General features: G+C 44.0%; 3 protein-coding genes and 1 long non-coding RNA gene across 10 annotated transcripts; 3 read left to right on the plus strand and 1 right to left on the minus strand.

Moving 5' to 3' along the window:
- Positions 1-3206: 3206 nt before the first annotated feature.
- ADCK1 (aarF domain containing kinase 1) lies at positions 3207-99347 on the minus strand. 4 transcript variants are annotated; one of them, XM_031048728.2, is made up of 12 exons: positions 88117-88132; positions 86990-87143; positions 84899-85036; positions 80317-80400; positions 56555-56758; positions 33426-33584; positions 29881-30039; positions 26649-26765; positions 12003-12152; positions 11641-11838; positions 5803-5996; positions 3207-4359 (listed from the first exon to the last, which is right to left on the minus strand). In XM_031048728.2, exons 3-12 carry the CDS (start codon positions 85022-85024, stop codon positions 4188-4190), a joined length of 1563 nt encoding a protein of 520 aa, XP_030904588.1. In that variant the 5' UTR covers positions 85025-85036; positions 86990-87143; positions 88117-88132; the 3' UTR covers positions 3207-4187. The 4 variants fall into 4 exon arrangements, with proteins under 4 accessions (XP_030904588.1, XP_030904589.1, XP_005148927.1 ...); XM_031048729.2 differs by lacking the exons at positions 86990-87143; positions 88117-88132 and adding an exon at positions 99132-99347; XM_005148870.3 differs by lacking the exon at positions 86990-87143 and having other exon boundaries at positions 88117-88177.
- LOC115946476 (uncharacterized) lies at positions 94671-96551 on the plus strand. The gene is made up of 3 exons (XR_004080546.1): positions 94671-94783; positions 94965-95053; positions 96372-96551. It is a non-coding gene; the product is annotated as an uncharacterized lncRNA (long non-coding RNA).
- On the plus strand, positions 99032-116914 carry SNW1 (SNW domain containing 1). 2 transcript variants are annotated; one of them, XM_005148873.4, is made up of 14 exons: positions 99032-99134; positions 100246-100399; positions 102531-102692; positions 108487-108582; positions 108676-108782; positions 109553-109657; positions 109751-109820; positions 110551-110616; positions 111902-112018; positions 112368-112509; positions 113734-113830; positions 114803-114920; positions 115922-116085; positions 116164-116914. In XM_005148873.4, the coding sequence occupies exons 1-14, from the start codon at positions 99121-99123 to the stop codon at positions 116366-116368; spliced, it is 1617 nt and encodes a 538-aa protein (XP_005148930.1). In that variant the 5' UTR covers positions 99032-99120; the 3' UTR covers positions 116369-116914. The 2 variants fall into 2 exon arrangements, with proteins under 2 accessions (XP_005148930.1, XP_030904587.1); XM_031048727.2 differs by having other exon boundaries at positions 108487-108782.
- Positions 116915-120523: 3609 nt separating this feature from the next.
- Positions 120524-136932, plus strand: ALKBH1 (alkB homolog 1, histone H2A dioxygenase). Of its 3 annotated transcripts, none has more exons than XM_034061801.1 (7): positions 120524-120858; positions 123632-123740; positions 126982-127144; positions 129691-129781; positions 131557-131750; positions 132301-132544; positions 135286-136932. In XM_034061801.1, the coding sequence occupies exons 1-7, from the start codon at positions 120724-120726 to the stop codon at positions 135367-135369; spliced, it is 1020 nt and encodes a 339-aa protein (XP_033917692.1). In that variant the 5' UTR covers positions 120524-120723; the 3' UTR covers positions 135370-136932. The 3 variants fall into 3 exon arrangements, with proteins under 3 accessions (XP_033917692.1, XP_033917693.1, XP_005148931.3); XM_034061802.1 differs by lacking the exon at positions 135286-136932 and adding an exon at positions 134210-135279 and having other exon boundaries at positions 120526-120858; XM_005148874.3 differs by lacking the exon at positions 135286-136932 and having other exon boundaries at positions 120528-120858; positions 132301-134134.
- The last annotated feature ends 7247 nt before the right edge of the window (positions 136933-144179 follow it).

A 144179-nucleotide genomic window follows, 5' to 3' on the forward strand; every position in this document is an offset into this window, starting at 1 on the left:
CCCACCCCCCCCCCCCTCCCCAGTGCTGTTTGTTTGCTCTGTGCCATTTGAAAGCCACAAGACAGACTTCTCACCATCACACAGGACATGCCCTGGGTGCAATGGGGATGGCCAGAGCTCAGATTGTTGGGGCAGGAGCCAGCCCCAGCCTCTTGCATCTAGAGAAGAGCCAAGGAGGAAGAAATGCCTGTCCCCTGTTTCTAGCCATCAAGCTCGCACAGGATGAAGAAGAAATGCACTGGCTGCTCTGAGGGCTGCACTCCTCAAGGCAGCCCTCTCTACTCCCACTTGAATGCTGAGCGTCCTGGCACAGCATGCTATGGGTGATGGCTCCTTGCATGCTCCAAGACCCAGCCTGCCCACATCCCTTTAGTCTCTGGGTACAAGGTGGAGGCAGAATGGTGCCAGAAGGTCATGGAGATAGGCAGTGGTGCTGGGGGAAGAGCCCTGCCAAGCAATGTATTGGAAGGCAGCCCCAGTGACCCAAAGGGAGTAATTTGTGAGGGGAATGACTTTGGTGCTGGCCAGGCTGTGTGCTGGTCATGGTACATTTGCTATGGGAAGGAGTGATTAATTTGGAAAGCTTCTATACCGTAACAGCACGAGGGTCATATGCGCCTGTGAGATGGCAGAGGACACCATACAGCCTTCATCTGCAAATCTATATGCCACCCACTTGTCATCATTAAAGGTCACTGGATGTGCTAGGTAAAGGCTATGGTGTTTAGCCTGGACTAATTCTCTCTTCAGCTCAATATGAAAAACCATGTTTGCTTCACACCCTGAATTCTTGAAGTTTTGCATGGCAACATCATTTACCCCAACTGCCCCATTTTCTACCTCCAGTGAACCTAATGACAGTACATCTAAATGCTAGATGAAGTGACTGCTGGCTCCCCAGCACTTCTGCAGCGCACTGAGAGCCTTCAGGATGGGAGATGCTACAAGGCTGCAAGGTAGTATTTCATATTAGAGGAGCTGAAAGTTGCCCATGAGTTTTGCACCTCTGACCCCAGCTCTTCCCCTCAATTGTCAGCCCTGAGAAAAAGTTGATGTGCTCAGGAGCCTGCTGGGAAGCCAAGGGTTAGTGCCTGCATCAAACCTCTGTTCCCTCCTAACAGCTGAAGCTGGGCAGACAGCAGCCGCCTGCAAGCAGAGCAGCAGAAGGTGGTTGCTGGTGGTGAAAACAGATAAATGGAGGTTGGAAGGAGAGGCCAAGTGCACAGAGCTGATCCAGGTTGCCCATGTTTGACAACCACAAATCGGGATGAGAAAGTGTCTTTTCAAAACCCTTTTAACACCTTTACCTTTGCGAGCTTTCAGGCACGAATGTTAAAGGGTCAAACTCCAGGTGTTTGCTTGTTCTTTCCTCAGGCAAACCCTCACTGATTGACTGTGGGAAGGGTGAGAGCTGAGCACAACTGATGGAGTCCCACTGCTAACACTGAAGCACGCAGCCTCCTGGCAGAGACTAATGACAACAGACAAAGCTCTTCCAAACACACCCCACTCTGCCTGCTGCATGCTGCCAAAGTGAGTCTGAGAGGCTGCTGGTTCCCTACCACTTTCAGAGCCAGAACCTTTCTCAGGCAGCAGGACTAGCAGTCAGTTGGTGGGATTCTGGAAGGATGAAAGAACAGGCATGGCCCATGGTTGGGGGCTCAACAGTCAATGCAAGCATAGCTGCAGGGAGACAGTCCACAGTATGGAATCATCTGGAAATGAAGGACATAATCAGGGTCTCACTGTGGGATGAGGTTTCACACATAGACATTAGTGAGACCTACACGATGCTCTGGTCAGCAAACCCAAACATGGATAAGAAAAGGCATTTGCAGGGGCAGCTATATGATGACTATGTACAGTCAGTGACCACTGCTAGTGGGTCTCCTGGACTATACTGGGTGCACCAAGCCAATTGCCTGAGCAGAGCTCTACTTGTGAGGAGAGCATGGCAGGCCCACCCACACTGGCCAGCCTACAAACCATTAAGTGCCTGAGTAAGTCACTAATTCAGCTGAACTACTCATGTAAGCAGGATTACTCATGTACAGGCTGCAGGACCAATATTCCAGGGCCCTGTGACCCCTTGCTGACTCAGGAGTCTCATCACTGCAAACACCACCACTCCATTCCCTGACATCATCACACAATCCAGAAGTCAAAGGAACCTCTGACCTGTCATTCCACAGGCTGGGAACAAGCTTTGCAAGAACATTCAGTCTTACCAGGGTTTCTTTCTTTTGCTCTTAGCAAGGATGGGAGGTCACATCACTCTGCTGCTACCCCATGGTAGGGTAGGAAGGGCTCAGAGAGCTAATGCCAGGGTCAGGTGATATGACTGCACAGGAGACCAAACATCCACGTTCTCTAATTCCCCATCCACAACTCTACCAGTCACACACCACTTCCTGGCAGTCCTGAGGTAGGCAGCTGTGCCTACACTCTTGCACATGTACACAGTAGCTGTCATAAGCCACATGTCCACAGTCATTAACTCATGCCCAAGCACACCTGTACTAAGGTACTTTTTCTGAATTTACACCCCTTCTCATTCAAATACTTTGCAAAGTGAGATCTCACACCAGTGCAAGCATGGAAATCACATGCAAACTGAGTGTATGGTCTTGAGGTTTGTCCTCAGGCACAGCCTCGTGCCTAAGTAATAACCCTCATCTTAGCAAGCCCACTGGCAGTAAAGGGATGTTCCTATCTGTTCTTTGTGTCCCCTTTCACCAAAACCGTTTATGAGAAAGCTGAAATGATCTGAGCAGTCACCTCCATCCACCCTTTCTGGCTACAGAAGTCCTCACAAGCATCAGGGATGTCTCCCAGGATCCCAAATGTGTCTCACATAAAGAAGGCTTCTCAATGAGACTTCTTGGTAACTGTCCCACAGCTGCAGAGTCAGAGCCATCAGATCTGTCACTTGTACCACGGAGCAAGTGGCAGGTTTTTGTCCGAGGCAGGAACAGTGAAACGTCACAGGCAGTGATGAGGTGAAATGCTCAGTGCATGGCACAGGGATGGTGACATCTCACAGATGTACTGCAGTGCACTCCCAGGGGCAGGGAGGAGGCAGGCCCAGTGTGGGTCTGGGTGGCAAGAAGTCACACATTCTCTCAGCAGAATGACACCCTCTCCTCCATTCTATCCCAATACACATCTGACACAGCTCCAGAAGGCCCAGACACAGAAGAAACCTCTTAGGAAGAGGAAGGACCAAGAGGTCATTTTATTTGGCTTGCAAGCAGGTAGCAGCGCTGCCTGGCATCACTCACGCAGTGGAGAAACAGGAACAGTACTGAAGTTAGAGGCCCAAATGTCACCCTGAGTGCACAGCCAGGCATCCCTCCCACAAAGGTCTTTGCTACAACACATTTATTTTGCTATGTGGCAGTACATTACAGAACACACACATTACCAGCAGTTTCAGAGCCCTGAGTTGTCATTCCTCCTGAATTTTGGAAAAGAGGCAGGACCAGTGTCCCCTTCCCCCATTTCACCTGAAAGGAAACAGACCAGGAAAAGTCCAAAGACACAGAGGCACTTGCTGACAGGACTGGAGATGAACCTCAGAAAGCTGGAGTCCCAGTCCACCACTCTCACAAATTTCCCCTTTCCCTGGTGGTGGAAGAGGAAGCCCTAGCGCCAGCTCTCCACAAGGTCTCACTCTTCTGAGAAACTCTCTGCACACCTGAACAGAAATCAGACTAAGGAGACGGCAAAAACTAACATAAACACTACTAGATTTTAAAGGGACAAACCACCTCTCTCTGAGGGGCTGAGAAACATGAGGCATTCTAGGCAGGGTTGGCATTCTCTTAAACTCAATAAGATTACTTAAGAAAGAGCCAAGGAGAGGGTTTTGCTTTCCACTGGAATCTAAATGGAATTCGCCCTGCTCAGATGGGGAAAGAAAGCACCCTGCCTTTGCTGGCATACAGTATCCCACACCTCCTTTTCCTAAACCATGAAATGGCAGAGCTCCAGTACCAACTTCACCTCTCAGTGCCACAGAGAAAGCTAATGCTGTAACAGGCAAAGACAGAAAGACAGTGCAGCATGTAACATAGAACAAGACCCCAAAATAACCCACAGAATAGCAGAAACAATCAGAAAGGCAAATGTGCTGTGGAGAGCAGAAGGGAGGGCGGGAGCACCTGGGCCTCTCCCACCAGTTCATGTCAGTACATAGAATGGTGCCTCCGCCTCAGGAGAGCAATGACCCAGTTCCCCAGCTGAGACCCCTTCAGCCAGAGAAAGAGTTCATACAAGCTGATCTGCCACAGGCTCAGGGCTTCCGTGAGTGAGATCTGGGCCTTCCTGTAAAGCGAGTGACTCTTGCTTCTCTGGTACCTAAAATGAGAGAAACAGCTGCATTAGATGTGGCAGGATGAATCTCAGCAGGAAGGCAGCCTGTCATACATCTTCATCCCATCCCCAGGGGAGGGGAACATTCCACATCTGGAGAATCACTAGCAGTGGAGACCCATAGGAATAGGGATTTTTTTCCAAGTAATGCTCCTGGGGAGCTGGGGACTGCCTTCCTAGCACGAATCTGGCAGAAGAGACTGCTCCCTTGTGAGCCCAGTTCTCGCCCCTGTGCATATTGACTCTGAGCCATGGCATCCTCTGCTTCTATGCCCAGCTTCACTTCAGCTAAAAGAAACAGGTACACATTCCTATAGCCAGCCTTTCCTGATAACACACTCATGAGAGCCCAGCAATTCTGACACACTAATTCCAGGAAAAGTAATTCTCCACCTTTCCTTAGAAACAGAGGTTAACTGGGATTTGCATGTCTCTCATCAGTGAGACATTATTTCTCCTGCAAGGAGGAGGAACCTGAGGCAGAAGTGCATTGACTCATAAGACTCACAGATGGAAATTACTTGCACGACTCCTGCTCCTGGCTTTTAAATATCAGCCTGATCTTCAGTCAGCCCTAGCCCCTCCATTAGGCTGGAGAAAGTGGCAGCAGTAAACTTTCAGTGATCTTTCCTACCCACAGATACTTTCCAGTGGTGATGCCTGTAATGGACAGGAAACCCTTTCTCCTCCTCTGGAAGGACCGAACCCTAAACTCTAAGGCCTCTGACTCCATCCCTGTCCCCAGTCACAGGGTGACACACCTGTCCTCTGGAGAGGCTGATGGGTGTGAGAACAACACAGACAGACCGAGATGTGCAACTGAGCAGGGGAAGAACCACAGCAGATGTGCTATTGACTGAGAATGGTCCACAGCTAAGAGTAAGAGGGCAAGAGGTCAAGTTAGGCCTTGTCAGGGCCCTAAGTGGGGGATTCTAATAAGCCTTTATGCGTCTGACTAGCCTGGGACCTCCCCCAGCCTTCTGCTCATGGGTTCAGGAACTCAGGCTAATCTCAGACCTGCACCTTCAGTCCCTGCCTGAGCTACACTGGAGGAGTAATGGTCCCCAGCTCATGCTTTGCTTCCCTTGACCTGTACTTGAGCTCACATACTGACCTCTTGCTTGACCTCAGCCCTGCCTTGTCACCATAGATATGTCTGACAACCACCACACCTGATCTACATATTGACTTTCTGTCTTGACCTTGGACCTGCCCTGTCACCAAGAAGTTGCATTACAACATGGACTTTCGACTGGACCTGACCTCTCAGAGTCTGTCCTGCTTGCCTTGCCCAGCTCCTGTGGGACTGGGCCCTGGCTGGCCTGCTGGCCCTGGGATCCTCCCTGAGATGTCCCCTGAGATGCTTCCAGGGACAACCAGCCCCTGCTGCTCCATGACTGGCCTGTGGTGCCTGAAGAAGAGACTCACTTGGAAACAGCTCTGATGCAGCAGCGAGACATGTTGAGGAAGGAGCTGGCACTGGCCCGTGTGTTCAGAGCTAATTCAATCCCCCTTAATAAGTCGTTGGTCTTCAGCAACAGCAGCATCTGGCGGGGGACATTGTTGAGCAGCTGGGTGATCTGGGGTAGGTAAGCAGCAGTGTTGGACCGGATCTCCATATCCTGCAGCCAGCCACATCATGTCAGGGAGAAAGGAGAGAGAAGTTGAGAGTGCATGGCAAACCCAGGTCCAGATGCAGCTGAGATTTGGCAGAAGGAGATGGTGTCTTTGCAGATCACGACTCTAGGCCAAAAGCTAAAGAGCTCTTTGTCCTGCTTTCCTGCAGACACCTGGCTGTCCCAACCACTCACAGCACAGTCACAGATCATTCCTGCCATATCCTACCTGCCTCTCAGTGAGGTAAGGCCCTGCACCCTCACTGGCAAAATTAATAGCATCTCAGAACAAGGCACCTGCTGCTATCTCAGTTCTTGACCCCAGGCAGCAGGCAGCATGCAGCAACCATGCCTTATTACTGCCCTTGCAACCTTTTGACTGATTTTCACCTCACCAGCCCCAGAGCTGGCAGCGCTTCAGGTAGCACAGACTGCTCAGGAAGGTGGAGGCATGCTGAAAGGACAACCAGGCTGCTCCTTGTCCTGCTGTTCCATGGAACTGATGGCCTTATGCTATACTGATGAAGCTGTTTCTACCGCCTAGTTGTGTGCTAAGCACAACTCAGCAGAGGTGAGAAAGCATTATGCAGTTAAGTGTCACACTTATCCAAAGGATCAAAAACTGTCATCTGTCAGATTTAGGGCCTATCTAGACTCATATCCTGTGTGGCAGCAGCCATTAGCAGATGCTTAAGTAAAGAGTGCAAGATCCAGGTAGATACAGAGTGATCGTTCATGTTCCTTGGTTTCCCAGCTTCTAACAAACACACTGCCCACTGTAAGATCCCAGTAATAACTAATAACTACAACCTAAGCCACTTAAGACAGGCTCCCCTCCAAACATGAACCACCACAGCATGCAAGACAGGCAGCCCCCACTCCTCTGCTTCTTTTTAGATTTGAGTTCTTCTACCATCCCAGTAAATGTCATACAGTGTGGTGTGGAGCTGATCCCATACACGTACTGTGTTCCTACCTCTTCCTACAGAGGCTGACATGAATCAGCAAATCCAAATAGAAGTCCCTGGAACATCTGAAATCTCCAGAATCCAGCAGGACACATGCAAAGGGCAGTAAAAAACTTCTTACAGGGAGCAGGCTCCTTTGCGGGAAAAGACAGCTCTAAAAACTTCCCTCCTCTGGAATGAGGGTCAGCTGGTCTCTATTTCATTATATGGGATCTCACACTCACTCTTTGAGAACTAAGGAGCTGCTGAGAAAAATTCACAGGAAAAAAGAGGCTTATAAAAGGTGGAAGCAAGGACAAGCGGCCTGGGAAGAATACAGGGATGATGTGTGGGAAGTTAGGGACCGGGTTAGGAAACCTAAGGCCCAATTGGAGCTAAACTTAACAGGAAGGGGTTCTATAACAGGAAGGGGTTCTATAGGTATGTAGCAGCTAACAGACTAGGGACAACATAGGCCTCCTCCAGAAGCTTTCATGAGAACTGGCTACACAGGATTTGGAGAAGGCTGAGGTTCTGAATGGCTTCTTCGCCTCGGTCTTCACTGGCAAAGGCGCTGACCGCACCACCCAAGTCTTGGAAGGCGGACACAGGGACTATGAAAACCTAGACCTTGGGCCCACTGTTCGAGAGGATCTGGTTCGAGACCATCTTAAAAACCTGAATGTACACAAGTCCATGGGACCTGATGAAATCCATCCGCGGGTCCTGAAGGAGCTGGTGAATGAAGTTGCAAAGCCACTGGCCATCATATTTGAAAAATCATTGTAGTCAGGTGATATTCCTGACAACTGGGAAAAGGGGAATATAACCCCCATTTTCAAGAAGGGGAAAATGGATGACCTGGGGAATTACAGACCAGTCAGTCTCACCTCTGTGCCTGGCAAAATCTTGGAGCAGATTCTCCTGGAAGGCATGCTAGGGCACATGAAAAACAACAAGGTGCTTGGTGACAGCCAGCAGGGCTTCACTAAGGGGAAATCCTGCCTGACCAATTTGGTGGCCTTCTATGACGGGGATACAGAACTGATGGACAGGGGTGGAGCAGTTGATCTCATCTACCTGGACTTGTGCAAAGCATTCGACGCTGTCCCACATGACATCCTTGTCTCTAAATTGGAGAGACATCAATTTGATAGGTGGACCACTCGGTGGATAAAGAACTGGCTGGATGGATGCACGCAAAGAGTTGTGGTCAACGGTTCAATGTCCAACTGGAGACCAGTAACAAGTGGTGTCCCTCAGGGATCTGTGTTGGGACCGGTCTTGTTCAACATCTTTGCCAGTGACGTGGACAGTGGGATTGAGTGTGCCCTCAGCAAGTTTGCCGATGACACCAAGCTGTGTGGTTCGGTTGGTACACTGGAGGGAAGGAATGCCATCCAGAGGGACTTTGACATGCCTGTGAGGTGGGCTGATGCCAACCTCATGAAGTTTAACCATGACATGTGCAAGGTCCTACACGTGGGTCGGAGCAATCCCAGGCGCAGCTACGGGTTGGGCAAAAAGGAAATTCAGTGCAGCCCTGTGGAGAAGGACTTGGGGGTGCTGGTCAATGAGAAGATGAACATGAGCCAGCCGTGTGCACTCACAGCCCAGAAAGCCAACCGTATTCAGGGCTGCATCAAAAGGAGCATGACCAGCAGGTCAAAGGAGGTGATCCTGCCCCTCTACTCTGCTCTCGTGAGACCTCACTTGGAGTATTGTGTGCAGTTCTGGTGTCCTCAACATAAAAAGGACATGGAACTATTGGAACAAGTCCAGAGGAGGGCCACAAGGATGATCAGGGGACTGGAGCACCTCCCGTATGAAGACAGGCTGAGAAAGTTGGGGCTGTTCAGCCTGGAGAAGGCTGCGTGGAGACCTCATAGTAGCCTTCCAGTATCTGAAGGGGGCCTACAGGGATGCTGGGGAGGGACTATTCATTAGGGACTGTAGTGACAAGACAAGGGGTAACGGGTTCAAACTTAAACAGCAGAGGTTTAGATTGGATATAAGGAAGAAATTCTTTACTGTGAGGGTGGTGAGGCACTGGAATGGGTTGCCCAGGGAAGTTGTGAATGCTCCATCCCTGGCAGTGTTTAAGACCAGTTTGGATGAAGCCTTGGGTGATATGGTTTAGTGTGAGGTGTCCCTGCCTGCGGCAGGGGGGTTAGAACTAGATGATCTTAAGGTACTTTCCAACCCTAACTATTCTATGATTCTATGATTATTAGAAAGGAACAGACCTGCACAAATCAAGTGTGCAGGTCGCGACGGTCAGGGATGTATACAGCTCACATACCACTATGATTGCTTTGCTGCTGACAAATCAATCTTTGTGTCCTCCCGCTTCTGTCACTGACCAAATACACAAGGTTCAGCAGGAAGCTTAGCTCTTCTAAATATTTAATGTTTCACTCTGTTACTTGTTGGCAGAAAATTCCTCCCTGATTATCTCTTATCCTGGCCAGCATCACGGCACAGCCTACTTTATTTTACACATATAAGTCTTCTCTTTTTTTTTTTTAATGTACTTTTAGCTCTGGCTGCTTGTCCACATCACAAAACAGCCACATGATCTGTCATCACAACTGTCATTTTCTGTTGAGGGCAAAGCCTGCATGCTCAGGAAGAAATGAGCTATGCCACAGGACTTGAGAAAAGCCCCTTGGCTGCAGTCAATGAGGCTGCTACAGGATGCAGCAAAGCACAATCATAAAATCAGATAAATCTAGCAGCCACCCTGAGTGGTCAGCTGCCTGGCCATGGCTGAAGGCAGGAACAACTACACCTATGGCAATTCTCACACATTTGCCTAGCCTACTCCTAAAACTCTTCAGTGATGTGATTCGAAGCCTTCCTGACCATCCATACCACCATTACAGTGGCCCTGCCATTAGATCTGGCTTTTTCCATGTTTCAGCCCAATCTCCTTAGCTGAATTTAAACCCATTACTTCTTGCCCTCTTTGTAGCAGTCTTTAGCAGATTTGAAAATCACTACTACTACAGCTCTTCTTGACCCATGCTTTTCTAGACATTTTCTGCCCTAACTTGCCCAGGCTTGCCTCACAGGTTACATCTGTTTGACTATTAATCCTTGCAGCTTCCTACTGAACTCGGCCCAGTTTTGTCAAAGATTTCCTGAGATGCAGTGCCCCAGACTGGACACAACACTACAGATAAGATTTTGTTTCACAAAGGCTGCTTCCTTGTTTCACGGGCTACTCTCATGTCTATACATCCTTGAGCTCTGTACTGCTGGTATCTGCTCCCAATGTGCATGGCTCTTGCTGCTGATACAATCTTTCAAATGCACCTCTAAACTAAGGGCAAGCAGCAGCTCATTTCCTAATGCCACAGCAAATCTGCTCAGCTCCCCATTATCTGCTGCAGGACTATCCAGTTTCAGCATTAATTGTGTCATGGAGGCAAAGACAACAGAGCTGGCTCCATACATGCAATTCAACTCAATGACAAAGTTCACAAGGCACCATGCAGCTGCAGTTACACCTCTGGCATTACATTCACAATCCAGTTTAGGATAAATGTTGCCTTTTAGCTCAGATTCAACACTGGCCTTATTATAGTAAAGCCATCTCTGTTGATTCTCTTAGGTGCTTCTGGATTTTTTTTCTGGAACTGCCATCTCCAGAGCTCACCAGATCAAGCACAGCTCTGCTAGACAGTCACTACATTATTGCTGCAGAAAATACATGCAGAAAATTAACTCAGGTAGGAAGCAACCAAAGTACTGAGTGTGGGGGGAGTCCATTACCCAAGGTATCTGACCAACTCATTGCTATGGATAATGGCAACCCAGTGCAGTAAATTCTGCCACATCCATCAAAACAAAATGCCAACCCAAAGGAATTTCACAGGACTATATTATAATGCTACTTAAACGAATTTCATTCTCACTACTACAAATGAATGCAGATAAAAACAAACCACAGGAACATGTTTCTACCTGTAGACACTAGTCCACTGGCTGAAAACACAGCACTACATGTTCATGTCTAAAAACAGCACAGTTGGCAAGGGCTGCTACTATTCTTAAGGTGGGGTGTGTGTTTCAGGATTGAGAGGAAGCATGAAAAGGAGCCCAGCACGTGTGTATAGAAAATGGAGAAGAATGTAAGTGGCAGTTTCCTAGATTTGTAGTGATTGAGTTGACAGGATCTGCAGTTAAGCAACCTTGACTCCAAGTTAATAGGGTTTCTGATTGGGAGGTAATTTCCAAGGGTTTTAGGAGTTTGTATCAGTGCTGATAGTCATTTACATGAATAGTGATAATGCATTATCCTTCTCATGTCTTCCCGCTATGCCTTTACGTCACCTCTACCTTAACTTATCCTCCTTGATGGCTCCCTGCACAGCTGCATTCCACACTTTTTAAATAAAAGGCTGATCTGCAAATGTTCCCCCTGCCAGAACTGGTGAACACTTAGCCATTAAAATATTATACAAAATTTAAGCAGCCAATGACAATTGAAAATGGGAAATTAAGTTCAGCCACTATAAAACACATAGCAGAAGGAAGTCCTGGATTTTTCTGGCTCAGCTATCAATGCAGAATTTGCTACAGAGCTGCCAGGGGTTGCCCTACACTGCTGCAGTATCAGTGGAGCAAGTGGTTACAAGAAAGAAGGGTACACTAGTAAAAGGAAGGGCACACAATAGGGAAGGACACTCAGGACCTACCTCACTGGCTGAGACTGGTGATTTGTCAATGCCCCTGTTGACAGCCTCCCAGGATCTGGCGGTCACCACACAGGCAAATAGAGGGTACATATCCCCTGCTCCAAGACGCCGGCTGTACTTCTGTACCCTCTTCATATCAGCCTTGATGAGGGCCTGCCAAAGGCGGCAGTAGTCCATGCGGAAGGACTCACTCAGCACCTGGGGAGGAAGACATGGCCCCCAGAATTCCATGATGGAAAGGGAACTGAGGAAAAATGTATCCATATGGGCTTAGAGAGACAAGGCTGCAGCTGGGTATGATTTTTCAGCCTGTTGCCCACAGGCATCTCCAGGGGCCCCAGAGGCCCCCCATCACTACATACCTGGTAGAGCCCATGGTCCAGCAGGATAATGTGGGCCTTGCCAGAGGCTGGGCATTTCTTCACTAGCACGTTGCCTGGGTGAGGGTCACAGTGCACAAAGCCATTCACAAAGATCATTTCACTGTAGAGTTTCCCCAGATTGCGAGAGATCTGTGAGAAGACAGGAGATGGTCACACAGTGCCACCACAGCTGGGTACCTGCCAAGGAGGGGAGACAGCCCCCATGTGCCAGCACTGCAGGGAGCAAGGGTCTGGTACATGCCAATGTCCCCACGCAGAGCTCTTGCAGCTCCTCACACTGAGAAATGCACAGGGTCTCTGCTGGCACCTACCCTGTTGTTTGTGAGGTCAGGGGGTTTTAAGGACACTTGCCAGGCATAAAAGAGAGAAAATACCTATGGGTAAGAATGGGGTTCCTGGCAATGAGGAAAAAAGTAAGACAGCAAATAGGGGCAGACAGTCATTCACAGGGAAGGCATGGAAAGAGCTGATGGGGTGGTGAGAGACCACTTGAAGGAAGACTTGTGTGTTTCCAACCATGGATGGCAGCAGGACTCAGCAGAGAAGGGGGTGGGAAGAGACAGAGCCTGTCAATCTGCTTACAAGAATGAACATGGATTCCCACTTCCCTCCCTTCATCCCACTTTCCCCTTTCTTTCCTCAAATCCATGCTAATCTGGTTTGCAATGCCTGTGAAGATGGAGAAGCACAGAAAAGCTGTTTAAATCATCCTGTCACTGCTGTGTTCCTCCATGCCACTGCTCCTTATCACCAAGAGATGTTATTAAAGTTAAAAACCTCCTAGGAGAAAGCAAACATCCCCAGGGCCTAGGATCAGTCCCTTGCCTTGCACTAACACAGCAATGTGCCTTGCCTTGACATCCCACCACCAGCCCTCTCTGCCATCAGAGAGCAGCACAGAGCTCTACAGTGGAGTGCTGAACAAGCAATTAAAAGACAATCATTATAAATGATTCCAAGCATGTCCCCAGACACACAGCGTAAGCAGCAAACAGGCAGCTGTCCCCATAAGCAGAAGTGGTAGAAGAGGTAATGGGGATACTAATGACAGCTCATCCTGCAGACAATCAGTCAGCCAGGAAAGGGCTTGTTTTACCAACCTCTGAAATGCAACCACCTCTGAGAAGAGCATTCATTATGAATAGTGCCCAAGTAACTGAAAATGAGGAGGAAGAACAGGAACGCTTCCTGTAACACACCAACAGGGACAGCTGTAGGACCAGGTGGGACAACCCTCCTTCCTCAAATGGGACTTGAAGCTACACTGCTGAATCATGGAGAATGCGGCCCCCGTGCCGAATCACCCACGCATAGTACAGCCCTACAGTCTCCCGCAGTGCAGCTCCCCTAATGCCACACCAGTGTTATTTAAACTACCAACTGAGGGGAATAACGTTTCCCTCCTCAATCACCAGCAAGCTCACTAGAGCAATGAAGTGACCCTTACAGGTCTCCTAGATCAACAAGCTCTAAAATTGGATAGGACCAAAGTACCAGGTTCTGTGATCTCCCAGAAAAGCTGAGTAGCACTTGCTGCCAGTTCGAGGACATGCTACAAAGTCTGTTTTAAGCCAGTCACTCATTCACACAGCCTCCCAGGGACCTGCACACCAGGTGGAATGGACTTGGACATCATGACTGATCACAGTATCAACCACAACACCTGTGCACACACTGAAGGAGCTGCATTTTGCACTCTCTACCACACTCTTTGCCCTCCAAGAACCTGGAAGAGCACAGAATTATTGAAGGTGAGGACCTGGGCATAATCTGGGTCACAATGTGATGTCTCATACCCATTAAACACAAATACATACAAGGGGTGGCAGTTCTGAAAACCTGTTGGTTGGTCATAGCTAAAACCTTGAAAGCTAATAATTTGAGGCACCAGAATATGGTCTGCATCCAAGACAGTGGATTGTCTTTCTGTGTTGTGGTAATGGCATATGCTGAGAAAGTCAAGCAGTGGAACAAGTTGTCCATAGAGGCTGTGCAACCACCATCCTTGGAAGTTTTAGACGTGGCTGGATAACACCCTGAGTAAGTTGGTCTGACCTCACAGCTGACCCTGCCCTAGGAGGTTTTATAGGAGACTTCCTGAAGCACCTTCCAATCTCAAATACCCTATAATCACAGAATCCCAAGGGTTGGAAGGGACCTCAAAAGATCATCCAGTCCAACCACCCTGCAAGAGCAGGGTAACCTAGAGTACATCACACAGGAACTCGTCCAGGTGGGCCTTGAATATCTCCAGCGTAGGAGACTCCACAACCACCCTGGGCAACCTGTTCCAGTGCTCTGTCAGTCTCACAGCAAAGAAGTTCTTCCTGATGTTAATGTGGAACCTCCTATGCTCCAGTTTACACCCACTGCCCCTTGTCCTGTCACTGGATATCACTGAAAAAAGCCTAGCTCCATCATCCTGACACCCACCCTTTTACATATTTGTAAACACTGATGAGGTTACCCCTCAGTCTCCTCCAAGCTAAACAGACCCAGCTCCCTCAGCCTCTCCTCATAAGGGAGGTGTTCCACTCCCTTAATCATCTTTGTGGCTCTGCACTGGACTCTTTCAAGCAATTCCCTGTCCTTCTTGAACTGAGGGGCCCAAAACTGGACGCAATATTCCAGATGTGGCCTCACCAAGGCAGAGTAGAGGGGGAGGAGAACCTCTCTTGCCCTACTAACCACACCCTTTCTAATGCACCTAGGATGCCATTTGCCTTCTTGGCCACAAGGGCACATTGCTGGCTCATGGTCATCCTCCCATCCACCAGGACCCCCAGGTCCTTTTCCCCTTCACTACTTTCCAGCAGGTCAACCCCCAAGCTGTACTGGTACATGGGGTTGTTCTTCCCCAGATGCAAGACTCTACACTTGCCTTTGTTGAATTTCATCAAGTTTCTCCCTGCCCAACTCTCCAGCCTGTCCAGGTCTCACTGAATGGCAACACAGCCTTCTGGTGTGTCAGCCACTCCTCCCAGTTTAGTGTCATCAGCGAACTTGCTGAGGGTACACTCAGTTCCCTCATCCAGGTCGTTGATGAAAATATTAAACAGCACTGGTCCCAGCACCGACCCCTGAGGGACTCCACTAGTCACAGACCTCCAGCTAGATTCTGTGCCACTGACCACAACTCTCTGCCTTCTTCCTTTCAACCAGTTCTTGATCCACCTCACTACCTGATCGTCAAGCCCACACTTCCTTAGCTTATCTATGAGGATGCTGTGGGAGACAGTATCAAATACCTTACTGAAATCAAGAAAAACCACATCTACTGCTCTACCATCATCCCTCCACCTAGTTACTTCCTCATAGAAGGCTGTAACGTTGGTCAAACATGACTTCCCCGTGGTAAAACCATGTTGGCTGTTCTTAATGACCCCCTCACCCTTGATATGCCTAGAGATGGTGTCAAGAATAAGTTGTTCCATCACCTTTCCAGGGACGGAGGTAAGGCTGACCGGTCTATAATTACCCGAGTCCTCCTTCTTGCCCTTCTTATAGACTGGCATAACATTTGCCATCCTCCAATCTTCAGGCACCTCTTCCGTTTCCCACGACTTACCAAAGATGATGGAGAGCGGCCTAGCAATGACCTCCGCCAGCTCCCTCAGCATCCGTGGGTGTATTCCATCCAGACCCATTGATTTATAGATGTCCAGATTGCATAGCTGATCCCTAACCCGATCCTCATCTACCAAAGCAAACTACTCCTTTGTCCTGACTCCTTCTGGGGCTATAGGAATCTGGGGGCCCCGGGGAGAGTCTGCAGGAGTAAAGACTGAGGCAAAGAAGGCATTCAGCACCTCTGCCTTCTTTATATCCTCTGTCTCCAGGCACCCACCTCGTTCAGCAGTGGCCTATATTGCCTCTTGTGTTAGTTTTATTTGCTGTGTATTTGTAGAAGCCCTTTCTGTTGTCCTTAACCCAACTAGCAAGATTAAGTTCCAAGGAGGCCTTAGCTATCCTAATTGCCTCCCTACATCCTCTAACAGCTGTCCTATATTCCTCCCAGGTGGCCAGCCCCTCCTTCCATAATCCATAGATTCTCTTTTTCCACATGAGTTTGCCCAGCAGCTCCTTGTTTAACCACGCTGGTCTCCTAGCTCCCTTACTTGATTTCCTACTTATTGGTACACTCTGATCCTGAGCTTGGAAGAAGTGGTCCTTGAGTGTTGACCAACTATCTTGAGCCCCTTTACCACCTAGTACCTTTTCCCATGAGACTTCCCTTAGCAGTTGATTGAAGAGGCCAAAGTTGGCCCTTCAGAAATCCAGAACTGTGGCCTTACTAGGTATCTTATTCCTCCCACACAGGATCCTAAACTCCACCATCTCGTGCTCGCTGCAGCCAAGGCTGCCGTTGACCATCACCACTTCAACCAGACCCTCCTTGTTGATGAGTACTAAATCTAGCAGCGCTCCTCTCCTAGTTGGATTGTCCACCATTTGCATTAAGAAGTTATCATCAATGCACTGGAGGAACCTCCTAGACTATGAATGATTGGCTGTGTGAGTCTTCCAGCAAATATCAGAGTAGTTAAACTTCCCCATGAGGACCAAGGCATGTAGTCACAAGGCTGCCTTCAGTTGCCTGTAGGAAACCTCATCAACTCCTTCATCCTGATCAGGAGGTCTGTAATAGACCCCCACAACTGTATCACCCGTACCAGTCTGTCCCTTAATTTGTACCCACAGACATTCCACTTGCTCCTCATCTGCCCCCAGACAGAACTCAATATATTCTAGTCGCTCTCTCACATAAAGAACGACTCCACCACCTTGCTTTGCTGACCTATCTTTCCTAAAAAGGACACAGCCATCCATGAGCACATTCCAGTCATGTGAGCTGTCCCATCATGTCTCTGTAACTGCCACCAGATCATAACCTTTAGATCGCACACAGACTTCTAACTCTTCCTGTTTATTCCCCATGCTGCGTGCATTGGTGTACAAGCATTTCAGGGAGGGAGCAGAGCACGCTGATGGCACCCTCGGGAGGCAGGAGGCCCTCTGGTCTTCATTAATACTAGAACAATGCCCCACTAGTTCAAACCCAGCCACAACCCCCTCACACTTTGAATCTAACCTGAAGCTCTGTGAGTTAGCTCTGCTAACTCTTGCCCTAGTACCCTTTTTCCCCTGCAGGACAGGGTCTAAACAACTATCCTTTCCCACAAATGAAACAATAGATTGATAGTCCTCCCTAGCCCGCCATCCTCCAAGCCCTAGCATGTTTCTCTTGGGCTTGTCCCTAACAGGCCCAGTTAAATCCCCTCCCCCCTTCATATCTAGTTTAAAGCTCTGTCAATAAGCCCTGCTAACCCCTGCCCCAAAACCCTTTTCCCCCTCTGGGACTGGTGTATCCCACCTGCCACCAGCAAACCAGGTGTTTCATACAGCAGCCCATGATTGAAAAACCCAAAACCCTGCTTTTGGCACCAGTCACGTAGCCATACATTAATCTGCAGACTCTTCCTATTTATGTCTTCACGCTTGTTTGTAACAGGTACGGAGGCAAACACCACTTGCGCTCCAGACCCTTTGACCAGCCCTGTCACTAAGTTATCCACACCATCCTCATAATAGCATCTTATGGGGTGGCTATAGACTCCAGATGCAGGAAAGGTCCCCTCTTCTGAAACAGCAGACAGGTTACTAAACTCATCTGTGGCCATGGCCTTTTGCAGACAACAAAGCAACACAAAAGAAGCTTGGGGATTCATCTTTCAACCTTTCCATGAAAACACAGGGGTCACAGTCGTGATCAGACCCATAGGCTAGGTCATGGGTACAAGACAAACTTCACTGCAAGATCACTATCCTCTCTCCTTTCCCTGCTATATTTATATTTACCTCTTCCCCAACATGCAACCTTCCATATCTGCAGTAGCTGAAACTATGCTTTATGGCTTCTTTAAGAAAGAGGATCGCATTCTGTACAACTTCGTTAGCATACAGAAGATATGTTACAGAGGTTTATGACATAAGCATATAAACAGTCTTTAGTTTGGAAAACAAAATTACCCAGTGTAAGAGATGGAACTGTGCTGCACACTAAGGTATTTTTGCATATTTCTGTCTGTTGACATAAAGTAGGATTTATATTGAACTAAGATAGAAAGCACTGATACTGTCAAATTCTAAAGAAAAAAGGAAGGTTATATTTCTAAGGCTTACAGTGTAATATGTGAAGAGTGACCTATCATTATATAATACAGACAAAAAGGAGTTCATATTTCTAGAGAAAAAGTTTAGGAAAAAAAAACATGAAAAACCTTATACACATTAATTCTCCAGTACTGCACCCCATCACTACGAGCCTTTATGCCACCGTTATTAAGGGCACTAGATAAGTAACATACATAAACCACACTGGAAGAATGCTGTCAGGTGAAATGAGAAAACAAACACATGAAAACCTCTACTCAGGAGAAGGGAGGAATCCAGCATGCATTTAAGCTGTGTAGGACCTCAGGGTGAAGGTGCATTGCAAATTAGACAAAAGGTTGCAGTGATGCACAGAAGCAAAGACCAAAGTAAACACACAGGCATTTGGTTATGACAGGGAGAGGTCATAATTCCTTTGCCAGTTTTTCATCCAACACAAGGAGGTCCTTATCATTACCCCAGCATTGCTCTGCTGCACATCGTAAAAAAAATAATAATCACCCTTGGAATCCTGCACTCACTTCCACATGACAGTTCATTAACAGAGAGATGCCAACTATACAGAGTGAGTTCGGAGAGAGCAAATAAATGAGAAGGACGCAGGAGGAATTTACTCGGGGAAAAAAAAGATAAGAAGTACTGAAGCTTCTGAAGTTGGCTAAGGAATAGCAGAGGAGAGGCAGTCTACCAGTGTTTGAAGGTTTGAATAGCAAGGAAGCAAAAGCACTTGTAACACTGGATGTGCTACAAGAAATACAACCAGGCAGAAGAGTGTGTAATAAAGAACAGCATAATTTAGTCATAACACATAAGGAAAAAACTGTGCTAGTCACCAAGCAGAGCTGAGCTTTATGTCTCAGGATGACAGCAGATTCTGGTCACAGACATGTCCTTGCCTATTGCCAGAAGGTGTGTTATTGGCAAAAAGAAGTTTGATTTGTCTGTTTGTACTGCAGCAGAATATGACTACAGCCAAGTAGCCTGTGGCATCACCAGTCAATGCAAATAGCAACCTGCCATTGCTACATTACGTGACATGACCATGACGCAGTGTCAGGCAAACTGTACTTTTTTAGCCCAATGTTTCCATTTTCCAAAAACAAAAGCTGAAGAATAAGCAGATCGCAGACAATGAAATGAAGAGTCAGCAGCTGGGGTAAAAGCAGTGGAGTGCCAGATACATGTAGAAAAATCAGGCTCTTCACCAAACTAAGCACATGAAGTGCATTTTATGTACTCAGTACAGCAATGATGGTACATGCCACAAATTATCTTACATGAGTTAAAAGTCAATACCAAACAAAATAAGAATGTGGTGTAGACATTATGGACTGTTATCATACAGTATCACACAGTATCTCTATAAACTGGTCAAGTTCACTGGAAATAAGAAAGACATGTAAGTATGACTTTGGAGGCTGTTCCAAAAATTCATTCTTCAGACAGTCAAAACCCTTTCCCTAAATCCCACCTTCATTTTAATGATGCCCTGTTTAAATTTCCTTAGCTAACATGAACCTGAAATTTAACTACTTCTTTCCCTCTCCAGTACTAACTACTCCAGCATGTTCACCAATAAGGTAATTATCAGCATAAATACAGCACAAATACTGCCCCGTTTCTACAGGATGTTCCCTTATGTGACGTGTCTTAGGAGTCAACCTGCCTTTTACACTTCCAGTTGCACTACTTTGGAAACACACATTTACTCTGGGATTGACTAATATCCCAAGGTTAATTCTAACATGTCACTTCCCTCTGATAAACTCCCAACATACTTAAGGAACTCTTCATATTAGTTTTAAGCTTTTCACTTTGTATTGCTCATTGTTATCCCTTTCTATCACTTCAGTCCTTAAGGCCACTAAGTGCTATTGCCACTCTGGTCCTTCTCTACAATGACAGAACCTCTCAACTTGTTGTCAACAACAACTTCCTTCACAAAGTTCTGTTTGTGTCAAGGTCATCACTGAATTTACTAAATAATATCAGTTTGAAAAGCAAACCTCACAAAACTCCTCTATGGTAATCTCTCCCCACCATTGCATGCATCATTTTCTTACCTACTTTGCAATTTCCCTGCTAATTGCCACCACTTCTATTTAACCAACTCATATCAAGGTACCAAGGATTTTATCAAGTACATGTATTGCATTTCTGTCATCTAATTCAGAGGTAGTGTAGATAGCAGCAAGGATGTGTTTCTTCTTGTATACATACACAGCTGCAGTTGCTGCCATCAGTTCTGAAAGCCTAGGCAACCTGTTACCCTCCACTAGGAGCTGCTTTTGATGAACCCTATTATATTCCGTGGCATACAGCCCCATAGCAGCAAACTTTTGGGGAAACACCAGCTGCTGTATGCATCATTCTTCTCAATGAATCAGCACACATCCATGACAGAGCAACTTGACAATAACAAAACACTGGAAAGTCCATCACAAATTAATATCTTTAAAAACACCAATATGCAATAGTGAGCAAGAAACCTCTCAGAAAGGAAAGACAGTGTGCAAATTTAAGCCTGTGAATACTCCTGCAGTAAAAAGACGACACATATCACGTTCATGGGCAACTGCAATGCAACAAACCAGCCTTGGTTATCCATGGAAAGTCACTGGTACTTTCCTGGCCTTGTAAGAAAACTGGCTCCATACCTCCAACTAACATGAAGAAGAAAGGCTAAGAAAAACATCCTGTGATATGGTCCTGTAGAGCTGATCTTACTGCTTGCTCCTGATAAATTCCAGATGAAACTGCCTGATAGGGCATCATCCTTTCCTATCCCACCTCCATCTGTGACTGTCTCTTCAGATCTGGAGCAGGTACTAGTCTCTGGCCTTAACTTGGCAGTAATATTTGTCAATTATTTTAAGAGATGGCGACACTAACTTCTATTGATCTCATTAAAAGTAAAGGTCATTGTGCAGCTAATTTCTCAGGGTTCAATATTACCTCCCGAGGCCAAAATAATAGCATCGATTTTGGAACCTTAATCGAAGGTTAATTGGATTGAAGAGTGCATTGGGTTTTGCTTTCTTTCGTTGTTGTTATTACAGCCATCATCTAAGGGTTTGTTTAATCCTGCTAGAGCAATCCTGCCCAATTAAACTGGTGTCAAATTAGCAAAGGGTGCGGATGGAGAACAGCCACAATTTGGAACCTGCTCTGTGTCTCTGCTCTGAAGTGGCTCTTGTCCAGAGCAGATTAGGATGGTCACACACAAGAGATGCGATTTCACACTCTGCCTTGTGTGATCCAGTTATGAGGATCAAAACACAGTGCTCTGTAATGCAGAACTATTGCTATGTTCTGATTAGCATCATAGCAAGGTGATGTCTGGACACACATGATGTCATTAAGATACAGGAAGAGTTTTTAGGACTCCTGGAGTGTATTCCTAGAATGCCCCACACTCTCTGCTGGGGACTGAGGAAATTATTTTCTGTCTCAAAGCCCCATCTTCCACAGCATTTAAGTGGGGAAAAATATTCTGACTCATCCACCCAGGGAACTGAGGGACTAACTTGGTAAATTTCTACAGATTCTCAACAGGACACAGGTAGAGAAGACCAATCATTGTTTGATTGTTTCATGCATCTCTGTCAGACCCAAAATGGCTATTGGGCATCCTTTTCCCTTAGCTTTAAATGTAGTTGTATTTCCTCAGATTTAATGCAAAGCATCTTGCCGAGACTGAAGCAATTGATTGACACTGATGCTTCAGACTGACTCTCAGTAAGAAATGAGTTTGTGTGTCATTTAACTTTTACCTGATGTCTTTGCACAGTTCAGAAGCTAAAATACTGGAGGTCACTATCCTCGCTTACCAGTGCCTTGTCAATTTTCATTAAGCTTCAGACAAAAAGAAATGTAGGAGAATCTGCAGGGAAACCTCTCCCCAGATTAAATCAGCAGGTGCAAAGAGCAAGAATAGCCATTTTCCCCAGAAACTGTTCTTCTCCATGCTCCATTTCATCTAACACTTGAGTGTTATAAGCACAAATACTTGAGACATGAGAGGTTTCCACACTTGCGCTGACAAAAAGGATCTCACCCTGGGAAATCCCACTAAATTTTAGCAGCTACAAGGCAGCAGCTCCTGAGTCTTGGCAGAAGGGTAAATCCCACACTGAAAGCATATTTCAAGTTGCAAAGCTATCAACCACATTAAGGTAGCTGGGCTTTCTATCGAGCTAAGAGATACCATTCCAGTGCACAACCCATTTAATAACCGAAGGAAGAAGAAAAAGCCATAGAAGGATGGGTGACAGATGGCAATAATTGTGCACAGTAGCTCATCATAAGTACCTTAGCTGTTTGCTTTCACATCTCAGCTGGACAAAACACTTTCCTGACCTCTGAATCATCCATGGCTCATGATTAGGCTCTAGTGAGCTGAAGTACATGGCATCATTTCCTTTCTCTGACTCAAGACCAAGCCAGGGTCATCATGGGGGACTTTCCACTTGGTTACCTGAGTTGGCTGGTTAGTTGGAAGCAATACAGCATGTGCCAGGAGTGCATTTGTAAGCTCCAGAGCTCCAACAGCCTGCTGATCCAGCAGCCTCTGTGAAGGCAGGCAGACCATCCACAAGGAGGGACAGGGAAGATTCATGCAGAAGATTAATGGTAAGATATGTATACAGATAAAGTCTCTCTAAATTAACCAGGTAAAATCAGAATGGATGCAAAAGGAGCATCTGTGCCATTTAGGATCTTCTTCAAAAGTCCATGTTTCTAGGTACCCTTACTATCCCTCCTTCCCTCCTGCATGCAGTACACTACAAACATCTTAAGAGCACCTCAGTCTGTTTTTCCTCCCTTCCCTGCTCTTCCCATTTCTTCCAAATGTATCTTCCCAACCAATACTGTAAATGCTCTTGCCTCTTGAAACAATAGCAGCATTCTTAACCTTGCCATGGCCTGGTCTTCCCTCAAAATTCATGCCAGCTCAGTTCTCAACAACTCCCCTCTCCGGGCTTCCCTCCCACTGTCAATACCCTAGCTGCATGCTCCTCCTCAGCTACACTTGCACATGAATAAGTAACTGTTCCACAGGCAGATATTTCAGTGTTTGCACTTGTCTTTAGAAATCAAAGCCTTCTCTGATTAAATGCCATTACAATCCAGCGCTTGGACGGATCCAGAGAGATTAATGTGCTTTTGGGCAGCTTTAATGATAATCCTGCTACAGACGGTATTAAGTAAATGTCAGTAACCTGGTTTGAAGGGAGCTTTCACCTCAGGGATCCTTTCCATTTAGAGGAGGGAGGCTAAGCTTGCTTTTCAAGGCTGCATTGTCACACAAGAGAAACCCTGCTTAGTGAAGACCCTTCTTCCTCTGCCCAGTAAAACAAAATGGAGCAAGATGATTTATAGAGGGCCTTATAGATAAATAGATTGAGGTGATTTATAGGGAACTAATGCATCTCTTGAAACCCAGAACTCCTACATATTATAAACCATGTCATAGTTTCAAAACCTGGGTTGCCACACTTTCCTCATGCTCTTCTCAGTGTCTGCTGCCTTTTCCTCACCTCTCCACCATGCCATGCAGTTCCTTAGCCAGGGCACCAATAGCAGCAGCTGGCAATGGACCCTGGTCATATACATCCCTATCTGCTGCAATATGCCAGAGAAGGCTGGGGCGTGCACTGCTCTTGCTTCATCTTACTGTGGCTGTATGAACAGATCTCACTCCCCATCACATGGTTCTGACAGGCTCAGTATTCCCTCCTTTCTACTGTTGCTTTACCAGCAATCAGCAGAAGTTAATCATTCATCTCAGAGGGTGGGGAGAGAAAAAGAAGAAAGAAGAGCTCAGAGCAGACACTGAGAGAGTTTTCAGGAAATCAGGCCTGCCACTGAGCTGAGTAACCTCCTATACCTGAAGAATGCCAGGAACTGCTCAGGTTTATACTTCACAGTAGTAGAAATCTGTTGACAACTTTTTTAAGATTACATCTTAGCCATCACTCAGAGACCAGCTCAGAATCAGCAAACAACATGGTTTCATTGCTGCATGGAACCTGTTGTGCCAGGACACCATAAAAAGACCTTCCCAAAGGCATGGATGAACAGAAAAATTAGCTGAATTTTCACCCTAAATCTTTCCTATTGCAAGAAAAAGCCTCCGCTAGTTAAAAGAACTGAAATTAGCTGCCTTGTCTTGGCACAAACGGGCAGCAAAATATGTCACTGAAAGTCATTGAATTTTCTACCCTGATTGGCTGGAAAAAGCTATGGAAGATTGCAAACAGTGTCCCTCCTGGGGGCTTCTCCACACAACTCTGCCATCTCCAGCAGGTTGAGAAAATCCAGGGAAGCAACCAAAGTCCCAGGGAGCTTCACTGTACAGGGTACCCCTATCTCAGAATGAATCTGCTGTCCAAGAACTGAGAGAAAGCCCAGCTCAAAATCTGAATGCACGTGTGCTCAAGAGCCTTCATGCTATCGCATCAAACCAAGACTTTCTGCCTGAGTATTGCAAGACTTGAGGAATATTCACTGTTGTATCTGAGCACTGTCTTTTTGATTTGACCTCTGCCTTTATAACAGAAGAAAAGGATAGGATAATTTCACTCAGAAAAACTACTCTCTCACTTTCAACCAGTTGAGTTGTTCAGGTGAATGGAGCTGACTGCATGTTCTGCCATGGACAAGGCTTTTAAAATCTCTCTGGATAGCAAAGTTCATGAGCTGCCATGTTCTCAAGAGTCATAAAATAGTGTTCTTTGCAGATCAGATGCACCATTGAGGCATTTATCTTGGTAAATACAAAAAAAGACCATCAGCACAAAATAGACGCAGAGAAGGATTTGTGTCTACCTCTGATTCCTGACAATGACCCCTGTGATGCCCTGATGAAAGGGAGGAAAACTAGTGACCCAAATGCTTGAAATACTCCCTTATGGAGATGTGAAAGGAGAGATGCACTATGTACAAGTAAAGCTGTATTCATTTAAGAAATCCCTTGAATGAAAATGGACCAGACATCTTGCAGGGAAGAGAGCATCGTTCACTATTACCCATTGACCTTGCTTGCTCATCACAATTACAATGGAAAGAGAGTCTTAAAACCTACTTTAACTTTGGACCTTTCTTTCCTGTATTTCAGTGGAGAAACACATGAGAATGTGCCTGCTTTTCTGCCTGTAGAGGTTACTAGAAAATACCTGCAGGGTGCAAGAGCAGAGGAAGAGGAAAAGAGAAACAGGCAGGTTACTCAGTCCTCCACCTGTAATTTGGCTGAGCTCTTTAGGCAGAGAAAGAGCTGCATGCTGAGTTAGGAAAGCAGCTGAGCAGATACACTTAATGTGCTCTCCTTGTGAGGTATACCAAACTCACATTTCTTCTCCCTTGAGAGATGTCTGGCATGTCTCTCCCTGATGTCACACAAATTTTGCCATGGCTGGAAAGCGAGCAGACAGGAGGAAGAGCAGAGAGAGAGGCAGCATTCAGATTTGAGAAGTGGATGGACAGATTAAGTACAATTCATTTTATGCTGTAGTTCTTTGATAGCCAATCAAGTGCAACTTTGAGACTCATTGATAGGGCACAATGGGAAAGGCAAGCATCAGTGCCTCAGTCAGCACTCACTGACTGGCATGCGTGGCTTAACACACTGTCCAATGGCTCAAAACTCTTTCCCCTGGCATCTTCTCAGCTCTTCTGGGAAGTAATGCCTTATTTTCCTCAAGAATCAATCAGCCACAGAGAATCCAAAGTGCTCTCCCGACTTCATGCCACACATACAAACTATTTTACTCTTCAGGGAAATGTAGGCATGTTGGAGCAACGAAACCTGGCAGTTGTTTAATGAAGGACTGCAAAACTACACAGTAATGTAGAACCAGGAAGCAAGAAAGAAAACTGTTGCATTTGAAAGAAAAAGGGAGATTTTGGAAAGCAGAAGGAAACATCTATGAATATTATGCAAAGCACCATGTCAGAGGCTCCAGCACCTTAATAAATCATAGGTCTTACATGATCACAGTTATATCTCTTGCATAAGCTTTTGAGATATAAAAGCTATGTCCCATGCATTTGTTGAGGAAAAAGTTAATGTAGAAAAAAAAAGAGGGAAAGAAGAAAGACAAAAACAATCAGGAGATGAAGTTGTTCCTTTAGGATAACAGCAACTGCCACCTAGGAACAAACCATGGGTGTATGTAATAGAAGAGGATGGTAATTTTTCACTATCTGTCTCCTCAAATATCCCTCTAGCTGCACAGCCTACAGGACAGCCTTCCCCAAAAGCAGTTCCGTATTTTTCACAGAAGCACAAGAACTGAGATCTCTCAGAGTGATTGCTCTGTCCACATCTGTATGTGCACCCTTTTCTGCTGCTCCCTGTCCTGTCAGCCTCTACTTTGCATTGTCAATTAATTGTCCACATCAGTTTTGCATTGCCCACCACACCCACTTCGGAGATCAATGAAAAACTACCTCATTGACATCAATGCCATTCCTCTCCATGTAGGCCCTGTCATTCACCTGTCCCCCTTCCATAAACTCCATGAGAAGGACACGGCTTGATGAGAGCTCCCAATAGATCCTGGGAACCTGAAACAAGAGCAGATGTGTTAGGTCAAGCAATAGGCTGGGAAAGTAAGCAGAATACATCACACACAACCTAGAAAATGAGTAAAATGAAAGAGGCTGAAGTGATTGTTTTTTTCCTGAGCACAAGGGAGGTAAATCCATCTACCAGCCTATTCCCCACGACAGCAGCAATGTGTGCAAGGACAACACACCAATTTAAGAGCAGCAGGATCTGTCCTGTGCAGCATTTCTGACTGTACTCTACAAGATTTTGACCACCTCCCACTCACAGTCTCAGATCTTGCTTATCTGCTTTGCAGTTTCCCTAGCTGGGCTGTTTAACTAGTACCTTTGCAAGTTTCTGAATCATCCACTCAGCTCCTTTAGACAGGAACTGCATCGTGTTTGCTATGCAAAGGGCCCACTTATACAGCTCTAAAAATGATAAGCCATCATCGTAAATTGTATTTCTGCAGTGCCCCTTGGAACAAAAATGCCTTTGAGCTGACAAACCCTGCATACTTAGGCCATCTGCAATTGAACTGGAAGAAAAAACAAGTGTCACAAATAAGGGACTTGTCAGAGAAACCCTGGGAGACCCTTAACTATCTTATTGCCAACGTGACACAGTAACAAGCATAAAATGTCAAAGCACTTTTCATTCAACCTGCAGTAAATCAAGCTGAGTGAGGTACCAGTAAGAGGCCCAGTGTCACCCAGGGAGGCAGTGATGCGGGCATCACTCAGGCTGGCTCCCCTTTTCCAACCCCTCTTTCCAGACAAATTCTTCGCATGCTGAAGTCCCTACTGTCAAGAGTCCTTCTGCTGAAGCTCCCTTTGGATATTCCTCACATTGCTGTGCTGACATGACAGCTCCCAGGCTTTCCAGATTTGCCTTTGCACGGGGGTAAAGCCACACAGGTACATTATACCACAGATACAATGGAGCTCCACCCATTCCCATTATTGTGCCTCAGTACAGAGATACACATTTTGGATCCTATAAAGAGAGAACCAGCTGTGCAGCCCCCTCTCCTTACTCACCTGACTCAGCTGTGGACTCAGGACTCACACACTGCAAAGGTTCAGTACCCTGGGCAGGACAGGAAGAGGTTCCTGTTCCTGTCCTAAATAGACTACTTTCCCAATGTCATCCACTTTTACCTTACCATGTGTGTGCTGCTTTAGCTCAAAGACTCCTTTGCTGAGCAATTCCAGTGTCCCTGAGTCCCCCTGTTCAACACTGCTGGCATATTTGTCTGTCAACCCTGCATAGACTTTGAGGCCACAGGTCCACTATGGACCAGGGGGATTCAGTTACTTACAGCCTTCCCAGCTTATCTGGATGACATTTTTTGCAGTTAGACTGGTGAGAAAGAAAGACAACTCCGTAACTAACAGTACCCCAGCCCATCCAGCCCACTGATCCCTACTGTCCTAAATCATTTCAGAAGATTCTCATTCTTGTCTCAAGATTTACGGGGGCAAGTCAGCAGGCTTGCAAAGCACTGACCATGCTCTTGCAGATGCCTCTCTCACTCACAGCTGAATTCTTCAGTGATTTTTTTAATTACTCACAGATGTTTGGCTGTAATGCTAGTGCATGGAAACAATTTACCCCTGGCTTTAAAAGCTCAAAAAGGTTCACAGCACAAAATCTACTTCTCAGCTTTCTAGCATGTTTAGGAAAATTAATGATGCAGGAGACCAATTCCTCTGTTGCCTTTGGGGGATGAACATGTCTCTGAATTGGCAGGTCAGACAGAAGGATCCATTATTTAGCCATTTCAGGCCATTTGTTATTGTTACACATATTGATATCATGATAGCTCCTCAACCCAGTGAATGGGTGATTGGCTGCTCCATGGGGATTTGCTTCACAGTATCCTAGTTACAGCTGCAATGGATAAAGCTCTCCAAGGTGCACCACTTCTGATAAGCGCCCACTCAGCAAAACCACTGGCCTTTGGCCTTCTGTAGCCCAGGTGGCTTTTAGCTATCTGTGTCCATGGGAAGGCCACTGCTGCCACTGTGGTCCAAAAGGATTGCCCCAGTCCTGGAGTCAGGTGGCAAGGAATTACAGCCCTTGCATGGAGGAAGCAAAGAAAAGATGGATGTATGAGCCTGCAAAGCCTAACAAAAACTCGCCTCATTTTAGACATCTGTCACTTTCATCTTGGGACTTCTGCATAAACAGGAGGTGAAAACCTCCTTTGATGCGTGTATGCCACAGGGTCCAAGGGAGGGTGCATTTTTTGCCCTTTAGTGTCTGGGCAAATGCAGTTACAGAAGTGACTGTTCCCACAGCACAACATGTGCTTGACCATACATGTATTTCCAGAATGCACACAGTGCAGGTTTGTGCCTCTTATATGTCAGCAAAAGCTTTGGGCACATGTGAGTTCGGAAATGTGACGTTAGGTCTTTCTAAGAGATGTGTACATGCGTGGTTGTCTTGAGATATTTGCCATTGACCCTAGTCAGCATGTAGCTGGAGAGGTGGGGTAAGAACATCAGTGGGAAAAAGCACAGTATGGGGTGCAGTTGAGTTTGTGTATGAAGGTAACATGAATTCATTAGCCATGGATGAGACCTACTCCTCTACTCTGTTCTCGTGTGAGACCCCACTTGGATTATTGTATACAGTTCTGGTGTCCTCAACATAAAAAGGACATGGAACTGTTGGAGCGAGTCCAGAAGAGTTATAAGGAGTAATACACAAGGATGATCAGGGGGCTGGAGCACCTCCTATATGAAGACAGGCTGAGAAAGTTGGGGCTGTTCAGCCTGGAGAAGAGAAGGCTGCGTGGAGACCTCATAGCAGCCTTCCAGTATCTGAAGGGGGCCTACAGGGATGCTGGTGAGGGACTATTCATTAGGGACTGTAGTGATAGGACAAGGGAAAATGGGTTTAACTTAAAAAGGGGCTATTTAGGTTGGATATAAGGAAGAAGTTCTTTACTGTGGGGGTGGTGAGGCACTGGAATGGGCTGCCCAGAGAAGCTGTGAATGCTTCATCCCTGGCAGTGTTCAAGGCTAGGCTGGACGAGGCCTTGAGCAACCTGGCCTAGTACACAAGATGCATAAACTAAGACTATAAAGGCACTGACGTACATGGAAATATTTGTTTCCTCACCTTCAGGAAGTCAAAGTTCTTGAACATATCAGCAACCTTCTCAGCATTTCTACCTTCATGGAGGAAATCCAGCTCCAAGGGCAGATTCTTCTTAGCTTCTTCCACCAGCCACATGAACTCAAAATCTGGAAAGATCTGCTTCACAACCAAGAGGAGAACCTGAAGACAAGGAACAGGCAATCTGCAGCATCCTGGCTCCCAAGCCTCAGAGCTACACACAGCGCTGTTTTGATAGGATCATTACAGGGAGAAAAAAAAAAACAAAAACCAAAACACCACCAAAAAAACCCACCAAACCAAACACAACAAGCAAACAATCTCTAAGTGCTTGTAGGGTTCCTGTGGTATCATAACACAACACATGGTGCTATGCCTTGGGCATGCAACACAAATTTTGGCTTGCTTTTCCATCCAGGAGCATCTAGGAGTTAAATGATGGCACAGACAGCAAATGGAGCCCAGCTGCCTGCTGCCTAGATGTAAGAGAAAGACGCCATGGAGAAGAGACCACATGGTCAAATCTCTCCAAGGGCATTACCCAGCAGTGACCCTCTTCTGAGTCCTACAGTTCTCCATATCACTGTTTGGCTTCACTTGAACAACCCTCAAATAATGCAGAAGAGGACAATCTAAAGTGAGGCTTAATACAGTGTTACTTCTTCCACTGCTAAGCAAGAATTTTGCTAGCACAGGAAATCCACTGGGCAGTTCAGAGAAGACAGTGGAGTTTGGATACAGGTATTAGACTACAGAGAACACACCTGAGGGGGGTCAGAGAGCAAGTTGCTCTTCAGCATCAGTCACAGCCATCCTAAGCAATGCTGAGGTGGTGTTCTGCAAGTGTCATACATTCACCACCTGCCATTCTCTCCTTTAATGCTCTCAAGGCATTGTGCAGGTATTCAGCTGCACAATGCCTTGAAAAGCCCAGCAGAAAGGCTGCTGGAAATGTTTGCTTAAAGCAGTGATAAGCAGTTCTTCTTGAAGAAAACCAAGATTGTGCAATTGGATGGCTTAATCAAAAGTGCACATCAGCCAAGCATGCTTTCTGCTCAAACGAAGGGCCAGTTTCTCCACCAGTGGCACAAATTTACATAACTGACAATCTGAATGGCATCTTAAAGAAAATAACATGTTTGGGGTTTTTTTAACTACTTGTGTCATAAAACAAGAATAAAAATTAAAATAAAAGAATAAAACAAGAATAAAAATAAAACATTAAAATGTGATCCACTTTGTTGTCTTCACCTTACTTGTTATGCACATGCATCTGAGTACGAAAATTGATTTATTAATGTGTTTCTGGGACAGTTTTCCTTTCTAGATCTCCACAACTGAGGTGGGAATTCCTGCAACACAGGAAGAACACTTAAAGCACACACAGAAAGCTGCTATCATTGAAATGTATGACAAAAAGTAAATTTATGACCCATCACTGCTCCTGTTCAGCTGTGTGAAAACATTTGTTCTCTACCCCTATTTCTACTTCTCTTATCTAAATGTCAGTTCCAAACTCAATGTTCCTTTAAAAATGTAATCACCAGGTTCCAGACACCATTGAATGATTTTTCAACTGTTGTATCTAGAAGCATAAATCCTTTCAAGTTTATGTCACCCAAATGAAATGTAACCAGCCATCTTCATGAATGTGTACATAAACTTTTTAGGGGCTGCAGGATTATTTCATTGGTGCCTGATGTGAGAAAATTCATGCATTGTTTTTTGCTTTCTTTAAATGCTCTTTTGAATCAATTTACCAACTTGACCATCAGCAGGGACAAATTTAACAAGTATTTGGCCTGTCCCTCTTCTGACATGTGTCTAACATTGTCTTGAAGTAAGTATTGATATAAGAAGAATAATGAAGTATCTCTCTCTGGATTTATCAGATGCTGTACTGATTCTTAAAGAGTCAGAACTGATGCCATGAAACCTCAAGTGAATTTAGGAATTTTCCATCTAGCTTTTACCATCCAGATTCCTTCCCTTCAGTCTCTAAATAAGACAATCTCCATCAATATTTAAATCATCCTGCTACCTAGCTGCAATATCTGTCTGATTCTTAAAGGACCAGAACCTCAGTGCAGATAATCTGGCTTTCAGTGCAGCCTACACAAAAATAGTCCAACAGAAGGATATGACAATGCATATAAGCCAACACTCCACAAGTGGTCCTTTAAAAAAGAACGCTGCATGTGTCATGCTGTGAATTACTTTCCTATAGCTGTGTGTACACAACAGATCTTGAGGATGACAAAATAGACCGTCTGTCTATTTGAGGAAGGACAACACTAAATTGCCAAAACGAAATACGTTGGTTTAGTTTCTAGTTTCCCAGGAGGTTTAGTCTAAAACCAGAAAAGCCAAGAATCACTCTAAAATCATTTGTTTAAATGTCTCTTATCAGTATAACCAGCAATCACAATAACATACCATTGCTGGGGGGGGGGGAGATATTTTTCTATTATACACACTGTTAAAAGGGCAAATGTCCCAACATGGATTTAGGTCTTGGCTCATTCCTACATCATCTTCTCACTGCCTTTGTTTCAGAGTCTTTCATTACCTGCCCATCCTTCTTCCCTAACTGCTTAATTTCTGCCATCCAGTTCTGGGCAGGAATGAAGGATGCCATAAGCCCCTTGAGATATGCTGTGCATGTGGTGATTCACAAAAGCAAACTCATTGGGCAAACCACTGCAGTCAGTCCCGGAGAGGACCAGAACCAAATTCAAATCCTCAGCTGGACCCAAAACTAATTTAAACAGCTCTCTGTTCTTGAAACAGCATTGAAACAGAAATACCACATCTTACTGGTATATCTTTATTGAACCCAAAAAATTTCACTACACATTCAGAATAAATATTCAGCTGCAATGTGATATGCTCCAGCTGGAACCATCTGCGCATCTTTGCAGACTAGCCACAATTGCTCAAAGCTGGGTGTTTTAGATGTCTAAAGAAGCTTTAGCTATGTGCTTCTCCAAGAGTGTGCTAGCAGGATCTTTGATAGGATCTTCAATTCCTGATCTTCTGTGATGGTGAACTGTGTGTCACTGCATCAACAGTACCCTCTAAACACTTACCAGCCCCCTTCAGCCTCCCTCTTGAAGCCACATTGGAATTTAACTGAAAAACACATGCCAATCATGTAGAATGATTTTTCCTTGGCCACACAGCACTGACTGCAATGAGGTCAGTTTAATCAACCACTTAACAGGCTGAAGACAGACTTCAGGACTCACTCTCTAGTTCTTAAATCTCATATGGATTTACTCTCACGTCATTCATGTTTACCTCTTTTCTTCTTCTGCCCTCCTTCACTCTTTCCCGTTTCCTCAGTCTTTCCATCCACACAATCGCCCGCACTGTAGTCTTCACCACTTTCTATATTATTCCCATAAGGCAACATTTATCTCTGTGGAGGTTTCAAAGCTACACAATGGTGGTATTATACCTGCTTAAACCACGACACGATGTGAATGTGGCCCCCACACGTTCCAATGGCAATTGTTCTGTAAGTCAAAGCCAACAGGTAGTTTTACCTCTATGAGCAAAATATCCTTGGAGCTCTGAGCTTGGACTTTTGGGTGCTGGATTTTCACTGCCACCGTTCTCCCATCCTGCAGCACTGCCTTGTGCACCTGGGCTAGCGATGCTGCTCCCAAGGGAGTGTACTCAAAACTCACGAAGAGCTCTTTTATCTGCCAGAAGAAGAGAAAGAAGCATCAGCTTGGGGTGCCAGAGACTATCCTAAAGAAAGCCCAACCCACAGGACAGAGATAGCATGTGCCAAAGCTGGACAGGCTCAGCCCTTTCATCCCTTCCTTGTTCCCTGCCTGAGCCTTGTCACTGCTTGGACTCCCAGTGAAGCCTGCCAAGCACGAAGTGCCCTGGAGATACTCTGCTCATGGAAACCTGTGGTAGAGCCCCAGCATCGCACTTCATCTAGGACATGGAGGGGCCCAGCAGCATGTGAGGGATCCCTACAGGCTGTCCTGAAAATGGGCTGGAGCAATTATAGTCAGCATACTTGGTCACTACTGGGTGCAGAAGCCAACAGCTGTCCCTTTTCTTGTATTTCTTTTGCAGATATTTATATGGCACCCACCATCACCCCTGAAACCTGACTGCATATTCCCATGCATTACAGCAGTGTCACCTAGCTTACTTGGTGAAAGCCAGGATGAGCAGGAGCAGTGTTAAGGGCTGGATTCAGGGCAGGGGGACAAAATTAGAGTTTGTACTTCTTATGACTTGCCCTGAAAACATGTTTCATGTGACAGACTTTCTCATACCCCCAGTAAAAGTAACCAGTGCTCCCTGCTCACAAAAAGCACCAGGTGGGGTCAGCAAAGCACTTTATGGGCAGAAAAGGAAATTATTGGTAGCTCTGGTCATGCAACTCACGACTAGACAATAGGGAGAGTTGCAGATGAACAAGCAGATTTACCAGGGGAATCCAAACTCTAAACAGACATGGGTGAGGCAATGGGAGATGGGCAAAGGCCCATCTGTCCTGCATAATACAAAACCTTGCTACAGACCCTCAGTGCAGCACTGGGCAGCCAGGACCCTGAAAACACTATTATTATGGTCACTAGAGATGCCATTCTGCACTGTTAAACTAGCTTGGATGGAGTGCCAACATGGTTATGTGGCTTCAAGCACAGAGCTGGTTCACGTAATGCTAGTTAAGGGTTTCTGTCCTGCTCTGTAGAGCAAGGTGCAGAGAAGGTTCTGAGGTAGCCAAGAAGTCAGCAAAGGGAACCTATCCCACACTTCCCACAGGCTGGACTGATTTTGGGTGAGTAGTTGAGAAGCCTGTAATTTATGCAGTAACAAAAAAGAAAGAATGTCAGTGCATTTTTATAACCTGCTTTTTAAAAGGTAATTAAAGATGGGAGCTGCAGCGAGCTAGTAATTAAATATGAATAAAGACCTTCTAAGCAAAGTCTTCATGCAAAGCATTAACTGAATATTCTTTTTGCTGACAACGAAGAAAAATACTATACAAGGAGCAGCCTGTTCCCTTCTGCAGCTGCCAGGGAATGAGCCCCCTCCCACACCACCCTACCCCTTCTCTTTCAACCCCTTCCACAGAAAACTATTGCTAGCAACAAAATGAAGCATTTGCAGCAATTAGATTCCAATCGAGAGTCAGCTGCCTCCAGTAATTCACTAGGAAGGTGCATTCTATTTATTTATTTAATTCCCTTTGGTCCTGGCAGCAAAATCAATTAAGTAAAACAACTGCATTTGAAAACAACTAGTTATGTGTTTTTTAATTACAGCAGGTCCATAATTCAAACCTATTGACATTCACACCTCTAGGGAAAAAAGGTTTTTCATTCTTCCCCTCCGCCCTTTCTATTCACACTCACTTCTGGATTTTTGAGATCCTCATTTCAGATTAGTATAAAAAAAAAAATCACCTAGGATGACAGACAGCTATGGGGACACATGTTCAAGAGACAGGGACCTTCACCTTTAGATAAAGTTTTTCTACCAGCTGAATAGAGGATCTGTTAAACAGAAGAGATTTAAAGTGGCCAGAAGCATGTTGGGCTAAGAGATCCCATAAGGAAGGAAAAAAATGCAAAGAACTTACCACATGAGGTCAAGTTGCAGCTTCCTTCAACTCTTTCACTACCCCACATACTCATATTAAAGGAGTGTACCCTTTACAGAGCAGCAACCAATATTACTAGTCTAAACTGTCATAAGGGTGGTAACATCCTTCAAAGGTTAAAGCACAGAAGTGGAAACTCACTGGCCTGAATCCAGCAAGGTACATTTATAGTAAGACAACATATACATTAAATAAATTTCACCTGCTCTCTATTTCAAAAGCTTTTAATTGCCTACACTGTCAATCCGACCATTTTCACCAGTACTGAATGCATACAGGGAAAAAAAAAAAAAAGCTTCACATATTCCCTCTAGCAGGAATCATATATACAATACTCTTGTGTGACAAAGTTTTTTAAGGAAACATCATTTGAAGAAAGCTGGTTCTAGGAGTTCTGTTGGGCAGAAGGATTTAATTTAAAAACTTGTTATTTAGGACATGAAAACCAGGTTAGCTATCGTGTTCGTTAGAGCTATCCCGTGGCCCTGCTGCGGTTCAAGGGGAAATTTGTGTACATGCACAGGCGAGGGACTGCAACAGGGATGGAGAACTGATGGATCCTCCAGGAGCAGAAGGGTAGAGCAGTGCACGTGGGGGAGGGAGCAGATCACCAGGCCATTACATGAGCAGGTGTGAGGATGAGATAAAGCAGCAGCACAATTATGCTTGGCTCTAGGACCCCCCACTTAGCAAATCACCCTCATTCATTATGAAACTGTGCTTTTGCAGCTTGCTGGAGGCAGCTAGTGCCTCGGATGCTGGCTGTGTTTCCCCGACACGGCAAAGCAAGCAAGAAGGCTGTATGATATGGAAGCAGAGAAGAGATGAGCCAGGCTCCATACTGCCTGCTGGAGAGCAGGGTCCTTCCCAAGGGAAGGTGGCTGCATCTATTTCATCCAGACAAGAAGTTCTTGGAGCAGGCTGCAGGCTCTTACTGTTCACAAGCACCCAGCTATTAAGCACCCTTAAGAAAAACTCTAACCATCATTTCCAGAATGTGTAATTAGCAAAGGCCTGGGACAGTCTCAAGCGCACCTGATATGATACTTAAGGAACTCTCAAACTTCTTCCAGGCCACAGCTGGTCTCCAAGGGCCTTATCAAACTGGCTATTACCATCTGTAATCCTGGCAGGAGATGAAACAACCATAGTTTCCAGTCAGATTTAATAAAGGTTTAAAAGAGAGAAAAGGACCTTTAGGGCTGCAAAGCAGCAGGACAGCCAGCTGCTGGTTTACAGCTGTACAGGTGAGCAGTGTCCCTGCACACACTGGTTTCCCTCACTAGCCTTCTGTACAGCCAGCTCCCCACCAGACACATGCTTGACCAGCAAGTGAATGTGTCACTGTTATTTCACTGGCTGGCAATACAGCCTTGACTGTCTGGTTCTAAAGAATGAAGCTCATTTAATTTTAAATATGCACAATCTTTTCATGATTGTTGGTGTTAGTATTCACACCTCAGGGAGTTGATAAAAAAAGCTCTTACAGAATCTATCTACTTAGACACTTATTAGGCTGTATTTGTGCTGAGGTTGCACCTAAAGACCATCATTAAGCCCAGAGTACCATTGTATGAGATGCATAGCTATGGTGGGCCCTGCACAAACTCACACTTTCCAGGAGTCCCCTGTAGTCACCTACAGGCCCCCTCACATGGTGAAGTGCCTTCCCAAAGCACACGCTGCTCTGCCTGAGGTCTGTGGCACACACTAGCTGATGCTGCAACACTGAGCGTCAGAATGCCTCAGTATTTATGTGAATCCTGTTCTTAAACACTTAGGAAGTTACTGGAAGTCAATTGGATTTAAACTTCTGAATCCTGAGTCTTTTCTGTAAGTATTACCATACATGACCTGCCCAGCATATTCTGAGAAGTCTTTGACAGAGATGGGATTTAACCCAAATATCCCAAGTTCCATTCTGATGTCTTAATCTCCAAAACTTAAATGTTAACTGTGCATGTCTTGCTAGCTAATTTCTTTTGAAATATACTGTCTTTTAATCCCAACCTTTCTATATCCATGTGCTGCAGCAAATGATCAAATATTACCACCTGCTTTCAACCTGCCCACTCCACAGAGAGGTACATTCCCTTCCCTTGCCAGAAAGGCTGCTAACAAGGTATGCTGGAGCAGAATCCTCAGTCTTGGAGCCCCTTCCTGGCTCAGCACTACATAACAACATCCCAAGTGGGATGTGGTGACTCTGCTCTGCCATAGCCACCACAGCAGACGAACACTGGCCATGTGTTAGCAGTCCATTCAGAACAAATTTAGGGTACAGTGGGATGCAGGATCACTAACAGAAGGTGTCTCAGCAGCCCAGACCTATTTAGCTGACAGGTTGAACCCTTTCCAGCACAGTGCTCCAGACCCCTGTTATGTGATGTAGCCAGAATAAGGCCATTAAACGGTCTAAGTAAGAAGATTTTACATATTACAAGTCCTACCCAGGGGTTTCCAGCAGAGTCCAGGATAGTTTTGAAAATTCTGGTTTTCCACAACCACTTCCAAAAAGCCTTTCCTCTGCCAGAGCTGAGCCACTCCAACACAGGTAGTGTCAGCGAGGTGACTTTCAAATGCTCAGCATTTCCCAGGGGAAGACAGTCCTTCACCAAAGCATTTCTAAACTGCCTTCAAATATTTCCCAGGACTTCAAAGGAGACTTCGGCCTGGCAAGACAGACAATGGGAAGGGAACATCACAGAGCTCTATGAAATCACTTCTGTCATAGACAACAGGATTGGGAATGCTTGTTCACTCCACAGAAGTACTCAGGAGCAGCAAATTGTCAGTTAGAACACAAGATTACCAGATGGCAGGATTAGAAAAAGCAAAAAGAAGTATTTTTTTCCCCACCAATTATACTGTGGAACTCATTGCCACAGGATGTTATGAATACCAGAATTCTAGATGGGTAGATAAGTCAATGAAGAAAATCCATCACAAGTTTTTAAACACCAAGATACAATCTGTGGACCAGGAAATCTCTATAACCTTCAGCTTACTGGAAGCTGGAAAATTATACAAAGTAAAGCTTAACTGTATGCCTGTCATGCTATTACAGCCTTTGTCTCTTAGCCAATATTGGTTACAGCTGGAGGCAGTGGTGGACTTCAGTTTTTGGTCTGATCTTCAGAAGCTCTTCCCACCAGACTGACCAGTCTCAAAAGTTAACTTTTATCAGAAAGTTACTGACAGATCCTGTAAGTTTCTGAGAGTGCAAAGGGTATGGGGGAACCACAGCTGGCCCAGTCTCTGGTAACAGCGCATCTTCATGAAACCTCTGTCATGTAACTTTCAGACAATAAAGTTGCTTCTGTTAACAAAAGTATAGAGATATTCCAGAATGGAGTGCAAATATGCCCACATAAGGAGACTGCCAATCTGGCACATATGGGGAGCATGCAGCAGGAGCTGACACCATCTCAGACTAGGGACCTCTACACACACTTCACTGTGCTCCACAGCTTCACCTATTGCAGACGTTCAAACCAATTCACAAAAAGGGGCCCAATAGGGATGATGCTATTCTCTTATCACCAAAAAGCAATGCAAACTGAAACATTCAAAACCTCAGCCACAATTCCACAGCAGATCTCTTCTTCTGATCACAGCATACTGTAATTGCTCCCAAGTCTTGCATTTTGTATTTGGAGATAGCAATCTATGAGATGACTTGCTACTAAAGAAGAGGCTGACTAGGCAGCAAAGGATTAACTTGAACTTCTTGCTTCCAGGATACTCATCGAAGGCCATGATACAACAGCGCTCCATTAAGAACAGTATTGTGTTGTGATGGCCAGGAACAGCTCACAATCTCCTCGCATTTTGTTGCCATGTAGCGGTACAGGAAGATGCATATGGGGAAGCTGGTATAAATCCATGCAAGATAAAGGGAATCACAGAGTTGGGAGAAAGGTCCCTGGTGGAAGCTGACAGCAAGAAAGTGACTGAGGTAGGTAAATTTTGCACATCTCCTTGTGCTGTGATTCTCCAAGCTGGAATTGCTTTAATGAGGTGACTCAGTTTATCTGTTTTTTCCATTCCTGATGGAGACAGCACTGAACTGGATCATGGATCCATGGATGGCAATTTGCTAAGGCAAGCTCAGTCTGCAGGAGCTTTCTGTGATTTACACAGGTATCATGCTGCCTGCAGCCTCCCAGCCATGACGGTGTGGGGCACTGTTACAATTGGAAGAGAGCAGGTCTCTATGGGAAGCTTTGGTGGCTGCAGCTGTCACCTTAACACTGCGTACTAGAATGTCCCCTCTATTTCATGTGACAGAACAGCTGAAGAGTTCTATGAACAGTTCTATGTCTGATACAGCACTTCTAAGGCTTGTGGCTTCCAGAAATTTTGGAATTCACTGCACTGACACTAGGGCCCTGTTGCTTTCAAAAGTCTGAATGCCCTTCCTGGACTAGGGTTAAGGGTTGCAAACTTCACCCTACACTGGTCACCTTTTCAAGAGCATACACATAGCTGTCCCTGGACTCACTGGTTCCTGCAAGTCTGCAAGACCAGAGTTCTAGACATGAGAAAAATGCTACCCTGGAGTAAAGCAACATACCCAGACAGAGAATGAGGGTTTTTTCCATTGTCCCAGCCTTTCTATCCCCTATACGAAAACAAAATGTCACAGTGTTGCTCTGAGAATTATTAAGACAGCAAAAACTGAAAGATTAGATTTATCGCAGCAGACAGTGGATTATGAAGAATAATTCATCAAACGTCAGAACAAACAGCCCACAATTTATAGGCGGCTTTGTTGAGTCAGTGAAATCTGATTGGACTTCTCCCCACCTAATGAATGCCAAGCTTAATTGATGGCTCCTAAATGCATCTGTCAAGAACATGTATTTATTAACTCAATATTTTTAATAATATTGTAGATATATACACAGAATAGTAGTTTTATTCTGAATGGATTCCCTGGTGCTCATATTATACATGCGTAAAAGTGTGCACCTATATAGAGGTATACCCTACATCCAAATGAATACAGGTAAAAGGTGTCAGTGAATTCTGATGCACTGAAACAATTACATGTGGCTTATTACACAAAATCCCTGCATCTTTCAGTGCACGGGATGGCAAAGCATTGTGGTCCATTTCAAGGGGAGATGTGCATTTAAGTGCCTGCCTAGAATTTTAAAGAGCTCTTCCTGATATCCCCTGTGATGCTGGGCCACACCATGTCACAAAGCTCATGCATGGATAAGAAAAATTAGGGCTGTCCAGTCAGCTATAAATCTGTCCTTATCTAATTTCTCAGGATCAAATTTGTAACTTTAATATCTTTTTAAAAACCTATCTGTACTGTACATGTCCAGCAGTTATTATACACACAGCCACAGACAGGTAACTTCATCTGCCAATGGTGTATACATTTGCTCCTGGCATGCTGATCACTGCTAACTTGATTAATCACTGTTAACGTTGCACTGCAATAGCAAAAAATGAGGGCTGTCCATCAGCCATCAGATGCCTTTCTTCTCAGAAAAGGCTGTGAGCCAGCTGGGATATGAAGTTCATCTTTTCCTATTATTTCTACCTGCCATCACTTTGGTACACAGCAGCCCACTACTAGCAATACCACAGAGAATCTTTTCTGTGATTCTGGCACCAGCACTTCCCAGTCACAAAGTCACCAGTGTTACAGAAAATGAGCTCTGCTAAAGGAAGTGTCCTTGATCGCATCATCTGGAGACCAAAGCTGGCTCACTCATTCACTACCAGATACCTGTGATACTGACTATTCCCTGTTCTGCTAACCTACCATCCTCTTTCTCCAGTCTCTTCTGGCTAGAAAAACACTCAGAAAGCCTACATAAAGCCATCCTTGCTTTCATCTCATCCATCCACCAAGCTGTACAGCAACAAATCAGTCTACTTGCTATAGCAGCTTTAGTTGTTACAGAGTCATACTTTGAGGAAAAGCACCTTTTATTCCATCCCTGATGACTCCTACTATTTAATAGTACGTGCTCAGACACACACATGGTAGCTTCATTTATTTTCCTAAGTCAGATTCTTAAGACAAGGCAGAACTGTCTGAGAGTATCACTCATCCTAGATCAAAACCAATCTCAGTGGTGACAGCTACAACAGGCAGTAACAGCAAGGAGCAGACAGAGATGATGTAGATCTCCCAGGCTCCTACTGGTGAAGTGGACCTCATCTCCTTTCTTGCTGAATGGTGAGCCACTTACTTATGGCTCCCACAAACAAACAATATTCAGTCCAATAAAAGCAAGGACTAAAAGTCTGTCATACCCAGACTAGAACCTAAGTGACTTAGGAACATCCCGACTGGCACAAGGAGATAAATGTTTTTCAACAGTTAAGCTATTGGGTGTCCTACTACCTTCCAGGGACACGGGATACTAAGATTAACAGACTAGCTCAGAACTCAGAGTTAATGCTTTCAGCAGTTGGGATTCTACAGGTTTTCTACTAGCATCACCACAGCCTCTTCCATGATAAGCTTCATTCAGCTGTTCTTTGTCCAGGTGCTAGTTTCACAAAGCACTCTAAAAGCAGAGATTACACAATGAGACTTCTGACGTAAGGCAGACATCAAGGTGGGTAGTCGGAAAGCAGAGTCCACGTATTAACTACAGGCCTAGCACATCTTCAATAGCACAAGCACATATAGCAAACCAGAGAGAAGAAACGGCAAAGCTGCGATGAACCAGAACAAGTCTCTGACACATTCACCAGTATGAACAGTAGTCCTGGTGGAAGCACTCCATTTCAGACAGTGCAGATAGCTTTTCTTCCACTTGCCTGTAATCCCACACTCAGAATTCCAGGAAATTCTTTATTTCCAAAATGCCCATTACCAAAGAAAAGACTTTGCTGTTGGAAGTTGCATCATAATTTTACACTGCAAGTCCAGTTCAATTCTCTAGAAAGAAGTCGGAAGAGCCTTGCACCACCAAAATCAATTATTTCCTCAGGATCCACCAAGTGATAATAAAGTCCCTTAACCCTGACATGGCCATTGGGAAAATGCTTATTTTATGTTTCCAGATACAGTTAATCTGCACAAAGATCTGGCTTACTCAGCATCCTACTTCTTTTCACCTCAGAATAAGCATCTTGTGCAGCTACTCACCTTCCTGCTTTCCTAACCACTTCCACAACCCAGTCTGTCTGTGACTGGCCTCAAACAGTAGCCAGTGTTTCCTGATCCAGAGGGTCAAGCCAGAGTCCACCAGCAACTATGCTTGTTTCAAGAGAGAAAGTGTAAAAAGATAAGCTCTCGAAGTGTACATTAAATAGTGTCATTATGCACTCTATTTTGCATGATATAATCATTCAGAGTCTATGCAAAATGCACAGACCAAAGCAGAGCAAAGCTGAGGCATGTGTATATATATATATATATATATATATATATATATTCCTGTTCACTTCCATTCTATCATGCTGAAAAAGAAAGTAGTGACTTGTGAGCTATTTATTCCTTTCAAATAGTGCAAACTATGAGGTATATGCTCCAACTTGTCCCATGTTCCCTGCCCTCCCCTTGCATATACAAATGCTTTCCTTTCTCTTAATTTGCTCTTTCATCTTGAGCTGTCTCCCACTTGAACAATGCTCATTAAATCCACTCTTTTCTGTCTTCTTGGAGAAATATTACTTCACTTGCATCTCTCCTGTCAGTGAGGATGAAGCCACACTTGTCAATCGTTCAGACAGACTGGAATCACACCCCTCAAGAGCATACAGACTGCTGCAAAGACAGAACCATCAAGTCACAGAATAGCCCAGGCTGGAAGTGAAGATCAAAAGATCACCTGGTCCAACATTTCATGCGAAAGGAAGCCTGGGTGATATTATAATATCTTGAAAACCTCCAGTGATGTGGACTCTACCCCATCACTTGAGAGGTTGCTCCCAGGATTGATAGCAATCAATGTTAAAAATTACTTTCTTGTATTAAGACGAAACCTCTCCTGAAATGACACAGGCATGGGGCCAGTTGGCGCATTAAGCAAAAAGGTAAAATTTAAAGAAGTACCCAAATCCAAAAGCAAATGGATTTCCAAGACTTTTTTGACTCGAGGCATAAACACATCCCTACCATTACTGGCTGAAGTCCAAGCAGGAAAGGGTCTACAGACCCACAACAAACACGCTCCACTTTAGTCACAGACAAGCAGAGGGAGGCTCTGTTGAGGACTGCAGAGATGCCCCAAGGGCCCTGTCAGCAGTAAGCCTGCACAACAGCAGCAGACGTGAGAAATAACCAGCTGCCAGAGCCTGAGAATATATAGGGACCTTCGGGAGCACACATCACCTGTGCCTCATCTCAAATGCCTCTGATTCAGCTTTGAAAGCCAGGGGGTTTTGACAAGTGTATGAGAAAAGGGGTAGGGAGAGAAATGACTGTGGGCACATTTATGTGACTATACAGAGTGGTGAGGGGATGTCTGTGGGTATATGTTTGGAAGAGGTGGGCTACAAGTATGTGACTGGCAAGCAAACATGTGGCAGGGCTTACACAGAGTTAAGTAGGTGGCATGGGGCAGCGCATTTATGTGCACAGCTTGTGTAGGGAATGCTAGGCAAAATCCTCCATCCACAGAGAGGCAAGTGAATGTCATGGGTTCAGCAGTAGCTCATGCTCTGCCAATAACAAATCAATGTTAAAGGAGACAAACAGGGAAAGAGAATCCGATACCACCCGCCGCCACGAGGCCAGCAGCCGGAAGCCCCAGAGAGAGCTTCCCGTTGCCTCCCCGAGCTCAGCCCGGCGTGTTAACTCCTTCCCTCCCGGCCAGCTTCCAGTCCCCTCCCCAAGCAGGACGTGCTGTGGTATGGAATACCTCCCCGACTAGCCCAGACCAGGCGCCCTATCTCTCCCTCCTCCCTGGCAGAGCATGAGCTACTGCTGAACCCATGACAGTGAAGAACAGGGTTAGGACATGTTTGTGTGTACAGAGGCAGGTTGTGTAGGGAGAGCAGGTGGGCTATGTTGCAGGATACATATCTGGCAGCACAGCACTGAATATATGTGAGTATATGCTATACTGACAGACCCTTCTACTCCAGCACCTAAAATGGGGGCAGAGGGGCATACTCCCATGAGTACTATGTGAAATGCTTTTATGTCCCTCCTCAGAAAAGGATGAGGAAAAAGTGTTTCTAGGCCTGGGACAAAGAGCAGGAATGACAGAAAGAGCATTGCACAATCCAATAGCCTGTTGTCAGGGTGGACAAAGGCACAGTACAATTAAAGCATGTAGAGGGCAAAGCCCAGTCTGAGCCAGATTCTGCCCAGCTATGTCCCTTACTCAGGCTTAAGTCATAATTATATCAATGGAAGCATGATAAAGTTTCATTGTAGCACAGCATTGCCTCAGAGTAATAGGGCAGGTAAGTGGCAGTGAGGATCTGAGGTGGACATGGAAGTACATGCAGCCTGGAATATGTGGGCAGCTCTGTCTGAATTGAATTTGTATCAGAAAAGGGATATAATGAGGTCGCTATGTCAGAAGAAAGATGCTAAAAAGGCAGTAAAATCCTGCTGAAGATGTAAAGCTCATAAGCCAGCTACTGGTACTGACTGTACCTTGATGGGACACTGAAACATCAGTACACCTGGCAGGTCAATCAATGCAAGCAGCACAGCTGGATGCAGAGACTGAAGAGAAGTTGAGGTAGAACAACCGACGAAGAGAGCTGGATGGGACCCTGGAGCTTGTATCCTTTACAGCCTACTCTCAGAAAAAAACAAACAGAGATCCAGTAAAGTCATTTAAGACAGACTGCATGGTAAATTAAATCCACAACTGACTCTGCCAACAGCATCTCTGGCACCATGCTGGGAAAGGGGTTCCACGTATCCCTTAATGACCAGTCATAGAATCATAGAATAGTTAGGGTTCGAAAGGACCTTAAGATCATCTAGTTCCAGCCCCTCTGACATGGGCACGGACACCTCACGCTAAACCATATCACCCAAGGCTTCATCCAACCTGGACTTGAACACCGCCAGGGATGGAGCATTCACAACCTCCCTGGGCAACCCATTCCAGTACTTCACCACCCGTGCAGTAAAGAATTTCTTCCTTAGATCCAATCTAAACCTCTGCTGTTTAAGTTTCAACCCATTACCACTTGTCCTATCACTACAGTCCCTAATGAAGAGTCCCTCACCAGCATCCCTGTAGGCCCCCTTCAGATACTGGAAGGCTACTATGAGGTCTTCACACAACCTTCTCTTCTCCAGGCTGAACAGCCCCAACTTTCTCAGCCTGTCTTCATACAGGAGGTGCTCCAGTCCCCTGATCATCCTCGTGGGCCTCTGGACTTGTTCCAATACTTCCATGTCCTTTTTATGTTGAGGACACCAGAACTGCACACAATACTCCAAGTGGGGTCTCACAAGAGCAGAGCAGAGGGGCAGAATCACCTCCTTTGACCTGCTGGTCATGCTCCTTTTGATGCAGCCCAGGATATGGTTGGCTTTCTGGGCTGTGAGCACACACTGAAGCCGGCTCATGTTCATTTTCTCATCAACCAACACCCCCAAGTCCTTCTCCACAGGGCTGCTCTGAATTTCCTTTTTGCCCAGCCTGGAGCTGTGCCTGGGATTGCTCTGACCCAGGTGTAGGATCTTGCACTTGGCATCTTTAAACCTCATAAGGTTGGCATCAGCCCACCTCACAAGCATGTCAAAGTCCCTCTGGATGGCATTCCTTCCCTCCAGTGTATCAACCGAACCACACAGCTTGGTGTCATCGGCAAACTTGCTGAGGGCGCACTCAATCCCATTGTCCATGTCAGCGACTAAGATGTTAAACAAGACCGGTCTCAACACTGATCCCTGAGGGACACCACTCATTACTGGTCTCCAGCCAGACATTGAACCGTTGACCACAACTCTTTGCGTGCATCCATCCAGCCAGTTCTTTATCCACCGAGTGGTCCACCCATCAAATTGATGTCTCTCCAATTTAGAGACAAGGATGTCATGTGGGACAGTGTCGAACGCTTTGCACAAGTCCAGGTAGATGACATCAACTGCTCCACCCCTGTCCATCAGTTCCATAGCGCCATCACAGAAGGCCACCAAATTGGTCAGGCAGGATTTCCCCTAGTGAAGCCATGTTGGCTGTCACCAAGCACCTTGTTGTTTTTCATGTGCCCTAGCATGCCTTCCAGGAGAATCTGCTCCAAGATTTTGCCAGGCACAGAGGTGAGACTGACTGGTCTGTAATTCCCTCGGTCATCTATTTTCCCCTTCTTGAAAATGGGGGTTATATTCCCCTTTTTCCATTTGTCAGGAACTTTACCTGACTGCTAAACCCTGGAGCTCAGAGTGCTCTGCACTAGTCCAAAGAAGAAAGCCCTATGCTAAGCCACTGACAATTTCCTGCTTCCTTCTTGTCAATCTTCCCTCTGAATATCAACATCTCCTTTCTTCTCCTGCCCATATTTCCCATAGTTTTCATGACTCTTCTCTGATGCATCTCCAACTTCTACAGTTGATTTATTATCTGTCTCTTCTTCCTCTTCCTCCCATGTTTTTTCCCTTGCCCCCACATCTTGTTGAGCTGCCAGGTCCCTCGTTCAGGGATGTAACTCAGCTGATTTACTCTCCTTAAAGCAGTGTCTGCTCTCATGTAAATCACACTCCAAACCCAGCTTGTGAAATAGGCTTGTTCACTAAACTCTATGAATAGGAAAGTAGGCACAGCTGGCCTATTCATAATCAACATAAAAAATAGATTAGCACTTTACAGATTAAACATTATCGTTTCAACAGTTAACATAAATCAGCTACACTTACAGGCCTAGCATTGCTGCTGTCACTGCAGAGTGACAAGCAGTGCAAAGGGAAGGGCTACGAGTCTGGGGTGCAGAGGAAAGCAGTTCATTTGTCTTCCACCTCAGATGTAAGTTCCCTTCTGACACCCCCAGGGTGTACTGCTAGAAGTTGTTACAAGGAGAAAAGTGAGCTAAGGAAAGATAGGAAAGGAAATTTTGATTAATTCACATGCATTTCTGAGCAATGCAGCAACCAACTATTCTAGAGACAGAATTCAATTGCTCTACTTCCTTCCCTAGGAAGCTCTGCTCAAAAACATATGGAGCAACAGAGTCAGGCTCTGGAATGAGAACAGGACAGAGCCTCTAAATGCTGAGTGGTATCTAGCTTTGTTTCCTAAAATACAAAATCATTGGGTTCCTGTGGACGAGGGTAAAGCAGGTTTTTCGATTCTACCTATTGTAAGCAGGGGCACCCATCTCAAAAAAACACCTCTTCATAACCTGGGGAGCCACCTCACCAAAGGGCCAATGAGTATGATTCACTACAGACATGCCCTGTAGAGGGTAGCCTAGAGAGTGCTACTGGTCAGGCTGCATCTCCTCCTTCACTGGGTACAGGACACTAAGTCACCAGAAATGGTCAACCCAACACACCATCACCAGCATGCCATGGTTCTGTAGGCAATGGAGACAAGGCCCGCAGAACCAGTACAGTCCATACCCTTGCCTTCCTTTCTGCTCACTCACTAAGAACCACACAGTGTCTCACATGTTTAGCTTGGAGAAGCCAACCTGTAATTCCTGAGCTGGTCTTCATGATTGCGAGGAATAGACAAAGGCCTTCGACAGAATACCCCATTAAGAACCAGCCTTGCAGCTCTTTTAAACAAAAATTTAAAATTAAAAAGGAAGAAAAACAGAAAAAAAAACCCAGGAAAAAAAAAGGAAAAGAATAAGAAGGTTTACAGTTCAATGGACAAAGGACAGCCTGGAACAGGAGGCATGGGCTTAGAGGTTTTCTTGGCAGCCAGAGCAAAGATTCTAGCAGTTCACATAGGACAAGGCAGCAAAAGTTTCATGGAAAGACTTCTTTAACATAATGCCTCTTAACAGGTCCTGGTAATTTTAACTGCTCTATCCTCCTTCCAGCCTTTCTTGATTAATAGGAATAACACTTAATAGACCCAAACCAATCAGTTACATGCAATAAGGTATTTGGCAAAATTAGCTTTGTTCTCCACTCACAACTGATACCACCTCAGTTTCATTCATTATCTGAAATGAGCCAACTAATGTATATTGTCTACTAATAATTCCAAATTTGGAAAGGCTGGTGCTGAACAGCCTCTTCCAAGAACATGCCAATTTGAGATGGAGTGGTTATGTGAGCATTGTAACACAGAAACTCATGGGTGTGCTTCAGCTGAGAACTCCTGGGACAAGCAATAGGTCATGTGAGTTTATTGCTTCAGTTGTCACAGATAGCTTCACAGGTTTGGCTCTGAATGATGCATCCTGCAAAAGAAAGCACTGCAAAGCTTCCAGAAAATAAGTGCAAAATGTGCTTAATGTTCACAAACATAACTTGATTTCCAAAGAGAACATATGAAAACTTCCCCTCTCTCAGGCTTGCCTGCCTACTAGGGACTGGCACACTTTGCTAATGCTGAAAACAGCTTTGAGACCTCTTAGATCCCAATTTTTGCTTCAATTCTCAAGATGCAAAAGCATTTTAAAAGTGAGGCCTCCCATGAGGAAATGTCCAGTGTTCTCACTCACAGCAGCTTTTTTTACAGGGAGAAAAACCTCTGGCCAGGGTTGAAGTTCTTTTATAGCTCAGCATCCTTCCATGGAATCAGGAGCAGTCTCCCAGACAGATCCCAGAAGTGCCATAAAACAGAGCTTATTAGATCACTGCACATCTTAAACATTCATGAAAATGCTGTGTGTCTATTCTGTGCATTAGGAAAATGCAAATATGTCCAGGTCAGGCCCCAGAACTCCTTATTTCATCTTATGTCATTTGTTTCATCTACAAATAAGCTATTGCCAAAAGTCACCAGACTCACTACATCATGTTTTCATGCTCCTGATGGGTCAAGAGCCAAATAAGGGGGCAGATATAAAACTATGAAAGAAAACAGGAGGTGTTAACTGGGCAGAATCAAGTGGGATATTAAAAGATCAGTGGGCAGGCAGATGACAGGATTCCCTACTCCCTCAGAGAAAAATCAGGCATTCTAAACCCAGCTTGGGTCTAAATTAGAGCATCAAGTAAGAATATATCTGACTGTATCAGCAGCAGGCTTTGAAAGAGAAGCCAGTCCCTCCACATGGCAGCTCAGTGCTCCTGCCCCTGCTGTGCTATAAATGCAGACATTGCTGAGCAAATGAGATACACACCACATTTGGAAAAAAGAAAGTCTCCATATGCAAGAAGGCCACATAAGGACTATTATCCCAATTACAGATAGTATTTCCAGTGACTGTCTGGAACTGGAAGGGTTACCCATGTGCTGAGAGGTGGTTTCTGCCGATGGCTAGAGCACTGCTGTGCAGCACATCTACCATCTCCACAGGACGTGGACACAGAACGCAGCCCAACACAGCTGTGGTGTGCACTGCCAGCCAAGATCTATTTGTGTCAGAGCAACACTTCAAGTGTCATCAAAACTCTGAGAAAACCATGCTGAGGAGAGCTTACCATCTGCACACAAGACACTACAGCCAATGAATTCCGTGCAGGTATGTCATACACTAACCCCAGGCATCTAAAATATTTTTTAAATTAAAGAAGAAAATGACACTAAGCATGCAGATCAGAGCCACTCCTTCCCAGGCCATTTCCTGTTGCATTTTCTGATCTCCAATCTTGCACTTCCTTGCAGAACTCCCTCTAAATCATATAGAATCATAACCAGATTCTGTAATCATACAGAAAACCCACTTGTATTGTAAACCTTACTAGACTGAAGGAAGTCAAAGGAGACTATCTTTTAATATCTCCACAAAACCTTCCCTGTATTAGGCAGAGGGGCTTAGAGCACACAGAAGAGGCTGCCATGAGCAGAACTCAGGCAGCTCCTCTCTGAGGACCTCTGAGCAGAGAAAGAAAACACGAAAGGAGGAGAACCACAGTGTCCTTGGTGTGATACTAAGGCTCAGTGACACTGGAGCTTGCAAACAGAGCAAGCAGCGACACAAGGAACAGAGCAAGGTGGGCTACCTGAGCCATATGAAGCTCCCCGTTTGGTTTTCCTATCTGCCCTTAGCAAAGGAGCAGTGGCTCTGAGCAGCTACTGGGCACATAAGAGCTTGGTGTACACTGAGATCTGAGGGTGACTGGGGCCTCTTATCAGAGACAGGCCAGGGAGAGCACAGCAGAGGCTGCAGCAGCAGCAGGACCTGCAGAGGCAGCCCCTCCTGCCTTTCAGTTGAGTAATGCAGGCCTATTTGTTCTGGGTGACATTAATGCTATTCGCCATCCATCTCAGACTCTTTAAATTACCTTTTTATGGCCCAAATCCTTTTCATAATTGATAAAAATCTCTTTTTTATATCCTGAGTTATTGAAAAAAATGTGAAGTTTTTTTATTCCTCATTATAGTTTTAATCCAAATGTGGTTTTCATTGACAGCTGCTTGGAAGCTTGTCAGGGCCTACTGAGAGACTCAGAGGGGTGGATGATGGGCCAAATCCTCCTGTCCCACTTTTCTGCCCCTCATATTGTCAAGAGTAATGGCTACCACTGCCCAGCGTTCACTCTGGTGGGTAATGGTGGGTAGGTATGAAAAGATTTCCTGTGATATATATAACACCCATAGCATGCAGAATAGGCTTTTGCTGACCCAAATCTGGTCTCCTGTTTGCTAGTGATGTGCGCAAGGGCCAGCTTCCACAGAGCACCCCAGCACAAAGATGCTGGGGTGAAGTACTTAAGGACAGAATCAGAATCATAAGCTAATGGGTGTTCAATACAGCCATTCAGCATCAGTCCCACAACCCCAAGCAACCACGAGTTTGCACTGACTGTGCCACACACCAGGACTTTTAAGAACATGCAGCCACGAGGCTGTGCAACACCAGAGAAAGCAGGCAAGTGTCCTGGCATCCCAGGTTGGTTAGACAACAGTGCCAGCATGAGAAGAGGCTTTCTGGGGCTGTATCAGGATCTGCAGCATCATGATCTGAAGACCTTGTGATCTAGCAGGGTAAATGCATCTTCTCTAGGGCAACATATGGAGCCAGCTACAGAATCATAGAATCTAGAATAGTTAGGTTTGGAAAGGACCTTAAGATCATCAAGTTCCAGTCCTGCTGGCTCATATTGAGTTTCTCATCGTTCAACACCCCCAAGTCTTTCTCTGCAGGGCTGCTCTGAATCTTTTCTCTGCCCAACCTGTAGCTGTGCCTGGGATTGCTCTGACCCAGGTGTAGGACCTTGCACTTGGCATGGTTAAACTCCATAAGGTTAGCATCAGCCCACCTCACAAGTGTGTCAAGGTCCCTCTGGATGGCATTCCTTCCCTCCAGCGTATCAACCAAACCACACAGCTTGGTGTCATCGGCAAACTTGCTGAGGGCGCACTCAATTCCATTGTCCATGTCACCAACAAAGATGTTAAACAAGACTGGTCCCAACACTGATCCCTGAGGGACACCACTCATTACTGGTCTCCAGCTGGACATGAACCGTTTACCACAGCTCTGTGCATGCAGCCATCCAGCCAGTTCTTTATCCACCGAGTGGTCCACCTATCAAATTGATGTCTCTCCAATTTAGAGACAAGGATGTCATGTGGGCCAGTGTCGAACACTTTGCACAAGTCCAGGTAGATGACATCAACTGCTCCACCCCTGTCCATCAGTTCCATAGCGCCATCACAGAAGGCCACCAAATTGGTCAGGCAGGATTTCCCCTTAGTGAAGCCATGTTGGCTGTCACCAAGCACCTTGTTGTTTTACATGTGAAAAAAAAAAAAGAAAGTGGCTCATATTCCCTTGGGAACAACTCAGATGCTGTAGGACATTGAGTGTAATACCCGACAGCCTATTGAAGGCCTAGTTGCTCTCCCACAGGGCTGAACACTGCTTCAACAGTTTTGAAAATCAGAAGTAAGCATATGTCTCACCAAAGCTTGTAATGGTAATCAACAGTTCCAGAAGGAAGGGAATCAGTCCATCTTTCTTCCAGTCACTGGCACAGCAAAGGCTGCCATGCTGTACCAAGAATGTGTACAGAAATAGGAGTAAATAAAGGAGTGTCTTGCATTCCCTCTATCTTTTCTCATACTCCAACAGTTTGAGGGCAGAGAAGTCTCTTGCTGTGGGGGGATTAGCACCTTGGTGTGGCCTCATTTTAAATCTTTCCCATGGCAGGTTCACATGAGCATACAATTTTTGTCCCTCTCTGTCAAATGGCCATGTGGCATTGCTGCACATCATTGCAGTGACCATGCTCCCAGTTGTGCCTTGGTACATTTCAGCAGTGGACGAATAACATTTGTGCGTACAACCTAGAAAACACCCTGGGAATCTTGGGAGCAATTTCAACTGGAGGAACAAAGAGCAGTACCCTTCTTAGCCACAGTTTTGCTGCAGGGACAATGACTTCTCAGATAAGGAATATCTGTTTCTTCCTGTGCTGCACTGGTGCCATACCAGATACAACAGCAGGAATCCAAGGAGAGCAAGGTCCTTTAACCTAAAGCTGGGTTCTCCAAACATCACTGTGAAAATGCATTTTGCTTTACAAACCCAGCAGAAGAGGTTCCTCTACCACGTGTGCTTTGCTTACAAATCACAAACTGTTGACATATCCTGCCTTGCTCAATCAGCAAGCTCCATTACTGTATGGCTGCAGGAGGTTTCTTACAAATGGCAAAATAGTCCCTGAACAACAGGTAAAAGCTACAATTAACTGTGGATGAAAACTATGGTCTCCTTGGAGGTGCTGGCTAATCAAGCAATTAGAAACTACTTCCCATTACCTGCATTCCCACAAAGCAGAGCTAGGCTGACATCCTTCCAAATGACTGTCTTTCCAGCTATTTAAGCCCTTTACACAATTTGGCTTCAACAGAGGTAAGACTTGACCTTTGGGCTCTCCTCAGCCTTTTCTCCCATCTTTGAACAAAGCAAGCCCTAGAACCAACACATTCACACACATAGTCTGTTCTCCCAGTAGAGCCTGTTTTGCCTTCCTGGGGCATAGCAAACTCAACAGAACACACCGCTTCATTTTCATTTTCCACACTTGACACATTTTCACTTTCAGAACATCGTTCAAGCAAGGAAGATGAAAACGAGGTAGGAGAGACTCTCATTCATATCACATCAGCCATTCTTATGCACATAGCTTTTCACAGCTGTTCCAAGGAATATATGCAGAAAAAGCCCAACCTGTGGTATCTCCACCATCTCCCCAAAAGACTCTCTGATCTTGCTGGTGATCGGTTCCAGGAGTCATTGTAAAGATTTCTTTGACCAGCCTCTCCCACGGCTACTACTTATGTTGCCCTGAGAATTCCCCCACTTCAACTTCTCGTATGCAACACTCAAGACAATGATCACCTCACACCATCACTTAGCCAAACCACTATGGCATAGATTAGAAAGACAGCATCTGCTCACTACTGATTATTTTTATCCCAATGGTTCCCGACAGGTACACATATTCCCCCTAGACTTAAAACAGGGTTTGACAGGACAACTCACTAATCAGTATATATGATGCTTCTCTTTCTCTATCAGATCAGCACACATGCCATTTGCCCTTAACTCAGTCCACAGGGCTCCCTGTCTCCAGTCACAATGCTGGCTTAGGATAGCAGATCCTCCATCAGCAGGGTGTCACATAAGTCTGTGTGGTGACAACAGGGCCATGTTGAACTGCTGTAAACCTACCTCACAAGCCCCCTGTCTTTGCTGAAAGATCAGCCCCACTGACATAGTCCACATCTACACCAGTTTTGCCACAAAATCACTCTATTTGTCAAATGTCCAAGCCTCTGATAAGATTGTCAGGAGCAGATCACATCAGAAGACAGGAGCAGATCACATCAGAAGACAATTTCTAATTGGTTGAAGATACAATGCTTCTATACACAAAAATGGCTTTTTTTGATCTTCATACCCTTTTGCAAGCTCTTGCCTAATCCGTCAGCTTGTCACATTCCTCCCTAGGTATCTCTGTATTTCCAGTTGTTATTTCTATTTGAGACCACTGGGGTTAAGCCTAGGTTCTCTCATTTTCTCTTCTATTTGAATTCAACTGCAAGTTCCCAGGTATGATCCTGGCCCCAAGGGGAAAGGTGTCAGGATCCTTGTTTGCAGGCTCCTCTGTCCTAACACTCCACCTTGACTTTCTGCCATCTATATTTCAGCTAAGTATATTATATTTAAAATGTACTGAGGATGTAGTTACACTGGAATTAAATTTATTCCTGAAGTAAGCCTATTAAATCCTCTGGGCTCCAGCAAAGACAATGCTGGTGCATCACATTCCCCAAATCCTTTCTGTTTTTAAATACCTTGATTTGGTAACTAATGGACATAGGCATTTACCTCAGCTTTTAATATTGCCCAGTTTCACCAGCTCCTTTATTTCTATGTCATTCTCTTAATTTCTCTCTTTTATCATTGCTCTCTCTCATTAGCATCTCTCTATTCCTTTCTTTCCATTTCTACCTTATTTTTTTACTTCTCTCTGTCTCTTTAAAATTAAATATTGCCCAGCACTGCCCATGTGGGTGAAGTGAATGCTAAGAGGGAAGGCTGCTGGGGAGACTGGATCTGAGCTACCTCGCTGGGAATCAATGAGGCATAGAGGGTTCATCGAGCTCCCAAAAAGCTGAAAGACACCACGGCATATCAGTGGCAGCTGAACATGCACTTGTGAGAAAAGGGCCCACCTTGGAGCACCAGCCTCAGCCTCTAAGACACCACACAAACTGAGCCAGAGATGACTGCTGTGGTAACTTTATGGGGGCTAACCTTCGGGTATCTTTCTGTGGCTCTTGTGGAGGGGAGACTGTAGGATGGAGGCCCATGGAGCAGCAGGGATCTGCAGGGAGCAGCCAACCTGCCCTGCTCCATCTGTCCCCTGAGTACCAGCTGGTACCAGCCATGCTACAAGGATGCAGTGCTGAGAGAGAGAACATCTTACAGGTCAGAGGCTGATATTAACTCTGCCATTAAACTGCAGGGAAATACTGCCATTCCTGACTAGACAATACCTAGACCCTTAAACTATGCATAGGCAGAACCACCCTGCACAAATCTGCTCATAGTATACCCACTAGGTGCAAACACGCCTCATGTTCCCCATACTAGTTCTCCTTACCACACAGACAGCCCAGAACAACTCAAAACAGCCCCACATACCTCTCTATATAAGCAACAACAGATGTACATGCTGCTTCCCTTCTTCAACCTCCTGTCTTCCTCCCACACACATGCACCTCCTCTACCATTGCCTTTGCTCTGTTGCCTCCTTGCCTCCATCTCATCATGTTGGTTGTGATCCTCGAAATACCCCCCCTCAATCTGGACTGGAGTGTGAGGGGACCATCTTCTTGTAAGGGGCAAAGATGCAAAGTAGCAGAACATCCTCTCCAAATACTGTGGTTACTTGCCTTATATCTAATGAACACAAGCATCTAGTTCTGATATCAGTGCTGTGAGCTGCTGAGGGTTAATGGTGACACAAACTGCTAGGCTACTGTGCTACCTGACTGCAAGCACTGAAAGTGATTTATGCCATTATTTTCTTTGGGGGTTAATTAGGGGTTCAAGAAAGTAAAGGGCTGTCAGTGCTATCTAGGATTAGTTTAGCCAAGGGATAAGAGTCATCCCTCACAGAGCTCTGCTAATATATCTTTGTCCTGAACTTCAACACCTCCAGCTCCTACCCCTCAGTGTTGCAAATGGCCCTCCACCCTGACATCCAGCAAACCTGTTAGTCTTGGCACAACCTCTGGGGTATGCTGTTCTGCTGAGTCTTGCCATTTCCACCTGGCAGCTTTCATACCCTTAATCTTCTGTTACCTTCTCTTTTCCTCGGCTTAACAATAATGCCCATCAATGGACATGGAAGATTTGCATGGCATTCTCCCAGTGGCAAGAAGGTGTATCTCCCCTTGATACCTCTTGCAACTGAGAGCCATCAGGGACCTGCTTAGTCCTTCCTCTAGCTGCCTAGGGCTTGCTGAGGTCTGAGAAGCCAACAGAGGCTATGGCTGCCCCTACCTCTTTGCCGAGATCCTCACGGATAACTTGCTCAATCTCCTGCCGGGTGCTCTGTGGGGCCTGGCTGTGCAGCACTTTGAGGGTGCGGGTGTATTCCTCAGGCAGCAGGTAGTCAAGTGCTCCTAGGTGCTGTCCCACCTTGATGAAGGTGCCTCGGTTGACACAGCACAGCTTCCGGAGGCGCTCAGCAGAGCGCAGATGCACCTGCAGAGAGACCAGAACATCAGCCAAACCCTTTTGCTGTCTGTAACATGCACACACCCACAGAGGTACCTTGTATTTGTCCAGTATTTAAACAGACCAGGGATTTCCTTTCTTGATTTTGGGCACCATCGTCTAACGTGTCAGGTAAGCAATAGGACTCAGACTGGATTTAGAAAGGCTGAAGCAGATAAGGACAAGACACTCCAGAGTATAAGGGTCTTCAGCACTTGTTTGTACAGGCTCCATGATCAGTGACAACACATCAGGTTTTGGCTCTGTCCATCCTTGCACAGAATATGATGCCTAGCCATAGGGCAGCACTGGTTTGTCACTGTGATCCACTGCTACAATGCACAATTTGTCAGGACAAAAGTCAGGACTACAGCCATGTATGTTAGACTCTTGGTGTGAATGCAGTGAATTCAAGTGAAAAGTACAGGTACATCCCAGAAACTTCCAGAAGCTTGGAAGATAAATCCATTAAAAATCAAAACTACAGCTGTCTATTTGGCAATGAGGAGGACAGTATGTAGACAGTCCTCCATTCTCCTCAGCTCACTCTGACACACACAAGGGAAAATTGCATCACTCCAGTTCAGCCAGGTCTTGGTCTTAGTGCTTACACTGCCAACAAAGCCTGCAGTGACAGTTATTTTAGCAACCAAGAGTTAGAAGACTTGCCAGCTTTGCTCACATTGGCCAAAATGCAGCCACCAAATGACAAAATCCATCACCAACCATTTGCCTGGTCTGGATTTCAACTCCTGAGGTTCATTCTGCCTCTCAAGAATTCACCAGCCACCACATCCCTCAGTGACAATGATTTATTCTGCCTTTATTACTCTCACTAGAAAAGCTTCCTGCCAAGGACACAGCTATACTCAATATTCTTTAATAAACTCCAGATAAGTTTGCCCTAATACATTAATAAAATCTAAGCAAATCAATAACAAAAAATAACTCCGCACCCACCTCCTGTTAATGCCTCACACCTATCTGCATAGACACTCCCAATTCCTCTGGTCTCTGTGTCAGAAAGTCACTGAAGACAAATCATGTGTCTGCAGACCTTATCTGCTCAAGATCCTGCGGTGAGGGGCTCCACCAAAACATGCATCAACACCACACACACACACACATATTTAGTGGCCATCTTTGCCCTCCATACAAAGCAGTGCTGTGTCACGTCATAGGACAGGGCAAGTGTCTCACATTTGGGGATACATCAGGGGACAGACTGGATGCTGAGCTGCAAGTGCACAAAACACAGGCCTAAGGGAGTGTGAGGAGAAAGCGTAATGTGCAAGTCTCACACTCAGCATGCCAGACTTGACAGCTTGATGTACACATACACTTTCCTAGGTGGGCATGCATGGGCAAGTGTAATCTGTGTGATGTGAGTCAGCTTCCCCCTGAATACTGCCTGCTCAAAAGTGCTAGAAAATACATAGGCAATGAGCATGCCTGAAGTCTCCTGTCTTATTGTGCTGCATTTTACACACCAGCTTTAAATCTCCTGCTGCAACAAGCAAGCCTCTGCCCTGGTTGCTTCCCTGCTCTCCTCCCCTGTGTGCAGTGATGACAAAATCAGGCCAAAAGGGGACAAGGAAAGGAAGCTGTGAGAGAGAATGAGAGCAAGAAATCCAGGGAGGGAGTAATGGGATGAAAGAGAAAGGCAGTAGGAGGGAGGGAGCCAGAGCAGCTGGGTAGTTTGTCACAGCACTGGGAGTGCAGCCCATTACAGGGAAACAGCTTTTATGCAGCTCCAGTAATCACCGTCTGCCCACTGCTCCCCAGCTGTGGAGGAAATCACCTGCCAGCAGCGACAGGGAAGGGGAAGGGAAGCAGTGGCCAGCTACCCTCCTCGAGGCAATGGGCAAACACAGCCCACTGCCTTGAGCAACCAGCATCAGGAACCCACCAGCAGGACACAGTGGTGAGGCTCCTTGCAGATGTGTTCCAAAAACCCCGGCACTGAGCAGGTACCAGCAGAGCCCTGCAACCTCCCTCAGGCACAGCAGGAGCCCACCAAATGACCCTAGGCTGTGGCATGACTCAGCAGAGCAGTGGCAACCCCGGGGCTGTAGCATGGTGCTGGGCACGCAGCTGGGCAGCCAGCTCCGCGTAGAGGTGCTGGCTGCAATGCACCTACGGCACCACAAGGATTGCAAAGGAGATGGAAGAAACAGGATGGAAAACCCTGGTAGCTGAAAACGCAACTGACTGTAGACACACTTGGATTTAGGTTGTATCTTCATGTCAGTTACTGCTGAGAAAGAGATGGAAATAGCCTCCCCTCTACCACAATGAGAGAGGAAATATTGGCCTTCCCAAACTTATCAATCTTGTAGAGGACCCAGCTGGCCTCATGGACACAGCAGCCTTGTCCAAGAGAGACAAAAGCATCCTTACAGAAGGCTTCAGGAATAACACAGAAAAATACCCCATGCACAGCACCATCCACAATGCTCTCACAAGTGGCTCAGCTAAAACTCCTAAAACAGTTGCCCTGGCTGGCTTTCTGGACCAGGGAATGCCAGCAACTGCATCTGCTAGAGAGACAGAAGACGACCAGACAGCTTGTCTCAGGACAAGGAAGTCTATCTGTAGCCCTACAGTTTACAAAATTCTAGTCCATATTAGAGGCAGAAGTACAGTGAGAATAAAGCAGAATGATGAATCCAGATTCCAAGATCTCTTTTCTTATCAACCAGATTAGGAATTTTGGCAGAAAAATGTTCATAACGCTGTCTATTTAACTGCCTGTATCTCTCCAAGATAGGTCACGGTCCAGATGCAGCACTTGTTTCTCCTAGTCACAGAAAGTAAAAGTGCCACATTCCCACTACTGTGTCCAGTGCTGTTGACCCATGATTCTATCCTACCTTGAAGAAACTGCAGGGTGAACAGAAACCTCCAGAATGGCCCAGAGCTTTTCTCTGAGAAATCTCACAAAATGTTGCTCTTTGCTTCACAAGCAATACCTGAAGACTCTTCTTATCAGGGAAAAGAGCTGGGAAAAACAGTCAGTTAGACATGAAGCTGCTTGTCTGCATCGTGCCTAAGAGTACCCTGTAGAAAAAGGAAGCATCTCATGTACTGAGAATTACCAAGAATAAGACTCCCTCAGGAAGCACTTCAGATCACAGATGCTGTCTGGAGTGTGTATATGGTTCTCCCCTCAGTCCACATGGACATCTCTTTCTGTGTCATTCCTTTCCCTTGAAGTCAGCAGGACAAATTCTCCATTGGCCACTCATGGTTTACGTAAACCCTGAGTAGACTGGGATTAACACTGATGACTAAAATCATTCCGTGAGGGCCATAGTGAAAGTAACAACTGCTAGGTATAGAGAGGAAGCATCTCTGGGACAAAGCACATACTCAGCTATCATGGACCTGCAAAGGGACATTTTTTAATTTACCCCTGGTGTACAAGCAGACCTGGCTTCTCAGGTCATTTTGATGCTTCTGAAGAAGCCTTTACTCACAGAGACCTTGGTAAAGAATTGCTCTTCAGAGCACCAGCTGTGCAAGTGTCACAGATTAGCAGATGCTAATCTGGTTTTAAAAATAAAGGAATTAATTCAGAAGAAAATAAATACCAAAGTTAAAATATAAGGGTGAACACTTGAGTACCTGGTGACATACCTAGTGACAAAAGGGCTCAGAAAGGCCACTAGAGACAGTAAGGTAAGTGGCAGAAGCCAGTACTCATATGAAAAAGCTCTCAGTAAAGTCATTCTAACCCTGAAGGGCATATTCATAGCTGGCAAAACATGAAATGAGGATTAGGAATGCAGAGAAAAAAAACTGATATGCAATTAGTCAAAGACATAGCAAAAAAAGTCACCAGAAATTCCTGGTGATGAGTGCTGCCTCCAGGAACATTGTGAACACAGACATCTCAGAAAGGACGTCAGGCTGGATTTCACCCAGAGCTCAGGGCTAGAAGGGCTGCCCCTCCTCTCACTTTCATACCAGAGAGCATTCTTGTACAGGTGAGCAGTAACAGCTCCACACCATGCGATGTCCACCCGTGAGACCTAGCAAGAGAAAGGAGGCACCTTCTCATGACACCACACCTGCAGCACTGTGTCCAGCTCTGGGGCCCCCACCGTAGGAAGGATGTGGACCTATTTGAGAAGTCCAGAGGAGGGAACACAAAGATGACCATAGGGCTGGAGAACCTCCCCAGTGAAGAGTGGCTGAGAGAACTGGGCTTGTTTGGCCTGGAGAAGAGAAGGCTCTGTGGAGACCTTAAAGGGGGCCCACAAGATATCTGGAGAGAGACATTTTACAAAGGCATATAGTGATAGTGTTAGTACAAGTTTAAAGAGGGGAGATTTAGATTAGATATTAGGAGGAAATTCTTTAATGTGAGGGTGCTGAGACACTAGCACAGGTTGCCCAGAGAAACTGTGGATGCCCCATCCCTAGAAGTGTTCAAGGAAAGGCTGGATGGGGCTTTGAGCAACCTGGTCTAGTGGAAGTGGAGTTGGAACTGGATGATCTTTAAGGTCCCTTCCAACCCAAACTATTCTGTGATTCTCCTGATGCAGTCAATTCCCTGCACAAGGCAAGATGCTGAGGAGAAGCCTGTCCATTGCTACTTACAATGGAGATACACTCTCCAGGACTGCATTTCAAGAAAAAATTCTCCAGAAAATATGTTGGAAACTTTAATCATATAAAAAGTATAGATTACTTCAAAAAGCAGCCAAGATGCTAATAATTATAATAAAAATGGGATCACATATTAAAATTGTCAGCTTCCAGAGGACCAAAGAGGAACAAACATTGCTTCATTTTTAAGAAAAATCCACAGTAATCTAGGAAATTACAGTCCTGCAAGCTTTTATTCTGCATCAAATAAATTAGTCGAGACGCTAATTATAGAGAATACTAAAAATCATCCAGCTAAATGTGGTATGACGGAAAAAAAGCCAACAGGGATTTTGAGAGGAAAAAAATAATTCTTCACCAGTCCACCAAAATACTCTGAGCATGGTAATGCAATAGCCAACAGAAGAGAAAAGGGAGATAATTTAATGAGACTTTCAAGTGGCTTTCAATAAATCCCATAACAAAGAGTGAAAATAAAACTGAGTAATTACTGGAGAAGATGCAAGAACATCACATGTTCATTTTACCCCATTCCCAGCTCAGAATTCCCCCTCTGCAACACCAAGCTCAGCACTACAGATAGCACCAGTGAGGGACTCTCTAGTTAAGCCAAGGCTGCAAGTTTTGTTATGTTTTTACCACAGCTTCATTTCAACCTGCTCTGAGCTCTTTCAAACAGTGATACTGCAGAAGCCCTGTCTATGTTACCATCCGTAATGCTGTCACTTCCAGCGAGGCTGAACTAGCACTGGAAACACTGGAAAATGTGATGAAAAGGGAAACAGGTCCAGGTAGCACCCATGAGGCAGAATGGGCTGAAATGGGTTGGCCTGCATCACTGTCAGAAGCAAACAGCAGAGTGCCCCATTACACTCATTCTTATAGCCAGGTTTAATTTCCCTTAATTTCCCTTTGCTAGTGATCTGACAAAGGAGAAAATGGTGCAGTGACAAAAATTCCATGAGATGCAAAAAAAATTATTCACCACTATGGAGAAATAAGCTCTGCCAGGTCCCCACCACCAACAGCTGAACAATCAATAGTCTGGTAGATCACCCTCAGCGCAGATGGCTGTAAGGTTACACACATTGGAAGGTGCAATTTATCCCATTGGGACATGCTGATGGACTCTAAATCAACTGTAGCCACCCAACACATGCATCACATCATTGTGGATGGCTCAGTGAAGGCACCTGCTCAATGCACAGTGGGGATCAGAGAAACCGAAACAAGCTGTTTGACTCTGTTAAGAGAGAAAAAGAGAAAAAGACTACCAAAATGCCAGTGTATAAATTGAAAGCACAACCTCACCTTGGATTCTGGATATCCCATCACAAAAATAGGTCCAGAAAAAAAAAAAAGAGGATAGAGAAGGACAAGGACAATATAATCAGACTTGAAAAGAGTCTATGAAAAAAAGAGATCTGAAATGTTCAAGAACTGTTCAGGTAAGAGAGAACTGATGCATAAGAGATAGAAGTGATATGAAATAATGAAAATAAAATCTCCCATTCCTAGTTCCACCCTCACAAAACAGGAAATAATAAGACATTCCACAAAACAACAACCTTTTAAAAGTGGTGCATTTTTTTACATCCCATTTTGCACAGTACAGCATTAACCAGTGGCACTCACTGTCAGAGGACAGAGAAGCCAAGAGTTTAATGGAATTCAGAAAGGCTTTAGACATTTATGATAGAACAACCATATGAAATTCTATATGGAGTTTTTAATCTCTAAAAGTGCTTTTACAAAGCTCTTTACAAAACTCAGGATTACTATCCCTCATTTTACAGACTCTTAAGGACATTACATGTAATAAAATGTCTAAAGGGCTTTAAACACTCTTGCTCAAGGCATCAAGACAAAATTACCCTATTGATTGGTCACAGTGAGAAACATAACACAAACAGGGTGCATCATTAAAATCTTTAAAGAACTTACTTGGTGTATTAAGCTCCCACATTCTGGTTAAATCAGTCACCCCATCTGCTGGGGTTCAACCTGCTTCCAAGGATCTTCTGTATTTACTGAATTACCTGTCATTGCAAGGACTTGGGACATTGGTGATGGACTCTTGCTTTCCTCCCATGGCACAGCACAACTGCTGCTTACAGTCTTTCATATTAAGCCTCTGGGATGCTGGGAAATATCCTGTGGAACACAGTGTGTGGAAGCATCTCAGGCATATATGCTGTCAGCCATCCTGGATGAGACAGCTTTTCCAGGAATACCTGCAGTAGCAGGAGACTGGACTGGAAGAGCCAGGCTGTCACCTGGATTCCATACAGAGAAAAGAGAAGATGTCATCACACCTCTGTAGTGGGTATCCCTAAAATTCTGTAAGTCAGGGAGGGAGAGAACACATGTCAGAAACGATAGAAGAGGAATCTGACCACAACCCTTTTCCACCCCTGACAATGACAGGGCCATATGCACACAACTGGTAAAACTACAGAACAGCTTTAGATAACCCAAGACACCACAAACCAGAGAGGAATGAAAGTATGTCCATGTCAGTGGGCAGTGACACTACCACAGTGACAGACTGAAATCAAGTGCTATGCCAAAAGACCTGTGAAGATGTTTAGGAAGGACATAGCTACTGGTGAAGTGAATAGGGTTCTTGGGTGTTTTAAAAACAGCAATAGAAAACATAGAACCCATTGCAATGACAGCATACTTGCATCTAAAGGGCTGTTATCTCTTTCAACATATCTATATAAGCATACAGTTAATATAAACTATTATACCCTTCACTATCAGCTCGGTAATCAAAGTGACTGCCACCAGGGATGCTGCAGGGAGACACAAAACTCTAAATGGGATTGTTATTGCCTCCTTTTTGTATTATCTTTCCTGCCTGCCTTTTACAAAATCTCATTCCTAGGCACACTCAATATTTCCCATTCAAATGCTTCCTTATGCTAATACTAACTGATCATACTGCTGATCAAGGACACAACCTTGCCTTTGGAACTGGAGTAACTCCTGGTGCAATGTACCCCATTATCTAATAATTCATTATTTGTGTAAATTATGTACAACATTCCCAAAGATTTACCTATGGGTCTGTGTCTGCCCATATGACAGTAAGGCACTCCATATGTGCCCCTTTAGGCAGGAACACTGTTACCTTTTCAGATCTATATTTTTTAATTAGCTCCCCCTGGTGCAAACCCTGGTGAAACAGCTATCCCCCTAATTCCCAGTTTTGACTTCCATAGCTCAAAATAGTCCTAGCAGAGATCAAGATCCTTCAGAAATTCTGGCACAAGTTGGTTGCCACTGGGACAGCCAGAAAGTGAGAAGGGAGCGTTATAGCCTGCAAAGGATAAAGGAGAGAGATGATTCCCTAGATTAAAGTGACAATTTCTTAGCTTCTCAGTTTCACAAACACAGGAACAAAGAGTCACACAACTAGCAGGATGGCCAGCGAAGTCTATACAAATGGAAGGATATACACAGTGAGTCTATGTCAGGCAGCTGAAATCTGGTGTTGGTGCTGTGGCCTTGCATTACCAGTGTTGAAGGCAGCTGAAATTTAAGCAAACATGTTTCATGATTTGTGCAAAACTTCCCTGGAGATCATGAGAGACCTTTTCCAAACCCAGGTGAGCCCATTTCATGTTTACAGACATGCAAGCTCCCACCCTCCAAACCATCATCTGCACACGAGCGCACACAAATATTGATCTCCTATCTACACTACGCATGCTCCAACATTCTTCCTGCTAATACCCTGATTCACAACACGGTTCCTAATAATCCATACATGTGACTAAGGGGTGGCCTAGCCACAAACCCCTAGTCTGAGGTGCCACTTGGTTCAGGAAACATTTACACTAGGCTGAAGTCCGTCTCTTCAGCCAGTCACTTCCCAAGTTGCTTTGGAAAGGAGGAAGCAGCATTGCTCAACCACAGCACAGAGCACCAGTAGTCACCTTGATGAATCCTGCCTTTACTGGCTAGTGCATACACTACCAGCACCAATCACCTGCTTGAGTTCCATCTTCATTTTGCTCCAAGCTTGGTCATTTGTGGTCTGATTATCTCTCATTACTGACGACCTTGCTGTAATGAGTTTTAATCTGCCTCGTATTAATTAGAAACATTTTCATTAGCCAGCTCAATTTTAGGTAAATAGCTAATAGAAGCAACTGAGCTGCAATTAGTTATCTGTAGGGTAGTTTAGAAGAAAAATCAGAAGGGAACAGCTGTTTCCCCTCTAGACACCTCTGTGATATAATGCACTGTGCTGTCCAAGTCTCCTGAGCAGGAAGAACAAGGAGCACAAGGAAGGGATGGTAACATGCTAAAATAATTTGAACATACCACTTCTATGGCTATCACCTACCTATTCTATAGCATTACATGTATATTCTCTCTCATTAACACTTTCAGATCAAATTGAACACAGGAATCAGAGTCAAACTGAGTCCTTTACACCTACAGACATCACTAGTGAACAAGGTTCTGCTCTTTAAACTCTTTTATCCTGTGACTGTACAACAGCTCCTTCACACAGGCTTTTTTGGGGGTGCACGTACACTTACCTGAATGGTATTTACACATGAGGATCAGCTCAGATGTGCAAGAGAAGAAAGGACCAGATGTGTGTATACACAGATGTATACTACTTGCAATTCAACAGATTTCCAAAAGTGCCTTCAGTGCCTTATTGTCTTTCATAGAGTTGGTGTACAAAGAGATCTGTTCTGCGCTTGTTGCAGAGCACCATGGAAAATAGGAAGTAATTCAACAGCAGACTGCAGAAGGCACAGAGACATTTACAGAAGCCACAGTGAAATTAGGCAAATGTCTCGATCCATTGATCACAGTGCCTGCAGCTCCTGTTATAGAGGCAGGTGAAATTAGAATAGATTTGACACAGCATCTCTCAAAATCTTGCTAACAAAATTAATTCAACTCAGCTTGAATCAGACTGTGTGAGATGGAAGTGAAAACAAGCTGAAGGGCTGTAAACCATCTTACATGCCCTTGTGTTTAGCTGTAATGGGGGGCTCCCAGCCACCAATCCTATTAAGCCCTGTTTTATTTGCTATTTTCATCTGCTGTAAGAAAAAGGTCAACCAAGATGTGTGTTACATTCAGGAGTGTTCCCTAAACAGGAGCTGCTGACACACCCTACAGAAACCATAGACTATTGACTGAACAGCAAGAGACATTGTGCCCCAAAGATGACCTGAAAGAAGAACACTCCTGACAGCTGTGTCTATGAGAAGTGAGAGCTGGTCCTGGGCCATGGGGAGGTTGGGAAGAAGAGTTCAAACAGGACCACAGTAAGAAACAGCTCTCCTTGAAGATCATACAGTTATAGCTATGTATAGGGAGGCTTTGCATGAGGAAGAGGGGTGTAGAGATGGTCTCTTCACTTCCAAAAAGTCTGAAGTCCCAGACAGAGCAAGGAGAGCAAAACAAATAAGGATCAGGAGCCACTGCAAGACAGATCAATCAGTATGGCATAGAAGAGAAAGAGTTTCATGATTTCATAATAAAACAAGGTGGTCCCAAGAAGGCTGACATAGTCACATTTTCCAGCTACTCAAGACATCAGACACTGTGAACACAAAACAAAACACACAGGGTGTTACTAGGGTTAGTGAAGAGGTAGGAGATGAGATTGAATGACTACCAAGGGAATCTGTTCAACCTATGAGGATAGATATCTGACAGCCCCTTCCTTTAGTCCCCACACCCCATCCTGCAATAAAAAGGAGCTGGAAAAGCCATGGACTCCACAGGAAGTACCAATAAACAGAAGATAAAGTGAAAAAAAAAAACACTGAAAGGTGAGGTTTACCAGGATGCATGACCCAAGCACTGAAGGAAAGATGGAGAAAGCTCAGCTAAGTCTCATCTAGTTCAGCATCTGAGGGTCAAGACAGGGTAGCTTCACACAGTCTGCTCTCCTAGCATGGGTGTGCATGGAAGAAGAAGTGCAGAGGCAGCCGCTGTAGCTGGAGGGGAGAAATCATCACACCCACTTTGTCAATGCCAAAGAATGTGGGCTGACATTTTTCTCTTTCCAACAGTCGAATCCCACCCTACCAGCTGCACGTCACAGCTGACCTCCAGTCAGGACCTATCTGAATCAACATCAGACAGCTAAGCTGTGCAACAGCAGCTTCTCCCCCTTGTACATATGCAACTTCTCGCCTGGCAGGTGACTCCAAGGCTGGGGAGCAAAGCAAGCAAGCCCCCTATCTTACAGCCATGCAGATGGGCACTAGCATTCAGCTTGGTCACAGAACCCAGAAAGAGGTGTTTCCATTGCAGTCTCTCTAGAGATCTCAATACAGCCCCTTACCAAATGGACAGAGGCAGATTCCTTTCCCCTTCTTTAATCTGAGAAGCTCTGACCTTTAAAGTACACATCTCTTCCCACACGAACAGGATGCCTGAAGAGGAAAGAGACAGTAACACATGAAATACCTGGAAGTGATTAAATTGGACTGACGAGGAAGGCGGGAAAGATAACAACCATGGGATTATGCTGTCAATTCCAAAAAACTGCAGTGACTGTCACAGCAGCACATCCAACAGATAGAGAGTGACTGCAGTGCCAGTAAGTCATCATCAATGGCAAAGCACAGTTCTACTTTCAAAAGTGCCTATGTTGGGAAAAAAAAAGAAAAAACCCAAAAAGTGTTCCCTTGCTGCTTAGCAGGTCTATTCCCTCCTGGGTATCAGTCAGAGTCACGGACTTCAGTGAAAAAAAATATATATTTATATATATATATATATATATTCATATATATATATAAAATTATTCCAGCTTTTTCATCCCATTAATGCTACACAGCTGCACACCAAGACAGACAGCCACTGTCTATTAGGATCCTGACAATGTCACCACTATGAAAGACTGAGCTGGTGTCTCTTCTGATTCATACATAATCAATAGACTTGTTAAACTGGAATTAGAAGGTCAGATCCTCCCTTGCAGCCACTCCTGTGCTTTCTCATTGAAAACAATAGGTTTGTGCAAGTGCCAATGGATGCAGAACTTGGAAAAAATGCGTGCCAGTGAAGGTAGCATTTGGCCTACTGAATCTTTACAGCTGCTAGAAACACAGGCAACAGAGAGAAACTACATTGGCTTTGAGAGTGCCACTTTAAAATAGCATGAAATAGCAGTTCAATAAAGTAAAACATATGAATATTTGACATGGCACCAAACTGAGATGAACAAAAGGAGAGCCCAGGTGAGGCCGCATGTTGGTTATTCATTATCTAGAGTAGATTACTTTTGCTCCCACGATAAGCAGAAGAAATTACCCCCAGCAGTACCAGAGGCAATTGCTTTTATTGCAGCTGGTATCACAATGAACAATATTGCACATCTCCCCTGCACTTCCCTTTGGCTCACCACGGTTATGAAGGGAATAAAACTAAGGTCATCCTTATATATAATTACATATTCAACACTTTGCCTTTTCCATTGCCAGTTGTTGAGTTTTCCCTCTCATCTAAGAGATGAATGAGCATCCACGAGGCAGGGATGCTGCATTTGTAAATGTCAAACATATTACAAGAACCTAGAGTAAAACAGTCAGTAAAGCTGTTGGATGTCTTGTCTCATTCTAATTTTAAGAAAACAGAGTGTCCCTCCACCTGCAGACTCACTGTCAGCCATTGTTTTATTTACAAGGAATTGGGTGCAGCAGCACACATTACCAGTGTACGGGGAGCTGGGCATACAGCCAAGCAGAAAAGGAGCAGAAAGCCTCTACCTTCAAGTTGCCTATCCCATCCACATCAAAGCAACTGGTCAATATTTAAGAGTGGTTCAGCCTAGTAGATTATAAACTGGGTTTCTGGACAGTTGCATGTGAAGGAATATCCCTACTTTTATTCCCCATCCTTTCAGAGAAGCAACTACAAATAGCAGGAAATGAGCTCTATCAAGGAGAAATCTACAATTATTTTTTTTCTTGATTTAAAAGATGCTGATTACCACAAATCACCTGAGCAAGCACCCCAAGGGGCAGGGTAAAGGAAGGCTAGTTCATCAGTACCCAGTTACAACTTCTCTGTACAGAAAACTGCAAATCAGGCAGCATTTTCCACAACTTAAAAAAGAAAGCACGATCTAGGAATCCAGAGGTTTCAGTTTGAATCTCACATAAGCAAAAGTCAAGGTTGCTTTAACAAAAGGGGTAGAATCTGGTATAAAAGGCTAACACTGGACAAGAACAAACAACGACATTGCACTGGAAATAACAAGCAATCTCCATCAATAATAAATAAATAAATAAATCTCCATCAATAGGCTAGTCAAAGACAGCTCTTTTCTGTCCTTGGCTAGAAGGCAAATAGTAAACTCAAGGCAAAAGGCCTATCACAAAGTCAACTGGTGCAAAACCTGACAGAAAAATATACTGACAAAGATCCTCCAAATAACCAGACCTTGCTGGCAAAATACATTCACAGCAGATAGTTCCAAAGACAAAATCTGCATGCCAAAAAGGATCATAGAGAATTAGCACTACACAAGATAGATGCAAAGCAAAACAACGAAATCAGATGCTAGTAATCCAAAAGTAATGCTATCTATGATTCCTAGCCTCAAGTATTTAACATTTAAGCATTTACATACTCCACACAGAGATCCCAGGAAGAAGGATGAGGTCACAGTGAAACTGGGAGTTGATATCAGCACGTAGCAGAAGGTGGAAAATGGGATAAACATGGTCTTGATTTGGTCTCTGAAAAAGAGTGGAGCTTCGCTGTTCTCTCAATAAGGAGATCAAGGCATGCTGCGCACTGATTTCCACTGAAGATTTGTTCCTTTCCTGGGCAGGGACAGAGTACTGCATGTACAAGCACTTGGCTGGAGGCAGTCAGATGGGACTCCAGCCCCAACTAGAGAGATCCCTTGCTGAGTCATTACTGCCTGATGACTTGAGTGAGACATCAAAGAAGGCAACACTGAGAACATGAACAGGCCTTCTCTAGGAGCTTTTTTAAATTGACATTACACCCATTCTGAAGTCTGAAATGGCCTCCTTTTTAATTGTGTGCTCCTCAACACCTGAGATTCACTCATAGTAGCCACTCATTACTCATGGATTCACAGTAGCCAGTCAACTATGAGCTAGATATCCGCTTCTTTGAAAGCACAATTACCAAGTCTATATGAAATGCTGTGGTGACTGCACATAAACTAGGTGAGCTTCCAAACACAGCCATTAGCAATCCAGATATTTCAAACTCCTCCTTCCCTATGACAGAACACTTCAGTCACAAGGAGGCAGGGTGCCTCAATCATCCCCACTACAGAAAAGCAGCCATCTATGGTGCATATCACAGCTGTCCCCAGAGAAAATTATTTGGGGCAGGTAGTTTGCAACTTGTAGAGGAACATAGGCAGACAGAACATCACTGGACACTGGGAACTCAGCCAGTACATCAGATCTGACCTTCTGAATACAGTGAACCCTTAGTGGCAATAAGCCAGTCCAGATAACGAGTTTGTGTCTTGTTCTAAAATCCATCAAAGCCACAAATCCAGCATTCCTCACTTCCAAGCCTTCATGATGCTGCTCGACCATGACCCAGGCAAAAGACATTGGTCCAATACCAACAATGAAGACAGCCTGTCCATATGGCAATGCCCAGACTCAACCTCATTTTGGCACATGATGTTGGGAAACCAAAAGCTCAATAAAAGCAAGCTTGGAAACTCACTTCATGCTCTAGTCCCCATCTTGCAAATTCCCCATCTCTAACATTTATGTGTTAGCTTACAGAGAAGCATGTGCTTCCAGCAGTTGGATTGTACTACTCAGTTGCCTGAAAGAAGAAAAAGAAATCTCCTCTGTTGGCCTATTAATCTGTCATAACGAGATTCTTCATCATTAATTTGTCCCTAACAGTTGCTTTGCAATGGTAGCGAGAGAATATCTCAGGAATGGCAATTATCTCTAGTGTCAAAATGATGAGGAAAAAAAAATGTTGAACCATCAACAAAATGCAGTGCCTTCTCCACTCCCACCTGATGGTGGGTGACAGCACTGCACATTGGAATTACAGTGCGGTTAATTACTAAACATGTGGCAATTGAGAATTCATTTCCCCTCTTGACATGAAATTTGATGAACAATGAAGGTAGAAGGATGGGCACCTGTCACTGGGATGGGAGTAGTGCAGGGAAGTGGTCTTTCTCTATGTTGCTGCTTCTTTAATTTACTTTAATTACACATATGTACAACAAATGTAAACACTGGACACTAAAGGAACTTTCCTTCATTAGCTACCCATACATCCCACCATTTCGCAAAAAGACAGAGCTTTACTTTTTGGTTGTTGCTTCACTTGAATTTAGTATCCTTCAAATAAAAACCACATGCCTGCATTATTTCAATACTAATGTGAAATATAAAGAGTTTCTAGCCTGTTTCTAAACAGGTAAGTTCCTTGGGCTGAGAGCTCATTGGATTTCAGAACCTGACACCTGACTTTCTGGAGTGAGATTTTCAGGAATTTAAGTTAAGATATGCAAGGTGTGGAGCTTGTCTCTCCAGTCAATTAAAAAATTCTGCCAGAGCTCGGAATCTTACTCCAGAAAGGGACTGGGAAGGGGAAACCTGCTGGCTCGACTGCCACTGACACAGGTGTGCAAACCCACAGCCTGGGAGAGCCTTCCTGTCTGGGGCTGGCATTGAATCCACCTAACAGCTGATTCAGGCCTGATGCATGTGGGTGACAGGATAGAAATAGTTAACGAGATGGATTGCCCTGGTCTACCTTAAGGCCTGGGAACGGTGAAGTGCTATTGCCCTGGTCAAGCTAAAGCCTTGGGAATGGTGAAGGAAACACCATTAATGTCCTGGTCCACCTAAGCCTTGGGAACTGTAAAGAGAACAATGAAGAGTAAAGATCGGTTAGCAAAACAAAGCAGACAGTTAGTAAGATAAAGCAGGATGTGCACCTCAAAGACAGACCAAACAATGTGAGTATTTGTAACCCTTAGCAGTTTTGCTAAATCGGGATGATAAAGAAACAAGAGAGTGGAAAGTTACTGCTTAGCACTTAGTAGACTATAAAAGGGATATGAAATAAAGGTCTTCTGATTTCACCAGAACTGGAGTCTGCATAAGTGAACAGAGAGGTCAGCTGTGCAGGGCTAGTGTGGGAAGCTATAGGGATATACCCACAGAGGTGAATGCAGGAAGCCGCTTCTGCCTGCATCTTGCTCAATCCTCAACCTCATTACCAAACACTTGCTACCCTAAAACCAAACCATAGGTTTAAAAGAATCAAACATCACCCTCATTCCTGGTACAGACTCAGTCCCTAGCCTGACCTTTGGGGTCAATAAATCAAGAAAAGTTGCAGTGGATCTAACCCAGCCAGAGAGGGAGGCAAGAGCTGGTATGCTTCATATGCATTAGATTTCAAACCTCTTGTCTTCAAGCACACAGGCCTGTACAACCACCAGTGCAGAGAGAAGAAAGAATGGTTCCAGCTAATAAACTTGCTGGTTTTCATTCCAGATCGCTCAGGAGCCGTCATTTCATTGTAACAATGTTCCCCAGTCAAGGATCACCACTCTGTATATTGGCAACAAGTAACTCTCAATTCAGACTGCCAGGGCAAAACTGCAAAAAATAGAAGCAGGGAAGCTGTTTTGGAGAGGATGAGGAGAGGAGAACAGAACAGGCAATACCAGGGCACTGCAGAGGTGAAATAGCTCCTACCGTGCTCTGGAAATGCCCAGCTGTGCTGCCTGACTGTGAATGCAAAGGGCCCGAGGGAGGAAAGTGTATCTTCCCTACTTCTCTGCATACAACAGACCTAGGATAAACAAATGGGAGTGCAAAGCCTACTACTGCCCTTCATCAATCCTGAAAAAAAAAAAAAAACAAAACACACATGTGCATGAAGAGGAACCCTACACTAACAAACTGGCTGCACAGTTACAGAGCGCAGAGGCTCTCCAAAAAAGTACATTTTCAAACAGAGACTGCAGGGGCAGTAAAGACGTTTTAGAAGCTGGTTTGGTTTTTTGAAAGCAATTCTGCTAGTGGCCTTTGCAGTGAATTTACTTCTAAATTCAGCAACACTGATAAGATAGTAAATGGATCCAGACTTAGAAGAAGGTATTTCACAAAGCACTGTGCATGTGTGTATATATGTGCAAGCTCACATGCAGATAGTGATTGTTAAAGTGGAACTAGGAAGAGAGTTGAGGCTGTATGAAGATGACCCCTGTCACTATGTTTATCTGCTCCCTGTGGGCCCCTTCCAAGTCACATCAGTTCAGTACAATGACAAAAACAAGTTGTTACTGGTGTCAGACCTGCCAAGATGATGCTGCTGCAGAGGAAGGAGCAGCAAGCTGCTCTGAGTGGTGCATCATCAGCACAATTTGCAGGCACTGAGACAGAACATTCAAGACAAAAGAGACAAGGGAAAGAAATAATATAAGAAGAATATCATATTCTTCAAAAAGATAATATAATATTCGTCAAGAATATAATATGCTTCAAAAAAGAAACCCTAAACCAGTTGTACAGGACCAAAAGCAGGCTTAACTAGGCCAGCAGTGAATGTGACTACCATCTCAGATTCACTCCTCCAAAGCCATCATTGAACCTTTGACTCTGTTTCAGAGGTGGCTACTTCAGCAGAAGCACTCACACCCAACCACAGTCACATGCCTACAGGCTTGTCCAGATGTGAAAAACATGCAGATATGTGCTCACATCAGCAGATCACTAGGCAGATCTCTTTCAGAGATACCTTTTCTTAAGTATGCAAACAGGGTGGCCCCACATAGGTAAAAGTGTGATGCCTTCACTAAGATGCCTTCAACATTGCCAAGAAGTCCAGAAAAGTGTTTGTAAGACACCACCCACCACAGCAGTTCTCTCAACGCTGACTTAACAGACTAAATGAAGACACTGGATTGACAGGTAAGATGACTGTGTACCATCTTCCAGCACATTCTTTTATGAGATTCACTCCAGGGAGAATGTGATAAGGTCACTGGTTTAGCAGAGAAAATCTACAGTATTCAGTCCTGCTCCCAAACTCCAACCTGACTTGATACATGAAATAACCTCTGCATGCCATTCTAGTCTTTTCACTCCTGATTTTACATCTCATACTCCCTAATTTGGGGGCCTTTAAGCTGGTGTTTGATTGCAAGCTTACTACCGTAACCTTAGAAAGGGGAACAGAATCCACAGTATGAGTCTTATTAAGGATTCAAAGGACAAAAAAAAAAAACATTTGAGATGTCCAGTTTGCCATTGCAAGTTCCAAGTGTCTCTATTCCTGAACAAATCTTTTAGGTATCTATTTTTTCCAGTCTCAGATACGGTTCTTCCAATTCTCAAGCCAGCTGTTTTCCTATTCTTAAAATACATAAATCACCAGCTACCTGACAGCTCTGCTGACTTTACACATGGCCTCCAACAACCAAATCATATAAACTGGCCAGTAGGTCAAGGCTTCAGTCCTTCATGAAGAAAACATCCCTAGTTAGGGCCGGATCCAAAGTCAATGGGACCAGTCTTAAGTCACGGTGGCATCCTGAGAAATTCTCACTTTTTGTTTCCTTCCCTCTTTACATAGATCTTCAACCCTCTGAGAAATCTTATGTTCAAATCTATTTGTACCACTCATATCTAAGGTGAAAATCTCAACCATGAGCTCTTCAGAGAAGACACTATCTCTTGTCATATCTCTGGACTTGCAAAGCTAGTGTTCATTAAACACTGGGATTCAAGGCATAGCCCAAACACCAAATAAAACAAGATTATTTCTTCATTTTCCATTTGCCTTTTTTTATAGTACTCCTCATGGTGAAGGCTCCTTGCAGCCTACAAGGGCCTACTAATGGTTTCCTCACTGTACTGGTTGAGATGATCAGATACTCCTCTGGCTATTATGTACCTCTTCAGCAGCTATAAGGACAAAGCAATGAGGTCTTCAAGGATTCAAATAAAAAGGGACAGCCCCACCTGGAGGAAAGAAGGCTAAATGCTCCCAAGGCACATAGATTCTCTCCTGCTGAGGCGGTACAAGTACCAGAAAGATGCAAGACCAGTTCAGCAAGCAATGTGCCTGACACCTCACACTCACGCTCCTGGAGTAAAGCACTTTAGGGACGAGGGTACACAGCCAGGAAAAAATAAGTGCAGTAAATAAGACATTGCTTCTTTCCCCTCACTTCTCTCCTTCCTCCAAAAATATCACCATGAGATGGCCCATTTCTCTGAATAAATCACTGCATTTGACTGAAGAACATCTTGTTTCATAGGCATATATCCCCCCAAAAAATGGACCTTCCTAACACTATAAAATTAAAACCTAAAGATGCTGTGGCCAGAATGTTCAGCTGACACCACTCTAGAGAGCAGAAGAAGAAAAAGGAAGTGTCTTATAATTAAGATTTATTTTACAGCTTGTTTTCAGTGCAAAGCTTTCATACTTCATGTGTTGGCAGGAAGTTTGCTAGACAGCAGTGCCCAAATGTAGAGTCATCAAGCCACCAGCTGGCCCTGCTAGTAGCTTTTTTAGACTACATTAGTGTCAACCATGCCTTTTAGATGAAGAGATATCCTGGGGAGCACATAATAGGGCAACCAAACCTGATCAGGCTGGGGACTGTGGATGGCCTGTGAAGGTCTTCATCCCTCTTTTACTGGTTCCCATTTAGCTTGGTGACAGAAAGTCACTGCCATCTAACGGCTATTCTGTGTCTCATTGGAAAGTTCATTTCCTTCTTTTCTCCCCATGTCATCACAGGCAGAAGTAATAAAACAGCCACATGTAGGTGTAGAACAGCCCACAGTCTCCATTCAGTTGCCTTTTTGAAGGAATGCTCTTGGGGATTTCTCTGTGCAGATGCAGTCCACCTCCATCATGAAGAAACTATTTTAGGACATCACTTCCTATTATTTATGGCACACAGTGCTATGGAACCACGCGGGAAGTCCAAACACCCATGCTATTCCATTGGTCTGAACTACCCAGAAACTGCAGGTTATTTCTGAAAAGCATATGCACATATACACCTACTCCTTATTGTTCCAGGATCCCTCAGCTTCATTGGGAGAAGCTCATTTGAAAACACCCACCCAACCACGAGAAACAAACACAACATCAGGAATACCCTCCAAGGAGCAAGAAATTGTATTCTGTATAATGATGGCACAGTTACACCTTTCAAATATTTGCCCAGATACTGACAGCCCAATACGCATGGGTTTGAATGAGGAGAACATCTTCATTTGGTTCTCAAAAGGAACAAAGCTAATTAACCTCCCCAAATGTCTTTTCCCTGACAAAGCAATTCTGTAGCCAACAAAGTTAATTCAAGAATGGATTCCCACTGTCTCTCAAGACACCCTTATCACGGATTCTTTCTCTTCTTGCTATCCTCCCTCCATTAAAAAAAAAAATACTTGTACCCACATTCACAGCAGTAACCTTTTGTCTTACAGAGGAAAACAACAACAAAAATGCCCTGCTCAAGATTTTCAGCTGTGGCCCTTTATGCTAAAATCTGCAAGATGACTGACCCACTGCAATCCTCTTACTAAACTAAAGACAACGGCTCTGAATCCCATTGATGCCAGCCCTTAAACTGCGCATTGTGAGATACCTCCTGACTGACTGCAGGATCAAAAGAAATTGATGCCAGCAATATAGGAAGTGTCAACTAAGGTGGTACAACAAAAGGAACCCTGGAAATGTCACAGGCTAGGCTGACTTGAGGCTGAGGAGATAAAAACCCAAGGAGGCACAAGTATGTCAGAGGAATGCAGCCCTCTACAGAATAAAATGGTTTGCTGAGAAAGCAATAGGAAAGGAAATGCCACTGAGGATGCTGCTCTCCTTCCTCCTCTGACCCAGTACAAAAAGGGGCAGAAAGGCAAATAAATGCCCAAGCTTACATGTATAAAGACAGCCAGAATCATTTAATGAAGCAGAAGTAAAGGAAGTTACTATCTCCCCTAATGCTCCTGACACCTACAGACCTACAGACATCTGATGACTTGGGGCTAAGTATGGCTACCACTGGCCTTGACATAAGTACACAGGCACTATCATCATATTCAGAAGGGCAGACACTCTAGAAAAGAACCCTTAACTTAGGAGAAAGATCAAGTTACCTGTGTGGCCCAGCCACCAGTGGTGAGATGAAGCAACTGCTGGGACAGAGATAAAGCCTGACCACTTAAGCAGCTTTATTCCTTCTACAGGTAGGGTCAGGAATGGGAAAGATAATACATTCTTTCCTCTTGGCTGTTGCTGAGGAAGGGTTGTGAATGCCATCAGGAAGGTGAATTCTCACATCTCCTGGCTAATGGGAGAACCAGAGAAAGCCAAACCAATCCCAGGGACACACAGTGAATTCCCAGCTACTGCTTCCTGCATCATAGTGAGTAACAAATCATGCCCAATCTGCTGGCCATAAAAAGGTGCTGAGAACAGAGGGGCTGAGAGCATTAGCATCAAAAGTGGTCCACGAGGGACAGAAAAATAGAGTAATATTGAAGATAATCCCTTAGAGCTAAGCAGGAACCTGACTAAAAGCCCGTGGGGAACCCATTTCCTTCTTCCTCTGCTTTGCATGTAATTGTTTCCTATAACTATGTCCCTGTTTGGCCCTGACAGGCTCAGGGACTAGTGCTACCACTAAGGCTTCCCATCTCTTCTCTGAGGCTATGGGTAATTTAGAGTCTCCAGTTTAATGGCTAATTCATGGAGAGCAAGTTAAGCATTATTTGCACTGGAGTAGCACCCACCAGTATGCTGACTGCCAGGAAGAGATGCACAGAAGTGTTTTTCCACTCCCAGCTGCAAGCATGACCCAGACACACATGCAGCTGCTCAGGGGATCAGAGGCACAGCAGCTGCACCCAGACCTGCTGGCACTATCCACAGTCCCAGGGGTACCAAATCCATGCTTCGAAGAATCTCTCTTCCAGGCACAGTATCAAAACTGAAACTGGGTATCAGTAACCAGTTCATACACACAATCAAAACCCCAAACTCTCAGCATATGAAGAGGAGCTTAAGCTGGCCTCACTGGAAGGACAGAAAGCAAAGAAAGTATAATGAATGGCTGAGAACACAAGAGATCTATCCAGGACAGAGGCTAGTAGAAGCAACATCTGGATAAGTATCCTTCACAACCAAAACTTACTTGGGAAAGGCATTCCCATCCTCTTGGCCCCATCCAGTGACTAATCTTTAGTATCAACTCCAAAGGGACAACTTCTTGCAAGTCATCCTGGACTAGTCTGAGACCAACAAAATCAGCTTCCAGTGTTAAAACTGCTGCAAGATGGTGAAGACCTGATTGCCATTCACTTAGAGCTTCACAGAGATAAAGGGTTTGGCATGCAATTGCCCAAGTCCAAAAAATTTTCCCATGCCAAACTGATGCTTTGCTAGCACAAGTTCTGCAGGGATGTTGCTGAGAAACCCATAAGGGCTTTCACTGTCAGGCTCAGTGGTGGCCCTCTATTAACACCTGCCACCAGCAGGACAGGCCTCCATGAGCCAACAAGTTTTACTAACTCATGCTATGCCTGCACCTATTTCCTCCTATTTCCCAGCTTATTTCCTTTCCTGCAGCCAAAGGCTAGTGCTGGCCATGCCATAGAGTCCTCTTGTGTCATGCTGAGCTTGCCACTGGCTCTGTTAGATGCAGAGGCTGACTCAGCTAGTCTTTGGCTGCCAAGAAGAGTGAGCACAGCTCTGTGAAGTGCCAGCAAACAGGGCCCCTTTTGGCTGCCCAGGGAATGAACTGACAAACCATCACAACCTGCATGACAAAGGTTAATGAAGCCATGGAGAGACACGGCAAAAGGTCAGGAATTTGCAATGGCTACTGCAAACTGCTGCCAAATGACGAGCTCTCCACAGCACTGGTAACTCCATAACTTTCATATTGCTCAAGAAAGCTACAAGCAGCCCTTCTGCAAACCAGGTTTCAAAGACACATGGCAGAGACATAGGCAGATGGAAAGTGAAACTCCAGGCTCTATCTCTACCACATCTATCTACACATCTATCTCTAGTTTATGCCAGAGCATCAGCACTCTTACCTGGCATAGGGAGCTACAGCCAAACAGCTTAGCATCTTTAGACAGCAGAGGATGAGAACAGGTCCAAGGAAACAGTGACAGGGGTTTGGAACTGGATAATCTTTACAGCCCATTCCAACACAAACTACTCTATGATTCTCTGAAACCACTCTGCAAACTATCCCAAATATACACACATCACATGCACTCAATTAAAGCCCAGTGTCACTCACTCAAGGTTTTGTAAGGCTGTAGGCAGGAATGAAAAGTGTACCACAACACTGAGAGGAGCAATAGCAGTGCTCATCTTCCTTCTTATTAGAAATGTTTTTTTCTATTAATGTAAATAACTGATATCAAAACACAACAATGTGTTTTGCAGAGATGTACAGTTCTTTGCCCAGCTGTTATGGCTTAAGAGATCTGCAAGCCTTATTCATGCCTATTACTTCCCCTCCAACACACTCACTTAAATCCCTCAACCTTCATGTTACGGCCATTACCAAACAATAGGTATAGGAAAAGAAACCTTCTGCCAGGCCCCTCTCGGCAGCTGACCTCCACACAACCAGTCTGGGCAGCAGAGCCCAAATACATGTTACCCCATACACCAAGCACTTGAATCACTAATGGATGTAAGTGGCTATTCTTGACAAGGGACCTTCTCTAATAGGCAATGCAAGTCCTGCAAGAATCTTATATAATATACAGCACAGTTTGCTGTCAACAATGTGGTAGAAGGCATGCTGAATTATTAACCTGATAATCTGATGGTCTGCTTTACAGCAATGGCTTTGGCAACACACCTGTGCCTTGCAGAGTTTCCAAGGAACACAATCCAGTGCTATCACCTACCTGTGATTTGAGGAAGTTGTACTCCTCTGATCCGTATGGGACGCTCCGAAGAGAGGTGAGGTAGTCATAGGTGATAAGTGCCGTCTGCAAATGAAACCAGAAATGTTGAGCAAGTTCTGGAGTTATCAAAATAACAAAACTTCTGTTAAGGAGAAGGTATGCAGCTTAGGCTCTCAAGCTTAGGCCCCACTCCGTAAGTGAAGCTTATGGTAACAGACTTATAAAAAATTAAATTAAAGTACTTCCATGAACATTTATAGAATGCAGGGCAGGACCTCATTGACATGTAGCTATTAAAAATAAGCAACACTTGGCATTCCTATACTATCTCCTATTTGAGAAGCTCAAAGCATTTTCATAATCTCTGAACAGCACCTTACACAGCATACTCTCATTCTCAGCTACCTAGGGCTTTCACAATAAGGTCTGCTGCTAGTAATAGAGGCCATGCAGACCTTGTTTGTGCCCCATGAGCTATCCTATACTTCATCTTCGCACCTCCAACCTGCCTAGCCACACTCATGCACACTGAACTTGGTCTGGGTAGATGGCTCAGCAGGGAGCAGAGTGCCTGGATACAAGCTCACCCATTAGTGCAGCAGCAGTACTTTTGGGATATTCAACTGCACAAAGGACTAGAGGGCCAAAGGGTCAGTTACCTAATTACAAAGTAACAACATGGGGATCCAGCTAAACATGTTAGATAGACACAGCCGCAGACACTGGAATCAGATTCCTAAATGCCTTAATGATTTCTGAAAATGGATTGGTTATTTCACAATTCTGCCCCATGATTAAAGTTTCTCTCTTTCCAGAGCCAGAATGCCAGCAAACAGAACAGAAACACAGGTCATGTTTACTAAGTTTAGTTGGAGGGAGAGAGGGGAATGTACATCTAGATAAGCCTGTTCACTAACCTGATGTGAACTTCAAGATCCTTGCCATAAAGTCAGATTTCTTAAAATCTCTCTACTGAGCGGGTAGCATCCCATGCTGAGACAGGTTACTAGCCCCACCTTTCATCACAAACATGCCTAGGAAGGGAATAAAGGACAGCTGATGTATAACGAAAGCCAAGGAGTAATGGGATCAAATTTGGTTTGAGACAAAGTCACTGGAACTGACAACAGGGAAACAATTAAAAGCTCAGAGATGCATACAAGAGGGTAAGAAGCTGGGAATCAGTTACAGCAGATACACTCTCTCCCTGTGCAGGTTGGGTTTCTCATGTTTCCTGTTTGCTGAATTGGAAACTGAGCACAGCAAATTTTTTTCTGGCTTTTGAGGCTCTCTTGCCCCTGGTCAGCTCAGGAGCCACACAGCTTACACAGACACGCATTCAAAAGAAAAGGTTTTCAAAGCATCATCAAAACCTCAAAAAACTTTGAAGTCAGGGAGGTTCAAACCAGCCTTGCATGAAGGCTTGAGTTGGTTCTTATTTTATCTCTCGTCCATGAGGGTAATTATCACCTCCAACTTAAAAAGAAGCAGCTAACAGATTGGCCTGTATTACAGAGGAAGAGGAAATTAATTAAGCAGTTGCTAATTACATCGTAATCTTAAACACTAAATTAGTATTATGATGATCCTGATAGGCAACTCTGACATTGCCAAATCCCTGCTACTGTCTGAGATGTATTCCAGCTACTGCACAGAATGTTCCTCCCGCATACCCAAAACAGCCAGGATACCCTTGAAGATATACGGCAAACACACAACTGCTCTGCCAGGTTTCTGGTTTTCCCAGAACACAGAAACTACCTGAAACATGCTGCTGTCCATGCCACTAATTTCATTCTCATCCAAGACTAGTGCTCGTCATTTATGTTACAGTGTGAGACTGAACCTTGGAGACATAAAAAGACCTAAAAGATCAACCAGTCTCTCCTCTTACAAATGTCAGATTACTTCTTTAACTGATCTCATATCCAGTCTAGTAAAATGTCCCAGATTTGGGCTTCCACTTTTTATCAATGAATTCTCAATACCTTACACTCTTCCACCACTCCTAAAACTGTCCTCAGGTCTTCCCAAGTCATGGCACAATGTTCTCTTTGAATAGTTGTCTACCCACACATAAGCAAGAGCCAGTTCCCTAAACTGAGGCTCAAGAAGGCATTTTCTGCTAGTGCACTTCATCAAGCTTCTCAAGCAAGTTTGTGAAGGACTACTGAAGCAGCATGCTTAAAATGTAAGCAGGCTCAAATCTTTCTAATCAAACTCAGATCAAATGTAACTGGAGTCTTGTAGTTCTAGGTCAGGTTTCTTGACCTCCATGTGCTCTTTTCCCCAGGCTTTTCTTTTCTTTACCACACCATAACTTATCTTAAATTTGTGTATCTGCTGCTGCTGAATTTAGCTCTTAAGAATTACAGCTGTTAATTACAGCCTGCTTTTGCTTGGCTATGGTCCAATGCCTGAATCAAGCATCCAGGTATGAAGCCTGGGCAGGGCTAGACTGAAGGACAAATGTTTCATGGACATGACACCAATACCCGAAGTCTGCTACAGTCTCAGCCTTCACTTAGGAAAAGAGAAAGTTTGAAAATTTGCCCAATGAAGTTGTGGATGACCCATTCCTGAAGTGTTCAAGACCAGGTTGGACCAGGCTTTGAGAACATGGTCTGGTGAAAGGTGTCCCTGCCCCTGGAAGGGGGTTGGAATTAGATCATATTTAAGTCCCTTCTAACTCAATCCTTTCTTTGATTCTATAAGAAGCTGAGCTTCTTACAAATTAACATGTCTAATTGCTCTATTGGCTTCATCCAGTCCATGGCTAAGAAGGGAGAGTAGTTCAGGCTGCCAGTACCCAGAAGAGAGCTAACCTGACATTCCAACAAGGAGCAGACCCCAAGCTGGGAAGGCAGAAACCACTGGTGCAGAAGGACTGAAGAACCTCTCAGAAGCAACCTAACCATACAGAGTCCTGTATATTAGCAGGAACACAGAATTCAAAATGAGACAGAAAATTCTTGTTTGAAAAGTATACAGACACACAGATCCAAACACACACTGCCATTAGCCACAGAAGACTCAGCACTCGTAACTTGGTTTGGGGGACCACTGCTTGTACCTATGAATGAAAAACCCTCTAATGCATTTAACAGCAGGGCCAATGAAGTGCTTTACAGACCATTACTTGTGTTCCTTGAAGGCAGAGGATGTGAAAGTCAAACATATCTAGATTCACCAGCACTTAAAGCAAAAAAAAAAATCTCCTTTCCCCTACTTCCTTTTAATCAGAAAAGTAATGTCTCACAGTCCCTCAAAACACAGACCAACTGCACAGCTTCATTATTGCACACTTCTCACTTATTTTTGTCTTAAATACAAGACAGCCACAAAAACACTGGCTTGAAGAAAGACTCATAAATACTGGTCAAGCTGACAGAACTCAAGGGCAGACTGGAGAACTCAAACAGCCTGAAGAGCAGATTCCCCTCCAGTTACAATAAGCTTTGGTTCCTCCCCATGCTTCAATTTCTTGTGCAGTAAAAAGGAGACAGCTGCTTCAAGCCACCAAGCAGCATTGCTTTATGGTTAGGAATAAAGCATGAAGCTTAGCACTTATTATGTAAGAAGGAAAGATTACAGTTTGTATTTTTGCCCTCACCCTTTCAAAATAAATAATAATTTTTCGCAACAGTTCATGGTGCAGCTTGCACATATAACCAGCACAGCACCTGAGCCAACCCACAGAGGTTGTTTCTCATTGTATCTGTGCTTGGGAGCTGACTCTCTGTAAAACTCATTAATAAAGTGCTTAAAGTCATAGAACATGCAGACTGACAGCTGCTTACCACTGAGGGTCTGTAAATGATAGAGATCATGGCCTGAAGTGACAGATGTATAATGCAAGTGAGGTACAGGGAAACTGATAACCCCTTCAGAGTCTCTGCTCTCCTTGTTCCTGGCTGCTAATGGATTCATCAGTGAATATCCTCAAGAAGGTGGCAGTAACCTGTTTGGCTGGCAGTCTCCATCACAGATTTTCTAGAGCAGTGATCAACACAAGAGTGAAATAACAGTGTGAAAGGCAGATGTAGCCTTTATTTTACAAAACTTGAAATCAATCTAATCTCAGAAGTACATCATCACACATCCTAGCTCTGCCCTTGCTTTGAAAACGATCCTCAAAACACCTCTGGCGTATCAATGCAACAACCACGGTAAACAATGGCACATGCAGACAAGAGAGCTTGAAGTAGGTCACTGTTGAAGGCAGCAGGACACTGCACCTGGGTGACTGACCTTGAAGGGTGGCTGACAAAGATGTGGGGGCCAAAGTGAGCCCTTGCTCTGAAGGTCCTGCCCTATCCAGGGAAGCAGAGGCAGTTCTCTGCAGCCTACTATCTCTGTTTCTTTCCAAAACATGCAAACAACAGCTCTGTTCCTTATATGTTTTAACGTCTTTTCTTTCCACTGTCAACAACTTGAAGAGCTCCCTACTGACCTTCTGACTCCAGGAGCCAGCTGCCAAGTGCAAACACAGAGAGGGAACGTAGGAAATCACAAGTTATTGTGAACTCCAATTCCCTTACCACCCAGGAATCTTCCTCCACATTACTAGGGTGAAACTTACTGTGGCAATGGTTCGGCCCACACGAACAACTCCAAAATCACTGGGATCCAGGAACTTGTTTCCATACAGGTAGATGCCAGAAGCAGCTACTGTCAATGAGGCAAGTTTCAAGGCCCTTCGTGCCATCACCAATGAACCCTGCAGAGACACAAAATAGCAACTGTAACATCTAAGAAAGAGGTAGTGATCTGATACCTATAGCCCCAAGGGACCTGACAGGTCAAGTTTTAATTGTTCCTTTGCTAATGACGCATTGCTAGCACTGTCCCCAGGTAAGAGCTCAATCATGCAACAAGCAAATATAAGCTGTCCCACCCTGGCTCCATTGCTATTCTTAACAGTGTCTATGAGCTACAAACCCAAAAGTAACTCGCTGCACCTTGCATACCCACAACAAAACATTTGTTCATGCTCCCAAAGCCTTTACAAGCAGGAACAGGTGGACAGAAAGAAGGGAGCAAAAGGAGCTCACCAAAAGTGAATAGGCAAATGCAAATGTTTGGACGATGTCACAGTGTACACAGACTGCAAGGAGATAATAGAAGGTATAAAAAAAGCAGGGTTTAAAAAGAGCTCTTGTAACATCAAGAACACCAAGAATGGGTTGGAAAGTCTGCCAGACTACTTGTGAAAGAGCTGCACTACTGATGAGTGGTGGGGGAAGAGGCAATGCATCCCTGGAGGTTGTGTGTGGCTCCAGCAGACAGCTGCATACAAGGCAAGCAGATGGGGGACCTGATCAGAGGGACCAAGCAAGACTTGTTCTCTCATCATCACCACCCCACTTAAGTGCCAGGCAGGGACTGTACTAGCAGAAGGGACATCTGCAGGGATCAACAGCCTGATCCTGGCTCTGTCACAGGTCCAGCACAGGCCTGGGATGAGACACTTCTCCCTTCTCTCACTTATTCATTGAGAGACAAGGGTGGGAAACAAACACATTTCCCACAGTAAACACTTTGGAGCACTGCATTCACTGCTTACAGTATATAAAGTAGTGTAAATATGTAATTCATTACATCTGATACATATGTTATGATGCTTTATGTCACTTCAGAGGATTCAGACCTGAAAAAAAAAATTACAAGTTACGTATATCTTTCTTTTCTTTCCCTTTGGCTGGTACTGGATAGAAAACAGGACTGACCATTCTTTATGCTTACACCACAAATCAAGAGCCATGGTTCACCTACTCCACAAGCACCTTTGAGAGCATGTGGGATTTTACCCCGTCAAGATGGAGTCCACTAATCCTTTCACTTTCAAACTTGATTGAGAAACTCTCCTACTTCTCACTGTGAACTTCTAGCAGGGTCAGTCTAGCTCATGCCTTTTCTCCCAAAAGCCTTGTAACAACAAAACACATGCAGTGACATGAGCCAAACCTTTCAAAAACAGCTCACAAGAACACAATCAGCAAAATAGGCTAACAGAACACAGGAGACCTCTGTATGTGAACCTCAAGATAAATTTTGGTATGTCCTTTTATTTCCTTACAAGCCCTAGGTAACTTTGAGACAGAAAAGCTGAGATGTATCTGTCAGCACCCATCAGAGCTGCCTAGAGCACCCCAGTGCTTTCTCCTATTGAAAGGGAAAGTTGGCTACTAAGGACTCCTCTGAAGCTACAATGAAACTCAAGAGAAAATATACCTGGCGACTTGGCTGCAGAACAATGAACATGCACTTCCTCCCCACCTCACCCTAACCCCCCCCAAAAAAGCTGTCCTCTTCCCCCACACCCCCACTAAAATTCTAGAAATGTTAGGGCTTCTTCCTGTAGGCCTGATCTCCTTCGACCAGACAAGAAATCTCTACTGTATCCTCTGTCACCTTCAAAAGGCATTTCCCACAAAGTGTTTTAATGAAATCATTTCTGCTCCTGGTATGCTTTTGTAAAATTTCATCTATTGGAAAGTAAAAGGTGCAAACAGGGACATTTTTTTAACACAGAAAATATTCTTCACTTTTTCATTATATTTTTCCTTCACTTTATTACTTCACATTCTAAAAGAACTTCACTTCACATACTAAAAGAACATTTACTTGAAAGCAGAATGCAAGTCCATCTGTTCTTGCAACTTATTCCTACCTGAAGCTATAATCTGCAGTTCGTGACATCACATCTATTGCCATACCCGCCAGCTGTACGTCATGAACAGAAGATGGGAACTTTAAGTAGCAAATAAACAGGCAGAGCAGCAGAGCTCTTCAGCAACAAAGTTCATGCTTTCATGCTTAATGTGCTGTACCAATAAAAAGGAAAGAATTTAAATCCCTTCAATATAAGGTACAGAAATGGAACTGTCAGAAATTAATTGTATTTTAAAGTTTTGCATAAGGTGTCGAGGACTCTTTTCCATGTAAATGAGCCATTGCGGCACCTCTAGGGGTATCCATCCTGAAGACTCTGTCAGCTGCGAAATACGCCCCAGATGTCACTGCCTCTCGCTAGCCAGGCCTGCGCAGATCAGTCACCTCCAGCTCTTCTCTCACTTAGGTGAGCTAGCTCCTGTGGCTTCCACACAACTGCACACCCTCCTCCCCTTTCCTCACAGCCGGGAGCTGTGCTTCCCCTGTTCCCCTCGGGGCGGTCGGAACGGATTTCACGGGTCGCAGGACGGGAGGTCACGGCTGTTCTCCCGGAGGTGACCCCCTGGAGGCCGGCCTCAGCCACCAGCCCAGGCCCGTGCCCGCAGCACCGCGCCCTCCCGAGGCCCGGGAGCGCCGGGGAGAGCTGACCACCCCCGAGGTCTCTGGGCACCACGCACCCGAGGTCGCTGCAAAGCCCTGGCCAGGTCAATCCGCCCTCTGCGGCCAGCGCCGCAGCAGCGCGGCCCAAGGTCTACCCGTGAAGGACGCGAGAGGCCAGCTCCGGCCGCTGTTAGCTCTCCTTCAGACGTGCCCCGCCGCGCCTCAGGAAGCACGCCCGCGCCCCGCGCCCCCCGCCGCTCCCGCCTTCAGAAACAGCCCCGACCCCGCCGAGCCCTGCGGCGACAAAGCCTCTGTCCCCGGGGCCTGCGACTGCGGTGGGCGACCGCCCCTGGGCCCGGAGCCCCCCGTCCGCCAGCACCAGCAGGGGCACAGAAGGGCCGAACCAAGCCGAGGTTTCCAAGGCCGCAACAAGAGGTGGAAGGGCAGCGAGGGCCCCAGTCCGTCCCCGCCAGACCCTCCGCCACTGCGTCGACCCCTCCGCCGGCGCCCGCAGCCGGCACTTACCGCCGAGCCGGCACTTCAACTCCCGCGCGCCCAGCCGTCTGCTGCCCCCTCCGCCTCGCACATGGTACACCCTCTCCCGCGCGGCATGCTGGGAAATGTGGTCTCCGGCCGCGGCCGCTGGGACGGCGGGGGCGCGGTAGCACTGTAAGGGGCGTCCACTGGGTGAGCCCACCGGGGAGCGGCACCGGGGGGGGGACAGCCACAGCTGGGCCACGCTGCGCACCGGCGGCCCCTTATAGGGCTGCGCGGACCCCAGCTCCTAACGGGAGTGAAAGAGGTGCATGGGTAGCAGTCCCGGTTCGGAGTGAAGTAAGGTAACATGGCATCTGCTCTGCCGGCGGGGCTCCCAGCCCTGCACGGATGCCGGAGAGACATCCTCGCTCTTCGCGAAACAGTCGCAGGCTTTATGGTATTTCAGTTGGTTTTCAGCGTTTTCTCAGTGAAAGCCCTGCAGGAGGGAGAAGGTATATATATATGTATGGGTACATGTGCACATCTATCAGAAATCATGAGGGAAAGCACAAATGCCAAACTCGGACATCAGAGCACTCTTTCTCTAGACCTATGAGAGGTGTCAGAGGGGCACTGGTGCTTTATCGACTAGAAGTCAGAACTGCTCTTTAGGGAAAGGTGTGTATTTGACCAAGGCGCTGTGAACACTTGGTGAGCCTGGCTTCTGCAGCACATGAGGATTCCGTGTGAGCACCATCACCTATGCCACTGTAGCACACGGGCTGGCAATGCCAAGCCTGCACCCTGTGCTAACAGAGTGCTCTGACCCCTGGGCTTCTGGCAGTGGAGCTCAACACCTGCCCTGCTCCTGCTGAACTGTCGTGGTTTAAACCAAGTCCCCCTACTCCCGGAGAGTTAGGAAGGAGAATCCAAAGAATGTAGCCCCCACGGATTGAGATAAGAACGGTTTAATAGCTAAGGCATAACACAAAACCCCTACTGCCATTTACTACTACAAATACTAATGATACAGCAAACAGCAAGTGAAAAGAATACAACACCCCACCAGCCACCGACCCATAACTCACTCCACCCTGCCCGGCCGAGCACCATGTGCTCCCTCCTCCATTTTTCTCCAGAGCTCTCCCCCTCCAGCCTTCTCTTTCCCAGTATGCATCCTGGGCATCACGTGCTATGGTATGGAATACCTCTTTGGCTAGCCTGGGTCAGGTGTCCTGTCTCTCCTTCCTCCCAGACTCCCCCTGGCTGGAAAAAACCTTGAACAAAAACACCCTCAAAACATGCTCAAACCATGACATTATCCACCCCTTATTCCATACCATTCACGTCATGCCCAGATCCCACATTTTCAATACACCATCACTCTTAAGTCCACCCCTCGATCATGAGACATCTCTAAGTTGCATCTCTGGACTGATAGCCTGAAGTATCTGGGCCCACCAAAATCATTCACCATCCCCTTCAGCAGTTCTACAGCTTGCTGCTGGGGACTCCATACAGCTGCCTTCCACCTCCAATGCTTCCAAAGCACTGGAGGGGCCCAGTGGATCAGATACCCGGCTATACTGTCCCACATGCCCTGCCACTCATGACTGTCCAGCCTTGGGAACAGTCTACTGGTGCTCCTATGTACTTGTCTAAACTTAGACAAGACCCAGACCTGACTCTGCTTAACTTTTGGGATCAGACAAAATGGTTGTGGATGGAACACACTCTGTGTGTGTGCCACCATGCCGAAAACCATCACAATCAGCAGGCAGGTCCCAAGGGCACGCAAAAGCCATTCATAACCGTCAGAACTCTCAGCTGCCTGTGTTGCACTTGTCACTGGGGCTGATGTAGCTGCCCTGCTTGCCAGCTCTCCCACCACCAGCTTCTCTTCTCCCAAGTCTGGATCTTCCTCCTCTGCCCTGCTGGGAAATGCTGCGTGGTCTCCTGCCTCCTGCTGGGGCTCGGCGGGTGACTTCCGGGGAATATTCTCGGATGCTGCGGGGTTCGGAACGGCGGCAGGACTCGGTTCCTCCTCTGCCTTGCTGGGAAGTGCTGCGTAGTCTCCTGCATCCTGCTGGGGGTCGGCGGGCGACTTCCGGGGAACACTCTCGGCCGTCGGAGGGTCGGGAACGGCCGCAGGACTTACCCTCCCCACAGGCTGATCCCCCTGCTCAGCTACCGCCCTGCTCCGCTCCTCCCCCGCCTGCTCCCGCTGCTCTGCCACAGCCGTTTGGCTCCCCGTGCCGCTCTCCCTGGCAGCCTCAGCTGCCGGCAGCTCCCGGGGCCGCTCCTTCCTGGCTTCACGCAGCTCCACACAGACGACGACGAGGATAAGGACAAGGACGGCGAAGAGCAGCGGGACGGCCTGGTACAAGTTCAAGTCCACGGCCACGTCCATCCCCCCCTGCTGCCGGAGCCCCACCGTATTACAAGCCTCCGACACAAACACAAACACATCCAATCCATACACCAAGTACCCGGTAAAATCCCGAGACAGCGAGATCCAGAGAAAAACCTCTAAGAGCCAATAAATCAGCATTGTGACAAGAGACCATAAATCCGCTCAGATCTGTTCTTATCTCCAACCCTCGGGCCCCACGTTGGGCGCCAAAAATGTCGTGGTTTAAACCAAGTCCCCCTACTCCCGGAGAGTTAGGAAGGAGAATCCAAAGAATGTAGCCCCCACGGATTGAGATAAGAACGGTTTAATAGCTAAGGCATAACACAAAACCCCTACTGCCATTTACTACTACAAATACTAATGATACAGCAAACAGCAAGTGAAAAGAATACAACACCCCACCAGCCACCGACCCATAACTCACTCCACCCTGCCCGGCCGAGCACCATGTGCTCCCTCCTCCATTTTTCTCCAGAGCTCTCCCCCTCCAGCCTTCTCTTTCCCAGTATGCATCCTGGGCATCACGTGCTATGGTATGGAATACCTCTTTGGCTAGCCTGGGTCAGGTGTCCTGTCTCTCCTTCCTCCCAGACTCCCCCTGGCTGGAAAAAACCTTGAACAAAAACACCCTCAAAACATGCTCAAACCATGACATGAACATAAAACAATGTTGTCCATCATGTGGTCAGATCCTCAAGCAGCGTAAATTGATAGCATAAGCTATGCAGCTGTACTTAGCTTTTATCTTTTGGTGCTTAGTATCAGCTTATATTTAAGGGTGTAATTCCAAGAACTGGTGTTCTCCATCCAAGAGAATGAACCTTTAAAACAGGTGTGTTCATCAAGAATGAAAGAGCTGTTGGTAACAAGGAAAAGTAATTGCGGAATGGAAGAAAGCTCTCTCTGCAGCTAACCTCTAGCTCCTTACAATAAGCAGTGAAAATGATAATAAATGTTATAATATTCAAGGTTCAATGCAAACCAAATCTTCTCCCCAAAGTCTACTCTTGTGTTACATTAAAAGAGAAAGAATAAAGCAGAGAATGAAAAACATGTTGCTGGATAATCATAAATAGTGTAAGAGATTCATATTCCATGGAGAAAGTACCTAGCTTGATAGTCACCCCCTTGAAACTTAGTATTTCTGATTGAACTTCTCTCCCATTGTGAAAAGAAGGAAACTCAATGGTATTTCCAGTCTTTTGGTATCTTCCTGATAAGGAGAACCTGCAATTCAATAATCTGCAAACCCATAGTAGGAAATCGAATGTATGTGGGACAGAGTTTAAGACACCATTTACCACCATTAATCCTTAATACTTTAAAAGGATGCCAAAAACCAAACCCAGAATGAGACCAAAAGGGTCTTAATAATTCTTTGAGAAGTAGTGTTTCCAGCAGGACTCTGGAAACACTGAAAAATCCAGGAAAGCATCAACACACTGCATTTCCATTAATATTTGTAGGGATACAGCTGCATTCAAAAAGGTAGAGATGGGGGAAAAGGAATGAAAAACACTTGAAGGAAAAGGTCTCAGCTTCTAGAAGTAATAAACCAGGATGTTCTGCTCAGGGCAAGGTCCTGATGACCATCTGGGATGAACAGGTTTTTCATCCAACCCCTGCAAAGTGCTGTAAACGTAAACTGTCCAGCTTCTCCCCAGCTGTGGGACAATAGTATATTAAAGATTTTCCTAAACGATCAACATAATATTGGGAATTTTTCCTGGGTTCCCTTTTTGTTTCCATCTGGCTTCACTTCACTTTTGTTTTCCCTAATTGTCTCCCACAGCAGACATGAACATAAATGCTTGCACAATGTGGGCTTCTTGCTGAATATTATCTAAGGAACAAAGCAGCTACAAATTATGAAGGGCAGCGTTAAGGGTAATTAACCTGCCAGCATGCTGAAGATACAAGGCCCACACAGCCAGTTGCTGCATCAGCCATATGATAGCAAAACTGTCTACAATCCCATAAGTTTCCTTCCTTTCTTGGACAGATGGGAGCTTTTGAACTGCTTGGGGGCCAGTGAAGCACCCCAGCTTAGTCTTGGAACATTACAAATTGTGTAGGAAAGACTATTTGTTGGAAGGAAGCTTTAGAGTTTAGAGGGTGGTGTTAAATGAGGAAGAAAACAGAAATTCAGGGAGACGTGTACGTGATGTACTACTGAGAAAATGAAAGTAATGAGTACAGGATGAACACGAAGTAGCCACTGTGAATCACAGAATAAAATAAGCGTAGAAATATGAGCAAAAGATCAATCACTCCTGTATCTACTACACCCTGTGGAAGTTTTGCTATAGATCTTTGCATCTGCACATTCACAACCTCCATGGCTCAGGATAATACTGGGCATAATAGCAGGACATCCATTCAAAGCTACTGTGATATTGCATATAAAATTCCAAAATAGACTGTAACCTCAGCACAACCACTGATTTCTGCTCACAGTTTGCTGCTTCTGCCCAGGATGCTTAAGATTGTTGCCCATGCTATCAATCCCATGCTTTAACTGCTAGATCACGCATGCTGGCAAAGCTCCCAGCAAAGGGAGCAGGTCAGTATCTGATTTTTGCTGGCCTCTCCTGGAAAAGCTATGGGAGGTTGCTTCAGATTAATTCTGTTCCTTGCAGCTCTTGGTTAAACAGGCCGATGCTGGGTCAGCTGCGCAGAGGCAGGGGGAAAGAGGCTTTTGTAGTATAACAATGCTGTGTGCCAATGTGCAGTGGGCAATTATGTAACCAATGCTAAATCTTTCTATAATTAGAACAAGCACCTAGTTAGAGTGATCAGAGCTCTTTTGTGTGAGCCTGCACAGGGTACAAAAAAAAGAGCTCGGCTAGAAAGAAAGATGCTGGCTTGATTTCCCTTTCCCTTTCAACTGATGAATAAATTAAATCTCAGATTACCCCAAATTGCTGTGAAAGACAAAAAGCAAAAAGTGCTTCCTTTTCATTCTTGTTGAAGACATTTGCATCCCAGGTGTGAATCTCATGAAATGCAAAAACAAACCGAGAGACTCGGGCCTCTCTGTCCCAAGCACCAGAGCAGGAGGAGCAGCCAGACTGCCTGAAGAGAGGACAGAAGGTCAGCATCAGCCTTCTTTACTGAGAATCAACCTCTTTTTTGGATTTGCTTTGAAGAGGAATATGACAAGGTATCTGGAAGGTCTGATTTATACCAGACATTCCTCACATACAGGAGAAGACACAGGAAGAGAGATCAAAACAGTCACAGAAAGCTGCTTCTACAAATCTGTGGGCTCAGAGAACCAGCTTAACAAGGAAACATGAAAAGGTATAGGGAGAAATTGCTACCAGTGCAGTGGGAAGGAAGAAGAGCTTGACCCAGCAGGTCCTTCTTTACTCTTCTGATCTGTCCTGCCACTTTGTGGATGGTCAACAACACAAATGTTGAGGCAGATCCATCTTCTGCAGCTATAAACAAGTTCAGCTCTTAAAGTGACTGTGACAGTGCCAATTCATGCAAGTTGGAGATCTGGCTGCTGGGATCTCTGCTGCTACAGATCTGTACTTCTGAAATATTTTGATTATTTTCTGGTTAGTTCAGGTCACCAGAAGAAATATTACAAATACCACTGTATAAGGGTTGACCGATGTGCAAATCAACACGGAAGACAGGAAGCAAAACAACCTGCCTGGAGATAAATCCAGAAGATAGCTTAACATAGTCCCACAGTTCTTCTGCTGGGCCTAACCCACCCATGTTCTTGGTCCAACTTTAAACGGAGACTGGCAGGTTTTGCCTTTAGATCAGTAATGGAAAGCTCAGAGTTGACTCTGGAAGCCATTATATTTTAGAATAGACTCTTCTTACAAATCATACTGTAGAGACAACATTTGGGTAAGACAAAATGTTTCTTGACAGAAACATGCCCATTGCTCCAAGTCATTCAGCCCCTTCAAAGCAGTAGTGACTAAAGTCTGAGTGTGACAACAGAAAGTGATGTTCTACTTTCCATAGGTATGTTTTAGGTGACCTGCAAAATCTGCTTCTACTAGTATTTTGAAAAACCTTTGTTCATCTTTGTTGCCCAATATCCATATAGACAATTGCACACCACCTCCATACATCTCTCTTACAATTTCTGCTGGCAAAAAAAATACTCTTTATTTTGTTTGCTAAAGCTATTGGTGGCTAAAGGATATCCCACTTTTTCTTGTAGGTTATTGGGAAGTGTCACTGGCCCACCATGTCCTGTGTGAAAAGATGATGTTTATCAACCAGGAATGGAATGCTTCCAAAACATTTGCAAAACACCCAGGAGTCTGGAAGGTATTACAAAAGTACAAGAAATAATTTTTGCCTGAGAAAGTTTAATTTTCTGCAAAGAACAACAAGTAATAGAAATTAAACCAGCCTCCCTTTCACTCATTCCAGAGAATGCAGACAGAGCTCAGAGAAATTAAAGATTTTTACAAAAGCACTAACAGACCTTCTGATCTTCTTCCCCCAGCTATAATTATTCCTTCTGAATGCTGCCTGTAACCCCTAAGGGAGTGTGAAGTGCAGGGGTTGCTGATGTGACTGAACTTTTCCATCTAGGTAAATCTCTTCTTTTTCATTGTTTAGCATCTTACCTGTGGCATAATTTATCCCTTGAGTTAAGAAGTGTCATTTATTTTGATCATTTCTATCTCACAATGTGTAGTGTCTGTTAGGCATACAGATATCTGGTATTCTATTACTTTGTAATGTCATCTTCATTTGTTACAAGATATTTCATGAACCATTTAATTCTGTATTTGCAAATGTGAAAAGTGCTGAAGTAGATAAAAATGTTAACAGCCTAAATCTACCCCAAAAGACTCCTTGGAATGCATCAGAAATATGTTCTCAAAACCAGTTGTGGTATTCTTATCAAACTAAAATCATCCCTGCTGACAACCATGCCAAGGTTTAAGTCCTCTGCAGAGCCTGAACTCTTTACTCACCACACAGAGGATCAATTTGGCACAATCATTTTGTGGACAAAGGATGGATGTGGAAACCTGCTAGCATTAATGTCCAGAAATGTTAAGCAAAAAATACTGTGGTAAAAAAAAAGAGAAAAGAATTAATCCTTTCTTAGAGACAGATTTATATCTAGGGAAATGTGTTCAATGATCCCAGAACCATTCCTTGCCTAATGTTTCTTTTTATCAAAGCTCTACCAGAGCAGGCATCTCTGAACCATTACCATGTCTGCTTCAGGTAAAGTACAGAATGAGGAGATACAAGAAAATGCACACAGATGATCAGTTCAGAAGAGAATATTAATTTTTGTCTGATGCTGTATATATTGTGGGACATTGTTTCACCTCTGTGTTTCTGTATGGTCCTGTATGGTTGCTCACACCTGCCCAAAGCAGATCTTGTAATAGTGGAAGCATCTCTTCCCAAGAGACTTCAGCTTTGATTAGAAGATAACAAAAGATTGAAAAGTGAGCACCTCCCACAGTTTCCCGAAGGTTAATCACTCTCAGTGTTAAGTATTTCTGCCTAATTTCTTGTTGGAATTTCCCCAATTTCCACTTGCAGTCAGTGGTTCTTGTTTTGCCTGCCTCCGTGAGATGAAAGAGTACATTCAAGTCTTGTATTTCTAGCTTCTATAGGTACACATACTGGATAGGCAGATCACTTCTCAATCTTTGTGTAATGAGCAAACCATATAAAATGTTTTCATTTGCTCACTTTGATAATTTCTCCTTGTGGTTGACAATAAGAACAAAAAAATTGAGTTCACCTTATTTTAATCTGGCAATTTAACATTTACCTTTTCAAACTTCACCACAAAACAAGCTTACTGTATTTCCCCTACACTTCCAATTAACACTAGCCTTATATTGTGTTTAAAGTCTTCTAACCCTCTTCTGTCTTCCAGCATTGTTTTATAAACTTCAATGCCACAACAACACAGAGTCCCTCTAGAGTTCACCATGTTCCTGCTTCTACATCCATGGGCTGCATGAGGCTGTTTGTGACTTCATAGAACCAGAAATTCATGCTAAGCTGCTTCTCTCTCAGGCCAGGTTCAATGATAACTATGTAAATTATTTATTTCTTTGCTCTGCTGATTAAAATATAAAAAATAAACAGTTTTCTCATTTCAAGAAGAAAATATAAAAAAAAAACCCAACCCAAACAAAAACCAACCAAAAAAACAACATAAAACCCAAAACCAAACCAAAACCAACCCCCCCAAACCTCCCCCCAAAAAACAAAAACAAAACAAAGAAAACCCACAAAACAAAACATTTTTGACCAGTCAAACCTTATATATAAGCATTTTCTAGGTTTGATATGTGATAGGCAATGCAGAGCAGGGGCAAGAACTTATTCACAGCTGGATTAGAAGTACGTGCATAAAATAATGACTGATATGCTCACAGAGCCATATGGTTGAATAAGCTTGTACAGCCCTTTCTTACCATATGGTCCATTCTGTCCAGTACAAAGAGCCTTATGTATTCACAAACTTGAAATTAGCCAACTCTGACACCAAAATTAAACCACATAAAATAGTTCAAGAGGAAGAAAATAAAGTATTAAAAAGAACCAGTGTTGCTTATAGCCAGACAGCTACAAACATCTGCAAGCACAAACAGCTCAGTACCCATAAAAAGAAAGTGACTGCACACTTCTCAAAATGGGCTGGGAAACTGAGGAAACCAAAGGAGCATCTCCCTAGTGCAGGAGCTGACCCAGATTGCTCATCTATAATGTTATCTTCTAAACAATTGTGTATTGTGGTTGTCATATAAACTGTTGCAAAATAGCTCCAAAAGATGTCTCTTTGACATATGCCATTAAATAATGCATCACAGCAAAGGAAGGAGAAATGTCAAAGTAGTAGGGAAAAAAGATATTTTTTTTTAGCTGAGAGTAGTCTAACTGCTGGAGAGAGACCCTGGCAACTTCCAATGGTGAGAGGAGGCTCCTGAATCAGGAGGCAATATTGCCAGATGTGACAAAAGCAATTTAGTTGCTAAACGACTGACAGAAATGGGTAGGAGAGATGACAGATGAGTTTTGCTCAGAAAAATTATTGATAAACGATATATGCCAAAGTCTTGTATCTTTAGCTGTGTCTGAAGTGTTCGTAAGAGGCCAGCTGTCTTGCAGAAACAGGGAAGTATCTGTCATTCACAGAAATGATGACAGAGCAGCTGTCATCACAGTGGAAAGCCAGAGTCTGATTCTTACTGGAGATGACAAGAGTTTTGGCATAGAAAGACTGCAACACAGCTGTCCTTACCTTACTCCAAATCTCCCACATCCTAGAAATTGTAGCAGATGAACTAGTCTGCCCTGCAGATTATAAAACAGCCAGTCAGGCAAAATGGCTAGAAGACTGCAAGACAGACGTTTAGTCTGCCTTCTAGTCTTCCTGCCTCTTATGGTATGATTTTTTTTGTTTCTAATAGACTGTTTCTTAACCATTCTACCCTTTTCTTCTCTGGCCAGCTGTTTCTCTTGTAGATGAACCATACTTAGCACAATGGGACTCTTTGCTCTTTGATTCACTATAGAGCAGTTACTAATTAATAACTGAATTCCTTTGATTTTATATGGTACCACTTCAACTCAAATAGGAACTTAACCATGTAAAGCTCCATCTACTACTAGTTCCCATCTACTATAATTCCCTCAGAAGTACTTTTTTCTGTTCTGCATTTTAACTATAGAGTGCATCCCTCGGCTTAATTTAGAAAAAAACTTTTATGTAACATATGGATGCCCATTATATATAGACAGTAAACTCCTGGCATTTAATACAGAAGTTTTTTTTTTTAATCAAGACATTTTTGTACCCCTTTTTCATCTTCCTTTTTCCCTTCTCTCTCATGTCCCGATACTTTAAGTAGCAGATAGCAGAATAAAGAAATTAATATTCCAATCCATTTGCTCTTTATTTTCTGCTTTTTACTTGGACACGTTCAGCTGGATGAACTAAGTTACTGAACTTGTTGGAAACTATCTGAATAGACAGGATGTCTGGAAATAAACAAAAACAGACACTGTGCTGAGAAACCCCCTTTTTCTCATTTTTTCTTCCGGTTGTACCTCAGCGATCTATATCGCTATTTTTTCTGGCACAGCCTTGTTGGGATTGCACCATTTCCATCAGGTACATTTCCTCCGCCCTAGTTTGCCGAGGCCAGCAGTGCCTGGGGAGGTATCCAAGTGGGACAGACACGCAGTACGGGAGACACCCCGCATGCGACTGAGGGGTCTGTTCATTAGACCGTGGCCGTCCAGCGGCAGACGCGGGCCTGGTATCCAGTCCGTGATCGGCTGCGGCACACCCCGCAGTACCACCAAACCTCACCGCCCGATAGGATACTCTGCACCCTGACAGCCGTAAATACCCCGCTGAGCTGGGCTGGGCTGGGCCGCGCCGCGGGTCCCTCTCGCACAGCCGGTACCTCAACACCGACACCAATGCCCACCGCTGCTTCGAAGAAACAACATCTCCCAGAAGACCTTGCGGCTCCTGCGCGCGCGCGCGCGCGCACACACACCACGCAGAGAACTGCCAATTATGCGTTGAGGAGTGCGGCGCATGCGCAGCTGCTGTCACTGCCCTTTCCCCGCGGCCTGGCTCCCGAGAAGACGACGGAGGTGGCAAAATGGCGCTCACCAGGTATGTTTGTAGGCCCGCCAGGCTAGGCCGGCTGCGCTTCTTGGCTTCCTCACGGCTTCCTGCCGCTGTGCGAGGCCTCGGCCGCCGGGGGAGGCCGCGCTCAGGGAGGTCGCTGCAGGGAAGCTGCCTCTCTTGGGTAGTGGATCCGCTAGCCGGAGAGGAGGCCGGGCCGCGGCTGGAGGGAGAGCGACTAGGGCCGGGCCGGGGCTGGGGGAAGCTGCCCTTCCCTTCTTTGCCCAGCTCTGGGAGGGCCGTTGGTGGTTCAGGGTTATGCCTCCTCTGTGTGCTCTCAGCGGGAAGAGGGAGCTCCTCCGCCCCGGGTGGGGGTGGTGGCATCTGTGGGAGTTCTGGGGAGGTGTCCGTACCGTGAGTGAGGGCGGCAGGTCTTTTGTTACAAGGTGCTGCGTCTCTTGCAAAGCTCAGGAGTGCAGCTTTAGAGGCTGCCCTAGAATGTAGGCTTCCTCCGAGATGGACACTTACTTAATCAACACGTAAAGGGGCTCCCTAGTCTAGATGTGCTGAAAATGGGAAGTCAAGAAACTGGGGTTCGACTTCTTGGCTTTGGCCAGGAGCTAGCTGGAGTTAAGCGGGGGTGTTGTTGACAGATCTCTTTGTTAGTGTTCTCCTTGAAAGGAAGGAAGGGGAAGTCGTTGGGACCAGGGGCATTTCTGCTCAGTAGTGATGGGAACAGTACGCAGTTGATGTGGCATTTTTGTGGAAGAATGGGTACTGTCATACTCCTGTTTGAACATTATGTGGATATGGATGGATTTGGTCCTATCCCTGCCAAGGGGGTTGTAAGCAGATGATGTTAAGGTCCTTTACAACCCTAACTATTCTATGATTCTGTGCAGCATTAGTTTTTATAGGAACCTTGTGGAATGCTGAGAGAGCATGCATCGCTTTTGCTCCTGTAATCTCAGAAGTTACTGCCTTCAGGTTTATGAGTTAAATTCTCAAGTTTTGTAAATGGTTTCTTAATTTTCATGGCATGATTGTAGAGAAAGTAGTAATTTAGTAGCAGATTGAAGCATAGTTGAGTGTCGCTGAGTGAAACTATGAATTAATTTTTTATGTTTGTCTTTTCTTTTATGTCTGTCTGCAAATACAGTTTTTTGCCAGCTCCAACCCAGCTGTCTCAAGACCAGCTAGAGCTAGAAGAACGAGCAAGAGCTCAAAGATCCAGGCAAACTGCTCTAGTCTCGTCACGAAGAGAACCTCCCCCATATGGTTACCGAAAGGGATGGATACCACGGGTCCTAGAGGTAGCTATTTAAATTCACTCTGTAGTAATGTCTCTCCATGGGGGGGAAAAAGTATTTTCTGGAGTGGAAGTAAATTCTGAGCATCTTTAGTGTAGTTCAGAGTTATGTAAAGCCTTACCATGTGCAGCATTTCCATCCAGACGGCTCAGTATATTTTCTTAGGTTGAGGGAAGCTGTTCCAATTCACCAGATTGTTTAAAACATATTTGATGGTACACAGGATGTTACAAGGATCCTTCCCTTCAGAGATAGTTGTATTGTAATATGGAAATAGATCCATAGTCCTTTCAGTCTACAATCTATAAATGCAAGGATGCTCTTGAGAAACACATCTATATTGTTCCTCTGTTTGTTAAAAACATATTCCAGTTAATATCTGGAATAACTGAACATGTTTATATCAGGGGAGAAAACACTTGTGTATCCTCTTCTTAGTGTAACAAAAGCTGCTGTTGGGGAGAAAATTATTAAGAGTTGAAAGAGAACTTAAGAATTTGTCAGATACTCAGTAGTTGTTAAGTATGTAACTGGCAAAAGGGTTTTGAATGATGTATTTAGCTGTAACCCTTGCCAGTTTAACATAATTTAAACTGGAAGTGTTAAAAGATAGAAAGGAAAATGCAGGTGTATAGCTCTGATTAGAAAACTATTTTCATTCTTTTTTTCCACTGTGAGCCACTAGATAAGGTAGCTTCAAACAGTGGTTTCCTAAAAAAAAAATAATTTTATATGGGTAGCATTTGATAAAGTATATGATGTTAAAAATTATACCTTCATTATGCCCAATATATGATTCCCTTCTTACACTGCTGGTTACTAAAGGTAATATATTAGTGCTTCTTCTTTCTAAATGTTAACAAAAGAACCTCTTAAGCAGTCAGTTGGTGAAGGTTTTCAGAAAATTTCCAGCATCACTGGGCCACAAAGTGATACCCATCTTGGGAAGACTGTTAAGGACTTATTTCTACTTCATAACCAAATGCAGAGTGGTAGATGCTTCCAAAGCATAACTTTTATCCAATGATCCTGGAATGTCATTGTTGGAAAAAACAAAATCTGTTCTTCATAGATCAAGAGTTATGCAAAAAAAAATCTAAGAGTGACTGACTGCTGTTCTGGCTGATACTTCAGTATTGATTCTGTAACTAGTTGTTGAAGGTGGGACATCCAGTGGAAGACTTCAAATAACTGAAGCTGTGTTTCAGTGAACACTGAAAGATGGCACAAGGATGTCCTTCATTGGAAGGAAGTGTTCTGCTAGTTCGTTCCAACCTCGGTCCACACTCTCGGTTGTAGTGGTATTAACTATTTGCTCATGTGGTGAGCATGGGGGAAGATCAGTCTACCCATGATACCCATTCTTCTTTGAGATAGTTCGTTATGAAACTCCACATAAGCAGTGCCATAGCAACAGAGGGAAGGGGAGATGCTCATGTTGCTTTAAGCAAATGCATCCTCTGAAGAACTGCATTTGAGACTTTAGCCTGCAATTGTTTTATGAATAGTACCAATACTGTGTGCATCTTCAGTGTTAGTGAGTCAGGATGGTCTGCTTTAAGAGGTCCTTGGTTGCCTGTTCATTAAATGCTTGTACAACAACACATTGAACAAGAGAGGAAGTAAACTTTAAGAGTATTAGGGTGTTGGGTGAGTTTTCAGTGTGTTCACACGTCACAGTAAAGAAAAGGGATAGCTTAGCATTCATACCATTGTAAAACTATGAGCTACGGGCTTCGATAACAATGGAAAGCTTTTTTAATATCTTCATTATGGTGTGAAAACCAGCAAATCACCAGTACAAATTTTCATCAAAAAAGCTGCTTTTGTAGTTTTAGTATTTCCACAATTTCTTTATTGTAGAGAGCACATATTTGAAGTTCTGATTAATAACTTGCATGTAAATTAAATATTTAAATCATGTATTATCTGTAGCATAGCAGTGCCTGCGCATTCCAGTCAGTGATACAGGCTTTTGCTCTGTACAAGGAATAATTACTGCAAGATGTCTGTGCACTTTGGTGTCTTTTACCAAGTGTAAGTTAAAATCAGTCCACTCTTGAATTTCCCACCCCTGCAGGTGTTATGCCATGTTTTTGTTTTTCAGTCACTCACTACTTTTTCTTGTGTGTAGGATTTTGGAGATGGGGGTGCTTTCCCCGAAATTCATGTGGCACAATATCCATTGGATATGGGTCGAAAGAAGAAAATGTCCAATGCTTTGGCTATTCAGGTGGATGCAGAAGGAAAAATAAAGTACGATGCAATTGCCCGACAAGGACAATCAAAGGACAAGGTAATATTTCTTCAAATACATAGATTGGCAGTATACCTGGAAAAGTTGTATATGCACATTGCATGCACTTCAGTTCATTGGTTTGCTATTAGCCAAATGGATTGTGTCATGTTATAACTGGAATAATTTTGAATGGGCATGAGCATTTTGACTGGGATCACTGTGTCATCTTTTCTGTTACATAATTAGAAGTAATTAAAAGGCAAGGCAAAAATGGTAAGAATCTCTACACAAAACTGACTTGATAGCTTAGCAGGTTTTATTAGAGAGCTTTCCAGTGAAGGCAAGAAACTGTAAACAGGCCTGATTACAGGCAGCCTCATTTCAGTGTGTAGGGAGAGGGAGTAAAAAAGAAGACAGAAAACACAGTTCAGCTTTCAGAGTACTACACCTTGTGTCTTACTAATTTAACATTTGATGTTTGTGGCTCTTTTCAGTATTGTTGGGTGCTTTGTTTTTTGTACGTTCTTGGTTTTTTGGTTGTTTGTTTTGTTGTTTTTTTTTAATTACAGAAGAAAGTATTGCCAGGGTATATACTCCAAAACTTTTCTGCTAAGTTCAGTGATAGCAAGATTCTCATCAAGTTTAATGGGAACCACCTTTAATCTTCCTTTCATCATCTCTTTGCAATGAGACTACTTTGAGGTCCCAACTAGTATTGAGGAGACCAGGTACTTGGGTCTCCTAAACCCACTTTGAGGGGAGTACTTGTGTCTGCCTTTTCAAATGTAACAAAGCAGACTACAGTAAATCTTTAGTTCTTCTAAGCCTGTGTTGTGGGCTGGAAAACTGCTGAGGTACAACCAGTTGTATGACCAGCTGCTTGTTACAGCAAGCATCTCCTGTAAAAAATAGGGTAACCCAAAGAAAATCTGAAAAGAGGGCTGACTATAAAGGGTGGTTTAGTTAATAGGTATGAGTAGTTGTTTTAAACATAATTTGACTTCTGCTGTAATTTAGGATGCCTTGAAAAGCTTATGGGTATTTAGTGTGCCCGAAGTCTTACTGCACATGAGGGAAGGGGAAAACCTGTGAAAAAAAACTGTGAAAACCAAAAGAAAAACAAAGATGAACTTAACCTCTCAAACAAAATAAAAAGTAAAAAAAAAATAGGGTGAGCAGTCTAAGAATATCAGGGTAAATCTTTGTTTTAACAAATTAGTTTCTTTATTGTTTAAAATTGATCCTACAGTTGCCAAAGTTGCAAAAAGACAATGCCAGTAGGATTCTATAGTTAAGTTTCTGCCCTGCAGAGAAGAACTTGGGAGTATTGGTTGATGAGAAATTTAACATGAGCCAGCAGCGTGCACTTACAGCCCAGAAAGCCAACAGTATCCTGGGCCGCATCAAAAGGAGCATGACCAGCAGGTCGAAGGAGGTGATCCTGCCCCTCTACTCTGCTCTCGTGAGACCTCACTTGGAGTATTGTGCGCAGTTCTGGTGCCCTCAACATCAAAAGGACATGGAACTGTTAGAACAAGTCCAGAGGAGGGCCACGAGGATGATCAGGGGACTGGAGCACCTCCCGTATGAAGACAGGCTGAGAAAGTTGGGACTGTTCAGCCTGGAGAAGGACGTCATGGCAGCCTCCCAGTATCTGAAGGGGCCTATAGGGATGCTGGTGAGGGACTCTTCATTTGGGACTGTAGTGACAGGACAAGGGGTAACGGATTCAAACTTAAACAGGGGAAGTTTAGATTGGATACAAGGAGGAAGCTCTTTACTGTGAGGGTGGTGAGGCACTGGAATGGGTTGCCCAGGGAAGTTGTGAATGCTCCATTCCTGGTGGTGTTCAAGGCCAGGCTGGATAGAGCCTTGGGTGACATGTTTAACGTGAGGTATCCCTGCCCATGGCAGGGGTTTGGAACTAGATGATCTTAAGGTCCTTTCCAACCCTAACTATTCTATGATTCCAGGTGTCGTATCTTGTATATCCCCATCCTGTGCTTCATAAGTTACTTTGAAATAAATTAATTCATACCAGACTCCATGCTGTCATGGGGTAGAAAGCAGTCAGACTGAACAGAAACAACAACAGTGGCAATACTTTTATTGAGGGGACTTTCACTGACGTTCAGTCACACTTTACATAGTGTCTTGAATTTGTCAAGAGGAAGGTGTTAAAAAGTTAATTACAGTTAAATAATTTTGTGACTGTTTGATACTTGATAACGAAATAGAAATTTGACTCTTCTCAAAGCATAAAAACTAATTTGGAGCAGATAAGTCGACAAGAAGTAATAATGAGACTGATTTTTGGGGAAGCTCTAGGGCAAATCAGAAGGAAAAAAAAGTAGTGTCGTTAAACCCTTATTTTTACAACTTGTCAAATGCATCTTTACTTGTAGGATCAGATTTAACTTGCATATAATAGAACTGTTCAGATTGGGATCTAATTATATTTGAAAAGGAACTAGAAATTATAATAGACTTCAGGCAAAAATGACTAGCCTCTTTCTGTGCCTTATTTCAGAGTTAGGAAAATAGTTAGAGCAAGTGAAGCTTGATTCATGAAGATCTGTACCAGCGTTCATTAATTTTCTATATGGCATCTATAAAGAAGCACTAGTGTATTTATTTGGTAGCCATGCTTACTCTGTATGGAAGAGATGTGTGCCTTTTCTAAAACTGGGCTCTCTAGAACTGGAATTAGGGTTTCTTAAATTTGAGCTTTGCCTTCTGGGCCAGCTTGATTCTGGTTGCATGCAGCTGGATGAAAATGCAGAGGGTAAAGATTAAGTATTGTGATTCAAGGGGAAGTAAAACGGGGAAATTTAGATACTTGAAACAATTTCACTGAAAATAGCAGAACTTCTATTGCTTAATCTGTTTTGCAAGAGAAGGTATTGGCAGATGTGTCATAGGGAGCAGTTCTTCAGAGATCTGTGTTGACTTGAGTAATGTGTAATATTTCTTGTAAGAGAGAACTTCTAATAGTACAGTGTCAGTAGGATTACATAGAGAAGTTTTATCATCCTGAGAGCTGCAGTCATAATTCAGATATTTCTTCAATCTTAATACCTAGAGCTAAGACAAACAGATACTTAGAAGCATGCCAGAAATTAGATGGGGTTTATGATCCTATTGTATGAGCTACTGGTTTGATCTGAGTTTGATCTGAAGCAAATTTTGCTTTTGCTACAGCTTAACCATTTTCAAAGTTGAATTTAGTATTCTGCCTTCTTGTAGAGGCAGCAGTTCCATCACCCGGACCCTCTATCTAGATGGCTTGTCAGCAGTTTCTACTATTGCAGTGGTTCATCTCTCTTGCATCTGGTCCCTTACATATTTAAAAAATAGTTGCTTCAGAGAATTTAACTTGAAAAATGCTGACATGAATGAGATAGTGTGACAAGCCTCTTGTTTGGGGCTGGCAGAAAGTCCGCTAGACATAAAATGCTGGATAACATTGACAAATCTGAATGCGTGACCGTATGGATCCAAGGATAGAGTTCCATCTGGTTGTCCAGATGAAGGATTTCCAGCACAACTATGTGGTTAGCTCTTGTGTTGCTATAGATTCTTACAGTACTTTCTCTATTCACATTACAAAAAGCCAGGCTAAAATAATGCATTAGTATTGATATATTTTTGGCAAGTTTGGTGCCCTGTCCCCTTATTAGGAAAATAAGGACACATGATTGCTTCCTGTGTTTTTTATTAAGACAGAAGAGAGTGAAATCAAGGAATGGAACTATTAGCTCCATTACTTTTTTTTACAGCAATGATGATTTTTCTGTGCAGGAGTTGGATTTCTTCTTTGTGGCCGAAGGCTTTGGCTTAGATGCTAAAGGAGCTAAAAAAAAAAAAAAAGATAAATGAATCTTACCTATAGTTTTTTGTCCAGATTGTGAACTCAGTTGAAATATTTACAAGAGAGTAATTCAGTTGTTGAAGGAGCTCATGTTACGGCAGTGGAGCAGGTCAAGAGAACATGGATATAACTGATCAAAAGTGTCTTATAAAAGTTTTATAATATGTTTGCCTTTGTAGCAGAGCTTGGTTTGAGAGCTTATCATCAATTTTTTTCTCTGATATGTGTACCAGACTTAGAGCCAGGTAATTGTGGTGACTACTGAAATGTTATATGCTTCCTATGGGAAACCATTCTTGATAAGAAAGGAATTAATTCTGCAATGCTTGGCAGCAGCTTCTTGATTTACACGTAGGATTGATGAGCATGGTACAGGGCTGCAGTGGATATACAGAATAAAATATTGAAGGAGGAATTTATATGTTACAAATTAAGAAATTTCTGTCAAGTCACTTGCATACATCAGGTGTCTTATGAAACTGAATGTGATTGATGCCTAAATCCTACCATCAGCTACAGTTTCTTACACAACTAGTTAGGTAAGGTTGTTCTCTTTCTGATGGCAGTGCCGTGCACATTTCTAATGGCTTCTGATTAAGGCTGCCCCAACCAGAGGGGGAATTGTATAGCTGCACCAAAAATCGAGCATTTAATTTAATATCTGAAACAGCTTCTTTTTAAATTTGATAGATGATAAATGGTAGTGGATGTGCATACTACAGTATCAAACAGTCTCCCCTTTATCTTAGCTTAATAAAATGTTTCAACATTACTGTTAGAACAAGGTAAATATTTAGAATAACAGCAAAGTGCAACATCTTTATCTGCCTGCCTGTATCACCTCAAAAAAGGACTCAGAACATGCAAGTGCATCAAGTTTTTGATGGAAACAGAAATTTATGTATTTTCAGGCTAGTTTATCTATGTTGTGCAGCTTGCCATTTGCATGCAATACTTCAGGGTTTAAATAGTTCATGTAGTTCATTTGTACCTCAGTGTATTGTAGTTCTTAGAGCACCTCTTAGACTTAATCTTGTTTTCCTTTTTCTTCTGGGATGCTCCGAGCTCCTTCAGTGTACTTTGTTCTTCACGCAGCAAGACTTGGGCTTAGAGTTAATTACCTTAGAGGAACGCTGCTCTTCAGATGTCCTTCATTCAGGATCTGAGAAGCTGGGATATTACTGATACTAATTCAAAGGATTAAAATTTTAGGAGTGAAGGTTGAGAAGCAGTCACTGGCTTTTGTATGACAGATTAATGCTGAGGCTAAATGTCAGTTTTATAGTTGGAAATGCACTCTGTAGTATACTTGAAATAATAGTTGTAATGACTTTTAACTATTTGAACTAAGACTTTTTGATGTTTTCTTGGAGAAATGTGAAGCATTAATGAGATACTTTTTTTTTTTTTAATGTAGTCATCTAATAGTGTCCTTTCCCTGTACTTAGAATTGAGGCTTAAAGCTACTGATCAGCTAGCTGCCTGTTGTATGAAGACTGAAGTACCTATATAAGGGAAAGTGTCAAACACAGATTTCTCAAGTGGGGTTGTTTGGATTTGTTTTGTTTTAAGAACACAGAAGCATAATGAAAAAGCTAGGTGCTGAACACTTGTATCATATTCTTAATCCTTGGAAACAGAAGTACAAATGTGATATTTTTGTATCAATCTTGGGGACCCTGAAAAAGGAAAAGGATAAGAAAGAGAAGCAGGAAACTGGTGTCTAATCCCAGCTCTGAGAGTAATGAACAGAATTATAGTTAATCAAATTGCTTCTTCAGTTATTACATCTGTAAAATGGGGTTCAGAGTATATTGTTGGTTTATGGGAGTCATTGAAGAATATGTAATTATAATACATTTAAAACTGTATACAAGTTTTAATTAGTATCTCAAGTATAATGTAGGTCTGAAACATTTCCTTTAATATACATGCATTTATTTCTATTCACCAGCACTAATAAAATATAATATCTTCCAGGTTATTTACAGCAAATACACAGATCTTGTGCCAAAAGAGGTCATGAATGTGGATGATCCTGAACTACAAAGACCGGATGAGGAGGCAATTAGAGAGGTATTATATGCACTGATATGCCTAGTTGTCAGGTGGTCTATTTTATGTCTTGCGCATGTGATGAGGTACATATTGTGGTGCTTTTGTCTTCAGATAACAGAGAAAACGAGAGCAGCCTTGGAGAAATCAGTCTCCCAAAAAGTTGCAGCAGCCATGCCAGTTCGAGCAGCTGACAAACTAGCTCCTGCACAGTACATTCGGTATGTAGTGGTGGGGTGTGTGTAAGATGTTGTTACATATTAAATTGATTAAAACTGGGATGTTCTTTGTATTTCTGAGAACAGAAATTCATTTTGAATTCTGTTTTTCTGGAAGTAACATGAAACTGACTTACATATTTCAAATTAACCCACTAATGATAAGGTAATTTGAAGTGTATTAAAATATGTGTCATTTTGTGGAGGAGTTATTTTAGCAACAAAATACAGATTTAGTTATGCAGCCCTGAAAACAACGTATTTACTGGGAGTCTCAAGCCTAGATAAGGCATGTAACAAAGTTCTTGCCTCATATAAAATGAGCAATTGGAAAGAACTGGAATTATTAGGAGGCTGATACTCATTTATGATGATTTTCTGCTTGCAAACGCAGAAAAATTCCATGGCAGGGTTACACTTGGCCTGAGGTGAATTCTGAAAAAAGTAATTGAAGAGGTTGTTATTAACCTGTAAGTAATCACCAGGGATTCACAGCCAGGTAAAGAGTACAGTAACATGCTCCGTGTACTCTGTTAGTTTGTTTCTTCTACTTTGGAATCGAGATTGAAACAAAGAATACAGGGAGATACATTCTGCATTCAGTCCAGTAGCTTCTGTGCATTTACCTGCTCCTGGCATTCATAGTGGAAAGTCTTAAACTGGTGTGGATAAGATGAAAATGTAGCTAGAGCAGTGAACTGAGTAAAAATAGAGGTGGGCAAGGAATATCTAGTTGTATGCAGAGAACTGAGCACTTTGATGGTTTTATTCAGGTACACACCATCTCAGCAAGGCGTTGCATTCAACTCTGGAGCAAAACAGAGAGTTATTCGGATGGTGGAAATGCAGAAGGACCCTATGGAGCCTCCAAGATTCAAGTAACTATTCAAAATGTGTTCACTGCAAATAGAAGATTCTGAAGTGTATTTCCCTACAACATGGTGATTGTAAATTTTTTCTTAATTGTTTAGAATTAACAAGAAGATTCCACGTGGACCACCTTCTCCTCCAGCACCTGTAATGCACTCTCCTAGTAGAAAGGTATGAAATGCCATAGCTGTTCTCAGTTTTGAATTCTAGATGGTTTCAGAAATTCTACTTTGATCTAGTTTATTTCTGTGCACCTTCTCCTTACTGTTTTGTGTGATGTTAAGTGATAAACTTAGTGCCTGGTGCAGACTGTTGTTTGTGGGTGTGTTTGTGGGGTTTTGGTTAGTTTGTGGGGTTTTTTGGTTGTAGGTTTGGTTTTCATTTTTGATGGGGGCAGTTGTGTGAGTAGCTCTGTTCCTACGTATCTGTCAAAGGTTGAGTAGATTTCTCATATGTTTTATGCAGTGATACGTTGCTGGATGTTTTTATGGCAAGGATGATTTGATTGAGGTTTCAGCCTTGGTAAATTATGCTGCTTTTATACAATGCTATCAAGCTGATGCTCAATAATACTAACTTGCATTATGAGGATTAGCTCATTCTGAGAGATGAGTGTAGTGTCAGTTCATCAGCTAACAAGCTGACTGGGAGTTAAAGGTCTGTGTGACGGAAATCTAAGAGGATAGCTGGAAAGCAGTCATGACTTTATTTGATGTTAGCAAAGTTACAGAGCAGAAATTAACATCTTACTACTATTAAGAAGAGTTGGGGGGTTTGTAGCAGTGTCCTCAACTTTGTATTCTAATTTATTTCAATAGTTTCATTAACTGCCTTTGAGGAAAAGAACAGTATTTCGTTTTGCTATAAATCTAAAGATGACTTTGCTTCTTCTCTTAATCAGATGACTGTGAAAGAGCAGCAAGAGTGGAAAATTCCTCCGTGCATTTCAAACTGGAAAAATGCAAAGGTAATTAAGTTATCATAAGTATATCTTTCTAATATTGCACCCTGCTGGGAGACTTCTGTGAGTGATCTAAGCTTGAACGATTCTGGTTTTAAACCTGTAGTATTAGGTAAACTGGCTGCTTCCATCATGGAGAACACATCATCCACAGCTCAGGTTTTTTTCTCTTTGGTATATACGGGTTGTCAGATTGAGTACAGAGTATAGTACAGGAGTATAGACCTGAGAATATGTTACTTCATGGCAGAGATTATGTGTTTTGAGAGGGAGAAAAATGGCATTAGTTAAAATCCTCATCATAGTACAGTGTGTGGAGTCTGAAATCGAAATCTCTGGAGCTTACAAAATAAAGCTACCTAAATTGAAAAAGGGTAATCCATAGAGAAGCAAGCATGTTTCTTCTTAATACTGCAGTCCAAATTTCTGAAGAGTTCTCCATGTTGTATTCTTTCACTAATTAATTTCCATCACTTAGCTTAGCTATTTTTATTCCTTGTTTGAGAAGGTATGTGCTGTCCCTTCGATTTTTGTCAGACAGTAAGTTTATTTTCAGACAGAAGGGATAACTTAAGTTGCTGCCATAACTGGTCTAACAGCTCTCAAACTTACCAAGCTGTTGTCATGAGGCAGCCTCTCCAAATGGAGGAAGGAAAAGCTGTATGTTTGGATGTTACTTTTTTTTCCTGCTCCAACACAGCTGTATAACTGGGGCTGATGTTAATTAGTAGATGAAATTTTAGGTTACAGATGCTAAAAACAAAGCAAAAATTTTGTAGAACTCACTAAAGAATTTTAAAATCATCATCTATAAATAAATTTGGGTTCAGCCTTTGAAAGCAAGTTGGCATTTAGTGCCTCTTCTGCTGGCAGTCTTCCCCCATAATTTCTCATTTTGAATGAGCCTAACAGGTATGAAAACAGTTTAGGGAGTTTTCAATCACAAATGCTAAAATAGCTTAGAAACTGGGAAAGGTATTGTTTGTAGTTGTTAACACAAAGCAAAGAGTGGATGTGCTGATTGAAAACCATCATTTGTACTAACATGTGACTTGAAGGGAAATTGTGATTCAGATTTGGGGGAAATGTGGAATTGGAGCAAAGCTTAATATTATCTGTAATGACTTATATGAATTATGTGGTATGAAGTAAATGTGAAGGCGGTCCATGGAGGCATATTAATGGTGGGCTGTTTGATGTGTGGTTTTGTTTTCTTACACAATAAATGTAATAATGTCTTATTGCAAATAATGTTAGTTTCTGTTATTAACTGTCTCTGTTTCCACTGTAGGGTTACACCATTCCACTAGATAAACGTCTGGCTGCAGATGGCAGAGGACTGCAGACTGTGCATATTAATGAAAACTTTGCCAAGCTTGCTGAAGCTCTCTATATAGCTGACAGAAAGGTCAGGTTGTTGTCTAAATGTTTTGTTCCATGTGGTTTTACCTTCTTTTTATGTTTTATTTCTTTAGGAAAATCAATTGTGAATAGGCTTTTTGATTTGTTAGCTTCTTGGCTAACTTAAGACATAAAGTGTTATCCCCATTATCTTTGAATCGGTGGCTCAGTGTGGGTGAAATTATTGGAGATCATGGGTCTTTTTTCCCAGCTCTGTCTGTTGTGGCTGTCTGGGTTTGAATTTCCTCTTTGTGGCTTGATTCCTGCCTACTTTGCTGGCTATATCCACAATACAAGATCTGCTTGCATCGCACATGCTACCTTTCTGTCTTTCTAACTTTGTCATATGTGTGCAGGCTCGTGAGGCAGTAGAGATGCGTGCCCAGGTGGAGAGGAAGATGGCTCAGAAAGAAAAGGAGAAACATGAGGAAAAGCTCCGAGAAATGGCTCAGAAAGCCAGGGAGAGAAGAGCAGGGATCAAAACCCATGTTGAAAAAGGTGCGTTTCTTTGTTATTAAGATGCTATGGAGTTTCTTAGCACTCTCTGAAGTGTGGGTTTGGAGAAATAACTTGAGAACTTATAATACCTAAGTACCAACTGTAATTTGAAAGCATGACATTTGTTCTTAATGTCTTTACTTGATCAGCCAGAGAATTTGGTTAATTCACTGGCTGGTTTGATGGAATATGGATTTGAACCTTGCAGCAGCATGTCACTGTATGCAGGTTTGGGACATTGTTGAGGATTTCAGTTGTTAATGGATCAGTGCAAGTACTGGTTTTCATGGCTCATCTCGAGTATCGTTTTTTATTTAGAAAAAGCTTGTTGCAGAAGAATTGCGGTGTGCCAGGTCAAGGGAAGTAATAATTTACTAGTGACCTGTTAGACTGTCTCTGGAATAGTGTGTGCAGTTATAGGTCCCCAGGTACAAACTGTGGTTTGATAAGCTGGAGTTCAGTGGAGGGCCATCAGAATGGCCAGGGGGACTAGAGTATCTCCCTAGTCAGGAGGTGCTGAGTTAATGAAGCTTGTTCTGCCAGAAGGTGTGGGTTTGGGAGCACCAAATAGGAGCTTTCCCCTGTCTACAAGGAGATCATCAGGACTCTTCACTAAGAATGAGACAGTGGTCAAAAGCTGAATGAAGCAGGAGGATCCAGCTGCATGTGAGGAGAAAACTTTCACCATGAGGACAAGCAGCAGTGGAACAGGTTGCCAAGGGAGGCTGTCACTCTGTATCCTTGAAGGTTTTCCCCACCTGAGTGGGAAAAGACCTGAGCAGCTTGGTTTGAATCCAGCATTGATCCTGCTTTGAGCAGGAGGTTGAACTAGAGACTCCCTTCTGACACAAGTGATTCTCTAATACTGAGTCACAGTGTTCCTCAAAGCACTTAGGTGCCTGTGTGCGTGAACTATATTTTTACACTTTAAAGATTAAAGTATGATATGATGATCTATCTGTAGGATGGCCAAGTATTTTCAACTCTTGATAGTTGACAAGACATAGCTGTTGGATATGTCTGCTTTAACTCTTGTCAAGGACAGCTAATTGCTTGTGGCACGAGAAGGCTGTGACGTTCCATGTGTTCAGTCCAGTGAAAGTGTAGCATTTTAGTGCTAAAGGTCACTTCTGTTCTGTAGAAGATCACTGTGCCAGTGTCTGTGGCAGAGTTAATTCAAACTTCAATTATTTGTGTATAACGAGTAATCTTGTGTTTGTTCAGAGGATGGAGAAGCTAGAGAAAGAGATGAAATCAGACATGACCGGCGCAAAGAGAGACAGCACGACAGAAATCTTTCCAGGGCAGCCCCTGACAAAAGGTGAGTAACAGAAGAAAGCTGATTTATTCTGTACTGGCTCTGGATTCCCCTCTAGGGAAACCGTTACACTGACTGTCCTTTTGCTTGGTGTGAGTGCCTGAATTTTACCTTGTGGTATGAAGGGCTGTTTGGCCCCTGCGTCATAGAATGATAGAACAGTTAGGGTTGGAAGGGACCTTAAGATCATCTAGTTCCAACCCCCCTGCCATGGGCAGGGACACCTCACACTAAACCATGTCACCCAAGGCTTTGTCTAACCTGGCCTTGAACACTGCCAGGGATGGAGCATTCACAACCTTCCTGGGCAACCCATTCCAGTGCCTCATGAAAAAATGCATCACTGTGTTAGTGTGCTGCAGTACTTGCTTCTAAATTTAGAGTTTTCCAGATGTGGGGAGGGAGAGGTAGTTTTTTTCCTTTAGCAGAACTTCAGTATACTCAAATTTAATTAACCTTGACAGCAAAGGTTGAAACCTTGTTCCTATAACTTCAGTGAGACCAGGGTCTCATTAGCACCTTTGTTTCTGGAAGCTCTTCACTTGAAGTGAGCTTGGATTTATGAGTGTAGGCTGAATTATCTTGTTTGCCCAGGCCAGTGAGATTTCCAAGCACAAATGGTTTCTGGAGGCTTACCAGTCTCCAGTATCTTACAGTTGAGATTGCTCAGCCTTCCCAGAACATAATTACACTGGTTCTTGCAAAAAATAAATATGACATTTTAGACCAAGTCAGCTTGATGTAAATTGCAGATAGTGGAAAGCAAATTTAAATGTCATGCCCAGCTGAACATAACTTCCCTAAATGTTTCCTTTGCCAGGAGACAGATTTTAAATGTTACCTAGTGAGGAAGGGCAACAGCCAAAATCTGGCTTCTGAGGCAAACTGTTACAAGTACCACAGGATCAGGCTATAGTTGAGAGTGTCAACAGACACAGTTTACTCACCTAATAAAACCTAAAATTTTTAACTCAGGTCAAAGCTGCAGAGAAATGAGAACAGAGATATCAGTGAAGTTATTGCCCTGGGGATACCCAACCCCAGGCCGTCCAATGAAATCCAGTACGACCAGAGGCTGTTCAACCAGAGCAAGGTAAAAACACCTTTTCACAGTTGTGTGGCTTCATGTGAGAACATGCTCACCCTTCCTTAGTGAGCATGGCTAGAATACTGAAGAGAACATGTTCTCATGGTTGGTGTGGATATGCTCTGAAAGTCTCTTCGTAACTGTTGCTCTCCTTTATCCATGACTGATGCAACAGAAATGGAGCATTCTGAATGTATGACTGGATTAAACATTTTTGTTGCGGTTTTTCTCAGTGGGGAGAAAGGAAGTATTTTGCCTTCAAGCTGCAGTGACCTCATTTTCTTCTTTTGTACAAATGTACTGACTGAGGGAAATCTGCTATTGGAGAGAAGCAAGTAAATGCATTCTGTTCCCATTAATACTTATGTTAAAAATCCTTCTGAAGATATAAATAGTTCACAGCAACGTTTATTTTCCCTGAACCTTGTACTATTCAGAGATGAAAAAGCAGATTAGGCTTCAGAAAGTCCCTGAATAGACCTGCAGTTTGTCAATCATTCTCTTTCATGTCTCCAGTGAAAGACTTGCAGGCAGAAGGGAAAGCTGATGAATGAGAAGTGAACAAGCAGGCACTTCTGCTTTCACAGTTCACACAAGCCTCTGTGTGATTTGGATCAATCAGCTTAAATCATGTTTTCCAGAAATTCTGAATAATACACATTTCTGTATGGTTGCACTTGGCTCTTACAGACAGCTGTACTTGCAGGGCAGACTTAAATGATCCATTAATCTGAAATACGAATGGCCTGTAATGCTCCCTGTTGCTTTCTGCAAGAGTAGAAGTGGCCCTGACTGAGGCTTGGAATGATTGTATCATGTTCTTTGGACTTAATCCCAGGCCCAAAAACACTTATGCCCTGATGAAGTGCTTGAACTCATTTGAAATGAATGGTAAATCACACAATACCGTCTTTATGTATCTGTGAGACCCCACCAGTGTATCTTGATGTTAAAGTAGCTAAGTTTTTCAGACCTGTTTGTGTCATACTGCTATTCTTTCTTCACAGGGTATGGACAGTGGCTTTGCTGGTGGAGAGGATGAAATTTATAATGTTTATGACCAGCCTTGGAGAAGTGGCAAGGATATGGCCCAAAACATCTACAGGCCCAGTAAAAATGTGGATAAGGACATATATGGTGATGATCTAGAGGCTCGAATAAAAACCAACAGGTAAGAAACTAAAGTTAAGAAATACTCTTGGTTAGTACTCTGAAGTCAGTCAACTGAGTTTCACCATTTCTCCTGCAGGTTTGTTCCTGACAAAGAGTTTTCTAACACTGATCGTAATGCCAGAGGAAGGGGCAGAGATGGACCAGTTCAATTTGAGGAGGATCCCTTTGGTTTGGACAAGTTTTTGGAAGAAGCTAAGCAACATGGTGGATCTAAACGGCCATCAGATAGCAGTCGCCCTAAAGAACATGAGCATGAGAGCAAAAAGAGGAGGAAGGACTGAATGCCTTTGTTCCTTGAGAGGTAGAGAAATGGACTACATACAAGCTTGGACTTCACTCAAAAGGCATTCTTAATCAGAGGTTTATAGGGGAATGGTGTTGCAACCCCCAGTTCACAACCCTTCTTGTTGTGGATGTATATACACACATTAATTCTCTACGTAGGACAGCTACCCCTTGGGAATGGAGGCATGGAGACCACTCTGAAACATTTCACAGGGGAATTATGCTTTGGGAAGTGTTCTGACTTTACCGATTCCCTGTTACCCAGCATCTCAGGGTAAGAATGTAGCCCCTTCCTACAGCTTTAGTTTTTATAGGTAGCTAAAGCTTTTACTTCATCTGTATATAATTACTGTCTTATGCTGTAATGGATGGTAGGCAGTTTATGATTTAGTGTTTCTCTAGTGCGATGATACAGTTTATTTGAACAAGGAGGGGAAACAGCTGGATTCTGTTTTAAAACAAATATTCATAGTTTCTCACTAATCTTTATTTTAGTTTCTTTACATTTAGTGAAATAAAGCCTCCTTCCACTGCTTCAGTCACTCTGACTCTTTCTTTGACTCTGTCTTCTACGGGACTGTGGTCTGAGAGCGAGCTGAAAAATAATAGCAAGTGTGCGAATTAGCTTGGCAAGAAGGTTTAGTATTTTTCATTTCTGATCTTCTAAAACATTCATATGGAAAGCAGAAGATGGGTTTATAACTGGTTCAGTTTCATGAGCCAGAACCACAAATGCTAAGCTCCTGACAGGAAAGTTTAATGTAATTTGCACAGCAATTGCTAGTTGTATCAGCAAAAACTTCTTAAAAGCTTGTGCTTTGAAGTGGAACTAATAGAAGGTAACCGTCTAAACCCAGCTTAGAACAAAGTAGGAGAAGTGCTCATTTGTTCTCTTCTAGAGAAACCTGTATTTTGAAGACATGAAGAAGGCTAACTACTGCTTGCCTTCTGCTTTTTATTTTGCTAGAAAGAAGCCTCTTAGTTGTTGTGCCTCTTGTGAGAGTATACACTTCAATGTCTAGGTAGTTAAGTGAATGTGGCATCTTACAGCTTCAAGCATAAAACCCAGCAAAGTGATTTCCAATAAACTGACATTAGATACTCATCTGACCTATCCCTAATGCTTACTGTGATAACCGCATACAGATCACATCCTCATTACTTTCAGCCCAACTTGAGCAGTCAGGCTAGTGCCTGGCTTGGTGCAGTTCAAGACTCAAGTTGGAAAACCACTCCTTAATTTCTGCTTCCATTTCTGCACCACAATTGTAACTCTCAAGTTAGCTCTTAGTAACAGGTACTGAAGTAACTGCAGCCAGTGAAGACTCCTGCACTAGTATGAACAATGTCAAGCAAAACACTTTATCAGAATCAACACAGTGCATCACTCTTGCAAATTCATTTTACCCTCCCCTAGCATTGAAAGCCTCAAAAGGAGACATGAGTTGTTAGAAGGATATTTAAGAATTCTTATTAATTGTTTAAAGACATGCACTTTCCTTTCATCCTCAGCTGTCAGCACCACTGCACACTGTGTTTGGAAAGCAGTGCGACAGCTCTTGCATTGTTGCAGTGAAGCTAGAGGAGTTGTTTGGCTCTAACTGACCAGTCAATAACAAGACACCTTTGCACGGGTACTAGACCAAAGGCTTTTAACAGATGGTGTACACTGTCTCTTAATGCCATACACTAATGCACTGGGATTGCCAAAGTGTCATGTATTTATCTTCAACACGTGAAAGCAGGCACATGACTTTTCCTCTATGAAAAGACAGCTGAAGAAAAATTAAAACCACGGAAGTTCAAAGCTTTATGTTCTTTGACATCTTCCCCCAGCCACCAAACATCCACACTGAATGTTGGAATCCACCTGCCGAAGCCTGTCTACAAACACTAACTAGGTGTGTGGTAGTTCCTACACAGTTCTACTGCATTCATATTCCTTTAACCCAGCATAGCAGGAAGTCTTGATCTCTGGTATGTGATCTCTGATACCTAGATGAGCTCAGGCTCCCAGTTAAGTTGAGATGGGAGAATGTACAAAAGTGTTAATGGTTTGAAAAACACTAAAAGCACGCTAAGTGGAAAAATGCTTCATCATGCTTAGAACAACTAAGCAGTATTTTGATGCTACTGTGTCCAACAAAAGGTGGAAGTTAAGAGCTCAATTCACTACTTCATTACTTCATTCAAGGAATTAGCACCTTACCTTGGCACCTTCAAGTATGTGGCAATCCTTCTGAAACACATTCTGAGCTTCTTTTGGGGTCGAGAATTTAATCCAGCAGTAACGTTTGTGGAAGCCTGTATCTCTGTCCTAGTTACACGTTAAAAAAATAAAACCCCAATTACTATAGCAAATATTCATGCAAGCTGTTAATAACTTTCTACAATATTCAATGTAAGGATTCAGAAATTATCCCAGAGATCAGCACACTTGCTGTTTCAGAAGCCTTTTTCACATGATAAAGACATTTACTCTCATTGACAGCATGCGGAGGCCTGGCAAGCAGAGGCTGTTCTGCATCCCTCTCTTGTCAATTTTTGAGTCCAGCAATGATAAATTTAAGTTATACCTGAAGACTTGAATAATGCATAGCCAGTTGTTTCAAACTGCAGTTGTTATCTACTATTAAGCTAGTCACAACATAACTTACATTTAAATGGCTGTATGATTTTAAAATAAGCCTGCCACAGTACTTGAAAAGCATTCAGCAAGACAAAGCAGCTTTTAAGATCCCAGGAAAGAAGGCTGCAATCTGAGATGACAAGTGTTAACTGCACTGAAAAGAATAATGCTATTCTTAAGAACAGCTTGCCAGTTGTAAAAGACAGTTGTCAATACTGAGGAGATGCTGCAGAAAGGCCAGATCTACAAAATGCCTTTCATCCCAACCCTGATACCCATCAGAGGTCACACCAGCTCTGCCACTCTGATCATCAGGCACTTACAAACACTGGTGCAGTTTCCACCCTGTAGCCACACTGCCCAATTGCAGTATCCCAAGGATGTCTTAATCAGGGTCTGTTACACTGGCAGCAAATTTTTTTATCTGTGGTAGTTTTAACACTCCTGAAGTAACTGCTGAATCAAAACACATGTGCATCCAGTTCAGCTTGAATCAGCGCTGAAGGCAGGTTTACAGTAAGCTGCCACGCTTAATGAAGAGGCAGATCTGCCTGGGCCTTAGGAAGTGTATAGCAGGCAGACACCTGAGCTTCAGTGTTCATAAATAACCAGAGTGTTCCTAATTATCTCTATTTTCAAACTATCCCCAACTGATAGTGAACCAATCAGCTTAACTTAACTGACCAGTGCTTCACATGGAGAACACAAATAGGCAGGAGAAGCTCTGCTCCTTCAGCAATGACCTTCAATTTATCCATAACAGAGAGGGAAAGGAACACTTTTTTGACTGCTGATCTCCAATAAACTGCAGCAGGTACTATTATCCCTGACCTATACACTCAGAACAGCAGAGGCATCGTGAAGAGGCTGCAGTTTTGTGTTAGCTCTGCACTCTGATGGGGTATGAAGCCAGAGCACGGAAAGACTGTAGACTCATACCCACACCTTTAGGATTTTTTGACCAGTGAGACCAGGCACGTGAACACTTTGTCAGAAGAAAGGTAACGATGGTAGAGAAGCTCAAGGCACTTTTAGGTTAATTATTCAGTAATGGCAACATTAACAAGATCTGGGGCACGTGCTTTCAAAAGCCTTTTCAAAGCCAGTGTGAACCACAAAGCTTTACTGAGGCCTACAGCCCGCCACAGGGAGAAGGTCCTAAGGGTGGGCAGCACCCAAAACCTGACCAGGGTACAGAAGAGGCTTCCAGGAAGCAGCCCCGAGGGAGCAGGGCCCTGCGGCGGGACCGACCTGCCGGGGCCCGGCAAGCACCAGCTGGCGGCTCTACCCCAGCGACACGAAGAGCGGCCTGGAAGGCGAACGGTACTCACAAACGGCAGCTGGCACCTCTGCACCGACCCGAACTGGGAGAAGTACTCTTTAAGCTCCTCTGTGGGGGGAATGCACACCCGGTTACACGGAACAGACGCCGCCGCCGTGCAGCCGCAACCACGCTGGCCCGGCCCGGACCCCGCGGCCTGATGACCCCGCCTCCCGCGCCGCCCGCCCCGCGGTAGCCCGAGCACCGGTGTGTGCAGGAGGAGGTGATGCACACTCACTGCTCGACACCGTCCACGGAACCTCAGCCACGAAAATGTCAAAGAGCCTCCTGGAGCGACGCCCCGCTGCACGCACCGCGCTGGCCACCGCCATCTTGGGAGCTGCGACGGGAAGGGGGCTGCCAGCCCCGCCCCGGCAGTGCGCTGCGCCGCCCGCCGCGGCATGGCCAAAATGGCGGCGGCGGCCCTGACCCGGGAGGGCGGGGAGGATGCCTTCCGCCGGCTTTTTCGTTTCTACCGGCAGCGTGACGCGTCGGACCTGCGGGGCGTGGTGGACTTCTCCGTGCCGGGGGGCCAGGTAACGCCGGGCTCCTCCTGCCCCTCCCCCGCGGTGAGGGGCCGTGTGGTGTGGTGCACTGCGAGCTCCTCCCGCCCCATCCCGCTCCGCTCTCCGTGCGGTGTCGCAGTGTTTCAGCGTATGCTGCTGCAGCCTGCTTTTGTCATTTGCTGTTGTTCTTGGCTCTGGACGCGAAGTCTCTAACGCCATCTCGTTACGGTGCACGCCGGCGCTGATCCTCTGACGGGTCGCTATAACTTTTAAACGCTGGTTGCGTGGTTGGAGGTGAGCCGCTGAGGAAGGATGAGAAGCTCTGAGGGTTCCTCTGCCTGTGGATCCAGGGCCCCTTTGGACTACCTGCCCATGTCGTGCAGGCCCCTGTCCAGGGTCACAAACTGCTGTCCTCACTGCCCTGGCCAGCACACTGTCTCCTCACAGATTTACTGCTTTTGCTTATATTTGTTTATTCCCACGATGTTTAATTAGCTCTCTATGGCTCTGTACGGGGGTTTTGAAGCTTGTAATAGGACCACATGGTACTTAAGGGAAGCAAAGGAACTTGCGGGCAGAGAAAAGCAAGTCTCAGTGTTGGAGCTGACATTCTTTCCTGGACCTGATTATCCTTCTCTTGGCCTGAGAATACCTGGGTGAGGGAGCCAAGATCAGCACAGTGCACACCCAGGCTTCTTGCTGTTTTCCCTTGGTAAAGGGTCTTCTCCTGTCTTACTCCTGTATAGCAAGCAGTAGCCCTCAAGGCATGTCCAGCATTGCGGTGGATTAGGGCACACAGGCAGGAGTGCATCTCAAAGTAGTAGTTGTCATGGTTTGCTATGTCCTCAGTGATAGACAAGTGATCCTTTACACTCATTTTCTGTTTTATCACCTCACAAAAGGATACTGGATGTCTGCTGAAGTGTTGTTAACCTGGGATTTTCTGTACATGAGCCTGTATGAAATGAGTAGGGAACTTAGTTAAAATGAAATCTTCCCTAATTTTTCATAGTTCAAATGCTTAGCCTTTGCTTTTTACTGTTCCATTAAAATATATACTTTACTGTCTTTTCAGAGTAAAATTTTGGTATTGTAACGGGATATAAAACTTGACCTGTATGAAATTGTTCAAGGCGTTAGCATTAAACAAGGGATGTGTTAACATTTCAGCCTGTCTTGAGCTCACAGCAATCCTTTATCAAATAAAGGATTCCAGCATTACAGCCCTTCTGGGAAATCCAAAGTACTTCAAAGCATCACAAGCATCTGTTTCCTCTTCATACCGTTCTTTTTGTGCCCGTTACCTTTTAAGATAAGTTGATAGCTTGCTAGTGAAAGCACCTTTTATTCCTCTTTCCCTCAGGTTAAGAACATCTGGCTTTTCTCTTTAAGAAGAGCTACAGGCCAGGCAGATTGACCCAGATACTCTTGCTCCTTTTCTGTCAGGAAACTGTTTCAAGTGATTGAGTTCTTCAGTGAAGTGTGACATACCACCTGCCCCACTACCAGGCTTATTTAACTGATTCAGCACATACAGTTCTTCACCATAGAACAGCTCCTGCTCTCCAGAAGTCCTGACAGCAGCTGATGTGTAAGCAGTTTGAGAAGGCAGAGGGGTGACAGTCTTAGTTGAAGGAAGAGGCTTTCTGGGGATGCCCTGCAGGCAGGACTCTGAACTAAGCTCTTCAAAGTCGCAAAGCTGCTTTTGACAAAGAGCTGAAACATTTGATGATAAAACAGCACGTTGCCAGAGGCTGCTGCCCAGCACTGGTCTGAAGTTTCTTACAAATTCTATGTAGGTAATTTACTCAGAAGATGTTAACCAGAGCTGTCAGCCTACAGACTGATTTACACATTCAGCACTGCAGAGTCTGTGTGCAAAGGCCTTACGTTCATATATGCTTTAAGTTATCATAAACAAAGTCTTGCCTGTGTATGCCAGCTTATTCCCACAATGCCTGGCCAGTTCTTTCCTTACATGAGCTGTACTTCTCTATAGTTACATGGAGAGCTGGACTGGGGAACTAAGCCAGAACAAAGCTAACCCGCCTCTCTCTGCCATGAACTGTAAGATGATTCTCAGCCCTGAGGGAGGAAGGGAGTGGGAACACAGTGGATGAGTTTGGTTTTGACAGCAAGTGTTGGTTTATTGCGTCTTAAATACATGTGTTATTGCTACCCAAGAGAGTATGTCAAGAAAATGTGTCTTGCTAAGCCTTGAGCTGTTGGCCCTGCTGTCAAAAACAGAAGTGTCAATATGGTATTCAGGATTTGCTGGATTTCTGCATTCCTTCACACAGACAACTTTGGCCACTTGATCACTGTATTACTGCTTGTTCTATAAATTACAGAAGAGTCATCTATCCTATGGTATCACTGGCAACTTGTATTTGGAATGTTCTTTGAAGGTATGAAGTGTTATGGGTATATTGCTCTCTAATAGACATTGATAATTACTAGAATGTTTCATAAAGATGTGTCTGTACTGTGGAAATGGACAAATAGTGCCATTTTTTCCTCATTGGTATGAATTGTTTAGGGCTTGTTTTTAGTCAATGGAGGACATCTCTTCTGATCCCTAGGTACTGTGGAAACTGTAGTACAGTTTGACTCCTGCATTGAGTACATACTAGCTCTGTTAGCAGCATACCCTGTTATGGTCACAGTTGCTTAGTTTTGTGGTACAGTTGGCATTTTCACAAGACTTACTGTGGAGTATGGTAGCACTCTTTCTTATAGCTGCTGGGTTTGGATGGGTTTTATATTTCTTCCTTTTTATAACTAATCTGTTTTCTTTTGCCAGGTGGTCAGATCACAGCTCAGTATTTCGTCAGTCAGTGATCAGGATGCCTACAGAGCAGGATTACAACCAGTTAGCCAGTGGAAAGCCTATGGCCTTAAAGGTTATCCAGGTACGTATTTCTTGATTTCAGGAAAAATTAAACACAACCTTGTTCCTTTGGATTCAAGCGTCTTCCATCTTAACCCGTCTGCCCTGCCTGAAAAAGCTACTTTGGTTTGCTAAAGTGTAATTTTACGTTATTTTAAGTGCGGGAGGACAAACAAGTCAACTGAAGGGTGGAATACAGCAATATATATGAAAGTGCCTTTATATATGAAAGGCCTTTTGTTTCACAGTCTCTGATCAACCAGGCTATCCCTTGTGAGGATGGATTCCTGTTGCCCTTGATAGAGATGTTTATATTTCTATAGCATCTATTTTTCCTCAACATATATAATGAACATTAGATAAGAACCATTTTTCTGGTTCATCTGGACTGCAGTCAGTGCCTGTGTGAGTTATCATGAAGCTAGCCTGCCATTTCTGAAATGGTGGCAGCCACAGTAGTCATCTGCATGGTAATACACAGGGAATTTAATAAATTCAGGAGAAAGGCTTCCACCTCTTCTTGCCACTCTAAATTTTTTGTTCCACTTACCTGTCACATTATAGCTGCCCTCATTTGATCTCACTTGTCATTTTACATCTGTCTGTCTTTTCTAACAATTATATGGAGGGGGGTAAATCACAAGTGTTCTACTTAAGTGCATTTTTCCTCTGCTTTTGACAAAGAAAACATTTCACTAAAATGAAATGCAAATACATTAACAAATTCTCACTTGTGTTTAGAATCCAGTCTTGTGCAGACAAGAATAATATTTTATCCTTTTCCAGCTACCTTTATCCAGATATCCTAAAGCACTGTAAGATATTTAACCAACTGCCCCAATAGTCCACTAAAATAAGTTAGAATTTCTTTAGCTTGACTCTGGCGAAATGGAAACTCATTTGGTTTTGTACCCACAGTGAGCAATGAAATAAAAAACTAAGGAATCTGGGTGAATTTCTGTTGCAGTGTCTTGAGTTCTGTGAGATGTGGGCGATGCTGTATTTGCATCTTTGTAACTGACACAGTTGGTTTGATGAGAGGTTGTTCTTGTTGCTAGACATCTGCATGTCTTTCCCTTCCTCTGACTGAGGCTGGAGACTAAGTGTAAATTAATTCCTTGTGTGCCCACAAAATTTTGCTGCAATAAGAGAACTGCACTTGCTTCCTCAAGGCAGATTCCTGTGGTACATATATCCCCAAAGTAGTCCTTTTTTGCCCATTCCACTCAGACCAACTCTTTCAAGGCCAAGAGATTCAATTGTGTTGCCTTCAAAGCTTGTCTGTGATGTTCTTGAGTCAGCTCAGAATGATTGCTACAGAAAAATATCTCTTACTCTTCTCCCTCCCATGTGTGGTAAACCACTGATTTCTAGCTCTGTTTGCCTTCCCAGGAACTGTTAGTCTTGAATGTCAGTATAGAATTTTATACTAAAACTCACCAGCTATTAGAAATCTATGTTTTTTTTCTTTTCTTAACATCAGAAGCCTAGCAATAAACCACTTTTTAGTTCTTACTTTTGTAAATCTAGACTAATCTGGTTTCTTAGGAGTAAGCGAGGAAAGGTTTTGAGAGACAGGAGCATGTGCCAAGCTTCTGATACAAGAGACATAAAATTTAGATTCTTGTTCTCAACTCAGTGTGTAACTAGCCTTTGCAGGCTTCAGTTCCTTCAGTAATACCTGGTGACAATACGTACGCAGTAGAGCATAAGTTCATTGATGTAGTAAAGTGCTTTGAGAACCCCACATCAAAAGCTGCTGAAGGGAAGGGCAGTAATATTGTTCTGTTCTATGCAGAGGCCAACAGAAAGTAAATTTAATGTTCTGGCAAAGAAACTTCTTGTAACCAGACCTATCAGAAGACTGCCATAGTCTGATGGTGCAGGGAGTGGAGTGAAATGAATGACAGTACATTATTAATGCACTGAAGGCTCTTTTTCTAACTAGTTAGTTTTATCTTATGAGGTCAGTGAGATGTGCTAGCAGGAAGCTTCTTCTGTGCTTTTATTACTACTGTCATAAGGCCACAAGGCAAATTTGTATCCTGCTGAGACTCCTAGCCTTGCTTCTTCCTTTTTCATCTATTTTTGTCTCTGTTTAACTTGTTATGACCAAGAAGTTCAAAACATCACAGTAGGGCAAAACCGCGAAACCTCCTGTTCCTTTTTTATCTCCCATATCCTTATCTGACTTTGTATTTGAATTTTGTGTTGGCAAGTCTTACTGAACTGACAGTCTTTGAGAGAATGCTTTGATTCTCAGCATAGGTATAATAAAGATGAATAGCATCTTCCCTTCAGACACTCGTAAATGCTGTCAACCCTGGCCTGGAAGGAAACTCACCTTGGGTTCTGGGGAGAAAACTCCAGTGAAGAATCCTGTTAGTACTCCTAGTGATGGCAGATCTCATGTCAAGGGCTCTTGTCTGCTAAGATACAGACCAAATCAATCCATTACATCTCTGCTAATCCTCTTATTTGGGCTGCTTCTTGAACTGCGCCTGAGGTGCCTGGCTAAACGAATGTGCAGACTATCTACATGTTTATTTTTGTTGTTAATCAACAATGACTGCGAAGTATTTGCAGCAGCAGCAAGCAGTTTGGGACATTATTTGACTTTCATGCCCACTTGATGAGTATTACCATACCAAAATACAAAGATGGATACAATCAGACTTATCTGGAAATAAGCATGAAGCAGAGGAGAGGACAGCTTACATTACTAGAGGCTTGTTCAGCTCCTGTACTGCTCTCTGCAGTTCATGACACTGAAGTAGCAAGAAGAAGACTGTGTGAATTCAGAGGCAGCAATGAGGACAATTTGAAGTCTAGAAGAACTAGGCCAGAATTATTTTAACTTTGCAGGGTTCAAGACAAGAATCTTGCTGAATCATTTCAAAATCAAATTTACTCCAAAGCAATTTGCTTTATGGTTCTTACTCCTTTATCTACTGTGATCAATGATCAATATGCCTTACATAGATTAAGTCCTTTATTGTAATTTTTTTTGCTTGGACCATTGTTGGCTGCCCTCCCTGCCTTCTACCTTATGGTCACCATTTGTTTGTACTGAAAAAGTAATGAGGTTTTAACTATTCAAACCTGTTAATAAATTTCATGAGCTTACATGCAGAATTGGTGGTTATATGTCTAAGGTGTTTTTTCAGTACTCATATCCTTGGTTCCAGTTTTAGAAGAAACAAGGGAGATGCCTAATTATACTCTACCTTTTCCTTTTTTTTTTTTTCTTTCCTTGTGGTCAGGGTTTATTTTCATACTGAATCCTTTCCTTCCGGGGTGCCAGCGTCACTGGGTGAAGCAGTGTCTCAAGCTATATCCCCAGAAACCCAATGTCTGCAATTTAGACCTTCATATGGCTCCTGAGAAGACCATTGACCTGTGGGGACAGAGCAAGGAGCAGCTAAAGTAAGTCCACAGTAACTTTTGGTGATAAAAATAATGGAGTCTGAAGGTTTTAAAGACCTTTTTAATTAGTCACCTGTAAAAAATACATCAGAGAGATGCTGTTCACAGTAGATAGTCTTTTAGTTATCTGGGTATTTATCATTAGCTTTCTTATTTCACTGCTCATTTTTGATAATGAGTTCTCTACAGCTCTCATCTCCCTCAGTCTCTTTAGTAAAATTGACATGCTGAGATTTTTCTCTAAAAATATGTTTAACATCTACAAGACGTATAATGGCAAAAGCAAGGTTTGGACTTCAAAATGTTTGCACCTGAGAAGTTATGGCTCCACTTGTATTTTCCAAGCTCAGTCAGAACTAGTTACAGAAATTTAGACACTTTCTTCTGTGTTCCATCAAGGATGAAAAATGGTTCTTTGAAAGTATTGTGCATTGTGCCCGACAGCTGAAAAAGTGAGGTATTGTTACAGCTCAACAGGCTTTTCCCAGCAACACTTCCTGTGTGCACAGAGAATGATCAGAACAAAGGTTAATTTGCAGCTGAATCCAGTTCAGTTGAAAACAGGGCTTGGAAAAGTTGTGCTGGCGGTTTTATTAAGCACTTGCTGAGTCTTCAAGTGAGCGAAGTGCTGTATTGTGCTTTTTACCTGGAGAACAGCAGATCAAACTAGCCAACTTGTCTAGTGTCTAGAGTTGAGAGCCATTCAGGGAGGGGAGAAACAGAGTGCCTAACTAAATTGTTGTCTACTTCCAAGTCTGGGAACAATTTTAATGCTTTTTAAAGCCATTGGAAAGATTCATAAATGTGCTTGGGTCATGGCTTATGTGCTCTTTTCAGGATACAGGAATAACAAGGTAGGGAAAGTCTACACAGTGCCTAGAAATACATTTTATGCTCTCTTTAAAGAGTGGAGTTTGGGTATTTTCTTAAGTGCTGGTGACAAGTAAAAGCATAAAAGAGGCTAGAGCTTCCCTACAAGGGATATGTGTAACCTGTGTACAAGCAAAAAGCTGGGGGGGGATTTTATAGATGCAGTTGTTTACCAGCTTCAGACTAAAGGCCCAGCTGTTCAGTCTTGTTCTCTTTTTGAACACAATTATACCTGAATTTTTCTGTGCTTTCTTGTAGGAGCACCTGCTGCTACAGTTGTAGGAACTTGCTGTTTCCAGATACATAACACTCAAGGCTTTCCTCTCCTTAGCAATCATGTGTGAAATCACATGCAAAAATAAGGACCTACTGAGCATATTAGGGTTCCTGATGTTGTGCAAACACTCTAGCACTGTGATGAAAGTAATTGCAGTTGGCTACCCTATGACAGAGGTGGAAACTGGAAAGATGACTTTCAATAATCAGTGAGCTATGAAAAATTGCTAATGGTAAAGAAACTGGCCTTTTACTGCTGTTCCTGTTTTTTTAGCTTAGTATGGTATAGGTGAAGGGCAGAAACAACATGTATATGCAGGTAGAAATGTGCATTAAATCAGGTGCTTGGTTGAGGCTTCACCATGGCAGAACAAATATGAATCTGTTTTGTAAAAGAGGGCATGTCTTACTGAACTAATGAGGCTGTGAGAGCCAACCATTGGGTGCAACTGATGATATTGTGAGTATATTTGCCTTTCTTACTGTAACACATGACTTAGCTTGAGAAAAGAAGCTGAAATTGCTGGAATAATTGGACTAGCAGATGTGTAGCTTCCTTTTTTATTTGTTACTATCATGTTTCTATCACATTTACTATAGTTACACTTTTTATAACTTTATAAGGATTTTTTCATAGGCCATAGTAAAAGCCCCTCCCTGAGGTCTCTTCATGCCTTTACCATCATGAAGTAAGACTGGTAAATTGGTGTGTGGCTTCAGACCCCTGAGTCTCTCTGCATTAGGGTTGACACTTGAGAAGAACAGGTTTTTTTCCTTCATAGTAGTCTGGATAGGAGACACCTGCAATATAGACTTCTTGACATTACAAGAAGTGTACGGTCATAGCTAGAGCAGTCTTGCTTTTTATTGGACATCGTGTTGGTCAGTCCTCAGGACATCTTGTAAAAGTACCAAGTAGTAGAATTAGTGGTCCTTTGGAACATCATGCACCTTGATATATTTTACTGTCAGGCAAAGCATTCTCCTTTCTTGTAATTTTCCATTAAGTGCCTCGAATATTTTTCCTTTTGTTTGCAGGTTTTAGATCTTCACATATTCTGTACTTTGACATTTAGGTGCTCAAATAGTACATGCTTAATTCTGACTTACAAATCTGTACCAGTTCACTATGTCGTCTCCATCTGATAATGAGTTATATACCGTCTTGAAAATACAGGCCTTCAAACTGGCCACAGTTGGCAGGAGAGCCTATAGCTTGCAAAAGTTGCATGAAGTGAATTTTCAGGGTCTTTAGAGGAAAAAAATAATGACACTGAAAAAAGTTCAGCGTTGATTGTTTTAATAGGCTGTCACATGGATGTGTGACTCATTACTGTTTGCTGCAGTACCAGAAAACGCCTCAGAAGTTAATGCATATTCTATTCATTTTGTCTTTGCAGAAAGAAGGGCTCCAGTAAATGGGAACCCAGAAGCTTATTGGAGAAGCTGCGCTGGGTGACCCTTGGTTACCATTATAACTGGGATACTAAGGTATTAAAGCTAAATTCTTTATTTTTCTGTGCTGAAAGCACTCAGAATGGCAGACAGAGGAGGATATAATGGAATAAAATGCTTATGATCCTACAGGACAGCCTCGAAGGAAGACTGTAACAAACCATGCTTGAAAGAACATTTCAGTCTCTATTAGCTTACTGTGAAGGATTTAACAGCAAAGTCCATTGCTGCACTCTTTCCCTTGTAAGGTAACTGGTAGGATAGACACAGCTCTAGACCTGTGACTCTATTTCAGGTTAAGTGAGCATTTTTACCCTATCAAAAGGGATGGTCGCAAAAGCATTGTTAGCTACTTCAGAGCAGCCCTACGGAGAAGGACTTGGGGTGTTGGTCAATGAGAAAATGAACATGAGCCAGCTTCAGTGTGCGCTGGCAGCCCAGAAAGCAACCGTATCCTGGGCTGCATCAAAAGGAGCATGACCAGCAGGTCGAAGGAGGTGATCTGCCCCTCTACTCTGCTCTTGTTCCAACAGTTCCATGTCCTTTTTATCTTGAGGAGACCAGTACTGTACACAGTACTCCCAAGTGAGGTCTCACAAGTCCAGAGGGGGCCATGAGGACGATCAGGGGACTGGAGCACCTCCCATATGAAGACAGGCTGAGAAAGTTGGGACTGTTCAGCCTGGAGAAGAGAAGGCTGTGTGGAGATCTCATAGCAGCCTTCCAGTATCTGAAGGGGGCCTATAGGGATGCTGAAGAGGGACTCTTCTTTAGGCACTGTAATGACAGGACAAGGGGTAATGGGTTCAATCTTAAACAGGGAAAGTTTAGATTGGATATAAGGAAGAAATTCTTTACTGTGAGGGTGGTGAGGCACTGGAATGGGTTGCCCAAGGAAGTTACGAATGCTCCATCCCTGGCAGTGTTCAAGGCCAAGTTGGACAGAGCCTTGGGTGACATGGTTTAGTGTGAGGTGTCCCTGCCTATGGCAGGGGGGTTGGAACTAGATGATCTTAAGGTCCTTTTCAGCCCTAACTATTCTATGATTCTACCTAAGGTGAGAATGACCTTGAGTGCTTGAAGGCAGCTACTTCTGAGAAACTACTTTTCATAGGGGTGAGCAAGAGCAGGAAGAATCTGCTGCTGATATGACTTTGAACAAGTATAATACAGCCTCACCAAGTAACAGCTATTTTGGGGCCCTTGACCAAAATAAACTTTTTCATAAGACTGATTTAGATTGAGGCTGAAAAAGGATGGTGGAGTGAATATGCAGTCTTATCAGTATATTGCAGATACTTAACCAAATCTGCTTGCAACCTTATATTTACCATGTCAGCCTGTTATTGGGTGCCTTAATAAAAACTTAGTTATTCCCTTCCAGTCGTCTCAGAGTCACTCATGGGAGAGAGAAAAAGTAGGTTTGCAGTTGATTTCTGTTTCTTGTTCTTCCAAGTTCTGTTAAGGAGGTACAGTTGTGTCTTTCAGTTAGCAGCTTTAGATAGTAACCAAGGAGATCCTCAGGATGTTGGTACAAGCCTTAAGTACTGGTCATACTGACTTCAAGTTTGCCATCAAGATATAATGGTAACTCTACTATTAATTCTCTAGCAGTCTTAGCATGGGCCCAGAATTACATGAAGAGGTAAACTTGCTATGGTTTTGCCTATGTTGTAGTCATAAATATGATGTCCTCTGTGACTATTAGCCAAACATCTGATTTCTCATTCAATGTTTGGTTTTAATTGTATGTTTTGCTCTGATGTTCTGGATGTGGTTTGTGTTTACTTTTTTTCTTCTCCTTCCTCCAGAAGTACTCAGCAAATCACCACACTCCTTTCCCCTCAGACCTTGCGTTCCTGTCAGAACAAGTGGCTGCAGCCTGTGGATTCCGGGGTTTCCAAGCCCAAGCAGGGATCTTGAACTACTATCACTTTGACTCCTCCCTGGGAATTCATGTGGATGAGTCTGAACTAGACCATTCTCGTCCCCTTTTATCATTCAGGTGAGTCAAGGAAAGCACTCGTGTTGTGGAAGGATTGGTCTCCTTTTTTGTATAGTTGTATATGGCTCTAGGAAGTCAGTATGATGTAGTTTGCTAATTGGATGTGTAATACTCACTCTGAAGATTTGAATAGTAGGAAGCTGTAGCTCAAGGTCATAATTTTTTCTCTGAAGACTGCTTGAATAGCATGGATGTGGCACCTGTGGTGGAAGAGCTCTTTGCATGGAGCACAGTTCTGTTCTAGTAGGGTGTCAATTTGGCATTAGCAGGCAACAATGAAATAACTTGGCAGAGCTTCAAACCTGGCAAGGCAACTGCTCACACTGTCTTGAACCAAGCCGTTTAGTCCATTTTCCATGCTCACATTGTGAAGTTGTTAAAGTTGTTACTAGGAGACCCGTCTGGTTTGCTTGTTTGGGCTTTTATTTTTTGGGGTTATTTTTTTGGTTTTATAGAAGCATTTAGCTGCTAATCTTTTCTTACTGTACCTATAACTGTTCTCTATCTGAATTAGTTTTGTCTTCTTTCTCTATCCTCATACTCTCTCTAGTTTTGGGCAATCCTCGATATTTTTGCTTGGGGGCCTGAAGCGGGAGGAGGCCCCAACAGCAATGTTCATGCACAGTGGAGATATCATGGTGATGTCTGGCTTCAGTCGCCTCCTGTACCATGCTGTGCCGCGGGTCCTCCCCAACCCTGAAGGGACAGCTTTGCCTTCATGCCTGGACCAAGGACTTTCTTCAGACCTTCCCGTTGGCTCGGTCATTGAGCACAGCTCTGATGAGGACTGGCAGGTGTGTGCCAAGTACTTGCAGTCTTCCCGCATTAATATGACTATTCGGCAGGTGTTGGCTGAGGGTCAGAAATTCCCAGAGGAATCTGGGACAAAGGGAAAGGGCCAAGCACCCTCTGAAGATGGTCACCATCAGGAAAACAGCAGAACCAAGAGACATAAACCAAACACAGACAGCTGAGACCAGGTCATGCTGACATGGACTGGACAGGCATTCATATGGAATTGGGAACTAATGTATTCATACTAAGTGTCACTTGTCAGTATTGGGTTAAATAAACTTCTGCAGACTAACTCAAGTCATTTCTGCTGTAAGAAATAGGTTAAAGGAGAAAAAGAATTTAAAAGTAAAAGAAGAATGAGTTCAGGACCGGGACCCAGGAGATCAGCTCTTCTGTTGTTTTGTTGCAGACATTTATTGTAATCTGTTCTGTTTAAAATACCTGTATGTCAAAGAATTTTAAGCTTGGTACAGTGATGCTTATAAAGTATTTTGAAATTATTGGGCAGAAAGTGCTAGCAAAAGATACGTAATTGCAAAGGATTGAAGAATCCTACTGGGCTTGTGCTGCTCAGCTGAAGTGCAGGGGCAGGTATGAGTGAGAATAGGCTGCTACAGATGTGAGACCTACGTGAAGCATTTCCAAGAGGGCTAACCTCTACCACAAAAATTGGTTCAGTGATTGGAAACTAGCAGCTCCCTCAAGCAGCACCTACTATAAGCCTGCTGTAGTCCTGTGCTCTCCTCTTACCTGCTTGTACCTTCTCAGCTGCATCAGAAACTGCTCTTATGAGTAGAATGGCTTTTTTTTGCATACCTGAGATTTTAGAGAGAAACAACTGGGGCCAAGATCTACCTAGAATGGCCAGTAGCTCCTAGATGGGAGTATGTGACTGAGCCCTATATCCCCAGTATTAAAAAACTGTCCCCTCTTAAGTACCTGCAGATTATGGTCCTCCAGTCCCAAGCTAGCATCATTAAGGAACAGAATGACTTGCATTAGAAGAAATTAGTTGAAAAGTACCTAAAAAAATAGTCAGTGACTATCTCTGTCACCCAAAGATAAATATATAGAAACAAAGAAAAGCACCAGCTTTTGTGTCAGTTTTCTTTAAGGCTCAGACCTTCCTGTCTGTTTTTTAATGTTATTTTAATTGTTGGAGTGGAATGCACTATCCTTGGGGCATTTTGTTGCACTTTCCCAATGAATAAACTTAGTCAGTTTTTAAATTAAAGATCTCTATCAGTTTGGGAATAGCTTTTTTCTTCTTTTCTTTCTCTCCCTGTTAGCTATTCAGTGTATTGTTAATGCTGCCACATCCTTTGTACTGTTTCCTCCAGGCTTCTTTTGGGTACAGCCTCTGCCAGCTCTGGTAGAGGAGCCCTGTGTGTGTCTGCAGGGCTACCTAGCTTAAGGGCAGTTTAGGGTTTGTTGCACAGGTTCAGAGAGGTGTTGCCTGCAGTATCCAAGTCCTGTTCAATATGGATGTGACAGCTTTTCCTCATGGGGAAAGTGTCTGGTCTGCTTATTTCATAGCAAGCGAATGTGTATATGTTCAATTAATTCCTTATGCAACACTGCAAAGTAATTTAATGTCTAAGCTAATCAGATATAAGTTTTAAGATCTTGTTCTATACCAGAAATGTGTCCTTTCTGTGTTCTAGGCATGGTGCATTTACAGCTGAGCCCTGGGAAAGTGAATACTGTTATGCAGAGAGGTTACAACATGTCCAGAAAGGAAAGTTGACCAAGTCACAGAAAACAGCAAAGCTCCTTTAGTGGCATCTGAAGGTGGGGAAGGGATGAGGAATATCTGTTTTCCTGACAGTGAGAAGGCAGGCTGGCTGCTTCTCCCTCTTGAGAGGGAAGCAGAATCTTCCAGCTCATAGAAGACAGTCATGGAACTGGATAGTCGTGAACTGGAGCTGCTTTCTTCATGTCACAGGCTGAGGCTTAAGTTCATAGTTCTCATTTCTTTTATCTTCAGTTCCTTGCAAATACATAATAGACAAGCAATCATTTATTCCAGGATTCAGTTGTTCCTGTGATTCAAGGACAAGAAACCATACTGTTTATCCTCTGGAGTTTAAAACTGTAGTAAATGCTGCAAACATTTAGTAATTGTTCATGGGAAGTAACAAGCCCATTTAAGCCTTATGTTTAGATGCAACTGAGTTGAGAATTTGCTGACTTGCAGTCAAGATTATTTACTGCCATTGTGATTGAGAGACAGTCCTGAGCTAATTCTGTATCAGACACCCAGAAAATGAAAAGTCCATTACCCAGAAATGGGCAAATGGGAAATGATCCAGAAATAAAAAGGTCATCATCTGTGTACAAAGAGAAACAACCCTGCAGAAGGGAGGATTTCCTGAGCTGCCAGCCGAGCAGGAGCATTGGTTTTGTGACCACAGAAGAGCAGAGAACAAACGAGCAAACCACAAAACTTTGGGCTCTACATATTGGGCTTCCAGAACCCAATTTTGAGGAGGCAGCAACAGCCCTGGGAAGAAGGCAGGGAATAAAACTGCATCCAGTAATACACTCTTCTTATTTTCCTTCTATGACAGAAAGATTGGGAACCATAAACCTACTCTAAACAGCTCTCAGGCTGTGACATTGCACCTCATTTGTTTGGGGCTGTGATGACACCACAGGGTTTTTCATAGCACTCAACAGACTTTGTTTCTAGGTACCAGAAATGCTTGTCTTCATAAGACAATCTCTGTGGCTTTTACAGGACAAATCTCTGTGGCTCTACAGGACAAGAAAGGAAAGAAGCCATCTAGACCAATTTTGCAAGAAAATTAATGTAATGAGTTGATTACAGGAAGATAATCATATTCCCACCTGGAAATGAAGGATGTTGTTTACCACATGTACTCTTCATTATGTGATCTATAGCTAAAGCTAACTGTCCAACAGAGTTTAAACAACTACTGGTTTTTTATAATCAAGGGTAAAAGGAAAATCTCCAATTAAATCAAAGCACAGTGGGATGAATGCTGGAATCAGAAGAAGAAACTGCCTGTACAAACTTAAAATTTTCAGTCCCCTTGAGAGTACTAGAGAAGTTCATTGTTACAAACCCGCCTGCTGGCTAGTGCCCAAGCCAGATGTACTGCATGCCCTCTGTTTGCCAGCCAGGCAGTACTTTGTGGGCAAAGCAGTCCCTAGACCTGTGCCTGCTGCCAGAATGATTCTGATCACTGGTATTTTTCCTTTTTTAAGAACTTGTTGACATTTATTACTCGCATCAGGTGATTCTGCAGATAGTAGTAAGGTACACCTAAGCTCCTGTATTTATGCTATGTGCTCTGCTGAGCTAGTAGGTAGGGAGAAGCTAGTAGATAGGGAATACTCAGCATCACAGCATTTCACTGCCATGGCTACAGGTCCAGGTTGAATCCAGCTCACATCTTAAGGAGTGCAGAGAAGAGCAGGGATCTGTCTTCATCTGTTCATGTAAGTCATTCTCTGCATCACACCTGAAGCAGGGTAGGTTTAACAGGGAAAAGAGACTTGTTGGTGAAAAGACTTTCTTCCACTTAATTGGGATGCTACATTAATTGAGCTATAATCCAGTGTGCTTTATGCATACTTTAGTTCTTATGAAATCATAAAACTTGCCTGGGTCTGAACACATTACCTCAGAAAGTAAAGGGAAGTACATGGACTGCAGACATTAATGATCCAGAAAAATAAGTTACTGGAGACCTCAGAAGACCCATCTGTAAAAGGCCTTGTTTTTTTGGATAATCTCTACTCAAGAAGAGATTTTGAGAGAAAACCAGTGACAGCCATCCACAGTCTGCTGATGCCTCTGTAAATACTAATCATCAAAGCTGTTTGAAAACAACCTGTAACACAACACTACAGATCTGATAAAAGAGGCACAAGATGTGGCTGACTCAAACTTAGCACAGTACAAAGTAAATTCTGCTATTTATACTTAGCAAATTATAATCTCAAATACCTTGATAAAACCTTTTTTTTCTATACAAAGAATTGAACCCTCTCTTCACATATGCCCCGATAAAGTTGAGATGAGATAAAAGTTACCCCTGTGCAAGTTACAGCTTAGATCATACAAGCTGTTTCCTTGCATCATCTGATATCTGTACTTGAAGGACCACAAAAGGTGTCTGAAGGGATCTCTGGAGGTATCTAGTCCATCCTCCCCCTAGGAGCAGTGCTGTTGCCAATGGGCTACCCACATGAGGCTTAGATGTAAGAGCAGATGTATAGTCTCAATCATGAAATGTGATCTTTTCATGACTGAGACTGCCATTTCTTTTGATAATCTGTGCCAGTGTTGCCCTACTTGCCTTAAAAGACATTTTTTGTTGTCCACCCCAAGTTTCCCAAAATACAACTTCTAACCGTTTCCTCCGCCTTTTTCTTACCATCTGTTACTGCCAAGGGTTTGGTTCCACTGTCTTTGTAACTCTCCTTCAAATAATTGAAGTCTACAGTTAGACCTGCTCCCCCATAGTCTCCTCTGTGCCACATGGAAGGACCCCAGGACCCACAACATTTCCCCATAGATCATGTGCCCTGGACCCCTGACTTTCCTTGCTAGCCCTCTTCAGCACCTCTTCCTATTTCAGGTGGCACACTACTCTCTGCTAGTTCTTTTACAAAAAGGATGCCAACAACAAATGGACTCCTGGATAATAGTTCCTAAACACACTAGATCCACCAGATCCACTTAATTCCACTGGATCCTAGGCTCTGGAGTGGTTTTTTTACAGTGTTTCCTAAATAATTTTTCCTCCCCTCTACATCACAATAAAACAAAAGCGGTAGTTTTGTGAGGTGTAGAATGAATGTTCCATGGTTGCCTATGGATTTATGTTCCAGAAAAGTTGTGAGCTCTCCCTGAAGCTTTTCTTACAGCTGAGCATTTATAAGTGATTTTACCCACATGATCTCTCTAGTGTTTACTACATGCACACTATACCCTTTTCCAAAATCAAGTTATTTACAGGGTCTCTCTCCTCTAACTGGCTACCTTCTGAACCTGCAGGAACTTAAGTAGCCGTGAAATTTATGCCATTTCCCAAATCTAACTGAAACAGACCAACAGATTTCAAAGTTACTGGATTGGAAAGTGAGGACTGTTTAACACATGCACAAATCATGAGAACATAAGCCTTATTCCCTTAGGAAGCCAGGCTCAAAAGCCTACTTTTATGTTCTTCATGCAGACTTGTCTGGACTTTTGTACCACGTCCTGCTCTAAGGGGTTGTGCTCTTGGCGTCCCAGTCAAGAAAGGAACAATCTAGGATATCAGGATAATTCTAACCCAGTGAGCATCACCCACATCCAGTTCCTGCTATTTTCAGTGTCTGACCCCTTTTAGGAGGAGCTGACTATGCACAGAGTCTTTGAACAGGTTAATCAGCTAAATGCTTATATCTCCAAGATGGTAAATAAGTGTCTGGAGTACAGCAGGGAGCCAGATGCGACTTTTATTCGCAGCTAGGGCTTGTATTTAGATAGGCATCACAGAAGATATCTACCACTTCCACTACACTGGGGGACAAGGAGGGAGGGAATGAAGTCTGGAAAACCCTGCAGTAGCTTTTCCTCTCTGCAGAACAGAGAAGCATATTCTTCAGGCAGTGGGGGTTTTAAGTCTTAACTTTTGGAGGTACTTTCCATCTCAATTTTCACAAATCAGTAGGGACTATTCTGTCACTGACATTTCCCCATGTGTAGTGAACTCTCCCCTGAGCTTCCCTGTGTAGCCTTTCCCTTTTTGTGTCTGTATTCACACATCTTAGCACTGAGATTGTGCCATCCTTTACCATCACTCAATGCTAATTTCCTTATTTCAAGTATGCAGTGCTGCTGGCTGGGCTGAAGGAGGTCCCTTGCCATCCAGCTTTTCTCACCTGTTTCACTATCTCAAAGCCCCTCCAAAAGGTAGGCCAGGGCCACTGCCCCTGTAAGGCCAGAAGCAAGGTCAATTTATACCAAACTGGGGGGAAACAATTAGAAGTAAGGTAAGATGGCACTCATACTTAGGTGTGGATTTGGTACTTACAGTTTAGTGGTGGACTTAGTGTTAGGTTTATGGTTGGACTCAGTGACCTCATAGGTCTTTTCCAACCTAAATGATTTCATGATTCTATAATGTACAGCAGAACATTCTCCAAATATTCTTGTTGAAACGATGTATAGAGAATAAAAAAAGTCAGCCTAGAAGACATACTGCCTCTTTCATCTCTGATGTTGAGAAGTCAGTACTTTACCTTTGCTTTTAGCTCCCTTCTAGGTGAATTTAAAACTCATTCTGTATTTACTGAGGCAGGCCAGATAAATCAATAAAGGCCTTGGCTTTCTAGAGGTGATCATATCACCAATCATTTCTTCTCTGTTCTGCACTAAGGGCTTAGATAAGAAGGGTTTGGTTTTGTTTTCTTTTCCATTAATGGATAGGTTTCTTAATTAGGATGGGGAAAAAATGACTGCAATTTTGCTGCGGCAAATTAAAACCAAAATGAGGCAGCAAAGAGCAGGATCTGGAGGGGAGGGGGGCAATCAGAGACCGCTATTGATTTTGAAATGATGGAGGAGCCAAAGGAGAGCACATAACCTGGAAAAGGAAACTCATCTTTCAAAGCACTGTTGTTGCTTAAAACCAGTCAGTCCAGGCAGAGGTGTCAGTTGTTGAAGCTCTGGCATTAGCTTTGTTTTCAGACAGAATTCAAATTTTGGGAAGACTCACATTCATAAGAGGATGGCTCCTTAGACAGATCTTCAGACTGTGGAGCTCGGAGTCATGGGATAGAGCTGAACACAGGAAATCTGAGGGGGAGCATCGAGAAATTCTTAGTAGGCAGTAGTAAAAAAAAAAACCCAAACATTTGGGAATAGTTTCTTCCAAGGACAAAGAAAAGTGTCCTTGCTGACAGGTGAGTCAGGCAGAGGAAGGGCAGCAAATATACACCAAATATGGGACAAGCACTAAGATATAACACCGTTCTCACTCCCATTTGTTGCATAGCAGGTCCCATCTTTTCTAGAACAGAGAGAATTAATCTGGCATCATCTTTCCTTGTCTGAGTGCCTGACGCAGAGCTTTCTGCCACTCTAGTCAGCACACTTTCATATATACAGGCCTTTTCCCCCATGGCTTTTCAGATAGCATTCCTCTAAGATTAAACTCAGATGTTAGTCTGACCTTTTGTGAAATATAGCCAGCACCTGGAAAGACTGTCAGAGAACAGCACCAACCTTGTAATGACTGTTTGTCAGCTTATTTTCATTCTGCGATGAAACCTAACTTTGCAAATTACTGATTGTCAGATGTCTATGAGAGGGGGCTGGGAAGATTTTCGCTGCACTACTGCAAATAATCTGAAGCCATTCTAAATCTGACCAAATGCTTTGTGCAAATAAGCCCCTTTTTCAGCCCAGACAGCTGAAAACATGCCATAGATCCTTTCAAAGCAAAGGGTTTGTTCCACCATGTAGGAGACCTTTCTTCTATTCTTCACACTGACATTGTTCTATCATCGTAATGCTGATGACAAAAATGACATCTCTTTTGCTCCCTGTAGGACTGGCAGTTTGGAGGAGGTAGCATGTTTTTGTTCACAATCCCTTTTTCACCCTCGCTTTTTCTCTTGCCTCCAAGCAATGCTAGAACAAATGTAACAAAAATCTCTTTTCCCTGCCACCACCTCTTGTCTTTGTAGCTCAGATGCTGCCATGTTGCCTGTTCCCTGCTTGAATCCCGACTGGGGGCAACATATGTAATTAGCTGGCAAAGAGAACTCTACATTGCCTCCTAACACCCTACTCACACTTGACAACAGCAGGAGCTCCCTTCTCCAACAACTGTTTCTGTGGCTGCTCCTGCCATTGAGAGCTGCTGCTGGGTGTCAAACATGAGCACAGGGATATGATCTCCTCCAAGCTCTTCCTGGCCCAATGCTGTGATCGTACTCCAAAAGAGATCCAAGACTGGCACACTGTTTTGACGCTTCAGCACTTACCTGGGCTGCAAATGGAACCAGTTTGCAGACATCTCCTGGCTTGTGCAAGGGTGTTAGGCAACAAGGCAAGTCTGTATAATCTTATTGCTATCCTTGTCTAATCCCCTAGCAGTTCTTCCCTTCCTGCAGGACAATATGATAAGAGATAACTTAAAGAAAAGAAGGATCCCTGGTGAACAAGCATAAAGAAGTGAAGATATAGAACACTCTGATGCCTGTGGCCTACCCACTTCTGCCCATAACTGCAAGCATCACTGCACACTGTTCTGGAATGGCAGAGGCTGCGCAGTGCTGAAGGCTGCAATCCCTGGCTCCACAGATATTTAATACTTCATTTTCCTGGAATTCACACAAGAAATGCTAGTTTTACAGGTGACATGGAGCCTTCTGAGAAACCACAGGTACTATATGGGGAGTTAAGTATGCAGGTACCCAGGGTTTCATTCACTGAATAATATTTTCTACACAGAAAAGTGGGAAAGAGAGAAACATTAGTCACATACTCGCTTAACTGAGATCTAATAGCCAAGGTCAGTGCTCAGACAAGAATAGACAGTAGAAGTCTCCCATGATATATTTTTGTGATGAGAAGTTCATAGCACACAGACTGATCTATTATTGGGCTTCACTATGAAAAAATTAACTACCATGACTGTGCAAATTAGCAAATCTCTGCTGTGTGGAGACTGCTTCACCTCTAGTGAAGTGCATCTATTTGTTCTTTTGTTAGCCCTCTGCAAGATGACAATACCTGTTTGTCAGTGTCTAGCATGCTTTTCTGTGCTTTAAACAAAAACCATTAAAGGGAAAAGATGAGTACTCAAGGGAAGATGCTGTAATGGCCAGTTTGGTGAGGAAAAGCACCAGACCTTTGCCTTGAGCTGTGTTCTGCATGTCTGCAGTTACAGTAGAGCAGAAATGACATGATGACCTATCTGCTGGTCTGCAGCACCTCTCTGGTCTCCACTGGCACTTCAACCTATAGGACCAGCATAAACATCTACTTGGTTTGTTCTTTCCAGCTTTTGCATATGGGTTGTATAGTATCCATCAGTGTTCCTCTCGAAGCTAAGCATTTCCAAATATTTAAGGCCACAAAGCCTTTTCTCCTCTAAGTTTTCCCCATGGACTACAAAGCAATCATCTCCCTAAACTTTTAACTGAGAACACAGGAGAGCTATGATTCATATGGCCTCAGAGGCCCCTAAGCACTAAACCTAGTGAGCTGATGAAAGAAATAACTCCTCTGAAGATGAAAGGAGTAAGGTCTCTGAGAACACACCTTAGCTCCTGGGCTACCTGAAAGATGCAGCTGTACTTTCTTTGCCAGGTGCTACAGCGCAGGACATGCTCTGATCCAGCTGAGCAAGAACAGAAAACATACTCCATGTGGGCACTAACAACGAGTGTGAATACACTAGGTGCAAGGAGGCTTTATGTTACGGTTTGTACATTTGCCTTCTGTCTATGCTTGGAGTCTTGCAGTACTTGTTGCTGTTGAGCTTCAAGCTTCTGGTGATGCTAGGGTTGAAGCTGTTCCCTGTGATGCTTCCTAAAATACCTCTCTTGTAGTGTGGGTGTGAGCTCTTCCAACAGACAGCTCTCTGCACATGCCTAAGAACTGGCAACTGGCTCAGCCTTCACTGGTCCTGAGGACACTGTGTGGACACAGGAGCAAGAACCAAATGTATTATAGTAATTCAAACCACATCCATTCTGTCTTTGCAGCCACCATAGTACGAGGTACCAAGACAGTGGCCCCCTTCTGCTGAAAGATGGAGTATTGCAAAACCCACCCCATGTCCCAGTGTCTACCACTTCCCCATTATAGAGAGAGGGCAGCGTGGTCCTTACCTATTCTCAAAAGAGGGAGAGTTTGGGGCTTTTAGAGTAAGACAGAAACATTATTGCCTAGGAGCCTGGCATCTGGCAGGGAGAGGAAAAGTGCGGTCGCCATGGTAATTCTTTGCCTCATTTAACTGCAAAATAACCTCTTGTTACACGCAGCCATTCCCAGCACATCTGCCCTGCACACAGCACAGGCTGGGCACTGCCTGTGTATCCACACACAGAGCAACCCCCTGCCCGCAGCCACACACACACACTCTACATTCCCTGTTGTGCAACACCTTTGTCTGTATGATACACAACGTGTATGTGTTGAGCAATGCACATTCCCTCAGCTCTCTGCCATTCATATCAAATACACCTCTAGATACCTTTCCAACCTTAACTATTCCATGATTCTATGATAACCCGCCAGGCTTACAGTTCCTGCTCCTACAACTATAGGTCCCTCTGCTGGAGGCATAAGATGCTTTATAAGCACAAGATAATGAATGCTCAGCCAGCCACCAAAAGACACACCCACCCTGTTTCCCCCAGCCTTGCCACAAGAGCTTCCTACAGCTCTTGTACAGTTTATTCCTGGATACATTTTGTTTCCACGCTGTGGCATGATCAAGGAATAAATTCAGCCCTGCCTCATTCATTTTCCTCTGTTTCTGCCACTGAGAAAAGAATATCCCTGAGAGGCAGATCTGTAACAAGTGACTGTGCCTCTCCACAGTGCCAACTCACAGGACGCTGGTGGTCATGTCATTGGGTGCTCCTGACTGGACCCTGCTGCTCACGTTTCTTCATAGGTAACTAGAGGAAATCAATCAATTCCATTTCTCCTCAAAGCACCCTATGGGTTCTTGCCAGAGGGCTCAGCTCCCTGCTGATAGCAGGGAAACAGAAATCCAGAACTGCAGTAACTGATTTTACAGCATAGCAGGAGCATAGTAGATAGGGGCCGTGATCCGAGTCCCTAGCTCCTTTGTTACACAACACCAGATATCATCTTGTATCAAAAGATGAAACTCAGCTCCCACTTATGCCACCAGACACAATCTCCCAGGCTACCACTGTCACATCAGGTTCCCTCAGCAATTCCAAAAGGTGCTAGTGTGATTAAGGTTTGGGCAGTGTTACCAGGGTGGGCCTGGCAGTCAGGCCAGGTGGCAAGTAGAAACTCCTCAGCCACGCATATATGACACCTCCAACAGAACACATGGGAGCTAGCAGGCAAAGACCTGGTGGAGTCTCAAGTTCCTACATTGCATGGTGCAAATGACTTTTCTGCCTCGTGCTGTGGTGAGTTTTAACAAACACGTAGCAAAGGCAGTCAGTCAGGGATGGCCCTGACCCACATGAGGGTTAGTCACCTGAGTATGACAGGGTTGCTAACAATCAAGTACCACTTGTTACTGCTGCATGTGGGCTATGGAACGCACTGAGGAGGGCTTCAGATGAAAACACTTCTTTAGAGAGCTGGCAGGGATGCCTGTCCATATCCTTTTGGACCCACTCTCCTCCTCGTAAATGTTTCGAGCTCACCTTGCTGCCCTTCATCCCTGGACAAGGCAGCCTCAGTTCTTGCAGGACTAGTCACGCTTGCAGAGCTCATCCTCCTCCATCTCAGGGAAGTGACAGGCACCTTCCCACCCCTGCTCCCCTCTCTTCCCATCCTCATCATCCATACCTGTCTGCCTGCCTTGCTGTGGCTGAGCTCAGGTGCTTCTGGAGGCACAGGCCTTGCTTTTAGTCCTGCACAGGAGGTGGGACCCAGGCAGAGTCCAT

This window comes from Melopsittacus undulatus, chromosome 4, assembly GCF_012275295.1.
Source record: "Melopsittacus undulatus isolate bMelUnd1 chromosome 4, bMelUnd1.mat.Z, whole genome shotgun sequence".
Classification (NCBI taxonomy): domain Eukaryota; kingdom Metazoa; phylum Chordata; class Aves; order Psittaciformes; family Psittaculidae; genus Melopsittacus; species Melopsittacus undulatus.

Excerpts from the sequence above, each read along its gene's own strand:
- ADCK1 (XM_031048729.2), bottom strand. The coding sequence starts at position 85,024 with ATGGCACGAAGGGCCTTGAAACTTGCCTCATTGACAGTAGCTGCTTCT. Across the intron at positions 11,839-12,002 it reads TGGACCATGGGCTCTACCAG|GTGCTGAGTGAGTCCTTCCG; the intron begins GTATGTAGTGAT and ends CTTCCTCCCCAG. Across the intron at positions 5,997-11,640 it reads CACCAGTCTCAGCCAGTGAG|GATATGGAGATCCGGTCCAA; the intron begins GTAGGTCCTGAG and ends GGCTGGCTGCAG.
- SNW1 (XM_031048727.2), top strand. Across the intron at positions 108,783-109,552 it reads GCTCCTGCACAGTACATTCG|GTACACACCATCTCAGCAAG; the intron begins GTATGTAGTGGT and ends GGTTTTATTCAG. Across the intron at positions 114,921-115,921 it reads GGCTGTTCAACCAGAGCAAG|GGTATGGACAGTGGCTTTGC; the intron begins GTAAAAACACCT and ends CTTTCTTCACAG.
- ALKBH1 (XM_005148874.3), top strand. The coding sequence starts at position 120,724 with ATGGCCAAAATGGCGGCGGCGGCCCTGACCCGGGAGGGCGGGGAGGAT. Across the intron at positions 120,859-123,631 it reads TCTCCGTGCCGGGGGGCCAG|GTGGTCAGATCACAGCTCAG; the intron begins GTAACGCCGGGC and ends TTCTTTTGCCAG. Across the intron at positions 127,145-129,690 it reads CAGAGCAAGGAGCAGCTAAA|AAAGAAGGGCTCCAGTAAAT; the intron begins GTAAGTCCACAG and ends TTGTCTTTGCAG.